The sequence below is a fragment of the Oncorhynchus mykiss genome, chromosome 12 (genome assembly GCF_013265735.2).
Source record: "Oncorhynchus mykiss isolate Arlee chromosome 12, USDA_OmykA_1.1, whole genome shotgun sequence".
Lineage (NCBI taxonomy): Eukaryota > Metazoa > Chordata > Actinopteri > Salmoniformes > Salmonidae > Oncorhynchus > Oncorhynchus mykiss.
The window spans coordinates 29,490,122-29,626,457 of record NC_048576.1 but is presented as its reverse complement, the minus strand read 5'-3'; the positions used below and the strand labels follow the sequence as shown (position 1 = coordinate 29,626,457).

Genomic DNA, 136,336 nt, shown 5'->3' with positions numbered 1-136,336 from the left:
CGGGAAGTAGGGGTGCAGCAACACCTGAATAATGATAATATATATATATATTTTAAACTTGACAAAAATATATATTTTTTGAAAAATGTATTTTTTCACAAAAGTAGTGCACTGATATTAGCGGACCAATATAGATGGCTATAGCACAGGCAAAGAAAACAAATCCCAGCATCTCTGGTAGCTGTATAATTAAGAATAGCATCTCGCAGGATCCAATAGTTGGAATTGTGAGCGTTGATGCCCTGTCCCTTTCTTTGCGAATGTCATTCTAATGGTTTCCAGAAAGAACAAAAGCTTGTCCTCAAACATTTACATCAAAATGCGCAAAGTTATGGGTAAAGACACAAAACATCCACATCAATTAAATCTTTTTACTGCTCAAATAACATGGAAAACAACCACTTTTTGTGCAGTATTAATTTACCAACCTTACAAACCACTTCATGTAAATTTACATGACTGTATTGTACAGAAGTTTGTACCTGTAGAAGAGTGGAGGCTGGTGGGAGGAGCTATAGGAGGACGGGCTCATTGTAGTGGCTGGTATGGAATAAATGGAACGAAGTCATACGTGGTTTCCATATTATGTTTGATGTGTTTGATACCTTTCCATTTATTCCATTACAACCCTTAAATTGAGCTTGTCCTCCTATAGCTCCTCCTACTATCCTCCACTGCTGTGGACTTTCCATCACCATGAAGAAAAACAATGCACAATACAGTAATTGAGTACATTGAGACATCAAGTGGTTTGTGATGATGTGAGTTTGTGGCTCAGTTGGCAGAGCATATAGTGCTTGCACTGCCTAGATTGGGGTGTTCAATTCCCACAGGGGACCAGTATGAAAATGTATGCACTCACTACTGTAAGTTGCTCTGGATAAGAGTGGCTAGTAAAATAAACCGTTTCAGTTTTCATATAGAGATAAGTTGCATTTTCAAATATTTCAAGAAACTGGAAAACATATCAAGCAAGTGTTTTCCACAATAATTATCAGATAACCTGTTTTGTACAGATAATTATCAGATAACCTGTTTTGTACAGATAATTATCAGATAACCTGTTTTGTACAGATAATTATCAGACTCAAAATACAAATGATATTAAACACTCAAATACATTTCATTTGAGTGTTTAATAGGCACTGGGCCTTTACTAGTCCTGTATTATCGGCCCCGCCATTCAGGGGTTGCCACTGTTCAACTAAAAAAACTGGGTCTGTTTTCCATGTTATTTTGGCATTAATATGTGACACATATCAGTTTGCAAACAATATAAAAAAACAAACAAACATTGATTTAATAAAGCTGCATACTCTTTTTTGCTTTCTTGAGTAAGGCACCCCCGAAATGCACGTGTTTCAGCATAGCTCAGTGCTTTCTGTGGTGGTGTGTTAATTAACCAGCGAAAAATACAGAGTGTTGGGATTGGTAATGTTCTCTAGTTGCGCTGTGATTGGCTTAGTGTTCTGTCACACATGGGGACACTACGTCACTGCAAAATCTAAGGGGAGAGCTCTAAAATTCAAGCCGTTGGGTGCTGCAATACAGTTACATTAGAAGTGCCCATCCAAGAAGGCTCAAGGTCATTGGTCACAGATAAAAGGACGTCAAATCACGTTATATGTACAGTATCTTTGACTGGACTGACATCATACTTTCTAAATCTCAGCTTGCAGTCATCATCAAGAATCAAGTCAACAATGTATTGGAAAATCCTTTTCAATCCTTGTCACATTTTCCTAAGTTTGTTTTATTCACTGCTTTAGCACACTCTGCCAACCCGGATGTTTTAGCCGTATCTGAATCCTGGCTGAGGAAGACCACCAATAACTCTGAAATCTCCATCCCTAACTACAACATTTTCAGACAAGATAGAACGGCCAAAGGGGGCGGTGTTGCAATCTACTGCAGAGATAGCCTGCAGAGTTCTGTCCTACTATCCAGGTCTGTACCCAAACAATTTGAACTTCTACGTTTAAAAATACACCTCTCTATAAACAAGTCTCTTACCGTTGCTGCCTGCTGTAGACCACCCTCTGCCCCCAGCTGTGCTCTGGATACCATATGTGAACTGATTGCCCCCCATCTATCTTCAGAGCTCGTGCTGCTAGGTGACCTAAACTGTGACATGCTTAACACCCCGGCCATCCTACAATCTAAGCTTGATGCCCTCAATCTCACACAAATTATCAATGACCAGGTACAACCCCAAAGCCGTAAACACGGGCACCCTCATAGATATCATCCTAACCAACTTGCCCTCTAAATACACCTCTGCTGTTTTCAACCAAGATCTCAGCAATCACTGCCTCATTGCCTGCCTCCGTAATGGGTCAGCGGTCAAACGACCTCCACTCATCACTATCAAACGCTCCCTGAAACACTTCAGCGAGCAGGCCTTTCTAATCGACCTGGCCCGGGTATCCTGGAAGGATATCAACCTCATTCCGTCAGTAGAGGATGCCTGTTTTTTTTTTTTTTAAATGCCTTCCTCACCATCTTAAATGTTTTATTTCATTTTTTTCACCTTTATTTAACCAGGTAGGCTAGTTGAGAACAAGTTCTCATTTACAACTGCGACCTGGCCAAGATAAAGCATAGCAGTGTGAACAGACAACACAGAGTTACACATGGAGTAAACAATTAACAAGTCAATAACACAGTAGAAAAAAAAGAAAGTCTATATACATTGTGTGCAAAAGGCATAAGGAGGTAGGTGAATAATACAAATTTTGCAGATTAACACTGGAGTGATAAATGACCAGATGGTCATGTACAGGTAGAGATACTGGTGTGCAAAAGAGCAGAAAAGTAAATAAATATAAACAGTATGGGGATGAGGTAGGTAAAATTTGGTGGGCTATTTACCGATAGACTATGTACAGCTGCAGCGATCGGTTAGCTGCTCAGATAGCAGATGTTTGAAGTTGGTGAGGGAGATAAAAGTCTCCAACTTCAGCGATTTTTGCAATTCGTTCCAGTCACAGGCAGCAGAGAACTGGAACGAAAGGCGGCCACATTAGGTGTTGGCTTTAGGGATGATCAGTGAGATACACCTGCTGGAGCGAGTGCTACGGGTGGGTGTTGCCATCGTGACCAGTGAACTGAGATAAGGCGGAGCTTTACCTAGCATGAACTTGTAGATGACCTGGAGCCAGTGGGTCTGGCGACGAATATGTAGTGAGGGCCAGCCGACTAGAGCATACAGGTCGCAGTGGTGGGTGGTATAAGGTGCTTTAGTAACAAAACGGATGGCACTGTGATAAACTGCATCCAGTTTGCTGAGTAGAGTATTGGAAGCTATTTTGTAGATAACATCGCCGAAGTCGAGGATCGGTAGGATAGTCAGTTTTACTAGGGTAAGTTTGGCAGCGTGAGTGAAGGAGGCTTTGTTGCGGAATAGAAAGCCGACTCTAGATTTGATTTTAGATTGGAGATGTTTGATATGAGTCTGGAAGGAGAGTTTACAGTCTAGCCAGACACCTAGGTACTTATAGATGTCCACATATTCTAGGTCGGAACCATGCAGGGTGGTGATGCTAGTCGGGCCCTTTGCACCCCAGTATTTCTACTTTGCACACTCATCTACTGTCAAATCTACCATTCCAGTGTTTTAATTGCAATATTGTATTTACTTCGCCACCATGGCCCATTTATTGCCTTTACCTCCCTTATCTCACCTCATTGGCTCACATTGTATATATTGTATATATATTGACTGTATGTTTGTTTTACTCCATGTGTAACTGTTGTTATATGTGTCGAACTGTTTTGCTTTATCTTGGCCAGGTCGAAGTTATAAATGAGAACTTGTTCTCAACTTGCCTACCTGGTTAAATAAAGGTGAAATATATATATTTTTTAAAATTAAATATAAAGATAAATTAGACTGCGTGAATCATGATTTTGTGGTTAAATTGCTGCAAAGAAACCAATAAGAAGAGACTTGCTTGGGCCAAGAAACATGAGCAATGGACATTAGTCTGGTGGAAATCTGTCTTTTGGTCTGAAGAGGTGAACGGAGAATCTCTGCATGTGTGATTCCCACCGTAAAGCATGGAGGAGGAGGTGTGAGGGTGCTGCATCAGAGGACCTGTCAGCCCAATTGAGATGGTTTGAGATGAGTTGGCCAGCAGAGTGAAGGAAAAACAGCCAACTAGTGCTCAGCATATGTGGGAACTCCATCAAGACTTGGAAAGCATTCCAGGTGAAGCTGGTTGAGAGAATGCCAAGATTGTGCAAAGCTGTCATCAAGGCAATGGGTGGCTGCTTTGATTAATCTAAAATCTAAAATATATTTAGATTTGTTTAACACTTTTATTGGTTACTACATGACTCCACATTTGTTATTTCATAGTTTTGATGTATTCACTATTATTCTACAATGTGGAAAATAGTTTAAAAAAAGAAAAACTCTTGAATGAGTATGTGTGTCCACCCTTTGGACTGGTACTGTACATTTGTAATTGTAAAGGTTTTTATGTTTTAATTTACAAATGTAACACATTAAGGGACTTGAAGATGTGCTCTGTTCATTCTCCACATTCTGTCGCTAAGAATATTTTCTGTTGGTGTAATTTAGCATTATACCGGAGAATTATCCAATATCACTATGTCGTGGATTTTTTTAACCCAGTACGATTTTTAGAGCATTTTTGGAACAAAAAATGTAGTCAATTCTTGAATAGCTTTTCTTACTTTTAGGGCATAATTTTTTTATTTCTAATGAAATCTCTTAAAAATAATATGTCCTAAAAAATATTGTCTTCTTTGATGTCTATCACAAAACTTCTGTGGTGGAAATGAATACCAATAACTTGCATAATTTCTGTTGCTGCTCCTACGTTAACAATGTATTCTGTTTATGTGGTTGTGTCAAGTTCGTCGTATGAATTGGACCAGGGTGCAGCGTTGTATGCGTACATTATTATATTAAGAATGAACACTGAACAAACTAACCAAAATAACAAACACGTGACGCTATACAAATGAGTGCTGACAGGAAACTACACATAGACAAGAACCCACGAACACAAAAGGGAAAATGGCTACCTAAATATGATCCCCAATCAGAGACAACGATAAACAGCTGCCTCTGATTGGGAACCATATCAGGCCACCATAGACATACAAATACCTAGACCTACAAAACCCTAGACATACAAAAACCCTAGACAATACAAAAACTAGCATACCCAACCTCGTCACACCCTGACCTAACCAAAATATAAAGAAAACAGAGATATCTAAGGTCAGAGCGTGACAAGTTGTCAAAAGGTATCTGCAACGCTGTGCAATTTATTATACAATAGTGCAATAAATTAGGATTATAAATACTGTATATACTGAACAAAAAGTGTTGGTCCCATGTTTCATGAGCTGATAAAGATCCCAGAAATGTCCTTAGTATTTATTTAATTTTGTGCACATCCCTGTTAGTAAACATTTCTCATCTGCCAAGATAATCCATCCAACTAACCTTTATTTATTTAACTAGGCAAGTCATTTAAGAACAAATTATTATTTACAATGACAGCCTACCCCAGCCAAACCCAGATGACGCTGGGCCAATTATGCACGCTTTATGGTTGTGATGCAGCTTGGAATCAAACCAGGGACTGTAGCGATGCCTCTAGCCGAGAGATGCAGTGCCTTAGACCACTGCGCCACACGAGATTGGCATGCTGACTGCAGGAACGTTCATCTGTGTGCTCATCGTCCTCACCAGTGTCTTGACTTGACTGCAGTTCGGCGTTGTAACCAACTTCAGTGGGAAAATTCTCACCTTCAATGGACAGTTACACTCATAACGGATGAATCCCGGTTTCAACTGTACCAGGCAGATGGCCGACAGCGTGTCAAAGTTGTGAATAGATTGCCCCGTGGTGGCTGTGTGGTTATGGTTATAGTATGTGCAGGCATTATCTACGTACAATGAACACAATTGAATTTTATTGATGGCCATTTGAATGCACAGAGATAACGTGATGAGATCATGAGGTCCATTGCTGTGCCATTCATCCACCTCCATCACCTCATGTTTCAGCATGATAATGCACAGCCCCATGTCATAAGGATCTGTACACAATTCCTGGAAGCTGAAAATGTCCATGGCCTACATACTCACCAGACATGTCACCCATTGAGCATGTTTGGGATGCTCTGGATTGACATGTACAACAGCGTGTTCCAGTTCCCACCTATATCCAGCAACTTCGCACAGCCATTGAAGAGGAGTGAGACAACATTCCACAGGGTGGTGGAAGGGTTCTTTAAAATTTTTTTTTTTATTTAAACAGAAAGCTTTGCACAAATCACTGGAGCCCACAGATGATCGTATTCATATGAATTATTAGAACATTACTTGTGATTCTGTATTAAAATCAGTGATGTAGTGGGGGAAAAACAGTGAGTAATTGGGTAAACTAACTAAAATAGGCAATCGAGATACGACGAACAACCACCAATATAAACAAACATATATTTGTAGAACTGTATTGTTTGCAGTAATGTAGGCCTATAGGGAAGTTAGGCCATGGGGAGATGTTTACATTAACAGTTTTTCTCAGGGACCCAACATGGGACCCCAACTCCAAGTTTGGATCAAATAATCCTAGAATGTATCCACGATAAATGTCCCTTTTTCTCTCTCGCAATTTCCCCCACTCCCTTCTCCATCTCTGTGTAATAAGCCGTAATATCTTGTCAGTCCACTAGGGACCTTTGTCTCATGTAAGTGTGTATGTGTATTCTGTGTTATTATTTAGTTAGTTAGTAAATAAATAAATAATTATATACATTTGTGTAGTACTGAATAAGGCTCAAGGTTGGGGTTCTTGCGGATCCAAGAAGGTTACGACTGTTCAGAATGAGACTGATATGATTAATAAGTGACTGTTAGATATATAACTTATATATCCTCTAGAGTTTAATTCGGGAGATGGTAACTCGTTAAACAACTTCTTCCATGGTGCCCCAAATCCTAATGAGTTAATTGTTACATTATTTATTTAAATCGTGTAAAAAATAAACATAGTTAGTGGATTAAATAAATAACAGTCATCAGATTAATGAAAGTCACGTCACGACACCATCATGAGGTTGTTACAACCTAGCCTATGAATTAAAGTTTACAACGTAGGTACACACAGGTTGAGAAAGAAATTAGAGGTGACAGACAGTGATACATTCAACATCGCCTTGCACACTCTTGCCTGTATCTGGTTTATCTAGGATGTAATCATTAGTCCAGCATTTGCAAACAAGAGTTTCTATTGGACAAATTCAAATATTTTATCCCCATTTTGTTTGCTTCCGTTTAAGAAACTTTTTTCAACAGAACCAGTGGAATGGATGCACCACTGATCACGTGTAAACACAGTTTACTTTCATAGCAGCCACGGCCACGTTCTATTCCTTCTCGCATCAATGCCCTCTCCTCCTCTTACCTTTTCCCTTCGTTTGTGGATTTCAATGTGACCAGGCGAAAAAACCTTTCCAAGCCAAACCATGTCATAACCGCCACACACAGCCTACATCGTTGACCCCTTATAAGCTAAAGTAACATCCTAGTCAATATAGCTAATAAAACTTATGCATTAGTAAACCCAATACAATCATGCAGTAACATTACAGTGTATAGTCAGTAAGCAGTTTGGCAGTTACACCGGTGGCAATACATTTATAAAACCAAAAGCTGACCTTGAAGCTAACCTAGAGTTCCAGTGTTGGACAGTCATAGCCAACTAGCGAAGATAGCATCCCTCTGTTTGAGTAGGCCAGCTAAGTAAGATAAGTGTTTGAGTAGGCTGCATTTGCTAGCTAAGTGAAACTGAAAGTGAAAAAAAATGACTCTCTTGTTTCGCCTTCATTTTTGAAGAAATTAATTTATTTTAAACTGTTCAACTATTGTCTTTCTCTCTCTCTCTCTCTCTCGAGTTAACTACTCGCCACATTTTATGCACTGCAGTGCTAGCTAGCTGTAGGTTATGCTTTCAGTACTAGATTCATTCTCTAATCCTTTGATTGGGTGGACAACATGTCAGTTCATGCTGCAAGTGCTCTGATAGGTTGGAGGACATCCTCCAAAAGTTGTCATAATTACTGTGTAACTCTATGGAACAGGGTGAGAACCAAGAGCCTCCTAGGTTTTGTATTGAAGTCAATGTACCAAGGGGATGGAAGTTAGCTGCCCTCCGGCTACCCCATGGTGCTACCCTACAAAGGGCTGTTGAGGCTACTGTAGACCTTCATTGCCAAACAGTGTGTTTTAGTCAATTATTGGGTTACGTGAATATATTTAGTATAGTTTAATCTAAAAAGGATAACTTTAAAAATATTTTCAAATTTTTATTTTCATGAAATTCACTGAGGCTGAATGACCTCCTCTGAGGAGCCGTCACTGGTTGACCTAAGTTCTCAACTACAATAAGGCCCGAGCCAGGAAGGTAACGCTAGATGCAAAGGTCAGAGAGATATAGTAGTTACCCTCTCAAACTCTTCAATTGCCACCATTTCCATGGCTACAGAGGACACAGAGGGCACATGGCTCCTTGTTCCATCCCTCCAGTTTCATCAGCGTTACATCAGTGCTGTCTGACGGCAGGTCTGTCCTCCTCTGCTCACACTATCCCCCAGACATCAGCCACAATGGGCTCCATTTGGGTTGGAGTGTCCTTTGCGTCTCATCAGTGTGTGGCCTTTAATTGCTTTCCAGGGGATGAAAGTATCAAGTGGATAATGACCTCTAATAGACATGTTTATGACCTCTGATAAACATGTTTACCCATGTGCAGTTATGTGCAGTTTGTCAGCGATATCCCAGAAGGTACTGGGAACACTCCAGAATGTCCACAATATCAGATAGAATTGGATAACAACATCTATAGTTTTAAAGTTCTAACTATAAAGTGACACACTCTTCATAATGATACTGTCTATATGTCATCTGTCAATTAATTTCAACAACAGAGAAATGCTTACTCACATAGAAAATATGATCTTTAACAATTCCATTGGCACTTCAAAAGGAAATTCTGTTGCACCCATTTCCTACCGATATATGTTGTCATTTAGGCACAGTTTCGTTGAAACTACTGTACACACTTAGAAGTAAAGGAGCCTCAAATAACTTTTCTGGGTTCAGAAGATTGCCACTGTGGAGGTACCTTTTCAGGTTAAAAAAAAAGTTTGCTAGAGGAAGCCCTCTGAAAAAACTTAAGGTTGCCTATAAAATAATGCCTAAAATAGTCATACAAACTGCACTTTGCCATACTATCTCAAATGTAGTCTGAACAGGTGGGAAACATTGTGGAAGAACATGAATCATTTGTCGCCCCCATTTTCAGGGACATTGCACAATACATCACCTGAAAATGCATTTATTTCAATGTAATTGAATATTCATGTATGGACATACATTCATTTGTTAAAATATGACATCAGTCCTCATTTAACAATGTTAACCACCTATAAAATATGTAATTGCTGGTATGACCCTCTTTTGATTTCCAAACCACCTGGTAGAGCTCTGTTATTTCCAAAATAAATATGAAGTAAAAAAATATATATAATTAAAAGTTCTTATTTGAATTGTGATTAATAGGAATTTAAGCGTAAATAATGTTTTCAACACGTTTTTCAAGAAGAGACAGTTAAACCATTAAAACAGGAGGCTGAAGTCATTCAAATCAAATCAAATGTTATTTGTTACATGCTTCGTAAAACAACAGGTGTAGACAACAGTGAAATGGTTACTTACAGGTCCTTTTCCAACAATGCAGAGTTAAAGGAAAAGATAAAGTGACACAAGAAATAAATACACAGTGAATAATGAATAACAATAACGAGTAAAAAATAACATGGCTATATACAGGGAGAACCAGTACCTAGTCGATGTGCAGGGGCACGAGGTAATTGAGGTAGCTACAGTATTTACATTTAAGTGATAATGCCTAAGAAGCCGGAGTTTGGAGAATATATTGGCACGCTAGTTGTTAGGCCCGAGACGAACTTATGCACCAGGTAATAGATAAAGCATATTGCGTTCATCATTTCGCCCGTTAGATCATTTTTCATTATGAAGCTTTTTCATTGTGAAACTTACTGGTACTAGTTATGTTTTGAGTTAGTCATGTGTTTGTTCATAAAGAAGCACAATTAACAAAATTGTAGCTTTGTGAGGTGAGTCATCTCTGCAGTGCAACTTAAGTGAGGTGATTTTTATTTTATTTAACTAGGCAAGTCAGTTAAGAACAAATTCTTATTTTCAATGACGGCCTAGGAACAGTGGGTTAACTGCCTGTTCAGGGGCAGAATGACAGATTTGTACCTTGTCAGCTCCGGGGTTTGAATTTGCCACAATCCGGTTACTAGTGCAACACTCTAACCACTAGGCTACCCTGCCACCCCAGATGATCTTCAGATCCACAGACTCCATCGGTTCAAAGGGGGCCGCACGCAACACCTCCAAAACCAAAGTCAACTCCATAGTGGACGCAATAGGTCTCAAAACCAACCTGAGATGGCACACACACCGCCAGGGGAAGAGCCCATGGTAGGGTTTGGCGGTATTAAGATAATAGTTGTTTTGTGTGTGCTGCAAACTGTGTTTTGAGATACTTGCATGATTTTATGAGCTGGGTTGCCTGATCAAGTTACACTTGTATGAAATTCACTACTAATGTTTGCCAGCTATATATCTTGTAACTATTAAGTTAACTATCTAAGATGTGCCAAATACATTTTCTCCAGCTGGGTTTTACTAATTTGCTAACGTTAGCTAAGTGGCTAACGTTAGCTTGCAAGATCAAGCTTCTTGGTAACAGCAGCATAGACATACCCCTCCTGGATTAAGAATAGTTGTTTTGTGTTTGCTGCAAACTGTGTTTTGAGATACTTGCATGACTTTATGAGCTGGGTTGCCTGTCCTAGTAGTAAATGTTTGCATGTGCTCATTAGCATTTATCTAGCATCTGCTATGAGAATCCCTTAGTAATTGTTAGCATTTTGTTAGTGATGTTTTTTGTGCCTTTTTTACACTTGAAAAAATAATTGCTCCGCTTGTGTGCACTACCTGTAATTCCATATATCCCGGGATGGCAGAGGCACAGTATGAAGGTATGTAAATCTGGATACCACCAAACCCTACCATGGGCTCTTCCCCTGGCGGTGTGTGTGCCATCTCAGGTTGGTTTTGAGACCTATTGCGTCCACTTTGGAGTTGGCTTTGGTTTTGGATGTGTTGCGTGCGGCCCCCTTTGAACCGATGGAGTCTGTGGATCTGAAGATCATCTCCTACAAGATGGTCTTGCTCATGGCTTTTGCCTTGGCTCAACAAGTTGGAGATCTCCATGCGTTTTCTGTTCATCCCTCCTGAATGAAGTTTGCCCTTGGAAACTCTAAGGTGAAATTGCGTCCTAATGCAGCCTTTGCCAATAAGGTCATTACTATGTCCTTCAGATCTCTAGCTTTTAAACCTTTTCCCTATTCGCCTCCTCCATTTGCTTCTGGGGAGCAGCCGAGGTTACATGCCTGGTGTCTGGTATGAGCGTTATGCATGTACATTGAGCGGACCAGGGGTGTCATTGTCTGTTTTGCTAATCTGGCTTGTGGTAGAGCGCTTTCTAAAGCAGGGTGAACACCACACATTTTTAGCCAGAGTAAATCCGGAGTAAAACGTAACAGATTTGCGGTTGATGGCTGAAAATCAATTAAATCAAATAGTAACACAAGAAATTCACATAACAATAATGAGGCTATATACAGGGGGTACCGGTATCGAGTCAATGTGTGGGGGTACAGGTTAGTCGAGGTAATTTATAAAGTGACTATGCATAGATAATAAACAGTGAGTAGCAGCAGGGTAAAAACAAAAACAAAACGGTGGGGAAGGGTCAATGTAAATAGTCTGGGTGGCCGTTTGATTAATTGTTCAGCAGTCTTAAGCTGTTAAGGAGCCTTTTGGTCCTAGACTTGGCACTCCGGTACTGCTTGCTGTGCAGTAGCAGAGAGAACAGTCTATGACTTGGGTGACTGGAGTATTTGATAATTCAAAACAGTCCTGGTGCGGGGCATCCGTGTCATCTGACCACTTCCGTATTGAGCTAGTCACTGGAACTTCCTGCTTTAGTTTTTGCTTGTAAGCAGAAATTAGGAGGATATAATTATGGTCAGATTTGCCAAATGGAAGGCGAGGGCGAGCTTTGTATGCGTCTCTGTGTGTGGAGTAAAGGTGGTCTAGAATTTTTTCCCCTCTGGTTGCACATGTGATATGCTGGTAGAAATGAGGTATAACAGATTTAAGTTTGCCTGCATTAAGTCCCCTTGCCACTAGGAACGCCGCTTCTGGATGAGCATTTTCTTTTTTGCTTATGGCCTTATACAGCTTTTTGAGTGCGGTCTTAGTGTCAGCATCAGTTTGTGGTGGTAAATAGACAGCTACGAATAATATAGATGAGAACTCTCTTGGCAGATAGTGTGGTCTACAGCTTATTATGAGGTATTCGACCTCAGGCGAGCAATACCTCGAGACTTCTTTAATATTAGACATTGCGCACCAGCAGCTATTGACAAATATACACACACCCCCGCTCCTTGTCTTCCCAGACGTAGCTGCTCTGTCTTGCCGATACATGGAGAAGCGAGCCAGCTCTATATTATCCATGTCGTCATTCAGCCACGTCTCTGTGAAACACAAGATATTACAGTTCATAATGTTCCGTTGGTAGGATAGTCTTAATAATCATAGATCATCTGGTTTGTTTTCGAATGATTGCACAAATGATTGCCAGCCAATAATCCCGAGGGTGGTGTTGGTTTACCTATTCGTCAGCAAATTCTTACAAGGCACCCCGCCCTCCTTCCCCTTTTTCTCTGTCTTTTCTTCACACTGATGTGAAGAAAAGTGGGAATATCCATGTAACATCAGCTTGGCTGAATGCGGCTGTGCCCAGGTCGTCTGTAAAAAAAAAAAGGCAAGTGGACATAGAGCCCACATCGTCATCCAAACTTGAGTCCTGTGTAATAACGAAGGAGACCGAGATATCAGACAGCTTCACAGTATATTGCCATGCTGCGAGGATAGCTCGATGTGATCCGACCAGAAGCCCAGATCCACCCCCGTATCCTGCAATTCAGATTCTGCCGAGATACAGGCATCCAGGGGAGGAAAGTAATCTTCAGTCCCACCAAGCCTTCTAAGGAAGGCTACGCACCTCTCTTGTACGAGCTGGTTTGATCCAGGGAAGCCTGACCATGCACCCAGCAGAGAAATAGAAGACTACACTTGTGAGTATGATTCAAAGGCATGGTGAAACCACATGACTGTGGGCAAGGTTGTGAACACGAACCCGGCATAGCAGCCTTCGTCGACTCGTTCGTGTTAGTCATCTTACTTACAACCAGTAAGTTAAACAGGCAGAAGAATAAAAAACAATTGGTAAGGAACTTCACAAAACTAGTTACCAAACTTTAACACACAACATCCAGAAAGACGAGCACACCTTCCTTAAGTGGGACTGTTAAGTTGCAGTAAAGTCTGATACATTCTGCTTTTACAATGTTTGTTTTTTAAGAAATGCATATGAATTGTTCTGGTCAGCTGTTGGTGAAGAGCGGAAGAAATGAAGAAAGAAATTCCTGACTCAGTGTTCATTGGCCTTGTCAGGTGGGATTCTAATGTTCTTCAGTAAGCATACTCCCCATAGCTGTTTTTGTCCCGAGCTGACCAACTGAAAGAGCACACATTAATTTCAATGTAATAGAAAATTCATATTTTGATATATTAAATTACCATAATTTGTAGATTTGTTTACATACCCTACATTTCTCATCTCATATGTGCATACTGTACTCGATACCATCTACTGCATCTTGCCTATGCCGTTCTGTACCATCACTCATTCATGCATCTTTATGTACATATTCTTTATCCCTTTACACTTGTGTGTACAAGGTAGTAGTTTTGGAATTGTTAGGTTAGATTACTCGTTGGTTATTACTGCATTGTCGGAACTAGAAGCACAAGTATTTTGCTACACTCGCATTAACATCTGCTATCCATGTGTATGTGACGAATACATTTGATTTGATTTTATTTGCGGAGATAAGCAATGTGTCTCCAGTGCGCATCCACTGGATGTGCCTGCTCCTCGCGCTCGTCCGGAGGTGCTTGGCACCAGCCCGGTACCACCAGTGCCGGCCCCACGCACCAAGCTTCCGGCGACAGTTCCCAGTCCACAGCTTCCGGCAACAGTTCCCAGTCCAGAGCTTCCGGCGACAGTTCCCACCTCCAACGACGGTCCACAGTCCGGAACCTCCAACGACAGTCCACAGTCCGGAGCCTCCTGAGACGGTCCACAGTCCGGAACCTCCAGTGATGGTCCATAGTCCGTAGCCTCCAGTGATGATCCACGGCCCTGAGCCTCCAGTGATGATCCACGGTCCGGAGCCTCCAGTGATGATCCAAGGTCCGGAGCCTCCAGTGACGATCCAAGGTCCGGATTCTCCAGCGTCGGTCTGCAGTCCAGACTCTCCAGGGACGGTCTGCAGTCCAGAGCCTCTAGCGACGGTCTGAGGTCCAGAGCCTCCAGCGACGGTCTGCGGTCCAGAGCCTCCGGCAACAATCCGCGGTCCGTTTCCACGGAAGCTGAGGGATCAGCGAGCGGAGCGGGGTCTACGTCCTGAACCGGAGCCGCCACCGAGGCTAGATGCCCACCCGGACCCTCCACCATGGAGTCAGGTTTTGCGGCCTGAGTCCGCACCTTTGGAGGGGTGGTACTGTCACGCCCTGACCTTAGAGAGCCTTTTTATTTCCCTATTTGGTTAGATCGGTGTGTGATTTGGGTGGGCATTCTAGTTTTCCTATTTCTTTGTTTGGCCTGGTATGGTTCCCAATCAGAGGCAGCTGTCTATCGCTGTGTAGCCTGCAGAACTTTTACGTTTGTTCAGTGTTCGTTTTTAAATAAAGGAAGATGTTCGCCTATCACGCTGCATCTTGGTCTAATTAATCCAACGAACGTAACAGAAAGCTCTTAGAGACTTACTCAGAAAGACTCCCATGTGTAATCGCTGCCAAACGTCATTCTAACAACATGTAACATTGAATCAAGATATGTTACCTTTTTATGATTTTTTTCAAAATTTTCACATTTTTCTTCCACTTTGACATTAGAGTATTTTCTGTAGGTCGTTGACAAAAAAGACAATTCAATGAATGTTAATCTCACTTCGTAGCACCACAAAATCTGGAAAAAGTCAGGGTGTGTGAATACTTTGATGTTACAGTATCTGTTTTACCGTTTAGTGGGGAATGTCCCCCATTTGAAGGTATCATAAGTATTTGGACAAATTCATTTACAGTGTATTGAATTTTGATCCCATATTGCGCAATGACTACATCATGCTTGTGACAACAAACATGTTGGATGCATTTGCAGTTTGTTTTGGTTTTGTTTTGAATTATGTTGTGCCCAATAAAAATGAATGGTACATAATATATTGTGTCATTTTGGGGCACGTTTATTGTCAATAAGAATATAATATGTTTCTAAACATTTCTGCATTAATGTGGATGCTGCCATGATTATGGATAATCATGAATTAATTGTGAATAATGATGAGTGAGAAAGTTAGAGAAATAAATATCATACCTCACCCAAAACATTGGGGCAGCAAGAAGCAAAAGGTCACTGGTTCGAATCCCCAGGCCGACTAGGTGAACATCTTCAAGGCACTTAACCCTAATTGCTCCTGTAAGTCGCTCTGGATGTGCTAAAATGTACATGCACTGTAAGTGTTCAGAAATGTACATTTTACGAAACATATTCGATAGAGTTGGACTTTAGAAATCCAGACTGTAGGTCATAAACTGCACGTGGTAGAAATGAATGAAAGTCACCTGCATCATTTCTGTCGCTGGTTCTGCGTAAAAGGGGCAGTCTGCTGTTCAAACAATAACAAAGCCGCCACCGCATTTCTGATTTGGTAAACAGCAGAGGAATTCCGTCTGGAGAATTATCAAATTCATACAGAGCTATGGATGCAAGGACTGACTGCCATAAGATCAATATTTTAGTTTGAACCTTGTTTTGAGGCAATACAGTGTTTGTTTACAAACAATGCAGTAAAAAAAAACATGTTATGGGTTCTGATTGGGTAAGACAGTTGAACTAAGCTCATGAGGCATTTATAAGTGATGTTCTTCAAAAGAAAAAAGGTATATATAATCAGTAATATAAATGTCCAAAAATGGATGTAACAATTGCAGATTGACCCTTTTTATGTGATTGTAAAAAATGTCTATAAAAGCAGTGCAAATTCTTTTACAATTGTGCAACAAGCTAGGATAAAAAAATATAGGAAACAAATGACTTAAACTCGAACTAAAAGGTACGCCTGTGTTGTTGTACGTATTACACAGTTAAATGTTGAACAAATCTGCCCACATCATTTGTTAATTTGTTTTGGAAAACCATTGTAATTGACATGGGCTGTCTAGGGACATGCAAATTACAGCTGGTGTACTGTGGGATGGTACTTGTCAGTAAAATGTGCAAGACAAATAGGTGACATCACCATGTTCTGACCTGATACTCCCATCATGCACATCACCATGTTGTTGTTTTTTACCTTGTGATTCCCATCATGTAGTCTACAAAAGCCGTGCGCAAAAATATCATAATGTTATACTTCTGGCAACCTGGAGAAGAGTGTTTGGCTTGGATAGATAGGGACTCTCAGAAACAGGTAAATCAGATTAACAATGATGTTTTATTTATTTGTGAATATTCTGAATATCTGTTTGTTTTCTACTGAAATAGTGTATTTTAAAAGGCCTTCATTGTATGAATTTGTGTTGATGTATTCACTTTTTATCTGTTTGATTTAGTTACGATCATTTCATCTTAATCAACAGTGGGGCTTCACTGGGGCCATTAAATTGTATTAAGGATTTTCTTTCCAGTTGCAACCCGAAACAGAATTTCCAGTTTTCACACTGATTAAGGAAATTTAAAGGGATTTTCATAACATCACGTCTCATCATTGGTGTGCCGTGAAGACCACCTGACCTGATTTGACAGGAGATCAGATTTAAAGAGTTCATAAGCTCTTCAATTCAGGTCATACAACTGGTGGGGAGATACAAGTACAAAGGTGAATGATTTTAATGTTTCCCATGTTTAATTTCTGTCTACAAAATGATGCTACAGGGTAGAAATTGCAAGAGCTCAATTTTTTTATATATTTACTCACACACTGTTTAATACGCACACAAACAATATAGATTTGTTTGCTAACTAATAGTACCATTTAGAGACCTATGCTGAATGTGAACTTGTCACAATTCTGTCTTATGACCCAAAGTCTGAAAAACCTCATATAACCCCAATAAGATAGTAACAGTAACTGTCTTTAATGGTGTACATGAAGGGTAATTCACCAATGTTATGATTTGAGTCATGAGTCATGAGAAAATACAACAAGAATTATTGTCATCAACTATACCTATCAAAATCCCTTCTTACTATATCATAAAAATGATATATGTTTAACACATGATCTTTCACAGGTTAATAATACAAAAAGAAAGGTGACAAAAATATGTATTTGTTTTTAGCCTCAAATGTTTTGTCAATTAAACCCCCCAAAATGTATGGATTAACAATAAAAATACAAATGTGTTTAGGCATGAGAGATATAACCATGGATCATACTATTGAATAACAGTAGTTTCTCATTTGAGTTATGTATGCCTGTTACAACTGACCTGTGAAACAATTGTCCCCAGTCTCCCCTACTTATTATAGACATTTCACATATAGCATATAATACAAATGAAAAACAAGACATTTATGGTGATAGAAAATTTGTTAAATTTAGGACATTACCTCTAACATCTAAGCATTTATTTTCTTACAGTATTTGAATAAATACATTTCAGGTGATGGAAAATTCATCCACAGTATCATCCATCATACTGTCTGCATACTTTGGAATGGAGGATCTTAAGTATTTGTACTTCAGCATTTTCCTTATTTTGTACATTGCAATTGTTGCTGAAAATGTCATTATAATTGGAGTAATCTACACTGAGAAAACATTGCATCAACCAATGTATTTCCTGGTGTGTAACTTGGCAGTAAATGGTCTCTATGGTAGCACTGCGTTGCTGCCAGCACTGTTGAAAAATTTAGCTTCCCACCCTAGTGAGATATCTCTAGCCAGCTGTCGAACACAGATCTATTGTATACATACATATGCTATTGTTGAATTTACAATTTTAGGAGTGATGTCTTATGATAGGTATGTTGCTATATGCCATCCACTGCGGTATCATACCATCATGTCTCTGACAAAAGTGTATAAACTTGTAGCATTCACCTGGATTTACCCTTTGGTAGCATTTCTCATCTTTTTCATTATAACTCTTCAACTGAGATTTTGTGATAAAACTATAGATAAATTGTACTGCATCAATTACTCACTTATAAAGCTCTCCTGTACAAATACGTCTGTTGTGAACATAATAGGATTCATGTCTGTGGTTTTGTATAGTGTACCACAGTTAGTTATGATACTTTACTCATATGCACATGTCCTGAGAGTCTGTGCATTATCTTCCAAAGAATCCAAACTCAAAGCACTGCGAACTTGCACTCCACACCTGTTTGCTATTATCAACTACGTTGTGGGTTGCTACTTTGAAATATTGCAAAGCCGATTTGACACAAGTCATTTACCTTACAGAACTCAAGTGTTTATGTCACTTTACTTTTTGATATTCCCTCCCATTCTTAATCCAGCAATCTATGGGTTAAGTATTCAAGCCATAAGAGTGAAGCTGTTGAAACTTTGTTATAATAAGAATAGGATATTGTCAATACAGTAGCCAGGGCTGTTGATTTGATTTCCATTGTACATGTTTCTCTATTTATCTATAATGTTTGTATTGTGTTGAAGTAATAGTATAGATTACACTGGTTGTACATATAACATAGATATTATATATCTAACAATCTATGAAATGTAATAAACTGCAGAACATCTTCTTAATGCTGTTTTATAATAAAATACATAATCATGGAATGACATTTTTCTTTTGAAGGAGATGGCTCAAGGGTGATGTTGGAGTGTGTAAACACATGGTTGCCAATCGATTTCCTTTTGCGTAAACTTAAGCCAATTCCAAACTCTAACCTTAACCAATTCTGATAATTTATTCGAGGCCTGAGAGGTTTTGCCCTCAAGGAAAAGCTGTGCCAGAGCTGCCCTTAAAAATGTTAATGAAAAAGCCTTTAGTTGATCATTTATATGCAACGTGTCTTTGGCATCATTAAACTGAAGACTGTAATTTTATCAAACCAATTCTCTGTAACTATTATTACGTGATTAAACTAATCATGTAAATGTTATTAACTAGGAAGTCGGAGCACAAAGGAAAATCTTCAGATTACAAAGTTATACTTTTCCTAATATAAAACTCTTCAGATATTTTAATATCTGATCAATTATTCTTTACCTCACATTAGTCTAATTCCGAACGTGTAAATCGTTGGTTATCTGCACGAACCCAGCCTGCACTATGAATCATCCATTCATCAATTGTCTTAATCATTTATTTGAAATGATAGGAGATGTTCCCTAGTGGGCTAAGCCGATATGGCGACTTGGTAGACAAAGTGAAGTGGGTGTGGACTGAGAAGGGCGCGAAATACAAAAATCCCTACACAGTTAATAATTACATTGATTGAAATGCTAATCCTTTGCCCATGAACGCTCACTCATTCGGGAATATTGCAATCAATATATTTTTACACTCAGTGTGTCGTCGTGATCTCTGTTGGAATTGTCCGTCTTTCTGTTGGAAAGTTCATGTGATCAATCTGCTCCCATGAAGTCTCGTAGTTAGAATGGATACTTCAGAGTCTCATTCAGAAATGTTCTTATAGAATAGATGTTTCGGCGGTTGTCGGTCTTCGCATTCAATGGTACATAATTCCTAGCTGCAGACTAGTAATTAGTATTGAAGAGTTGCTCTTTTTCTGTCGGAATCGATAGTCTCAGAGTTTCAACAACCATTACAACCATAGCTTATACTGAGATTATTGTGGTCTCTACTCAAACTTTAGACCCCTCGATGCTTGAGGTACACGTGGTCTGAAGGGGATTTCTTCAGGTGAGGGTTATTTATATTCGTAACAGTAGAAAAGGGCTTCTTGCTCAAATAGCTCTTACACAGCGGGGAAGTGTGTTCGGTTATTGTCCTGTTGAAAAACAAATGATCGTCTAAGTAAGCGCAACCAGATAGTGTGGCGTATTGCTGCAGTATGCTGTGGTAGCCATGCTGGATAAGTATGCCTTGAATGCTAAATAAATTACAGACAGTGTTACCAGCAAAGCACCCCCACACCATCACACCTCCTCCTCCATGCTACATGGAGGGAACAACACATGCGGAGATCATCCGTTCACCTACTCTGTGACTCACAAAGACACGGCGGTTGGTACCAAAAATCTCAAATTTGGACTCAGACGCAAGGACAGATTTCCACCGGTCTAACGTCCATTGCATGGGTTTCTTGGCCCAAGCAAATCTCTTCTCATTATTGGTGTCCTTTAGTAGTGGTTTCTTTGCAGCAATTCGACCATGAAGGCCTGAACAGTTGATGTTGAGATGTGTCTGTTACTTGAACTCTGTGAAACATTTATTTGGGCTACAATCTGAGGCCGGTAACTCTATTGAACTTATCTTCTGCTGCAGAGGTTACTCTGAGTCTTCCTTTCTTGTTACCGGTTTTTGCGACTGCACTTGAAGAAACTTTTAAAGTTCAACCTTCATGTCTTAAAGTAATGTTTGAGCTGTTCTTGCCATAATATGGACTTGGTCTTGGTCTTCTGTATACCACCCCTGCCTTATCACAACACAACTGATTGGCAACAAATACATTAAGGAAAGAAATTCCACAAATGTACTTTTTACAAGGCACACCTGTATGAAATGCTTTGTAGGTGACTACCTCATGAAGCTGGTTGAGAGAATGCCAATACACCTATTTTCTACACACATATACATACTGTATATATATATATATATATTTGTTGTGATTTAATGTCAATGTCACACCCTGGCCTTAGTTATCTTTGTTTTCTTTATTATTTTGGTTAGGTCAGGGTGTGACATGGGGGATTTGTGTGTTTAATCTGGTCTAGGGTTTTTTGTATGTTTATGGGGCTGTCTCCTTTCTCTGTAGTTTTGTAAGTCTATGGTTGCCTAGATTGGTTCTCAATTAGAGGCAGCTGTCTATCGTTGTCTCTGATTGGGAACCATATTTAGGCAGCCATATTCTGTGGGTATTTTGTGGGTGGTTGTTTCCTGTCTTTGTGTTCTCTGCACCAGATAGGACTGTTTCGGGTTTTGCCACGTTTGTTATTTTGTATTTGTGTAGTGTTCACGTTATCGTCTCTCATTAAACATGTTGAACACGAACTACGCTGCATTTTGGTCCTCCTCTCCTTCGACGGAAGAAAACCGTTATAGTCAAAACATGGAGGAAATTCATTTATTGGGCTCCAAAGTAAAGATAAATCTAAATATAGCGCAATAGGTGGTGGGCATCACACAATCACAGGTAGCAAAAACAGGCAATTTTCCATGGCTATCAAATATCGAACCATGATCAGACTGTTAACTTTTCAGGAATACCTATCTGTTGTCATTTTCTAAAAATATATGTGTAATCAAGCACACATTATGACTTATTTAACTAGAGAAAGTAATTGTCCTGAAGTAAATGTGTCTACTTGCCGGTCTCTAAGTATTTATGGTTGTGAAATATTAGTAGTAGTGGTAGACAGCAGTAGTGATGGTTCTAGTTGTCATGGCAGTAAAAGTATTTTCATATGCTATGTGTTAGTTACATTCAGGGTTGTAATGGAGGATAAACTCACGTAAACGCTGTTTAGATGTTTTTATTTGTGAAATAGCGTATTTTATTTTGTTAATTATTGTTTACCCACTTATTGCGTTCCAAGTGTTGATCAACGCTCAGAACACTATAATGTACAATATATACAGTGCATTCAGAAAGTACTCACACCCCTTGACTTTTTCCACATTTTATTATGTTACAGCCTGAATTTAAAATGGATAAAATTTAGATTTTGCGTGATGGGACAATACCCCATAATGTGAAAGTGGAATTATGTTTTTAGAAATGACAAATTAATAAAAAATGAAAAGCTGAAATGTCTTGAGTCAATAAGTATTCAAACCCTTTGTTATGGCAAGCCTAAATACGTTCAGGAGGAAAATTGTGCCTAACAAGTCACATAATAAGTTGCATTGTCTCATTCTGTGTGCAACAATGGTGTTAAACATGATTTTTAAATGAGTACGTAATCTCTGTACTACACACATACAATTATCTGTAAAGTCCCTCTGCCGAGCAGTGCATTTTTGTTTAAAGGTCTTACTCACATTGGCTACGGAGAGTGTGATAACACAGTCGTCCAGAACAGCTTGTGCGCTCATGCATGTTTCAGTGTTACTTGCCTTGAAGCGAGCATAGAAGTAATTTAGCTCATCTGGTAGGTTTGTGTCACTGGGCAGCTCGCAGCTGTGCTTCCCTTTGTTGTCTGTAATAGTTTGCAAGCCCTCCACATCCGATGGCCGTCGGAGCCGGGGTAGTACAATTCAATCTTAGTCCTGTATTGACACATTACCTCTTTGATGGTTCATCGGAGGGTAGAGCGAGATTTCTGATAAGCTTCCGGATTAGAGTCCTGCTCCTTGAAAGCGGCAGCTCTACCCTTTAGCTCAGTGCGGATGTTGCCTGTAATCCATGGCTTCTGGTTGGGGTATGTACATACGATCACTGTCGGGACGACGTCCTCAATGCACTTATTGATGAAGCCATTGACTGATGTGGTGTACACGTCAATGCCATTGTAAGAATCCCAGAGAGTGCTGTAGCTTAGCATCTGCTTCATCTGAACACTTTCTCATTGAGCGAGTCACTGTTGCTTCTAGCTTTAGTTTTTGCTTGTGAGCAGGAATCAGGAGGATAGAATTATGGTCAGATTTGCCAAATGGAGGGCGAGGGAGACTTTGTACACTTCTCTGTGTGTGGAGTAAAGGTGGTATAGAGTTTTTTTTTTTTACCTCTGGTTGCACATTTAACATGTTGGTAGAGTTGATGTAAAATGAATTTGAGTTTTCCTGCATTAAAGTCCCCAGCCACTAGGATGGCTGCCTCTGGATGATTATTTTCCTGTTTGCTTATGGCCGTATACAGCTCACTGAGTGCGGCCTTTGTGCCAGCATTAGTCTGCGGTGGTATATAGACAGCTATGAAAAATATAGATGTAAATTATCTTGGTAAATAGTGTGGTCTACAGCTTATCATGAGATACTCTACCTCAGGTGAGCAAAACCTTGAGACTTCATTAGATTTCATGCACCAGTTACAATTATACATTGGCCGCCACCCCTTGTCTTACCAGAGGCTGCTGTTCTGTCCTGCCAATAAAGCTTAAAACCCGCTAGCTAGCTGTATGTTATCATGTCGTTGTTCAGCCACGACTCGGTGAAACAATAGATATTACAGTTAATGTCCCGTTGGCAGGATATACGTGCTCGTAGTTCGTCTATTTTATTATTGATTGATTGTACATTGGCTAATAGGACCGATGGTGAAGGTAGATTTCCCTCTCAGCGACGGGTCCTTATAAGGCACATAACACTGGAACAGGATCAATAACGCCTCACCAAAGGGAAGCAACAAGCCTCATCAGGCCCCCGCGCCTCAGCAGAAGCGACCGGCCCTCTGGTCGGCGTCCTGCAGCTGGAGCTGAACATCAGGGAGGGGGTACTGTCACATATACTCCCTCTCCGGCGCTCAAGGTCGTCAGGCTGCCCATTATTATGCACACCTGTCACCATCGTTATGTGCATCAGCGCCTCAGACTCACCTGGACTCAATCACCTGCCTGATTACCTTCCCTATATATGTCACTCCCTTTGGTTCTTTCCCTAGGTGTTATTTTTTCTGTGTTTCATGTCTGTACGCTACTCATGTTTATTGTTTTGTCCATGTTCGTTTATTTATTAAATTCGTTTCCCGACTCCTAGCATACACGTTACAGATGTGTAATTTTTAGAAAGCATACTTTACCATTTGAGCATGATGAAGATATTAATTACACTTTGGATAGTGTATCAGTACACCCAGTCACTACAAAGCTACAGTCCTCCTTCCTAACTCAGTTGCTGGAGAGGCAGGAAACCGCTCATGGATTTCACCATGAGGGCAATGGTGACGTTAAAATAGTTACATAATTTAATGGGAGAAAACTGAGAAATAGTTTTAATAGGAGAAAACTGAGGTTGGATCAACAACATTGTAGTTACTCCACAATACTTACCTAAATGACAGAGTCAAAAGAAGGAAGCCTGTACAGAATAAAAAATATTCAATATCATGTGTCGTGTTTGCAATACGACACTAAAGTAAAACTGCAAAAGTGTGCCAAAGAAATTAACTTAATGTCTTGAATACAAAGTGTTATGTTTGGGGCAAATTCAACATATAACATCACTGAATAATAGTGGCTTCATCATGTAATGGGTATGCTTGTCATTGGCAAGGACTAGATAGTTTTTTAGGATAAAAAGAAACAGAATAGAGCTAAGCACAGGCAAAATCCTAGTTCTGTCTGCTTTCCTACAGACAGTGGGAGACAAATTCACCTTTCATCAGGACAATAAGCTAAAAAAACAAGGCCAAATCTACAGTTGAGTTGATTACCAAGAAGACAGTGAATGTTCCTGAGTGGCCGAGTTACAGTTTTGACTTAACTCATTTGGTAGCTCAAGCCATCTCCAGTGACCATACGCCCAGATTAGCTGTATGGAACTAGAGTGGCGTCCATGAAAACACAGACACTAGTAGGACAGAAATGTCTTACTATTAGTTAAATATGAATTGTTACCATTAATATCAAATAGAAAAATTATGCATTTAACCGATCTATCACAACCCCCTGAGTCAATACCATTATTCTTTAAAATATTATTCAAGCTCTGTCAAATTGGTTGTTGATCATAGCTAGACAACCATTTTCAGCTCTTGCCATAGATTTTCAAGCAGAATTAACCTTTATTTTACTAGTCAAGTCAGTTAAGAACAAATTCTTATTTACAATGATGGCATACTCCGGCAAACCCGGGCGCCAATTGTGGGCCGCCCTATGGGACTCCCAATTAAGGCCGGATGTGATACAGCCGGGCCGGTGGTTCTCTGCATAATCAAAATCCTTTTGGGTAAAACATTGAGGTAAATCCTGTATGGACATGCGCCACAAGAATCGGCCCCACCTAGGGCTGTTGTGGGGATCGTATTACTGCCACACCCGCAGTCATGAATTCCACTTGACTGTTGAGTACCGGTAATCTCCTCCTATGCACTCTGGACATATGTTGGTATTACCCAACTTGCTAATGACCATCAAGTCCTAATGGCCTGGTACTCAGGGCTCTATTGTCCCTCTAACCACTGACATCAATGCAAATGCGATCGGAAATCACATCAGTCACTTATCATCAAAACAGTATCATGCCTTTAAAAGTCACCACACTGTGATGATAAATTTGAACAGCAGGTTGAAACTGAGCGGAAAAGATGCTGGATAGGCTACTTCGGCTTTATAGCTGAGCTGTGCTTAATATGAGCAGCTAAGAAATAAATGTTAGAACACTTATTTTACTCCATGCATCAACCTTTTTAAGGAGCATGCTCTCGACTGTCATGCCTACTGCAGGTCTAATAATCACCGGCCCTGGCTCCATCATTGCGCACACCTGGACCTCATCATCACCTTGATTACTCTCCCTTTATTTAGAGTTCAGTAGCGTCTGTCATTAGGCAGTATTGGTTTTGTTCATGTTCAGTACATTTCTCCTGTTTTGTTTACCTGCTTCTCTGTTCATTAAACATACCTTCTGCACCTGCTTCCTGACACCAAATGCATATGTTCCAGCGACAGGTGATAATCCACCCAAACTCTGTGTGCCATGGGCTCTCCAACCCTGTTCCTGCAGCTACCCTTAATTTGGGAAACCAAGTGAAATCTGTTCGGGAACATCGATAGTAACATGTTTTCGCAACAAAACATATTTCACTAAACTGTTGACAGCCCCTCTGCATGCTCGAAAAATGAATAAACGGGAGAGAGAGGAGGAGATGGAAACTCATGGTGGTGAGATATTTTGTATATCTAAAGGTAATCTGTCACCCAATTAATTATGAAAATATAAAAAAAATCCTCCATTCGCTATTTGAGTGCATACGGATGACATGTCTTTTTCCCCCTGCCCTTGTTCCTGCCCATTTCATAACGGGTCGTTTGAAACTCATTTTACATATTAGTAAAGACAGGATTAAATTGAGAATAGTCTGATGGGTACAAATATGATCACTTGATGAGCAGTAGCGGTGCTTAGGTAAAATCACTGGGGAAGCCAAGCCAGGGGGAAAAGTCCTATTACAGCCCATGTGTTGTAATAATTGTGTTTGCTCTATAACCTGTTAGTTCAGTTATCTTGCGACCGGTATATATAAGTCTAAGGCCGAGACAATAAGAAGACACAGTGGCTCATCACAAAACCAGAGAACAACCTCTGTCCAGTGAAGTCCAAAAGCAACAAACCGTTACATAACCTACAGCATGGTCAAGCAAGTTAATGTTTCTGACATTTTCAGACTATTAAACAACTATTGATTTAGAACCACGGAGAGTTACCACATGTCACAAAGAAAACAGGGGCTGCCTCCACTATTCCAGCACCATTTCGCCATCATCAAATCACCTCTGCTTAGTCTAATACAGTGACAACGAAAAGATACCTAAAACTATTTAGTCCAATCAATGTAAGCTAAATATGATGTGGCTTTCCATGGTTCTGATTTCTGTGTGTGTCTGTTTGTGAAAGTAGGAAAAACATGTTGACTCACCCTACTTGTAGAGAAACGCCAATGCCATCTTCCTCTCTTTCATGTTGTGGAAATGGTCTATGACTTTGTCATACAGTGCACACTTTTTTGTTGTCCTAGGCTACCTGGCTAAAATGCTTGCTCACTAGCATAACTTCCTTTCATAGGAACGTTAGCTAGCCTTCTTCAATATTAGCCTTCTACACCTAGCTACATACTGTACTTCCATCCTCTCAGGCCAGGGACACAATGTATGAATTTATGGTTGGATCAGAATCGCCATTATAATCATTGGCCAGTACGGAGAATTAAGTAAAACCAAATCCCTATCTCCATCCACAGCTAATTTAGTAAAGGGACAATTTTAGCTAGCTAGCCACCGCAGGACAATGAGATGCAAAAATTCAAGTTGTTTCTTTCAATGGCGCATTGCTCTCGATATGATGTGATTGGAGGGAAGCCAAATCCAAACCGGCTTCCCTAAACACTTTCCTTTGATGCGCCAGGTCCATTCACAGTTGAGATCACTCAGTTTAGCTCAATGTTGACTGGCTATTATTGTAGACTTTTTTTTAAATCAAGGGAGACCAAATGCTCACTGGCTTCCCTAGCATTCAATGCTATGGGCGGCAACAATGTCACACTCTTTTTGACCTGACAGCATCAGATAGATGGCCTACACATACAGAGATAGAGGGGCACAGTTTCACTCACTTAGATGCTTTCTCCAGTGAGATCCATTCAGCCTCTTCTGAATTGAAGGAAAATCCCTTGGCATCCATGAATACACACTACTATGGATGAGAAAACACCTGTGCAGCCTGAGGCAAGGAACAGACTGCAAGGTTTTTTTGCAACTTTCTCAAGTCATCAATAGCCTATAGTCACATCATGCAGGCCATACAGTATATGTTGTGATTTCTAAGACATTCTAAGGTTTGTATCATTCACAACTAAAGTTAACAAATAATTCCAAATCTAGTGTATAGGACACGTTTCAAATAATCAATTTTACGCTCAACATAGCCACTTGCTTTGGAATAGGAAAAATATCAATTATATTCTCCTTACTATAAAATCATACATTGTAAAATAATGGAACGGCAGTTATAAGCATATCTTGCCAGCTAAATGAACAAGCCTACAGCCTATAGCTAGATAACATACAGTAGGCCAACTCATATTCTGTTCTTCTGAAATGCATTTTCTTCATATCATAATGTTTTGTTAGACCTGATTAAAATGATACTATACTTTTTTAAATGTAGTATTCCAAAGGCGTGCATCAGCGGCTTGTATGAGTGGAGGGAGGACTGGAGTTTATGTTAATTAACGGTCAATTACCGTGGGACCGGCAGTCTTTTGCATGACAATAACCGACTGACCAAACTTCATGACCACCACCGCCATAGTCACCCCTGGACAGGGACAGCCAGGAAGGAGCTTATCCAACCACTCTGAGGCAGTGGTTGTGTGGCTAGCAGAGGTGTGCTTAGCATATCTGAAAGAAAGGTAGAACATTACTTTAATGAGAATTCAGTCCACTTGACAATTCAAACAGAATACAGTATTCTTCACGCTGTTGATTTGTACAACTTGAGACAGATAGCAATACAATTAAATATAATATGTAACAAATATTTTATTTATTCTCAAAAGAAGCAACATGTTTGCTAATATTTTTTGCAACTACAAAACTGATTACAAAGTTGCAACTCATATTTTACATGTGCAAATCATACTTTATATGCTTGTACACAAAAGGCAGTATTTTATCTTCATAGATGTCTATTGACACGGCAGGAGTCAAGGGAAGTAGAAAAAAATGGCTTTATGTTCAACATCTCGGAAGCCCACTGTCAGCAACGTCTCTACTTGCTACTTGTCAGCGTTGGTCTGGACTGAGGTAGTTCGTTTCATGTCTCGGGCCTGTGCAGCGAGTGGAAGGAGATTGTCATTTGACAGAGTGAGGAATGAATGTACTGCTAACTAACAACTACCTGAATCATGACTCCACTCCTGATTCCAGTCGTCTCGTTTGCAGAGAGGCAGGCGCAATTAGAACTCAGATCAAGAATATACATATTATGGTCAATGCTGGGAACACAATAAGTGGGTAAATAATAAAGAAAATGAAAAGGTGAGTAAACGGTGTTCAGGTGAGTGTAGACTACATCCCCGAATGTAACTAACCCATATCATATGCAAACCCAATTACTGCCATTCCTACTCATACCATTAAAACTGCCATCACTACCACTACTATTTCACGCCTATAAATATTCAAGACATGCAAGCAGACACATTTACTTCAGGAAATGACTTTTTTAGTTAAGTAATTAATACTGTGTTTTTGATAATATATGGGATATTTTTCAAATAATGGCAACAGATAGGTAGGTATTCCTAAATTGTCACGTTCGTCGTATGAATCGGACCAAGGTGCAGCGTGGTATGCGTACATTCTAATTTATTTAAAGAATGAACACTGAACAAACTAACAAAAGAACAAAACGAACCTTGAAGCTAATATGAATAGTGCAGACAGGCAACTAAACATAGAACAAGAACCCACAAACACAAAAGGGAAAATGGCCACCTAAATATAATCCCCAATCCGAGACAATGATAAACAGCTACCTCTGATTGGGAAACATATCAGGCCACCATAGACATATAAATACCTAGACCTACAAAACCCTAGACATACAAAAACCCTAGACAATACAAAAACGAGCAAACCCACCCTCGTCACACCCTGACCTAAACAAAATATAAAGAAAACAGAGACATTAAAGGTCAGAGCGTGACAGTAACCCCCAGCTCCGGTTCTGGACGCAGCCACCCCTCCTTACTCTGATCCCTCGCCATTGTAAAACCGGACCATGGATCATCGCTGGAGACCCCTTATCTCAGCTCACTGGTCACCATAGCAGCACCCACTTGTAGCACGCACTCCAGCAGGTATATCTCCCTGGTCACCCCCAAAGCCAATTCCTCCTTTGGTCGTCTTTCCTTCCAGTTCTCTGCTGCCCATGACTGGAACGAATTGCAAAAATCTCTGAAGCTGGAGAATCACATCTCCCTCACTAGCTTTAAGCACCAGCTGTCAGAGAAGTTTACAAATCACTGCACCTGTACATAGCCTATCTGTAAACAGCCAATCTATCTACCTACCTCATCCCCATACTGGTATTTATTTATTTATTTTGCTCCTTTGCACCCCAGTATCTCTACCTGCACATTCATCTTCTGCCGATCTACCATTCCAGTGTTTAATTGCTATATTGTAATTACTTCGCCACCATGGCCTATTTATTTCCTTAACTTACCTCATTTGCACTCACTGTATATAGACTTTTTGTTTTCTTTTGTTCTACTGTATTATTGACTGTATGTTTTGTTTATTCCATATGTAACTCTTTGTTGTTGTATGTGTCGAATTGCTACGCTTTATCTAGGTCGCAGTTGCAAATGAGAACTTGTTCTCAACTAGCCTACCTGGTTAAAAAAAAGGTGAAATAAATAAATCAAATATAAAATGGCTATATATGACAATGCAATGCCAAAACAGTCAACCGTGGGCACACAGAAACTGATCAAACGCGCCAAGTAGTTTTTACTTGTGTCCCCACATGCCAATGTAACCACGAACTGGTGCTCACAGTGAGTATGATATAAGACATTGGATGAGCAAAATGTGAGTCCCAACAAGGGCAACCATGGCTGTTATTATAATGAAGTTATGGATTATAATCACAAGGCTAGCTATTCAACAATTATTGTAGCTCATGACGACATTGTAGCGCAATGGCATACAAATGGCAAATCCCAGTCAACAGCCATCCCAAACAGAACAGAGGACTGAAAGCTGCAAGTGTAGTGAACAGACCACATCTGGGAACAATCCAAAAGGGAGTTAAGGTGTCAATACAAGCAATGGAACCTATCAGCACATACATAGGTGAATGGAGAGTCTTCTGTTTCGCAATAGTAAATACCAGAGCAATGTTGGTAGTCATTGAGAAACAGGAAGAGGAGCCGTAGATACTGTTTCAGGGAAGTAAATCCATTGAAATAAAATTCTGAATGGGAGAAATTTCTGAAGGTTCCAAATTCCATTCCCATTCCAGCACTTGGGAGGTTAAATCAGTACCTGCAACCAAAATAAGAAAACAGATATTAGTGCAGCTTTAGTGCATATTTCAACCTATCATGAAAACAGTGAGCAATGACTTAATCTGAAAGAAGAAATCACTTTTTTCAACTGACCCCCAATAGTTCTCCAGCAGTATTCTTTAGACAGTGGTTTTCTGTCTTCGCTCAAAGCTGTGTATATGGGGGAATTTAAGCATATACATTTCATTAAAAGATTTAGCATTTGAAGTGAAGTCAGCAAGAAAATGTGATCAGCGGATGGTTTCTCTGTACCTTGTTGTTGATGTATCAAGGCATCCCATTATTGACCCTGTCATGTGAATGGCTCATCACTTCTCATAGACTAAAGAGAACAAAGGAAGGAGCACCAACAGTACACTGTCCACAGTGTCTTACCCCTCATCATTATTGGCTATATTCTCCTCCTGGTCAAACAATGGCCCCATCTTAAATTCTCCTCCCAAATTCCCAATTCCCTTAGCACTGTCGCCAAGACCAGTTTGGGTTCTAATTGGTGTTAGAGTAACTATGACTGTAGTAACGGGTTGCTGCACCAAGGCCACTGTTATTCACAACCCTTTCATCATCACCACACAATTAACAAGACTTTCCACCTATATCATAACAAGTTACTAAAGAACTTGCAACCGGGACCAAAGTTCAAAATAAAATTTGAAAACATGACCCGCTTCACACTACTCACTGCTTGTCTGCAACGTGCTGTTAGAATGACGATAATCTATCTTAACCAGGACAGAATAAAAAAATATATCATGAATTCTGGTGTATGTATGTTGTTCCTCAACCCTTGGTAGGGTCAAAGGTGATATGGAGATCTGTGGTGTGTTCGTGAACACGCCATCATTTGCCATGTGGATGCCATTAACTGCTTCTCAGGTAAGGTTAAAATATTACTCAAGTAAGACATGACGAGAGTAATGCCATGGCCATGGAGCCTGTATACCAGAAACTCAATACCCACCACCCTAAACAGACTTTACTGTATTTAGTGTGGCCCTGTGCAGACAGAGGTGACAGAAAACTTGCAGGTGAATCAAAATATCCCTCAAGCCGACACCGTGATGGCTCTCAAAGAACTACAGTACACTGGACTATGTGCAAACTGGAAACCCCATATCCTAAGGCCGCATTTACTGTAGCTATGGACTTTAATAAAGGAAATCTGGGGACACATCTGCTGTGCTACATAAACATCACGTAATCAGGATCAATGCTACTCTCCCTTCTGGGACAGCTACAAGGCTCACCCCCGCCCACCCTTTGGCAAATCATATTACGCCTCCATCCTGCTCCTCTTCACCTATAGGCAGAAACTTAAACAGGACACATCCATAGGACTGTTCAACGTTGGTCTGACCAAATGGAATCTATGCTATGTTTTCAACATGCTGACTGGGAAATGTTCCAGGTCGCCTCTGAGAATAGTATTGAAGTATACACTGACTCAGTGACTGGGTTCATCAGGAAGTGCATAGAGGATGTTGTTCCCACAGTGACAATTAGAACTTATCCAAACTGTGGATAGATGGCAGCATTCCCGCAAAACTGAGAAGTGCAAACCAATCAAGAAGAAAAACGACAGTACATTGACAAAATGGAATCTCAATTCAACTGCTCAGACACGAGACATGAGATGTGGCACAGATTCCAGACAATCACAGATTACAAAGGGAAAGCCAGCCACATCGTGGACACCAACGTCTCGCTCCCAGATAAGCTAAACACCTTCTTCCGCCGATTCGAATAAAATAAAGTTGAGCCGCCAACGTGGGCCCCCTCCGTTCATGTGCTCTCGTTCTCAGTGACCAATGTGAGTAAGTCATTTACTGTAAGCGTGCTAAAGTGACCAGTGTTCAATGACTATGTACAGTACCAGTCAAAAGTTTGGACACACCTACTCATTCAAAGGTTTGTACATTGTAGAATAATAGTGAATACATCAAAACTATGAACACATATGGAATCTTGTAGTAACCCAATAAAGTGTTAAACAAATCAAAATATATTTTATATTTGAGATTCTTCAAAGTAGCCACCTTTTGCCTTGATGACAGCTTTGCTCACTCTTGGCATACGTAGACTCTGGGAGTCGAGAAGCAGGTGCAGGTGATAAGTTTAATACAACAAAGAACATGGAACAATACAACATAGGAGTAGCGTCCCTAGTACCAAAGAAAGGGGAGGTAATGAGTGAGGTAATGGAGTCCAGGTGTGCCTCATGATAAAGTGCAGGTGCGCGTAATAATTGATGCCAGGTGCACGTAACGATGGTTTCCAGGATCAGTGGTAAGTAAACCGACGAGGTCGAACGCCAGAGGGGAGGAGCGGGAGTAGGCGTGACATAGTTTTAGAATGGCCCACAACATGGTTTATGAATGTAAAAATATTTATTAGTGATCCGCTATAGGAAGATAAAAATGTTGCGCCAGTAATATGGGTCAGATATTTTGACCTGGTTGGGCTAGCAGCAAGCCATTTTGTTTGGAGTAATGGTGCAACCATGACACTAACGAATCTGCAATCGCTTGTTTCTCTAGGGCGTACAGAAACAACACTACAGCAAAGTCTTATCATTACAACAATTATTATCTGGGAGATTCTTTTCATCGTCGCACAGTCCTCCCCAAAAATAAAGCTCCTGGTCACAGACCAAAATATTTTGTCGCACATGCGAATTGGTCACACTTCAGAGCCCTGCTTACTGTAGTTGAATAACCAAAATAGGTTTTTTCAAACTCAAGGTGTCATATGGCTGGCACACCTTTTGCAAAGATATTTTTTTATCTTAATTCGGAGTAGATTTGAAACAGGGTTTGGGAAAACTTTATTTCTGCTTCTTCAAGTAAATGGGTTTTTGTAAAATTTTCAGAGGAAAATGTTACATATAGTCAAAGAGTATAGAGCTGTATCGTTTGTTTAACTATGCAATCAATGGTTTTTGTTTGGTAAACATTTTAAAGTGAAAATCTGAATCTCAGTATCATTCTGGTACCGTGGAACTACACACATACACAGTGCCTTCAGAAAGTATTCAAACGTTTTGTTATGGCAAGCCTAAATAAGTACAGGACTAACAAGACTTGTCACATAAGTTTCATGGACTCACTTAGTGTGCAGTAATAGTAGTTAACATGATTTTTTAATGACTACCCCATCTCTGTACCACACACATAACATTATATGTAAGGTCCCTCAGTCGAGAAGTGAATTTCAAACACAGATTTAACCACAAAGACCAGGGAGGTTGTCCAATGCCTTGCAAAGAAAGGCACCTATTGGTAGACAGGGGGACAATTTTAAAAAGCAGACACTGAATATCCCTTTGAGCATGGTAAAGTTATTCATTACACTTTGGATGCTCCACAATATTAACCTAAATAAATGACAGATTTTATGGGGATTTTTGTATTATGCTAATTATATTTCAGTGGGGGACATCAACCTTAGAGGGTTAAATACACATTGGATGGTGTATCAATACACCCAGTCACTACAAAGATAAAGATGTCCTTCCTAAAGCAGTTGCCGGAGAGGAAGAAAACCGCTCAGTGACTTTAAAACAGTTACAGAGTTTAATGGCTGTGATAGGAGAAAACTGAGGATGGATCAATAACATTGTAGTTACTCCACAATACTGATGCAATTGACAGAGTGAAAAGAAGGAAGCCTGTACAATATTCTGAAACATGCACCCTCTTCGCAATAAGGCACTAAAGTAATGCCGCAAGAAATGTGGCAAAGAAATTAACTTTTTGTCCTGAATAAAAAGTGTTATGCTCATGGTAAATACAACACAACACAACACATCACTGAGTACCACTCTTCATATTTTCAAGTATAGTGGTGGCTGCATCAGGTTATGGGTATGCTTGTCATTGTCAAGAACTATGGAGTTATTTAGGATGAAAAGAAACGTAATAGAGCTAAGCACAGGCAAAATCCTAAAGGACAAACTGGTTCAGTTTGGTTTCCAACAGACACTGGAAGTCAAATTCACCTTTCAGCAGGACAATAACCTAAAATGACAAATATACGCTGGAGTTGCTTACCAAGATGACATTGAATGTTTCTAAATGGCCTAGTTACAGTTTTGACTTAAATCATCTTGAAAATATATGACAAGACTTGAAAATGCCTGTCTAGCAATGACCAACAACCAACTTCACAGAGCTTAAAGAATGAAAAAAAGAGTAATGGGAAAGTATTGTACAATACAGGTATGCAAAGCTCTTTTTTACCCCTTAAACACTCACAGCTGTAATCACTGCCAAATGTGATTCTAACATGACGCTGCCAAAGGTTATGATGTGGCTTCCAGGACACATACTTTCGTCATTTTAGCTCAAACAATTAAAAATATATTAAGATGTTCACCCCCAATCAATAGAATCTTTGTTTTCTAGCTCGTCACACTATTTTTCCAATCAACTTGATTTTGGAGTATAGACCCATTTCCCGACTGCTTCATGAAAAGTAGTGTGGTTAATAATGGGATGGAAATCCTTTTGAGTTACATATCCTTAGGAAAAGCTTATATTACCATAACAAGGTTGTTGGTTGAAGTTTATGTCTTTATCTCTTTGTTCAATTAATGTCAGGGGTATTCGTAATTTACTCAAGCGTAAGGCTATTTTCCTGTATTGCAAACGGTTTAATGCAGACTCTTACTTTTTACAAGAGACTCATGCTTGTTCTTCCAATCTATCTTTTTGGAAAAATCAATGGGGTAAAGATATCTGGTTATCATATGACAACAACCACTCTGCAGGTGTAGCAATTTTAAGAGGTGCATTTAAAGAGAAGATCATCAGTAGTAAGACTCTGGACTTTGTAAGACCACTTGGTTAATTTTAACAGTATATTTCAACAGATAAATGTTTTTATTAGGGAATATTTATGCATCCAACAACAAACAAAACAACAGGATATTATTTCAAGAATTTGAAGAAGAAATTCCTAGAGTTATAGGTGCATTTCAGGATATCAAAATTATCTTAGGTAGAGATTTGAATTCTGTATCTAATGTGATGATTGACAGATATCCCCCTCCTATGTCTTGGTCTTGGATTAGTAGATATTTGGAGATCTAAATGTCCTGATAAAAAGGAATTCACTTGGAGTAACAAGGTCATGCCCAGACAGTCAAGAATTTACTTCTGGTTGATTTCTAATTCATTAGATAATTCTGTAGTCAAGGTATCAATTGAACCATCAATTCTTACTGATCATAAAGTTACATTCTTATCTTTAAATATGAATGAATCTGAAGTTAAACCGAATCGGAGTTATTGGAAACTCAATAGTAGACTGTTGGAAGATGATAATAACAAATGTGTATTTTGTGATTGTGACCCAGAGACTCTTGACCATTTATTTTGGGACTGCTCTTATGCCAGAAGACTTTGGTGTGAGTTAGAAGATTTTATTTTAAAAGAAACAACTATTAATGTTAATATGAAAGACTCTGATATTATGTTTTATTTTGAACCAAATGATATGGACCCTGGTTTAACTTTCATTGTTAATTTGTTTATCTTTCATGGAAGATTCTTTGTCCATAAAATGAAGTGGGCAGAGAAGAAACCCCTTTTCACATTATTTAAGATAGAATGTAAATATTATTTTGAAATTATCAGTAAATGTAAAAACAAAAAAGAAATACACACCATAAAAGTATTTAACAAATGTAAAATGAATCTTGATATGTAATACCCCTGTTAGGTTTATGTACTCTTGTTTGTATATTTCTGTTTTTTTTTTTGTATTTGTTGTGTTCATAATAAAAAATATATATTAAAAAATAATTTAAAATATATATAAAAAAATAATTAAAAACTTAAGTATATTTTAGCAATGACATTTACTTTTGATACTTAAGTATATTTAAAACCAAATACTTTTAGACTTATACTCAAGCAGTATTTTACTAGGTGACTTTCACTTTTACTTAAGTCATTTTCTATTCAGGTATCTTTACTTTTACTCAAGTATGACAATTGGGTACTTTTTCCACCACTGGTTTTACTTAATTCTCCGTACTGGCCAATGATTATAACGGTGATTCTCATCCAACCATTAATTCATACATTGTGCCCCTGGACTGAGAGGATGGAAGTTCAACATGTGGTATGCTAATGTTAAATAGCTAGCCTGGTGCATCGTTGCCCATGAAAGGTAGTTAGGCTAGCAAGCAAGCATTTTAGCCAGGTAGCCTAGGACAACAAATGTATGACAGAGTCATAGACTGTTTCAGCAACATGAAAGAGAGGAGGATGGCATTGGTGTTTTTCTTCAAGTAGGTGTGTCAACATGCTTTTTCTAGTTGCACGCAGACAAATCAGTACCATGGACAGCCACATCATATTTAGCTTACGTGGATTGGACAAAAAAAAAACAATTGGTATCTTTTAAGTGTAACTGTATTAGACTATGTATATGTGATTAGATGATGTTGAAATGTTGAAATTTAAATGGTGCTGGAAAAGTGGAGGCAGCTCCTGTTTTATTTGCGACTTGCGGTGTCGTGGAAATATTTGGTCAATCATATTTCACAAATACCGGAGCATGTAAGTTCAAATAGACGTTTTATTACTTCATAATAAAAGCCTGAGCTGGAATCATGAAAACAACTCCCTTTCAGTAATGGCACAAACTACTTATACAATTGTTCTCCTTACTTCATACTCATAGTAACTTCTCTTAATGGCTTATCACCTCTGGCGTTTAGCCACAGTTATCATATTGCCTTCATATTAGGACATGCAACCTGTAGAGTCACAGAAATAGTTTCAAGCATGTAGGACCATAGCAACAGACCTTGGCACTCTACAGGAATAACCAATAGATGTTATCCTGCTGACTCCACTGAAAGGGGAACCGCTGTTCTGGAAAAGACCCAAGAGGTGTAACCATAGTTGGCCATAACAGTTACAAGAATAACCACATGCATGTCTTATGGTGTCCAATGACCTAGAGACATAGAGTGAACCAGTTTTGCTGGCTCCTTCTGAAATAAATAATTGCCACATATGCACTGAAAAATTCACAATAGCGGTAACTCTCTGTGGTTCTAAATCAATAATTGTTTAGCAGTCCGAAAATATCGGAAACATTACCTTGCTTGACCATGCTGTAGGTCGTGTAACTGTTTGTTACATGCAATAGTTTTGTAGACTTCACCAGACAGATGTCTCTCTCCGGTTTTGTAATTAAACAAATGTGTGGTTGAATGTATTCTGCCACTGTGTCTTCTTATTGCCTCGGGGTTAGGCCTATATACTGTATCACGGTGTCAAGGCATATGAGCGAACAGGTTGTAGATCAAACAACGCAACACATAGATTGTAATATGGCTTTTTTTCTGGATTGGCTTCCCCTGTGAGTTTACCCAGGCACCGCTACTGATTGGATGTGACATGGTTAGACATCCCCTTTTGTTTAACATACCGTTAAGCAAGTTGAGTTGTGTGTTCAGTGTGTTATTCATGCAATCTGTGTAAGTTGATGTATGTAATGACAAGTGTAATAACTATGCATTGTGGAGCAGACTTATAAATGCACATGTTAAAATTTATTGGAATCCAAACTGGATTCAAGACCAGCAGGTTAAGAATATTGTTCTGCATTGAGCTAGGTACACTACATTACCAAAAGTATGTGGATACCTGCTCGTCGAAACATCTCATTCCAAAATCATGGGCATTAATATGGAGTTGGTCCCCCTTTACTGTTATAACAGCCTCCACTCTTTAGGGAATGCGTTGCACTAGATGTTGCTTTGCTGCAGGGATTTGCTTCCATTTAGCCACAATAGCATTAGTGAGGTTGATTACTGATGTTGGACAATTAACCCTGGCACACAGTCAGCATTCCAATTCATCCCAAAGGTGTTTCGATGGGGTTGAGGTCAGGGCTCTGTGCAGGCCAGTCAAGTTTTTCTACACCGATCTCGACAAACCGTTTCTGTATGGATTTCGCTTTGTGCACGGGGGCATTGCAATGCTGAAACAGGAAAAGACCTTCCCCAAACTGTTGCCACAAAGTTGGAAGCACAGAATCGTCTAGAATATTCTGTGAGCTTGTGTGGCCTACCACTTCGAATTGTTGGGCAGAAATTTGATGACTTGTTGGAAAGGTGTCATCCTATGACGCTGCCACTTTGAAAGTCACTGAGCTCTTCAGTAAGGTCATTCTACTGCCAATGTTTGTCTATGGAGATTGCATGTATGTGTTCTCGATGTTACACACCTGTCAGCAACGGGTGTGGGTGAAATAGCCGAATCCACTAATTTGAAGGGGTGTCCACATACTTTTGTATTGTGTAGGTAAGTTAGTGTATATTGAGTTGGGGTTGATCTTGGGGTTGATCTTCATCCCAGATCATGAGATGATCTCCTGTTGATGTTCGTTAGATTTGATCTGTGGTGTCCCATCCGGCTGCTGCTGCTACTACCTCATTCATCAACCTCCTTATAAGCTGACAGCCATGTTGAAGCTTCTCCCTTCTCTTGTCTTTAAATGGATATTATAGAGAATGTTCGGAGCTTTTCAAAAGCGTATCCACATAAGAGTTTACAGGTAAGAGGTACTTATTAATGCTCACTGCTGATATAAAGAACCATCCAACATTGAGGGAGAAACTTTTAGAGGAAACGTTTTATTTATCTTCTACAATCTGGGACAAGAATTCACCCTGGCATTTTATCGACACCAGCCCACATTCCTGCACGCGCCACAGACTCACTATGCACATTAGTACCTGTCACACAGTATGTGTTCCCCTGAATCCACACCTACCCTAAGAGCTCTATTCAATCTGTAAAGCTGAAGCATCACAGATTCCGCAATAGAAATGTGAAGGTAATTTCCAATTGAGGCGACATATGCAGAGTTTACCGTGAATGTAGTCTCCGCTAAAGTAGGAACATTGTCTTTAAATTTCAATGACGTTGTAAATCTGAACTTTCGCAATACGGATTGAATAGAGCCCTAAGTGTTAATTACCATGACATGGCTCCAGACTAACATTTTATCCTGGTGTCACTGATGCGACTAGCTTTTACCAGCCCATGATTTGGTCAGACCCAAATCATGAGTAATCATCATGAACATTAATCTTAAATCATTCATAGTGCTTTATTAAGTGTAATAAATAGCCTACTGAGGTATTCAAGAAATACGTTGTTTCATCCAACACCTCAAAGCAGGAATGCACAACTGAAGATATTTTGTGCAATTTAATCACGTGATTGTCATGACATTTGGGATGACGGTTAGACTATAGTTGCTTTATTTTACTTTCAAAATAGGACTCCAGAATTTCCAGATTGTTTTTGTTGAATAGCAATTAATTACTTGAGGAAGTGGAAACTCAAAACACATGAACTAGATCGCTAACTATAAATATACTACCCACTGCTAGTAGCCATTTATTCATCCAACAGTCAATTTAATGTCCCAAAAAAACGTTGCATTTGTTGGCTTCTACCCATGAGACCTATAGGCCTATAGGCCTTCGCAATGGTGGATATACATTTCGTGCACGCCGCTTCATATCTCAAAGCCTTAAAAAATATCTTGGTTGTAAAATAGTTGCTATTGATCTGAATATTGAGAGTTGAGAAATATAAATGATATCTACAGAAAGCTGAGGCCCTCCTCTGTTCGACAGGGACAAGGGGATGAAGCTTCATTTTGAGATGTTATACGATAAGAACACATTTTCCTCACAAGCGCATGGCTCGCTCATTACAGCAGCAGGCCCCAGCAAAACAGGCACTGGGACAGGGCACACACTTTCATTACAAGAATCATGAGGTTAATGCACTGTTGGACCAAATCATGGTTTTATCCACCCATGAGATGAGGTGACAATTTAGAATGTGGTCTTTCTACTTTTATAGGCACCCTTTCTGTTTTTATGATCCATGATCTTAGCTGTCTAACTGATGATAGAGTCAGAAGAGCAGGTCTCTTTGCTGATGCCACGTTTGACTTAGAATGTGAGTTTGCATGACCTCAGCTCAGAAAACCGGGCCAGCCGTTTCCCACTGATCAGACAAAGGCTCCTTATAGATCAGTATAACAGAGAAATTGCGAAAAAAAAGTTAAAAAATGACAAATTAACAGGCCCATGGGCCGCTGGCCATGTCACCTTTTACATTATTTTTTTTACACCAAACAAAAAATGGTCCAGCCCATCTGGCATTTGCAAGAATTGCCTGATGGCCAATCCGCCCTTGTCCCCTCATCAGGAATAGACCACCAAAGAAAATATTTGAAATGGAGGAATCATCATTAAGGGAGAGTTCTGGAGATGGACAAGCCTTTGTTTATTATTATTGAATAAAAAAGTAAATTAGCCACAATACGGCAAACATGTGCAACTTCCATATATTTCAAATGGCATGGTATTCTGTTTAAGTTATACAAAGCATGCTCAAACATTGAACAGTTTATAAATACAGTTATTTACCTTTTAGCAGAGATCACTTCCAAAACAAACACTTTCTCCTGTCGCTTTTACTTAAAATGTAAAATATTTCTTTGAAACACAATGTGGACGATGGGTTCACACCAGCAGTTTCCAGATCACACACACACACCTCGGAATACAAAACCATTTACAAACATTTGGATAGATAGCATGCATACAAAAATAAACACGTGTTTCTGATCAATGCTTCACAATTTACAGTACTGGTTTATTATTGCCAGTCCTCTTCTCTGTGCACCAGTTTCTGTTTATTATAAGAGAGAAATTCCCCCCTGCAGCCATAATCTATGTTCACCCAGTCCTGGAGTGTTAATACTTTCAGAATCTCTGAGGCACAACACTGAAGTTGAAAGATAATCTCCTTGCATTTTGTGCTGACATAGCAGTTGCGTGATATCCAGTTTATGAAATAAATATATACGCTTAACATACTGTACACTCTCATAACACACAGACATACAGTACATACTCATTTACCATTCACACATGCATAACATAAACATTGTAGACATCAAAAATACAATTGCTTATTATAGTTAATTTAGGATCAAGATTAATTGTAGTGATACTGTGCACAACCCTGGCATAGTCTTCAGAAAAGACAGTACTGTACAGAAGCAGAAGATTCTAACATGGCCATGCAGGTGAGCAGTGAGTTAAAGGGCGCCCCACTAATGCAGTCTTTCAGATGGGTGGAAATATCCAATATCATCAAACCAGAAAATCTGTGGATGTCATGGTTGCCTTCTAGAAAAAAAAATCTAACAATACATTCCTCCACAGACAATGTTCTGAGTGCGAGTGGGAGAGTGAGTGAGTGAGTCAACGAGATGGGGTGGACAGAAACCCAGAGTGAGATGTATGTGTGTTGAAGAGCCTCTGAAATAGGTGGAGGGAGATGGGCGTAAAGACACATAACGTGACATTTTCCTCATACAAAACAATGAACTGTGCAAAAAAAATACCATCAAACACAGGCCAGGATTCAATCAGATCAGCGCTAACCCCGGTAGTGACAAACGCATAGCTAAATATTGCTTTTGACAGCTCCAACACAGTTACACCTTCCACCGCCTAAACGAAAGCAATATTTAAACCTCTTTGGGGCTAGGGGGCAGTAGTTTGACGTCTGGATGAAAAGCGTGCCTCAAGTAAACTGCCTGTTACTCAGGCCCAGAAGCTAGGATATATATATATATATATATATATATATATTTGGATAGAAAACACTCTAAAGTTTCTAAAACTGTTAAAATAATGTATGTGAGTATAACAGAACTGATATGGCAGGTGAAAACCCGAGGACAAACCATCCCAACAAAAAAAAGACCACTGTTTATAATAGCTATCATTTTTAATATGAGGTGAAAATCTCCCAGATTGCAGTTCTTAGGGCTTCCACTAGATGTCAACAGTCTTTAGAAAGAGTTTCAGGCTTGATTTTGGAAAAATTAGCTAGAATGTGTAGTCTTTCTAAGTTGTTGTTCGACTTGTTTGGAGAATTTATTGGTAACGTTTATTGGTAACGTTTGGGATTAATTTTGTACGCATTGTGAAGGAGGGAAACCGGTGGATTATTGAGTGAAGCGAGTTTTGGGGATATAAAGAAGGACTTTATCGAACAAAAGGACCATTTGTGATGTAGCTGGGACCTTTTGGAGTGCCAACAGAAGAAGATCTTCAAATGTAAGGCATTTATCTTATCGCTATTTCTGACTTTCGTGGCGCACTTGTCTGGTTGGAAAATGTTTTTAATGCATTTGTGTTCAGGACGCTGTCCTCAGATAATCGCATCGTGTGCTTTTGCCGTAAAGCCTTTTTGAAATCTGACACAGGATTAACAAGAAGTTACGCTTTATTTTGATGTATGACACTTGTATTTTCATGAAAGTTAAATATGACTATTTCTGTCATTTAAATTTCGCGCTCTGCAATTTCACCGGATGTTGTCGAGTTGGGTCGCTAGCGGAAAGCCTGCGCCAGAAAGGTTAAGCCATGCATTTGTCGGTTACCGTGGGTTAACGCTGATCTTATTGAATCCTGGCCTCACTATATTCTCCAGTGCAATTTCTGCTGTAACTTTCCTATAACCTTTTCATACTTGAGTTCCAAATATCTCTAACTGTCGCCCCTGCGTGAGTTTTTTCATGAGCGTGATGTCAGAATGCTCTCACTGTTCCAAAATGTGATTGTTACACAACAGGACAGTTACCCGCGCTGCCCTCAAACCAAGGCACACTGCCTGCTAATTATCAATAGGCTATGTTTCGACTTGTCAATTTCAAAATATTTTCGAACAAGTTTTATTTTCTAACAAAAGTTTGGATTGAGGTGTGTTCCGCCTCCTCGTTAATTTGCATAAGAAGTAGCCCATTTCACTCTTGCTGACAATTTATGTTTGAGGCTTTACTGAGCAGACAAACTTCTCTCTTCAACTTGAGCCCAAGACATTGCACATCTCTCGTCAGAACAGGCCTTGCACAAACATTTTCCCCCAGCACATTTTCTGGCTGGGGCCCACATTGTCTTCATGGTTCTTTGTCTTACAAATTGGACTTTGGACATGTGTACGTTCCTATCGAAGTAAGCGGCTTATTTTCTGTATATCATGTTATTTATGTTTTATTTAACCTTTATTTAACAAGGCAAGTCAGTTAAGAACAAATTCTTATCTACAATGACAGCCTACCAAAAGGCAAAAGGCCTCCTGCGGGGATGGGGGCTGGGATTAAAAATCAATTTAAATGTAATACAAAAATAGGACAAAACACACATCACGATCAAGATATTTGTATGGATCATAATGTGTTAACTCTTTTATTAACATGTTTTCAAGTACTGGTGACAAATAATGTATTCCGATTCTTGCATAGATTGTAATGGACACATATGATGCGTGTAAAATACTTGAATGTTGTACTGATTATGATGAGCTAATGCTAAGCTATTTGCCGGCTATGTGTGGCGCCATGTTTGTGAACATTCTGTTTGTCACATTAGCGTCTGTCAGACCAAAGATGTTAAAACAACTCGACTGACTTATGGTGCTTTCAATACAACTGTGAACTCTGAAAAAAACTAGGCAAAATCATGGCATCAATGATCTTTGGGTCAGAAAGTTCGAGCTCTAGAAAGAGGCCCGAGTTCCCAAGTTGGAATTCCGAATTGGATAACCGTTCCAAACTTTTTTCCTGAGTTCCCAGTTGTCTTGAACGTGGCATCAGATTGTAACTTTGGTACCTCAGGGTTACCAGCTCCGATCCCTCTTTCCAGGGGGTTTATTTTTATTTAGCGTATAACCTTCTTGTGTTTGCCACCCATTTATTGATAAATCCCCCATTTCCTGCATCATATCCCCACAAGATACCTTCCCCCATTTCTACCCCCAACGGATTTGAAAACCCCCCACAAATGAAAGGAACCCTCCCACAAACCCTCATCCCTGTTTAGGTTTTGCACTATGGTTAGGCTAGGCAGTAGGCTTGTATTTGATGTGATGCTCTGTGAGGTAAAAACCTTTATTTGATTTGTGATTTGTCAGAAATGGTTAATGACTTGTCAAGTCGTGTGCTCCAGTTCTTGTATACACTGTAACAAGTACATCAACAATTTGTAATATGCTGAAAAGTGGCTAAACTAAGTTAATATTTTTCACGCAATAAGCGCAGCAATCTTTGATTTTGTTTATTTGCGTTTTATAGTGAATAGCATTCTGGGATTAGAGAGTTTTTGCTTGTCAAACGTAAACCAACATGGCTGCCATCTTAAAGAATTGAGCTGTTGTTAGCATAGCTGACACGCATTTATTTTCTAAACAACATTACGTTAGTCTCATGCTCACCAGAGATGTGGTACATTGTAAACTGTTAGGTCACTAACTTCAGTTTTATTTTTTTGTCAGCGCAATTTTTTTGTCAGCGTTATTTAGACTGGTTTATGGAATGAGTTTGGCTGTGGATGTGTTCCGTGTGATGCTTGGATGATGAAGTTCGCATTTATCTTTTACAATAAAATATAAAAATGAGGAATAAAGTTTAAGAACTTTATTTTCCATCAATACAACAAAAATATTTATGCTGTTCAGACAACAATGGTGTTTAGACGCGTTTGTTGCATCATACATTCTGTTACTACTGTATTTGAGATCGCACGCTGCAGGGACCACTCAACAATGATCACAAAAATATGTGATTGTTCGCGTCAAAGGATTAACAATGTCAATGAGAAGAAGACTATTATTGAACCAGAGTTTAAGTAAATATTGTGAACATGCATTGCACGCATTTTGTGATGCAAACTTGGATAATTAGTCATCCCATCTATTTAATATGTTGTGGTTATTTTGCTCACTGAACAAATTATTTCGCATGAGGAAAGGTCCTTAGAAGCAGATGTGGGCATGCAGAGAGAGTGAGATTGAGTGAGTGCGTGAGAGAGAAAGAGAGGGGTGTAACACTGGTTGTTATGGTTGTCTTCCAGGGATGAGGGGATGTCTGGGGTAGGGCAGTAAGGGCACGTCCCTTGGCAGGATGTATGGGATGACTGTAATGGCGCTGCTGTGTCCATGGTCTGTTCCACATAGGCTATCCTAAAAAACCCAACGATGGGTCAGAGTCCTGAAGAGGGACATTCTGTCAGGAGGAGAGAAGAGTACGATTTAAGAGGTAATACACTGTATACACTACACAGTACACACACACTGTACATACACTATATTCTATAGGTCCTCCCATACCTTGAGAGCACTCTGTAGGATGCGGAGACGGTGCAGCTTTTCACTGAGCAGTGGGTCGTTGACACGGCGGACGAAGGAGCGTTTGTACTCCAGACGGGAGGAGGGCCGGTGATCGCCTATGGAGGACAGGTTGGCCCTCTCCAGGGCCCGGTACAGGTCCCCCAAAGAGTCAGCCTGAGGACGTCCCTCCCGCTCGCAGCCTGAGGACAAGCAGATTCACCATACGTGTCATTAATGTGCTGTTTTATTTTGCACCACATAAACAACAACAACAACATACATGTGAATCTAGATCTCAGCACAGCATTGCACTTCCTCAAGGGCAGGCAACACACACACAGTAGGCTGCTACTGTGGAATTTCCCATGTTATCCTTTACATACAGTGCATTCAAAGTATTCACTTTTTCCACATTTTGATACGTAACAAGCCTTATTGTCAGGTATGCGTAAATGGCTGTAAGGGAGTCAGGTGCAGGAGAGCAGATATTGGGTAGCCAACGGAGCCTTTTATTTAGGCGAACAAAAAGCACATGGCAAAATAAACACGAAATAACAATTTGGGTTAACATCACCCAGCACAACAGACTAACGTGCGCATAACATGAAACAGAATAAACAATACCACACAAAGACATGGGGGAAACAGAGGGTTAAAAACACAACACATAATGAGGGAAATGAGAACCAGGTGTGTGGAAAAACAAGACAATACAAATGGAAAATGAAAAAGGGATCGGCGATGGCTAGAAGACCAGCGACGTCGCCCCTCATCAAAATACACACAATATCCCGTAATGACGTTTTTAGAAATGTTTGCAAATTTATTACAAATAAAAAACTGAAATATCACATTTACACAAGTATTCAGAACCTTTACTCTGTACTTTGTTGAAGAACCTTTGGCAGCAATTACAGCCTCAAATCATCTTGGGTTTGATGCTACAAGCTTGGCACACCTGTATTTGGGGAGTTTCTTCCATTCTCTAAGGTTGGATGGGGAGCGTCGCTGCACAATTTTCACTATTTTCAGGTCTCTCCGGAGATGCTAAATCGGGTTCAAGTCTGGGCTCTGGCTGGGCCACTCGTGGACATTCTGAGACTTGTTCCAAAGCCACTGCGTTGTCTTGGCTAAGGCTCATTGTCCTGTTGGAAGGTGAAACTTCGCCCCAGTCTGAAGTCCTGAGCACTCTGGAGCAGGTTTGCATCAAGGACCTCTCTGTACTTTGCTCTGTTCATCTTTCCCTCGATCTTGACTAGTATCCCATTCCCTGCCGCTGAAAGACTTCCCCACAGCATGATGCTGCCACCACCATGCTTCACCGTAGAGATTGTATTGGCCAGGTGATGAGCGGTGCCTTTTTTCCTCCAGACATGACGCTTGGCATTCAGGCCAAAGAGTTCAATCTTGGTTTCATTTTGGCTAACTCCAAGCGGGCTGTCATGTGCCTTTTACATTTCCTCATCTCTCACCCCTTCTAATACGACTAGCCCCGATGCTCCTCTATATTTTTCCTCTACTCTGCTACAAAGTTTCTCCCTGCAGGCAGTCACTGAGTCCGAGGTCCTAAAGGAGCTCCTTAAACTTGACCCCCAAAAAACATCTGGGTCAGATGGTTTAGACTCTTTCTTCTTTACGGTTGCTAGCCCCATAATCGCCAAGCCTATCTCTGACCTTTTTCACCTGTCTCTTCTCTCTGGGGAGGTTCCCATTGCTTGGAAGGCAGCCACGGTTCGTCCTTTGTTTAAAGGGGAGATCAAGCTAATCCTAATTGTTATAGGCCTATTTCTATTTTGCCCTGTTTATCAAAAGTGTTGGAAACACTTGTCAATAATCAACTGACTGGCTTTCTTGATGTCTATATTATTCTCTCTGGTATGCAATCTGGTTTCCACTCAGGTTATGGATGTGTCACCGCAATGTTAAAGTCCTCAAAGATGTCACCTTTGCCCTTGATTCTAAGCAATGTTGTGCTGTTATTTTTATCCACTTGGCCAAAGCTTTTGATACGGTAGACCAGGTATTTCCAAACCCCCAGAGGTACGAGCAATGCCATCGGGGGTACGCCAAATAAAAATTAGTTTCACATGAAAAATTATTATTATTATTTATGAAAAATTTAAAAAATTCTTCACATTTTCAAACAGTACATTTATATTTTCCAACAAGGCTATACATTTGGGTGAGTTTTTTTTCTCACCTGAGTAGCCTCGTTTCACTGCCAAAAATACAATTAAACAATCTAGTGTTCTGCGAAATAACATAATGTCAAATACAGGTATCCTAGTCTAATAATCAACATCCAATCACATTAACCATTACTCTCTCGCAGGAAACCTTCACTCTTGCTCAGACATTTAGAAATGAAACATGACCATTTGAAAAATAAGCCATGGGAGTTTTTTGAGCGAAAATAAAGATTACTTTTGAGTAGTAAGACATGTATAAAAGCAACAGATACAATTTATAAGAAGGCTAGAAGTGTCTTCTATGGTGAGCTACCGAGTAGCTAGGACAGGCAAGCCCCATACTACAGACTTAATTCTGGGACAATGCTGGAGGAAAAGGCCAAAAAAACTATACAGACAATGCCTTCATCAAACAACACTGTTTCACGACGCAGTGACATGGCAGGAGATGTTTTGGAACAATTACTGCTTTGCATACAAGTCAGTGAATTATATGCATTACAGCTGGAAGAGTCAACAGACGTGGCAGGCTTGGCACAGCTTCTGGTATATGTCTGTTACGTTTATGGGGGGTTAATTAAGGAAGACATCCTCTTCTGCAAACCACTGGAAACCAAGGACAACATGAGAGGATATTTTTTAAGTACTGGACAGCTTTGTGACATCAAATGGACTTTGGTGGTCAAGATGTGTTGGTATCTGTACAAATGGCGCAAAAGCCGTGTCAGGGAGACATAGTGGAGTGGTAACACGCGTGCAAGCAGTTGCTCTCGACGCCACTTGGGTACACTGCAGCATCCATCGAGAGGTTCTTGCTGCCAAGGGAATGCCTGACAGCCTGAAAGATGTTTTGGACACGATAGTGAAAATGGTTAACTTTGTTAACTTCTTATGGCTGCAATCCTGTTAACGGGAGCGATTTGACAACAGCCAGTCAAAGTGTAGGGCGCCATTTTCAAAACATCACAAATCTCATAATTAACATTCCTCAAACATACATGTGTCTCATACCATTTTAAAGCTATTCTCGTTGTTAATCCCACCAAGGTGTCCGATTTCAAATATGCTTTTCAGCAAAAGCACTACAAACGATTATGTTAGGTCTCCACCAAACCACAATAAGCACAGCCATTTCCAGTGGAATATAGCATTCACAAAAAGCAGAAATAGAGATAAAATGAATCACTAACCTTGAATTATCTTCATCAGATGACACTCATAGGACTTCATGTTACACAATACATGCATGTTTTGTTTGATAAAGTTCATATTTATATAAAAACATCTGAGTTTACATTGGCTTATTAGATTCACTAGTTCCAAAAACATCAAGTGATTTTGCATAGCCACATCGTTTCAACAGAAATACTCATCATAAATGTAGATGATAATACAAGTTATACACATGGAATTATAGATATACCTCTCCTTAATGCAACCGCTGTGTCAGATTTCAAAAAAAGTTTACGGAAAAAGCAACCCATGCAATAATCTGAGACGAGCTCAAAACAGAAGCCAAATTAGCCGCCATGTTGGAGTCAACCGAAACAAGAAAATACATGATAAATGTTTCCTTACCTTTGATGAACTTCATCAGAATGCAGTCCTAGGAATCCCAGGTCCACAATAAATGCTTGATTGGTTCAATAATGTCCGTTATTTATGTCCAATTAGCTACTTTGGTTAGCACGTTTGGTAAACAATTCCAACGTCACAAAGCGCGTCCACTATAACGTGACGAAATGTCCAAAAGTTCCGTAACCGTCAGTAGAAACATGTCAAACGATGTACTGAATCAATCTTTAGAATGTTGTTTACATATACTGTATCTTGAATAACGTTCCAACCGGAGAATTAAAATGACTTCAGATGACCAGTGGAACGCAGGTCCTTCCCCTGTGAACGGGCATAGTGAAAGCATGGTCAACTCGTGGCAGTGGTGACTATTTCCTGTCTCATTCGACCCCCCTTCACATTAGAGTCATCAGACAAAGTTCTATTGACTGTTGACAGCTCGTGGAAGGCGTAGGAAGTGAAAACTCATTCATATCTCGCTGTAATTTCAATGAGAGCTTGGTTGAAAATCTGCCACCCCCAGAAAAAATACAAACAGGAAGTGGAACTTCTCAGGTTTTTGCCTGCAATATGAGTTCTGTTATACTCACAACTATAATTCAAACAGTTTTAGAAACTTCAGAGTGTTTTCTATCCAATACTAATAATAATATGCATATATTAGCAACTGAGACTGAGGAGCTGGCCGTTTACAATGGGCACCTTTTCATCCAAGATTGGATATGCATACAATTAGTAGATTAGGAAAGGAAACACTCTAAAGTTTCCAAAACTGTTAAAATAATGTCTGTGAGTATAACATAACTGATATGGCAGGTGAAAACCCGAGGAAAAACCAACCAGGAAGTACTATTATTTTGAAAGGTTGTTTTTCCATTGAAAGCCTATCCACCATACAAAGACTTACGACCCAGTTCACGGGCTCTGTGGCTTCCTCTACATGTGGCCAGTCTTTAGGCATTGTTTCAGGCTTTTACTCTGAAAAATGAGGGAGATACAGCACTTTCAATCATTGGCCAGTGGAAATTTCCATTCATCAGCCTGATCGGGAACGCGCCTTTCTTGTTTCTCCTTTCCTATTGACGAAGCTTTTGTCCGGTTGAAATATTATTTATTATTTATGAATAAAACAACCGGATGATTTATTGTAAACATCATTTGGCATGTTTCTACTAACTTTATTGTACTTTTAAAAAAAAATTGTCTGGACTTAGTGCACGCGCCTTAAGCATTCGGAATACTGGACAAAACGTGTGAACAAAAAGGAGGTATTTGGTCATAAAGGGGGACATTATCGAACAAAACAAACATTTATTGTCTAACATGGAGACCTGGGAGTGCCACCAGAGGAAGATCATCAGAGCTAAGTGATTTAATTTTAATGCTATTTCTGACTTTTGTGACACTCTCCTTGGCTGGAAAATGGCTGAATGGGTTTGTGGCTAGGTGCAGGCCTAACATAATCGCAAAGTGTGCTTTCTCTGTAAAGCCTTTTTGAAATCTGACACAGCGGTTGCATTAAGGAGAAGTTTATCTTTAAATGTATGTTAAATACTTGTATCGTTTATCAATGTTTATGATGAGTATTTCTGTTTTTTGATGTGGCTCTCTGCACTTTCACCGGATGTTTGTTTGAGACAATGCATTTCTGACCATAACGCCAATGTAAACTGATATTTTTGGTTATAAATATGAACTTTATCGAACAAAACATACATGTATTGTGTAACATGAAGTCCTACGAGTGCTGAAGATCATCAAAGGTTAGTGATTAATTTGATCTCTATTTCTGCTTTTTGTGACTCATCTCTTTGGCTGTAAAAATGTCTGTATAGTTTTCTGTGACTAGGTGCTGACCTAACAGAATCACATGGTGTGCTTTCACAGTAAAGCCTTTTTGAAATCGGACAATGTGGTTGGATTTACAAGAAGTTTATCTTTAAAATGGTGGATAATACTTGTATGTTTGAGGAATTTTAATTATGGGATTTCTGTTGTTTTTGAATGTTTTGAATCTTTACTGACCCTAATATTCACTTGTCTGACCACTTGCATGATGACGAGTTTCTCACACGGCTGGCCTATCTGGGTGAAATTTTTTCTCGCCTGAATGATCTGAATCTAGGATTACAGGGACTCTCCGAAACTATATTCAATGTGCGGTACAAAATTGAGGCTATGATTAAGAAGTTGGAGCTCTTTTCTGTCTGCATTAACAAGGACAACACCAAGGTCATTCCATCATTGTATGATGTTTTGTGTGCACATTAACTTAAGCTTACGGACAATATCAAATGTGATATAGCGAAGCACCTGAGTGAGCTGGTTGCGCAATTACGCAGGTACTTTCCCGAAACGGACGACACAAACAACTGGATTCATTATTCCTTTCATGCCCTGTCTCCAGTCCATTTACCGATATCTGAACAAGACAGCCTCATCAAAATTGCAACAAGCAGTTCTGTGAAATTTGAATTTAATCAGAAGCCACTGCCAGATTTCTGGATAGGGCTGCGCTCAGAGTTTCTTGCCTTGGCAAATCGTGCTGTTAAGACACTGATGCCCTTTTCAACCACGTACCTATGTGAGAGTGGATTCTCGGCCCTCACTAGATACAGTTACAGACTGTGTGTGGAAAATGATTTAAGACTGAGACTCTCTCCAATACAACCCAACATTGCAGAGTTATGTGCATCCTTTCAAGCACACCCTTCTCATTAACCGGTGGTTAATGATGAACAAATAAGGTTTTATACATAAGATGGCTAAATAAAGAGCAAAATTATTGATTATTATTATATTATTATTTGTGCCCTGGTCCTATAAGAGCTCTTTGTCACTTCCCGCGAGCCAGGTTGTGACAAAAACTCACACTCATTCTTATGCTTAATAAATGTATCGTATGTATCGTGTGTATGTGTGTGGCAGGCTTACAATGATGGCAAAAAACTACATTTGAGAGTGAACTGACACTGGTGCTAGATGGGGTACGCAGCTGGAGTTTGAAGAGGTACAGGACTATAAAAAGTTTGAGAACCACTGCGGTAGACCATTCCATTCTTGTGTGCCGGCTAAGGTGTATTGGTGTCTCTGAGGGGTATTTGGCCTGGTTTGCTAACTACCTCTCTCAAAGAGTGCAGTGTATAAAGTCAGAACATCTGCTGTCTCAGACACTGCCTGTCACCAAGGGTGTACCCCAAGGCTTGATCCTAGGCCCCACGCTCTTCTCAATTTACATCAACAACATAGATCAGGCAGTAGGAAGCTCTCTCATTCATTTATATGCAGATGATACAGTCTTATACTCAGCTCTGCCCCTCAAAGGATGTTGTGTTAAACGCTCTACAACAAAGCTTTCTTAGTGTCCAACAAGCTTTCTCTGCCCTTAACCTTGTTCTGAACACCTCCAAAACAAAGGAAGAATAAGAAGAATGCCCCTCTCCCCACAGGTGTGATTATTACCTCTGAGGGTTTAGAGCTTGAGGTAGTCACCTCATACAAGTACTTGGGAGTATGGCTAGATGGTACACTATCCTTCTTTCAGCACATATCAAAGCTGCAGGCTAAAGTTACATCTAGACTTGGTTTCCTCTATCGTAATCGCACCTCTTTCACCCCTGCTGCCAAACTAACCCTGACTGAGATGACCATCCTACCCATACTAGATTACGGAGACGTAATTTATAGATCAGCAGGTAAGGGTGCTCTCGAGCGGCTGGACATTCTTTACCATTCAGCCATCAGATTTGCCACCAATGCTCTTTATAGGACACATCACTCTTCTGTAAACTGGTCATCTCTGTATACCTGTCGCAAGACCCACTGGTTGATGCTTATTTATAAAACCCTCTTAGGCCTCACTCCCTGCTATCTGAGATGTCTACTGCAGCCCTCATCCTCCACATACAACCCCCGTTCTGCCAGTCACATTCTGTTAAAGGTCCCCAAAGCATACACATCCCTGGCTCGCTCTTCCTTTCAGTTCGCTGCAGCTAGCGACTGGAACGAGCTGCAACAAACACTCAAACTGGACAGTTTTATCTCAATCTCTTCATTGAACGAATTGCAAAAATCGCTGAAGTTGGAGACTTTTATCTCCCTCACCAACTTCAAACATCTGCTATCTGAGCAGCTAACCGATCGCTGCAGCTGTACATAGTCTATCGGTAAATAGCCCACCCAATTTTACCTACCTCATCCCCATACTGTTTATATTTATTTACTTTTCTGCTCTTTTGCACACCAATATCTCTACCTGTATATGACCATCTGATCATTTATCACTCCAATGTTAATCTGCAAAATTGTAATTATTGACTTATTATTATTATTGACTTGTTAATTGTTTACTCCATGTGTAACTCTGTGTTGTCTGTTCACACTGCTATGCTTTATCTTGGCCAGGTCGCAGTTGCAAATGAGAACTTGTTCTCAACTAGCCTACCTGGTTAAATAAAGGTGAAATAAAATTAAAAATAAATAAGACTCAATCATGGACACTCTTACTGACAGTTGTGCTGCTTTGTATGATGTGTTGTTGTCTCTACCTTCTTGCCCTTTGTGCTGTTGTCTGTCCCCAATAATGTTTGTACCATGTTTTGTGCTGCTGCCATGTTGTGTTGCTACCATGTTGTTGTCATGTTGTGTTGCTACAATGCTGTGCTATCATGTGTTGCTGCCATGCTATGTTTTTCCTCTTATGTCTCTGTTTATGTAGTGTTGTGTTGTCTCCCTTGTCATGATGTGTGTTTTGTCATATATTTTTTAAAATGTATTTTTATGTTTAATCCCAGCCCCGGTCCCCACAGGAGGCATTTTGCCTTTTGGTAGGCCGTCATTGTAAATAAGAATTTGTTCATAACTGACTTGCCTAGTTAAATAAAGGCCCGATTGGTGGAGTGCTGCAGAGATGGTTGTCCTTCTGGAAGGTTCTCCCATCTACACAAAGGAACTCTGGAGCCACCATCTCTGCAGAGACCTGAAAATAGCTGTGCAGCGACGCTCTCCATCCAACCTGACAGAGCTTGAGAGGATCTGCAGAGAAGAATGGGAGAAACTCCCAAAAGACAGGTGTACCAAGCTTGTAGCGCCATACCCAAGAAGACTCGAGGCTGTAATCGCTGCCAAAGGTGCTTCAACAAAGTCCTGAGTAAAGGGTCTGAATGTAGTATTTCAGTTTTTGCTTCGTCATTATGGGGTATTGTGTGTAGATTGATGAGAAAAAAACGATTAAATTAATTTTAGAATAAGGCTGTAACATAACAATATGGAAAAAGTGAAGGGGTCTGAATACTTTCCCGAATGCACTGTATACTGCCCTCTTATGGTGCAATTGTCACATAGCTCTTATTTTATGTTAAGTTATCTGGCAAGCCTTGTGGACTCAAACAGACCCAAAGGTTTTGTGTCTGGTGGTTGTCATACTATGTTGTCCATTTGTGAGAAGTGCTGTGTGTTTCGGGGATCAGTTGTAAATCTGTGCCTCTTGAATTGTATCATGCAGTGTTTGCTGCATGTTTTGCGTTAGATATAGTCTACAGAGAGAGCAGTAGAGAAATTAGGACAGAAAAAAAGTCCCCTTAGGCATGTTGCTTTGTCCTCTTCAAAATTCAACATTAACATGGGCTGAAAGGATTCTTCCTCACCCCCCTCCCCCCCAAAAAACACAAACACGGATGCATTTGTGTGTGTGTATGTGTGTCTATTTGTTATCTTAAGGCAGGCTTGAACATTTAAGGACATTTGTCTGCTTGCCTCTACACATGACAGCGTCCGATTGAATATTTACGATATGGATTTATGGAGATGTTATATGTATCTTTTAAACTAAATTAATTTCTGTGTTTGTGTTTGTTATGTACTGTATATGGATGTATGAACTTGTCAGGATATGGCTGTAAGCTACCTCTCTCTGTCTCTCTATAGGGCATGTACATCAAATCCACATATGACGGCCTGCATGTCATCACTGGAACTACAGAGGGAGTGAGTAAATCTTCAAAATGCTCAGTCAGGGCTATGAATCCATTTGGCATGTAGATCATTCTCCTATGATACAGACGGAGAAGTGTCACAGTGAATCCCATTAATGACAGTGAACAGCATCAGGCCAATCTGTTTTTATAGCTGTGTGATGTGTCTTCCTCTCCATAAGTCTCTGGCTGACCGCTGTAAGAAAATCCACGCAGGCGATGAAGTCATCCAGGTCAATCATCAGACAGTGGTGCGTCTCTCTCTCTCTTCTTACCTTATATTATCTCTCTGCCCGTCCCCTATATCTTATTCTCATACGTCTACATACTGGTATATGACTACCCTATGATTACTACTATGCTTGTGTGAAAGGTCGCCCTATGTGTTTTTTATTGTGCATGTGTGTGCCTGTAAGACATCGAGGAGGGGGTTGGGCTGCCAGGATGAATTAGTGTCAATTAGGACACTAAGATTTCACTTCACTTTAGAATAGTGTCCTGGAGGTCTGTAGGGATGGGGGATGGGGCTGGTCTAAATTCCAGACAATCAGCAAAGTCTGTAACACAGACTGTCTGAACAATACCTTTAATTAGCAACGTCACTCACTACTGGTTACCAGGTTATAACCCTACAAGTAATAATTTCCATTTAAGTATATTCAACTATTTATACCCATCAAGTTATATCCTAGAATGTGGCAGAGAGAGTGAGAGTGATGTTGTTGTCAAATCTCTTTCTTCTCTGCCTCACAGTGTCATGTCTCTCCATTTCATGGTGTCATCGTGGCTGTCACATCTCTTTGTCCTGTGTCTCAGTCATGTCTCAGTAATGTCTCACCTGTGTCTCTGGCCAGCTGGTAGCGGTGGTGGTCCGTGTGGTCAGAGGCGCTGGCCGAGGCTGAGAGGATGGCATGGAGCCCACTGTCTCGGGGAAGGGTGAAGCTACGGGGTTTCCCCCCAGCCTCTACAGGGACACTGGGGCTGAGTTGCAGGGGCAGTGGGCCATAGTGCTCCTGCATCAGGCTGCGCTGAGCAGGGAGGGTTGACTGGCGGCGGTACTCCACAGAAAGGCCACCTCCTCCAGGGGAACGCAGCAGGGCCTCCTCCAGGGGCAGGGTCTGCAGGTAGTGGAGCCCCGTGCTGCCCAGGGGAGTCTCAATCAAGTCCTGCCACGAACGCCGTTGGCTGGAAGACTTCTGACCAGGGGAGCCGCTCCCGCTGTCCTCCTGTGGCTCGGGGTGGAACTCCTCATGAGAGGAGTGTGACTGGAAGGTTTCAGAGGAGAGGCGGCCGTGTTTGGGCTCCAGGTATGGACTCATCTGGGACACCTAAAGAGAACCAGACAGAGAGGTGTAATGGCATTGTAACGGTTATTAATATAAATACCAGAATGATAAAAGAAGGAAGAGACACAGCTAGAGAGGTATATAATGGCATTGTAAAAATAATGTAAATAACATATTAAAACTACGCACAGAGTTGTTGTCTAACTTTTTGAAGAGAGATTAACTTGCCGAGGGGGGCCTGGGGTAGCTGTTGTAGGGGGGTGGAGGGCTGTCCTGTTTGGGTATGGTTGACGGCATCTCCGTGTCCTCATGATCACTTTCACTCCAGTAGTCTGGTGACAATGGCAAGGAAGAAGCAGAAAAGAGGACACGTCACCATCAGAAAGAGACAATGTGGGGGGGGGGATTTTATAAAGTAGGGCAAACAAAGCATTTAATGTCCTTTATTATTGCCAGCTTTATTAATGTGTATTCATGTATTCTCACCCTGGTCCTGTCGGATCCTCTCCTGCTCCGAGTGACCTGCCACTGCCATGGTCAAACGACTCAGCCACCTGTGAGGGAACAACACTAATGAAACGTGACAGCTACACACCATTCCAGATCTCACACACCACATACCATTCTGTTATTCCCTGTTGTTTTTGCATCTCACATCAGCTCACCTGGTCATCTGCCTAGCCCTATTTTCCTAGACGTCTCACCTCCTTGTCTCTTCCTGTCTCCCCCTCTCATATCTCAGCTCTGTGTCAGCTACAGTAATCATCACTGACAGTGACTCTCACCTATTCATGTCATCCACATTGTCTGCTGCAAAGTAGAAACTCTTGATCTTTGGATGGCAGGCCTTGAAAGCACTGGAACACAGAAACATGATGTTAAGGACAGATTCCACCATACTGTAAATATCCTGGGGCACATACACAGACTGCATATTCTGTACTGTACATAGAGACACAAGACGCCCATAAACATATCTTGCATTTAAAGACACACATGTTCTCGACATATTCAAACAAACACATGTCGAGGTTCACAGAGACAAACAGACCCCAAGACTCAAATATGAATGAATCGGTATACAAACACAAATACATGTACTCACTACTTCCTACGGCACTCAGATGCACGATCAATCTTGAATTCAGGGAGACTTACAAAGCCCTCTGCCTTTTCATCCTGAGGGAGGAAAAAACACAATATCATATATTGTTCTGACATCCAATCATTTTCTGACATATATAAAAAATATAAAGGGGTGGTTCACATTTTAGATCAGATAATCAGGACAGGAAGCCACAGTACTACAAATCAGCAAGTCTGTCAGTGTCAGTGTCACTCACACACTCACCTCCTCATTCATGTACCAGTACAGGCAGGTATCTTTCAGGATGAACCAGTACTTTTTCCACTTCTGGGAGAAATAACTTTTAGCATCCTTCTTCTTCCACAGCCAGCCCTCACAGTCCCCACGCCCCAGGTCCTTACAGGAGATACGCCTCTTACTGATGGAGGACAGAGAGCCACCTACTGAAGTGAGGAGAGAGGAGGAGATGGGTAGCAATGAAGGGACTGTATTGGGTGATCTGCCTCAGCATACATTTATGTATCTACAGGAGGTGTATGTACTGCATATTTGAGACTGTACATAGGGTATGAACTGTAGGTTTTGAATAACTCACCTTTACTTTTCTTCCTAGACCTTGATAGCAGCGAGGATCGTTCAAACATCTACAAAATAACACACATGAAATAGAGATATAGCAATACACATTGATCCGTCTCCACTGTTATCAGTCCTCAAAATAACTTACCATAATTACAACAAACAAACTGTATAAGCCAGTGTTGTCTCAGGGGTCTGGGACCAATGGGACTTACATGGTAGAGGGAGGCAGAGTCAGAGCTGGATGTGGACATGGAGACCTCCATCTGGAGGGCTGGGTGGAGGGCGTAGTGGGCAGGGCTGCTTTTGTCACTCTTCTTCCTGCTGCGTCCTGTCAGGTACTCCTCTGGCATGGCCTTGTCCTCACTCTGACTCACATAGCGCAGCAAGGAGTTTTCTATGGGAGTAGGAAAGGCCAGCAATTCTATCACTTTGTCTAATGCCATTTGATTCTATAGACCTACAATGTGTACATTATTTCTACCTACTGAATATTAATTGCGCTGTAACTTAGTTAAAACCTTTACTGGATCAGTGTCCCGAAATCGGGACAGTGGCTACTCAATATTTGACTTGAATGGCATTGTAAACAAAAGCCAACTTTCCGGGGCATAGACATGTCTTATATGGTCAGAAAGCTTAAATGTTGTTAATCTAACCACACTGTACAATTTACAGTAGCTATTACAGCTAAAAAATACCATGCTATTGTTTGAGGATAGTGCACAACAACATAACACTTTTATCAAGGCAACTGGTTTGATACATTCACCTCTGATGGTATATAATGTACTTACATTCAGTAATCTTGCTCTGATTTGTTTTTCCTGAGGGTACCAGAGACAAAATGTAGCATAGTTTTGTTTGATAAAATCAATTTTTATATCCTAACACGATCCATGTTTTATACAGCGTTTTGCATGAATTCCAACTCTTTCAACTTGCAACAAAATAATCTATGAAATCTAACCGGCTAAACCTTGTTTCACCCGGTCAAGTTTGGTTTCTGTGCAATCCTCAGACACTCTAGAAGGCAACCCAAAAAGTGTTAATCATTTTACATTACGTATTGGCTACACAACATGTCAATTAGCCCATGAAGGATAGCCATCATTATGCTTTACATGAGTATGTGATGGACCTTTGTAGGACTAATGGCCATTGTCCTATGGCTGCGCGCAACACAATTCATTCCCCATTGAAAATCCACAAAGTTTTCTCAAAACTGAAAAAGTACAATATGGCTGCTAAGAGTATAAATGCTAAATCGAACTTCAAGAATACACATTTGGATGATATTATTGCAGAAATTGACCGTGAGAGTGACAAGAGGAGTCCTGCGAGCAAGAAAGATTGGAAGGAGAAGGTAACGTTACTTTTATATCTGTAGGTAAAATATGTTTTTTCTTCTCGTGCTAATCCAGTTGTTTAAATGGATGCATATTCATTTAAGATATTCGTCTTTGATTTCTATATATGTACAGTATATATAATATAATAAGGCATACAATATATTAGTATAGTCTGTGTATGTTATGTTGGCTATGACATGCTGTGGCTGTGGCTTTTGACCGTCTTATAGGCTATTGGTCCTCGTATTTCATTATAGTGATTGTGTTCCCCATACTCTATGTAATATCCATATAGATACACTACCGCTCAACATTTTTAGAACACTTACTCATTCAAGGGGTTTTCTTTATTTTTATTATTTTCTACATTGTAGAATAACAGTGAAGACATCACAACTGTGAAATAACACATAACACATCCCAAACCATCTCAATTTGGTTGAGGTCAGGAGGATTGTGGATGCCAGGTCATCTGATGCAGCACTCCATCACTCTCCTTCTTGGTAAAATAGCCCTTACACAGCTTGGAGGTGTGTTGGGTCATTGTCCTGTTGAAAAACAAATGATAGTCCCACTAATCCCAAACCAGATGGGATGGCGTATCGATGCAGAATGCTGTGGTAGCCATGCTGGTTAAGTGTGCCTTGAATACGAAATAAATCACAGACAGTGTCACCAGCAAAGCACCACCACACCATAACACCTCCTCTTCCATGCTTTATGGTGGGAAATACACATGTTGGGATAATCCGTTCACCCACAACGCGTCTCACAAAGACACGGCAGTTGGAACCAAAAATCTCACATTTGGATTCCAGACCAAATGACAAATATCCACCGGTCTAATGTCCATTGCTTGTGTTTCTTAGCCCAAGCAAGTCTCTTCTTATTGGTGTGCTTTAGTAGTGGTTTCTTTGCAGCAATTCGACCATGAAGGCCTGATTCACACAGTCTCCTCTGAACAGTTGATGTTGAGATGTGTCTGTTACCTGAACTCTATGAAGCATTTATTTGGGCTGGTAACTCTAATGAACTTATCCTCTGCAGCAGAGGTAACTCTGGGTCTTCCATTCCTGTGGCGGTCCTCATGAGAGCAGTTTCATCATAGCGCTGGATGGTTTTTGCAACTGCACTTGAAGAAACGTTGAAAGTTCTTGAAATGTTCCGTATTGACTAACCTTCATGTCTTAAAGTAATGATAGACTGTCATTTATCTTAGCTTATTTTAGCTGTTCTTGCCATAATATGGTATTTTACCAAATAGGGCAATCTTCCTTATACCCCCCCCCCCCCCCCCCTCCCCTCCCCCACCTTGTCACAACACAACTGATTGGCTCAAACGCATTAAGAAGGAAAGACATTCCACAAATAAACTTTTAAGAAGGCACACCTGTTAATTGAAATGTATTCCAGGTGACTACCTCATGAAGCTGGTTGAGAGAATGCCAAGAGTGTGCAAAGCTGTTATCAAGGCAAAGCTTTTGACCGGTAGTGTTTGTGTTGTGTATTTGATGTATTGATGTAGTGCTAACCCCCTACTAAAATAAAAGGTTAAATAAAATAAGTAATGGTAATCTTGAGTTCTAACAGATTTTAAAAAATCCTCAATAGTGTTAGAGACTCCTCCATCCCCCACTCATTCAAACATAGGACCTGAATCCTCCAGTCTGACCCGCTGCTGTGTCTCGCTATACACCCTAACCCCGCCCGGCAATCTAGAGGTGTGAAGGTTAGTACCTTTTATGTATGGAAGCTAATGATCCATCATGTATGACATTCCTGGGAGTGTGTAAACTTTATTACCATAGAATTTTTGTATCTTCCCAATTTGGCCACTTGGGTACATTTGGGCAAACTCGGGACACCTGGGAGACTTGATACAAAATATTATGTAGATCTCCCATTCTTCAATGTATCAGTCTGAAACTTTGCACACACACTGCTGCCCTCTTGTGGAAAACATCTAAATTACACCTATGTCAATGTATGGCCTTTCTTTTGCATTTCAAAGATGATGCAACAAAAATAAAAATAGAGAATGCATGTTTTTTTTGTTTGTTTTGTCTTTTACCAGATCTAATGTGTTATATTCTCCTACATTCATTTCACATCTCCACAAACTTCAAAGTGTTTCCTGTCAAATAGTATCAATAATTTGCATATCCATGCTAAAGGTCCTGAGTATGTCATTTTGGGCAGAAATTGAGCTGAAGGGTCCGATCCTTAAGAGGTTTCATGCAAACTTAAACAACAGCGGAAAAACAAGCCAAGCCAAAATCCAATTCTTGAGATTGTGTAATGATTGCTTGGATGAAAGTGGACAGTTGTGTGACTTGTGAGCATTAGGGCATTAAGACTGGAGCAAGGCCCATTGACGAATGTCCTCCATCTGACTTATGGGCAAGTTTTGTGAGTCATGTCATTGGGAAGTGTAATTGATGTTTTGTGTAGTCCTGTGGTGTGTCCAGGCATTTGACTTTAGAGCTCTAAGGCTTTACTCTGCCTTGTCATTCAGACAAATATCTAGACTTCACTCAAACTCCATTACTGCACTGAAACAACATAGCCATTCCTAAAGGACTGTCATTATTTTGATATCTGCAGGGCATTTCCCTCAAAAATAGAAATAAATGTTGCATTCAGGAAGAAATTCAATATGTCAAAGATACTGCCTCTTGCCAAAAAGGCAGATAAATATAGCACCCTCACTGATGCTGAAAAGCCCACAGGAACAATAGACTGACTGCCACCACCCCCTTCAGGAAGCACAAACATAACACCACAATGTCTGCCTCTCAGACTGAAACAAGGCCATTCGCTCTCTTCCTACTCTGTTTGCCACTGGGCTTGACAGCAACCAATGAAAGGCACGAATCTTGGGAAGATCCTGGCTACAGTTGCCAAGGCAACGACATACAGTACCTTCAAGACCCAAAAGCAGAGAAAGAGATCGAGAGAAAGAGGTGAGAGAGGAAGAGAGAGAGAGCAGGAAGGACTAATTGAGATACACATAAAGAAGATACAGGAAAAGAGGGACAGATAAAGAGGAGGATAGCTAATTCAGTATCATATCTATCATGCACTGAGCCCTGCCTCACATGGCCGCTCAGCCTCCTGGTCCCTTGGCTAAGACATCTGAGATGGGGAGGTAGAAAACTCGTCCCTGGCCCAATTATGAGAGATATCCACCCACTCACCTCTGCTGCTTTATCTCTCTCTTTCTGTCTCCCCTCTCTCTTTATCTCTCCCTCTCTCTCCATCCCAGCCTCCCACTCACCTCTCCTGCTCTCTCTTTTCAGCTTGGCCGAGTCTTCATAGTCTCCCACCCAGTTATATTCCACTGGCATGGAGATGGGCCTAAGCCTGCCTGGAGCACACAGCACACATAACATACAACATTACAGACCTACCCAGGAACATCAAAGAGCTACAAACAGCCTATATTAACACCACAGTGACACAAACACTAACATTACAAACACATAAGGGATTGCATAGGAACAAGTGCACCACAGGCATCCTTCATCCAAACACACAGCCTTGGACTGGGTCATGCCATATGTGGGAGATTGACATCCCACATCCAAACACACATTCTTGGACTGGGTTAATGCCATATCTGGGGGATCGACATCCCACATCCAAACACACATTCTTGGACTGGGTTAATGCCATATCTGGGGGATTGACATCCCACATCCAAACACATAACCTTGAACTGGGTCATACCATATGTGGGGGATTGACATCCCACATCCAAACACACATTCTTGGACTGGGTTAATGCCATATCTGGGGGATTGACATCCCACATCCAAACACACAGCCTTGGACTGGGTCATGCCATATCTGGGGGATTAACATCCCACATCCAAACACACATTCTTGGACTGGGTCATACCATATGTGGGGGATTGACATCCCACATCCAAACACACAGCCTTGGACTGGGTCATGCCATATCTGGGGGATTAACATCCCACATCCAAACACACAGCCTTGGACTGGGTCATGCCATTTCTGGGGGATTAACATCCCACATCCAAACACATAACCTTGAACTGGGTCATACCATATGTGGGGGATTGACATCCCACATCCAAACACACATTCTTGGACTGGGTTAATGCCATATCTGGGGGATTGACATCCCACATCCAAACACACATTCTTGAACTGGGTCATACCATATGTGGGTGATTGACATCCCACATCCAAACACATAGCCTTGGACTGGGTCATACCATATCTGGGGGATTGACATCCCTCATAGAAATACACAGGCTTGGACTTGATCTTACCATACAGTATGTAGGGGGCTGACATCCCTCATACAAATATGCAAGCTTGGACTGGGTCATACCATAAGTGGGGGTGCTGTCCCTGCGGGCAGGTGGAGGTCCATGGTTCTGGTTGTACTCGTAGCAGTAGAGAATGGCATCCTCCTCCACCAGAGGAAAACGTCGGCGACACTCCTGGTCCAGGAAGGAGTTGGGGGACTCAGAGCCCTTGGCTACCGGGACTTCAGCTTGGAGGTCATCGTCACCTGGTAGATTCCCCTTGTCATCTCTGCAGCACAGATCATGGAGAGAGTCTGTTTGCCTATGGAGCATCGACTGCGTAGGTAAACCTAAACAAACTCATATACTACAAGGCACATATATCACCCCTCAAAAGGGAACAAACTGACTAAATACACAGACTATCGTAATTACACAGGTAAAACCATTGTACAATATTTCACTGCAGTTAGCTTACTCACAACATATGAACAGTGACTACACTGTAATCGCTAAGGTAAGGCATACAGTATGTCATAGTTAGGCAGCTTGTGTGTGTACCTGGGGGTGTATGGTTCATCAGGGGGCGGGGGGATGAAGAGGTCCTGCAGGGCACAGCTGTCTCTCCTGGACGGGGTGCTCAGGGTACTGGTGGGCGTGGCCACACTGCTGCTGGGGCTCTGAGGGATGATGGGCTATGAGGAGAGAGATAAAGAGGGGGGAGAAGGGGGAGAGAGGGGGGGGGTTAGTTTTCTGACATACTGCAGTGATGTGTAGTCTCGTAAACAGTTTAAGACTACGCTTAATCAAACCATTAGAGGCTCAATATGTGGAAATTCTTTGTTTCTCAGTTGGAGAATGGCTAGAGGCAGAGTTAGGGAATGGAACATATATTTGATCCTTTGCATTTGACAAACTATAAATTCAAAGCATAAGACAATAACTGAATCTGGATGCATGATGAAACAAGAGGGAGAGGAAGGTAAGGAGAGGAGAAGAGAGGTAGCAGAGAAGAGGTAAAGGAAAAGGTGAGGGGGAGGTGGGTAAGATGGTCGGGGTCAGGAGGTGGCAGAGCTCTGATGCGCTCCAGTTGGTCAGGGCCCCAGGGGGAGGGAGGAAAACAGCACTTAGCCCAGCATGGGACTCAGAGGGGGGGCAGGGATGAAGTCACATATGCCCCTCACACACACGCTTCCTCCATGTACCAGTTCAGATATATCACCTATATTACACAACATTTTGGGGCGGAATATGACACACAGACAGACACAGTAACAAAAACTCCCTGCTTTACCGAGACCCACCAACATACAAGTTCACTCTCCTGATTGCATACTCACCGACACAATGCACAGACAGTCACATACTATGCACATGCAAAAGTTCACACACCATCATGAATCTACTGATAAGACAGAGGTATACCGTACATAAATCACCTCTCACTAAATGCCACCCTATTCCATATATACTATAAAGTAAGCACTATAAAGGGAATAGTGTGTTATTTTTTGATTCGGCCACACATACACTACCCACCACTGCGACCTGTATGCTCTCGTTGGCTGGCCCTCGTTTCATACTCGTCGCCAAACCCACTGGCTCCAGGTCCTCTACAAGTCTTTGCTAGGTAAAGCCCCGCCTTATCTCAGCTCACTGGTCACCATAGCAGCACCCACCCACAGCACGCGCTCCAGCAGGTATATTTCACTGGTCACACCCAAAGCCAATTCCTCCTTTGGCCGCCTTTCCTTCCAGTTCTCTGCTGCCAATGACTGGAACGAACTGCAAAAATCACTGAAGCTGGAGACTCTTATCTCCCACACTAACTTCAAGCACCAGCTGTCAGAGCAGCTCACAGATCATTGCACCTGCACATAGCCCATCTGTAAATAGCCGATCCAACTACCACATCCCCATACTGTATTTATTTATTTTTCTCCTTTGCACCCCAGTATATCTACTTGCACATACATCTTCTGCACATCTATCACTCAAGTGTTTAATTGCTATATCATAATTACCTTGCCACTATGGCCTATTTTATTGCCTTACCTACCTTAACTTACCTCATTTGCACACACTGTATATATATATTTTGTCTACTGTATTATTGACTGTATGTTTGTTTGTTCCATGTGTAACTTTGTGTTGTTGTATGTGTCAAACTGCTTTGCTTTATCTTGGCCCGGTCGCAGTTGTAAATGAGAACTTATTCTCAACTAGCCTGCCTGGTTAAATAAAGGTGAAAAAAAACAACAACAAAAAACAAACACATTCATCAGTTGTGTGGAGGTTGAAAGTATTGTCATACTTGCAGGGCTAAGGGTTTCCATCTCATGTTCTTCAGTAGTGCTGGGGTGGATGTGAGTGTACTCTGTGGGCGCTTCTTCAGAGTCAGCATAACACCCCCGGGATCCCCGCGCAAAGAATTCACCAAATTCTTCAACTGCCAGCCCACCTAGCGCCACACGCCAACAAACACACACACAAACACACAATGAAAAACACATAGGGCGACCTTTCACACAAGCATAGTAGTAATCATAGGGTAGTCATATACCAGTATGTAGACGTATGAGAATAAGATATAGGGGATGGGCAGAGAGATAATATAAGGTAAGAAGAGAGAGAGAGACGCACCACTGTCTGATGATTGACCTGGATGACTTCATCGCCTGCGTGGATTTTCTTACAGCGGTCAGCCAGAGACTTATGGAGAAGAAGACACATCACACAGCTATAAAAACAGATTGGCCTGATGCTGTTCACTGTCATTAATGGGATTCACTGTGACACAGCCATGAGTGACACTTCTCCGTCTGTATCATAGGAGAATGATCTACATGCCAAATGGCTTCATAGCCCTGACTGAGCATTTTGAAGATTTACTCACTCCCTCTGTAGTTCCAGTGATGACATGCAGGCCGTCATATGTGGATTTGATGTACATGCCCTATAGAGAGACAGAGAGAGGTAGCTTACAGCCATATCCTGACAAGTTCATACATCCATATACAGTACATAACAAACACAAACACAGAAATTAATTCAGTTTAAAAGATACATATAACATCTCCATAAATCCATATCGTAAATATTCAATCGGTCCCTGTCAATCGTAGAGGCAAACAGACAAACGTACTAAAATGCTCAAGCCTGCCCTTCGATGGGCTGTAAGTGCATAACAAATAGACACACAGACACACACACACACACACACAAACACACACACTCAGTGCATTTCAGTGTGAGTGAGATGAGAGTAAGAGGTTTATTTTTGTCCCATTCGGCCCACTCCTCTGTTCAGGTTATGTTGACTGTACTGTATGTGAAAAGCTCTGTGGCCCTCTGTGTGGCCTGTGCATATGTTTGTGTGTGGGGGTGGGAGCTTACAGCCCCAAGCAGGACAGTCATATCTAAGTGCAAGTCAGAGCAAACATGGAGGTTTTAGATAACAGTTTATGTCCACATATAGTACAGGAGAAATCTACTAAGTAAATACAGTGTACTCGGAAGGTATTCAGACGCCTTCACTTTTTCCACATTGTGTTACCTTACAGCCTTATTCTAAAATTGATTAAATTGTCCCCCCCCCCCCACCCCCCATCAATCTACACACAATACTCCATAATAACAAAGCAAAAACAGCTTTTTAGAATTGAAAAAAACAACAGAAATATCACATTTACATAAATATTCTAACTCTTTACTCAGTACTTTGTTGAAGCACCTTTGGCAGCAATTACAGCCTCAATTCTTCTTGGGTATGACGCTACAAGCTTGGCATACCTGTTTTTGGGGAGTTTCTCACATTCTTCTCTGCAGATCCTCTCAAGCTCTGTCAGGTTGGCACAGCTATTTTCACAGCTATTTACACAGCTATTTTCAGGTTTCTCCAGAGATGTTCGATCAGGTTAAATTCCTCCTGTGTCGTCTTGGCTGTGTGCTTAGGGTCATTGTCCTGTTGGAAGGTGAATTTATGCCCCAGTCTGAGGTCCTCAGTGCTCTGGAGCAGGTTTTCATCAATGATCTCTGTACTTCGCTCCATTCATCTTTCCCTCGATCCTGACTAGTCTCCCAGTCCATGCTGCTGAAAAACATCTCCACAGCATGATGCTGCCACCACCATGCTACACCTTAGGGATAATGCCAGGTTTCCTCCAGATGTGACGCTTGGCATTCAGATCAAAGAGTTCAATCTTGGTTTCATCAGACCTGAGAATCTTGTTTCTCATGGTCTGAGTCCTTTAGGTGCCTTTTGACAAACTCCAAGCGGGCTGTCATGTGCCTTTTACTGAGGTGTGGCTTCCGTCTGGAATAAAGGCCTGATTGGTGGAGTGCTGCAGAGATGGTTGTCCCTCTGGAAGGTTCTCCCATCTCCACAGAGGAACTCTGGAGCTCTGTCAGAGTGGCCATTGGGTTCTTGGTCACCTCCCTGGCCAAGGCCCTTCTCCCCTGATGGCTCAGTTTGGCCAGGCGGCCAGCTCTAGGAAGAGTCTTGGTGGTTCCAAACTTCTTCCATTTAAGAATGATGAAGGCCACTGTGTTCTTGGGGACCTTCAATGCTGCAGAAATGTGTTGGTACCCTTCCCCAGATATGTGCCTTGACACAATCCTGTCTCGGAGCTCTACGGACAATTCCTTCAACCTCATGGCTTGGTTTTTGCTCTGACATGCAGTATCAACTGTGGGACCTTATATAGAACGTTATGTGACTTTCCAAATCATGTCCAATCAATTGAATTTACCACAGGTCGACTCCAATTAAGTTGTAGAAACATCTCAAGGATGATCAATGCAAACAGGATGCACCTGAGCTCAATTTCGAGTCTCATAGCAAAGGGTCTGAGTACTTATAAGGTATTTCTGTTTTTTGTATTTTTTTTTATTTGCAAACATTTATAAAAAACCTGTTTTAGCTTTGTTATGGGGTATTGTGTGTAGATTGAAAAAAGTAATGTAATACATTTTACAACAAGGCTGTAACATAACAAAATGTGGAAAAAGTCAAGGAGTCTGAATACTGTCCGAATGCACTGGTTATAAGAGTTACCCATAATATTGATCTATTACCCAGAAAGAGTGCCTGTTTTGTATTTGTGTGAGAGAGAGAAAATAAGTACAAGGCACAATACCTAGTATGTACTGTATGCCTGAGTAATTGGGGAGTCTTACCAGTCCCTCAGTAGACTTGATGTTGGCCAGCTGAACTACCTCCAAATGGGCTGACTGAGACACCATCGGGTCAGAGGACAGAGAGATGATGTGATCACACACTCCAGATAGAGTCTTACACTGGAAAAGGGAAGGAGGGTGCGAAGGGGAAAAGAGTGAACAGTGATTTTAGATCGATTAGGGATGAGTCGCCAGCCAGTAACTAAATTATGGGGATTCTAATTCTGTTTGGATGTGTTGAAGGGAATTGAAATAAGTGGGCCCACTCACCACATGCAGAATCTTATTTTCGGTCTCATACACAGAACAGTCCTGAAATACAGAGGGAGATGGAGAGGCAGAGGTTACCACAGGACAATGTGTCAGAGAAGTGATTATTATTCCAATTATAACACACACACACACACACACACAAACAGTCCACCGTGAGTCACTCTGCCCTTACGGGGCCTGCATCCCTCGCTACCTCTCTCCACTCCTTCTCTCTCTCTACAGGCGATCAGATAGACTCAGATAGACTCCATCAGATAGACTCTAAGGACAGCCACACACGGATGAAATCTCCGCTGCAATACCTGCTGCTCTTTTGGAGCACCTCCCGAGCCTTCAACCAGACCCTCTCCTAAGTGGCATAGCACCGTTTCGCGAGGCCCCCTGCAAGGTCTAAGCAAGCCCCCCCCCCTAATTAATCTCATGCAATTCTATACATTTTGCCATGAGGCTGAGAGAAAAATGTGCAGTTTCATAGCTAACCTTATGCTATCCTAAAATAAATCCATGAGGCTGAGAGAAAATGTTGCAGTTTTAAAGCTATGTTCCTGTAATTCTAAACATTTTGCTATGGCTTATGATGTGTTAATTTGCTATCTGGGGGTCTTGAGCTTTTGGGTGGACTGCGGGGGTGCGTCCTACACCACTGCCTCTCGTATGTGCCTGCCTGTCCTTGTGCCAATCCCTGCAGGACCCAGGGCTGAACTAACACTCCCTCCCTCCCTGCAGCCCTTCCCCTACAGTATCATGTCCTGCTCTAGTGAAGACGGATGCCTCTACACAGTGCCAGCCTTCCCCTATTTATATCTATTGGAACACCTCAGCACTGTTCCCGCAGTATGAATTAGAGCAACACAGAGAAACACATCCTCCCAGCGTGCACACATACTGTATGGTAGGCATGCAAACCGTCATGCTCTGTACAAAAGGTAAGGCTACATTTGAGTAGCCAGAGGCTGTCCTCTCTCCATGGGCATGATGACACATATAGTCATTTCCAATAGCAGAGCACACAGCTCCCGTGTTGACTAACTTAATTGAAAAAAGGCCTTTGAGAAATGTTTGTTTATAACCCAGTTTTGGGAAACAGTAACGGTGGTAATGCTAGCTCGTGGTACAGCTGTATATGGGACTGTGTTTGATGGCTTACCTGCTGTACAATCGTGGTGAGCTCTAGACACAGCTGAATCACATTGTTTCTTGTCATGGAGTAGTCTGCCACTGCTGCGAACGGAGACCTGAAAAAGAAGTAGCACCTGGAATTAACCATTAGATCATTCTTCATTCTAATCCCTTTGACTGGACAATACATGTGGGTGAGTATGAAGTGTGTATCGTGTGCCATATTATATATGACAATGACAGGCATCTACAGTGCCCCCCCTAATTATTTTCTTATTTTGGCTCTATACTCCAAAAGTTTTGATTTTAAATAAAACAATGTAAAAGTGCATACTGTCAACTTTAATATGAGGGTATTTTTATCCATATCGTGTGAACCGTTTATCAATTACAGCACTTTCAGTGCATAGTTCCCCCATTTTATGGGACCAAATGTTTTGGGACAAATTCACACTTCTTTTTTTCATTTACATTTATTTAACTAGGCAAGTCAGTTAAGAACAAATATGTTTCTAAACATTTCTACATTAATGTGGATGCTACCATAATTATGGATAATCCTGAATGATGAGTGAGAAAGTTACAAGATGCACAAATATCATACCCCCCCAAACAATTGTGAGGTTAGCATGTCTTGAGGGTATGATATTTGTGCGTCTGTAACTTTCTCACTCATCATTATTCAGGATTAATTCAGGATTATCCGTAATCATGGTAGCATCCACATTAATGTAGACGTGTTTAGAAACATTCTATTCTTATTTACAATAAAAGTGACACAATACATTATTTACCATTACTTTCTATTGGGCACAAAATAATCTGAAACAACCAAAACAAACAGCAAATGCATCAAACAAATTTGTAGTCAGAAGCATGATGTAGTCATTGCGTGGTATGAATATGGGACCAAAAACGTAACTTTTTATTACTTGAATACGCATATACTGTAATTAAATTTGTCCCAAAACCTTTGGTGTCCTAAAATGTGGGGTCTACGTACAAAAAGTGCTGTAATTTAGGAACGGTTCACCCGATATGGATGAAAATACACTCAAATTAAAGCTGACAGTTTGCACTTCAACCGTATAGTCATTGTTTGAGTTTAAATCCAAACCTTTGGAGTATAGAGCCAAAAGAAGAAAAAAATGCACTGTCCCAATATATACTGAACGAAAATATAAACACAACATGCAACAATTTCAAAGATTTTACTGAGTTACAGTTCATATAAGGAAATCAGTCAATTGAAAGAAATTCATTAGGCCCTAATCTATGGATTTCACATGACTGGGAATACAGATATGCATCTGTTGGTCACAGATACCTTAATAAAATAGGAAGGGGCATGGATTAGAAAAACAGTCAGTATTTGGTGTGACCATCATTTGCATCATGGAACGCGACACATCTCCTTTGCATAGAGTTGATCAGGCTGTTTATTCTGGCCTGTGGAATGTTGTCCCACTCCTCTTCAATGGCTGTGCGAAGTTTCTGGTTATTGTCGGGAACTGGAATACACTGTCATACACGTCAATCCAGAGCATCCCAAACATGCTCAATGGGTGACATGCCTGGTGAGTATGCAGAACTGGGACATTTTCAGCTTTCAAAAATTGTGTACAGATCTTTGCAACATGCTGAAACATGAGGTGATGGCGGCAGATGAATGGCACGACAATGGGCCTTAGGATCTCGTCACGGTATCTCTGTGCATTCAAATTACCATAGATAAAATGCAATTGTGTTCGTTGTCCGTAGCTTATGCCTGCCCATACCATAACCCCGCCACCGCCATGGGGGACTCTATTCACAACGGTTGATCGTACTGCCACTCTCTAAAAAGACATTGGAGGTGGCTTATGGTAGAGAAATAAACATTAAATTCCCTGGCAACAACTCTGGTGGACATTCCTGCAGTTAGCTCCCTGAAAACATGAGACATCTGTGGCATTATTGTGTGACAAAACTGCACATTTTAGAGCGGCCTTTTATTGTCCATGTCACAAGGTGCACCTGTGTAATGATCATGCTGTTTAATAAGCTTCTTGATATTTTACACCTGTCAGGTGGATGGTTTATATTGGAAATGGAGAAATGCACACTAACAGGGATGTAAACTAAATTTGAAAGAAATAAGCTTTTTGTGCGTACGGAACATTTCTGGGATATTTTATTTCAGCTCATAAAAGATAGGACCAACACTTTACATGTTGCGTTTATGTTTTTGTTCAGTGTAGTATATGACGCTGGAATTGTTCAGTTCTTAAATTGCAATGCAAGTCGAGGGAATCAAACTAGTTATGCAGAAAAAATACATTTTTGTTTACTGCATATCTTAATACATCCACCCACACACACCCGTACACACCCGTACACACCCGTACACACACACACACACACACACACACACACACACACACACACACACACACACACACACACACACACACACACACACACACACACACACACACACACACACACACACACACACATACACACATTCACACACCCACACACACTGTCTGGCAGCATCTCACAGAGGACCTGAGGAGGATAAACAGCAGCACCTAACAGACACGCTCTCTCATGGCCAACCTCTCAAAACAACACTTACATAAAAGCTTACTCATCTTTTGTTTGTCAGCTGATTGCTAATGGAAATTATGTAAGGACATCAACTTAGTCATGTTTGAGTGGTCAAAATCAAATCAAATGTTATTTGTCACATGCTCAAAATACAACATGTGTAGACTTTACAATGAATTGCTTACTTACAAGCCCATAACCAACAATGCAGTGTCTTCTCTGTATACATCAATGATGTCGCTCTTGCTGCAGGTGATTCTCTGATCCACCTCTACGCAGACATCACCATTCTGTATATTTCTGGCCCTTCTTTTATCGCTGCGTTAACTAACCTCCAGACGAGCTTCAATGCCATACACCACTCCATCAGTGGTCTCCAACTGCTCTTAAATGCAAGTAAAACTAAATGCATGCTCTTCAACCGATCGCTGCCCATACCTGCCTGCCCGTCCAGTATCACTACTCTATTCTACTCTACTCACTCAAGAAGTGAGTCCTAAATGACAGCCTAACAGACTGTAGCTGGAAAGGTAGCAAATCTAATACGAGAACACTGACTGACGTAGACGAATCTCCAGAGTGAGATGAACCTCTCACACGACGACCCGGAAGAATCTACAAAGGACAATGGCGACATCGACTGTGCAAACCAGAGCCTCACCAGCTCAACTATCGAAGCCAGCTTCACGTAAATACAATGCATCGCTTTTCCCAATGAGCTATCGTTAGTGGTATATGTACTTATGTGAGAATAGCTTTCCAGGTCCAATAGAGACTCATGTTCCTTAGTCTTCCTTCCAAAACCCCCTTCTCTTCTCTCTGAATCTATCATGTTATAACCAAACTGTTTTTGTTCAGTCCACTAGGCATGGAATTTACTGTTTAATGTTATTATGTATTGTACATTCTGTAATTGTTGAATTAGTTAGTAAGTAAATAATTGAGACAATTTGTGTATGGATGGTTCATAAGTAAAGGCTGGGTTCATGCAGATAACCAATAATTTTACGAGGTTCAGATAAGACTGATATTAAGAATAATTAAGAATAATTACTATATAAACTAACAAACTATACTAACTAACTAACTAACTAACTATATAAACTAATACTTCCGTGGTGCCCCAGGTAATTTTTTTAAATATTTTTTTTTGTAATTTTTATTTTTATTTTTTTATTTTACCCCTTTTTCTCCCCAATTTCGTGGTATCCAATTGTTGTAGTAGCTACTATCTTGTCTCATTGCTACAACTCCCGTACGGGCTCGGGAGAGACGAAGGTTGAATGTCATGCGTCCTCCGATACACAACCCAACCAGCCGTACTGCTTCTTAACACAGCGCGCATCCAACCCGGAAGCCAACCGCACCAATGTGTCGGAGGCTACACCGTGCACCTGGCAACCTTGGCTAGCGCGCACTGCGCCCGGTCCGTCACAGGAGTCGCTGGTGCGCGATGAGACAAGGAGATCCCTACCGACCAATCCCTCCCTAACCTGGACGACGCTAGGCCAATTGTGCGTCGCCCCACGGACCTCCCGGTCGCGGCAGGTTACGACAGAGCCTGGGCGCGAACCCAGGGACTCTGATGGCACAGCTGGCGCTGCAGTACAGCGCCCTTAACCACTGCGCCACCCGGGAGGTGGTGCCCCAGGTTATTAAAGAGTACATTTTTGTTGCATGATTTAATTCAATCACGTAATCAATTCATGCTAGGTAATCGATTTGATAAAATAGCATGTCATATTAAAGAATTCAGAGACATGACACACCCTATGGGTTGAGGCAAAAGTAGTGCACTACATAGAGAAGTGTGTGATTTGAAAAGCAACCTATGAAACTAGTCTGGGTAGAATAGTGTGCCTGAGCATGTATGCGTGTGATTGTGTGTGTACTGTAGCTCATTGCAAATCTCACCTATCCAGCCATGCCAGCAGGCTCTTGGCTGCAGCGATGAGGTCCACCACAGAGGTGAGGAAGTCATTGGGCAGCTTGCGGGCGGCACGGCCGTCATAGTGACCACTGCGACGCCGCCCTGTGATGAAGTTCTGCAGGTTCTTGGCTGAGGCATTAAGCTTATGGGATAGAGTCTTCAGATTCTCTGTCTCCAAACCGTAGTTCTGAGTGAGAAAGAGAGAGAGGAGAGGGAACATGATTTTTTTTGTTTTGGTCGATTCTTGTTGTCGTTATAATTTACATGGGATTGTTGATGCTTTCTGTTGTTTTATGTTTCTACAGAACCCTCAGAAAGAGGTGATGGTGTGTCTCAATGGGTCTCAAGTGGTTTTACCCTGTAGATATAAATTCCAAAAAAACAAAAGCAATGTCACAGCCAATATTATACACAATTACAGGAAGTCGACTGCCACAGGTGCATTTCACCAAAGGAGATCTTCACTATAGTGTGTGAAGAATGAGTGCACACTAACCAGTGAGTCACATCCTGTACATGTGAAGGCAACTAAAAGAGAAAATGAAAGGCTACTCAAATCAAATCAACGTTTATTTGTCACGTGCTCCGAATACAACAGGTGTAGTAGACCTTACAGTGAAATGGTTACTTACAGGCTCTAACAAATAGTGCAAAAAAACGTATTAGGTATAACCTTCCCCAAGAGCTGTAAATATACTGTATGATAATGTTGTTGAGATAAACAAGTCTACGGTAATTATAAAAACGCTCCCTAAACTCCCTTGTGCGTAAGCACTGTTCACACTGTCGTTCAAAGGAAGTGATTGTGGCATAAACAAATAATTCACTGTGACGTTTCTTTCCATGCAGGCAGTGAAAGTACAGGGATTAAAAGTGTGGTAAATAAAAAGTCAGTCGTACTGGCAGGGGCTCATAGGGATTCCTGCCCGCCTGCTTACGCCTGCCTCGCTGTGTGACAAACATGTGAGGATCTAACAGAACCAGCGATCCATCAGACACACCCCCACTCTCCCTCCAGCTGTCACCTCGCATGTGTGGGGAAACCAGAACACTCATTATGCACTACCCAAAATGCCCCCTATGTACGTGGAGGTCTGTGGGCTTCTGTCATGCCAGTGGCATGACTGTCCTGTGAGGATCCAAATAGGTCAGATCAGCTTTGCAATAAATAACTTAAAGCAGACCCCCTCTCACCTGTAAGTGGGGGTTAACACCTCACGTCCTGTTGTAAATCAAGGACAGAACACTCAGACATCCCTCTCCAAATTCACCCAAGGAAAGACTTTTCTAGCCGAAACTCTAACACGTACAAAAGTAACTACTGGAACAATTTTTCTAACATTGAACGTTGGGAATGGACAGAGGCGACCTAAAAGAACACTAATGTCATTTGTTAGAATGTTATAAAGGAAATACTGTAACTTGAAAATTATACACACTACATGAATGAAGTTTCCATTCTCTGCCTTGTGTATGCTATATGAAAAATAATGAAAGTATTTTTGCTAAGAGCGGGTTGTGATTTTAGAAACTGTAAGAAAAAATTGTTTCTATAACTGTGCACAGTAAGTAGTCACCGCCTCCTTGAGTGAGGTCAGAGAGCGTGTCAGCCTGACGGAACCGCCCCTTTTGAATGAACTCACGTTTAAAGTGGTTTGAGCTCTGAATCTTAACACGAGGAAGAGACGATGAAGTTACCTTCCGGACAATCACTGCTAGCTGTCCTAAGTAATGTATCTAGAAAAGTGAACTTAAGTGGGACCACTCTACTACTCTTTACAAGCCATCGTGGTACGCTACTCCCATTACTCCATTGGGAACCATCAACACGGCTTGGCTAGCCTATCTTCAAAGAAGCTTCTACCAGAGCGAATGGAAGGAAAATGAACTTGTGGACTAAACGACAAGTCACCAGATACCGGACGACAAGCAGAGGAGAGCAACAGAGAAAACCCTTTTGGAAATCAGAGCCTTAGAAGCGTGCCGTGAAAAGGTCCAACCCCCTTTCCAATGCGGCCCGGTTAGAAGAGATACACGCCGAACCAAGGCATTTTCACGTAAATACATTCATGATTTCTTACTCCAAGCGGGCGGTGGTTCGTGTGCAAAGTATATGATTACTGTGAGAGTAGTTTCTAAATTGACCAACGTTAAGTGTCTCTGTCTCTCTTTCTCACCCTCTCCATGTCTTTTGTAGCAAGCAGCCATATTGTTGTCAGTCGCTAGGGACCTGTTTCTAATGTATTGTGTATGTTTATCCTGTGTTACCATTTAGTTAGCTAGTAAATAAATAATTAAATCAATTTGTGTAGTACTGAATCATAAGTAAGGCCCAGGTTTTTGCAGATGCAAGGAGGTTATGACTGTTCAGAATGATGATATGATACGGGGTTATGATTAATAAGTTGATTATTTATGTATGTGATAGGTAAAGACCTTAAGGGTTTCATTTGGGAGATGGTTACTCTTTAAAGAACCGCTCTCGTGGTGCCTCAAATCCTAATTAGTTAATTGTTACATAGTTAGTTGATTAGATAAATAACAGTCATCAGATGAAAGTAAAGTCGCAACACCAGGGTTTCTTGGATGGGGGCTGGCCGATGAGTAATCATATTTAATACAGCATGCCTGACGGACTGATTTAACCAAATCCCAGTTACATAAGGGGCTTTGGGAGTGAAGGCGAGGCTTACCCATATGACTATGGAGGATGAGTGGGCTTCAGATAACATCTGTGACCTCGGTCTCCTAACTCTCCGTCCCCTCCTCTCTATCTCCTCTCTCTCTACATCACTCCTTCCCACTCTCCATCCCACCTCCTCTTTACGCGTCACTCGTTTCCCTTTAGTCCCATTAATCTCACCCACTCAATCTCTGCTTGCACTCTCTATCCTCTCTTTCTTCCTCTCTCTCCCCCTCTTTCTCTCTATCTGTTCTATTCTCTTGGTCATCACTCTCTATCATCCACGTGTCACACCCACCCAAACCACCCTAGAAGCTGATGTGTATTGTTTTGCGTCTGTGTGTGGGGTGGTGTGATTGTACAGTATATGTGTGTGTTTATTTTCTCTGGAATCAATTACAGTGAGTGACTACCCCTCCAGCATACACAAGGACCAGTGGAAGTGAACTGACAAACAGGGTAATTACCTGGTCTAACAAAACACTATCAGCCTAAATCCGAAGTTTAGCCAGCTGTGAAGGTGGCAACTAATAATTATCAATAATCAGAAAGAAAATGAAACCTAAAGGGGATAATAAAATGATATGTCCTAAAATTGACACAGACGTCAGGCAAAATAAAACGTATAAGATTGAACAAGAGTCTGAAATGCTGTCAAGAGCAAAAATGCTTTGACATATCCTAGCACTGTACTCCTAAGCTGTAAAGACTCTTACAGTTAAGCACTATCCCCACCAGCTGCCTGTCTGACCTCTATAAAAGGGGTCTTCACTATGAAAAAAAAAAGCAAAACAGATTAAACACCAAAACCTGACTTCCCAGACACAGATTACGCCTAGGCTTGGACTAAAAAGCTACTTCAGTTGGTGAGTCTCTGGATGGTTCTCTGATTTTCTGACTTGATTCACACTCTTTGGGGGGTTCATGGATCCTCTGGATGAGTCATTGAATCTCTGTTTAAATCATAGATTCTCTGTATGATTCATGACTCCACACAGCCTGGTGGTGACTCTAGAGAGGAATACATGACTGAATGAAGGGGATGGAGGACTCACCAGGGCACAGCCTCTAGGATAAGCTCTAACTCTAGCTAGCCCTAACCCCTGACCAGCACCCCCTGACTCCATCATGAATACTCACCAGAGCACAGAGTAGGTCCACAGCCTCTAGGATAAGCTCTAACTCTAGCTAGCCCTAACCCCTGACCAGCACCCCTGACTCCATCACAACTACTCACCAGAGCACAGAGTAGGTCCACAGCCTCTAGGATAGGCTCTAACTCTGCCCTAACCCCTGACCAGCGCCCCCTGACTCCATCATGACTACTCACCAGAGCACAGAGTAGATCCACAGCCTCCAGGATGAGCTCCTGGTGTCCGATACGGGACACTCCCAGGTCCTCCAGCTCCTGGTGAGTGATACGAAGCAGCTGATCTCCCCCCACCTTCTCCCTCTCAAACGTCTTAATGTACTGCTGCAGACAGTCATCCAGCCCTGGAGAGAGAGGAGACGAGATGACGCTGTGAAGACTAATTACAAAGGGAAATATTAATTTGATAAATGAATTTGTTCTGGCTCACTCCTCTTTGCTCCTGTCTGCTACTACCTCATATACATGACTTGATGTTTCATTGAAAAATATTTCTGGTAAGGAACTGTAATAGCATATAACTTTGAGAAACAATATAATATTATTCAAGTTACTATAGTCTTTGTATCAACTCCATCCATCCATCCTTCCAGGTTATTATGACCAACTAAGGCCTACGCAGGCAGTGTGTTTCAGATGTAAGCCCCAACAACCTCAGTCCCTTCCAGACATCAGTCTAAATATTGTGTGTGAAGATGTTATGTTATCTGGTCAGGGCTGTGTGAAGAAACTCCCTCTTATCAGTTCAGCTCTGCAGTCCTGAGGGGTTTACAGTGACTCAATCACTTCATCTTCTCTCTCTCTCTCTCTCTCTCTCTCTCTCTCGCTCTCTCTCTCTCTCTCTCTCTTTCTCACTTTCCTCTCTTTCACTCTCTCCCTCTAAGTGTGTGTGTGCGTCTGTGTGTGAGTGTGTGTGTGCATGCATCTGCATGTGAGTGTGTGCGTGCGTGCGTACGTACGTGCGTCTGTGTGTGTGTGAGTGTCTTCGCATCTCTCATTTCTGGGCTTTGAAACTGTAGCCTTTGAGTGTGTGCCAGTGCTTGGTTTAATACTAACTGACACACAGAGATCTCAAAGATGAACACACGTGGCAGAGCTGAACATAGTGCTGTTCTGGGCACAGCTGAACAGACATACATACACAGCCTTAGCCAGCCATAGACATACATACACAGCCTTAGCCAGCCATAGGCAGGCTTTAATCACCCACGTTACACAGACCTCCACGGATGTCCAACAAATTACAATGGTACATACAACCCACACACAATCAACCCTTTCCCCCTACGCATACCATTACATACAACCTTCCTCCTATTATTAACAGAACTGACACACATCATATATTTATTAAGACCATGACATATTCAAACACTCACAGCATTTACTACACACATACAGCCCACTCACAACCAACAGTTGACAGCCCACTCATAACCAACAGTTGACAGAGGCCTGTCAAAGAGTAAACATTTAGTCCCACATTAAACCCAATTGACACACAGAATCATCCTTCCATTCTTCCATCCTTTCATCCCTGGGGGAGGAATAGAGGAGCTTTTCAAATTGATCCTCCCATCCCCCTGGCATACAAAAACAGAGATGGCACCATCTCAGTGATCCTCTCTGAAAGCTTTAATTCACAGCTGTACAAATACCATCAGTCAGTGTCTATCTAAATGTGGACTCAACACTGACACACAATTTCTCCAGCACTGACACACACTGCTTACAGATATACACACACACACACACAAACAAACACACACACACACACACACACACACACACACACACACACACACACACACACACACACACACACACACACACACACACACACATCATGCTGGTTAAGTGTGCCTTGAATTCAAAATAAGTCACAGACAGTGTCACCAGCAAAGCACCCCCACACCATAACACCTCCTCTTCCATGCTTTACGATGGGAAACACACGTGCGGAGATCATCCGTTCACCAACACCGCATCTCACAAAGACACAGCGGTTGGAACCAAAAATCTACCATTTGGACTCTTGACCAAATGACAAATTTCCACCGGTCTAATGTCCATTATTCATGTTTCTTGGCACAAGCAAGTCTATTATTCTAATTGGTGTCCTTCAGTAATGGTTTCTTTGCAGCAATTTGACCATGAAGGCCTGATTCACACAGTCTCCTCTGGACAGTGGATGTTGAGATGTGTATGTTACTTGAACTTTGTGAAGTATTTATTTGGGTTGTAATTTCTGAGGCTGGTAACTCTAAGGAACTTATCCTTTGCAGGAGAGGTAACTGTGGGTCTTCCTTTCCTGTGGTGGTCCTCATGAGAGCCTGTTTTATCATAGAGCTTGATGGTTTTTGCGACTGCACAGAAACTTTCAAAGTTCTTGAAATGAGCCTTATTGACTGAACGTCATGTCTTAAAGTAATGATGGACTGTCGTTACTCTTTGCTTATTTGATCTGTTCTTGCCATAATACGGACTTGGTCTTTTACCAAATAGGGCTATCTTCTGTATACCACCCCTACATTGTCACAACACAACTGATTGGCTCACTCAAACGCATTAAGAAGGAAATACATTTTACAAATTAACTTTTAAAAAGACACATCTGTTAATTGAAATGCATTCTAGGTGACTACCTCATGAAGCTGGTTGAGAGAATGCCAAGAGTGTGCAAAGTTGCCATCAAGGCAAAGGGTGGCTATTTGAAGAATCTCAAATAATTTGTGATCTATTGCATCCCACAACTGTCCCATACTATGTTTAGAATATTTATTTCTCAAACAGAAACAGAATATAATAGGTCGACTTTTGTACTATGGAGGATAGTAGATTGACATAGTGTCACGCCCTGACCTTAGAGAGCCTTTTTATTTCTCTATTTGTTTAGGTCAGGGTGTGATTCTGGTGGGCATTCTATGTTTTCTATTTCTTTGTTTTTGGCTGCGTGTGGTTCCCAATCAGAGGCAGCTGTCTATCCTTGTCTCTGATTGGGAATCATACTTAGGCAGCCTTTTCCCCACCTAATGTTGTGGGTAATTATTTATTTTCTGTGTGTGGTTGTGTGCTTCACAGTTGAGTCACGTTCGGTTTCTGTTTACCTGTTGTTGTTTTGTTTGTGAAGGTTTCACTTTATTAACGATGTGGAACTACATGCACGCTGCGCCTTGGCTCATTTATGACAGGGAGTTTGAAGATAGTGAACGTGACACAGGCTATTGGTTTCGCTCTTCGTTAGGCCTACTCATCTTGTTGGCTGACGAAAAGTAATTGTGAACAGTTCTTCCAATATCTTCAATATGCACTTCGGAATTGGATAAGGACGCGCGCAGTTGCGTCCCGGATGTGTCTGACTTGTAGCCTGCGAGAAAGACCCGATCAGGTGACGGAGAGCCATGCGAGTGAGAGACGCTTCGGATTGTGCAGCACTCTCAGGGAGAACCGCACAACACATCACTCCGGGCCGCAAAAGGCATGGATTTGTTTAGGGTGCATTACGGCCACAAAGGAGATGCCGCCGTGAAAATCGAGGCATTATCAAGTGCTTGTCAAATTGTGAATGGAAGACTATTGGAGTGTGTACAGCCTGCGCAAAAAAAAAAACAAAGCAGAGCTCATGCCTTTCAAGATACTTTTTTTCAAATCATCATTAGAATCTCATCATGCAGCCTTACAACGTATTAAATATCAAAACGTATAGCCCAACGTTTGTAGAACAACTAAAGTTACAATAACTCCAAATGAAGAATATAGGAGTACCTATTTCTTTGTTAACCGCTCAGCACAGAATAGCCGCTTATGCGCACTTTGTTCAATTGTATTCTTCATACTATAAAATAATGCCACTGAATTATAAGCAAATCTTGTCTGCTAAATGAACTAGTGTTGCCCACAGCTATTTGTCATAGCCAGATCAGGACCTAACATAAGGACAACTCAAGAGTATGCTATTCTGTTCTTCTGAAATAGACTACATTTTCTTCATGTCATGCTTCTTTAGACCTGTCTAAAATAAATAGTGTGTTTATTGTGAAGGTGTAGGCTATATTACATGGATTTATTAGACTTTATAAAATGGCTTGTAGGCTATGTGTGGAAGCCAGGGGATGGTAAATGTGTTGTTAATTAACGGTCACCTAGTCATGGAAGCCATGTATTCCTTACATTGGCTAAAATACAGATAAACATATAAACACACAAACATCCATGTAAACACACTCATACACACCTTTACATACAACAGACAAGAAGGAACTGGAGAGGAAGCAGAACCAGTCAGGTTGTCTGTGTTTTGGTCCAGAGCACAGCAGCTCCATTTCCCTCATCTCTCTATCTCAGTGTTTCTTCATCTCTCCCTCATCCACTCTCCCACACTCTTTCTATCCTTTCTCCTCCCTTGGTCAGCCTCCCACAAAGAAGGCTGTGGAGCCCTCATCTCCTCCTTTTGATTTAATCTCAATGTCTTCTTAGGCCTAGACCTAATGAAGGATTCAGCTCAAGTTCAGCTGGCAGCTAAATGATGGAGAAGCTGCAAGAAGAGAGCTCCATGGCGTTGTACACAATTTAAGGGCTTAACAAATCCACCTCTTTACCAAGTTAATGGAGACCCACTTGTCAATGAAAAAATGTCCATGTTGCTATAGAAACCATGCAGTGGGGTTTGGAGTAGAGTCTGCTGCAAGATGACAATACTGTAAGTAAACATGAAATTGAAACGTCATGGATATAGAAATAAAACCTCTAAACTTCAACCCACCAAAACAAGCAGGGGCATTGTCTAAAGTATGAATGCTCTCTCCAGATAACATATATAAACACACAGATAATCCATTCTAAAGGACAAACACGTATTTGTTCTTTAAACATCTATATCACACCTCAATTCAGAGATGGGCTTCGTCCATCTAAATGGGCAGAGCAACCCCTCCATAACAAACTAGCCTATAGCTTTACCCCAGAAATCCCCCCTTAATCAATGGGCCTGGCCTCCTGTTAATTAACAAACAGAGCTATTTTTGTGATGAGATCAATGGAGGAGACAGACAGCCACCCAGACTGGGAAGAGCACACAAAGAGACACAGAGAGAGATGAAATGAGAGATCTGATTAAGAGACTATTAATCCACTAGTAATTGAGGCTGAGGTGAGTAAATTCTGTTTAGTGTTGGGATACATTATTGAGTTGGCTTTCTAGGGGAGGGGCACTATGTTAATCTATATATTTTATCACTGTCAAGAGACATGGGCAGGGTGCCAGCCATTCAGATCAAAACACACACACATAAAGTTTGACAGGGCGGTTAAGAGCGTTGTAACTAGTAATCGAAAGGTTGCTGGTTCGAATCCACGAGCTTGGTTTGAATCCCTGAGCTGACTAGGGGGGGAATATTTTGATGTGCCCTTGAGCAAGGCACTTAACCCTAATTGCTCACCTGCTCCCGAGTGGCGCAGTGGACTAAGGCACTGCATCTCAGGGCTAGAGGTGTCACTACAGACCCTGGTTTGATTCCAGGCTGTATCACAACTGGCAGTGATTGGGAATCCTTTAGGGTGGTGCACAATTGGTCCAGTCTTGTCAGGTTAGGGTTTGGCCCGGGTAGGCAGTCATTGTAAATAAGAATTTGTTCTTAACTGGCTTGCCTAGTAAAATAAAAAATAAATGAAGACGATAAACACACTCTAACCAGAGAAACATGGTGTAAATGTGCACACACATACTCTAGGCTATACATACACTCCCATACCCAACATATGGCTCATAATATTCAAACATCAAATATGCATGCTATGCAACCTAAGTGAGGAGATTGGTCTTTTTCAACATGATTCTACTTGGACAGTGCATTAGAGCTTAGCCTAGCTCCATGATCATCTTACTAATCGCCTTTTGCACAAATGTATGGCAGGTGTTTTGTGTGAAAATAATTTATAATTTATGAAACTGTTTCTCTTTTCATAAAACACTTAGCTTGAACATGAACCAAGTATTTGCAGCTGTTTAAACTGCAATATATGTCTAAATAAGCACAGTTCGCCCTTAATTTAAAGGCTCCATATATTTTCCGTAAGTGGAGGGGTATTCTCTGTGGAGAGGCCTTTGTCGGTGCTGATGGAGTAGAGAGGCTTGGACACAGGAAACACCGGAGGATGCAGAGAGTGGCACTATGGGAAGGCCACTGGGTGCTCCTATATGGCCTCAGGACATCACTGAGCTGTATGCTAATAATGGAACCTCTGAATGGTAATGATGAGACGGAGATGCTGTGGGCCCTTGGGACTGGGAGTATAAGAATGGATCTGAGACAAGATTACACAAACTCCATTTCCTTTCATTCTCTCTGTGACTGTGGCTCCCTCCATTCCTCCATCCCTCACTTTACATCAACATTACTATAGGCTTTGCGCCTAGAACCTGTCTCAGCTCTAGTCATCAGATGTGGCTCGGCTACCATAGGGCCCTCCCTCTGAAATGTCTTCCCTTCCTCATCTCCTCTCCATCTCTTCCAATATACAATCTCTTTCTCTTCTCTCCATCAGCTCTGAATCTCCTCATTATTATCATTTTACTCTCTCCTCTGCCATTCCCACTTACTCTTCCATTACATCCCTATAATCCTCCTGTTCCACTAGTCTTTCCAAGTAAAAGCTATCTCTCACACACACACATGCACACACACACAGACACCTAGACTAATATGTACTGTTTTACAGAACTTGTAAACTGCTTTGTGTCTAATCCCAGTAGCCAGTCTGACTCAGCCAGCCAGCCAAGCTCCTGTGTATGTTTGGAGCGTGACTGCGTCTGTGAATGAGCGTGTGTTGAGGCAGTGTGGAGGCATGAATAAGTAAATTAACACATTAGTTTGAGCATCACTGCGAGGGTATACTCATCCACATGAGTACCCTGCTCAGCACAGACCACCAACACATTACACAGTAATAATGATACATATCTACACAGAGGTACACAGGCATGAGATACACATGAAACACATGACAGTAACACACAATCTATGGAAACAATAACCATAGAATGAACAGAAAACATACATTGCCTTGCGAAAGTATTCGGCCCCCTTGAACTTTGCGACCTTTTGCCACATTTCAGGCTTCAAACAGATATAAAACTGTATTTTTTTGTGAAGAATCAACAACAAGCGGGACACAATCATGAAGTGGAACGACATTTATTGGATATTTCAAACTTTTTTAACAAATCAAAAACTGAAAAATTGGGCGTGCAAAATTATTCAGCCCCCTTAAGTTAATACTTTGTAGCGCCACCTTTTGCTGCGATTACAGCTGTAAGTCGCTTGGGGTATGTCTCTATCAGTTTTGCACATTGAGAGACTGAAATTTTTTCCCATTCCTCCTTGCAAAACAGCTCGAGCTCAGTGAGGTTGGATGGAGATCATTTGTGAACAGCAGTTTTCAGTTCTTTCCACAGATTCTCGATTGGATTCAGGTCTGGACTTTGACTTGGCCATTCTAACACCTGGATATGTTTATTTTTGAACCATTCCATTGTAGATTTTGCTTTATGTTTTGGATCATTGTCTTGTTGGAAGACAAATCTCCGTCCCAGTCTCAGGTCTTTTGCAGACTCCATCAGGTTTTCTTCCAGAATGGTCCTGTATTTGGCTCCATCCATCTTCCCATCAATTTTAACCATCTTCCCTGTCCCTGCTGAAGAAAAGCAGGCCCAAACCATGATGCTGCCACCACCATGTTTGACAGTGGGGATGGTGTGTTCAGGGTGATGAGCTGTGTTGCTTTTACGCCAAACATAACGTTTTGCATTGTTGCCAAAAAGTTACATTTTGGTTTCATCTGACCAGAGCACCTTCTTCCACATGTTTGGTGTGTCTCCCAGGTGGCTTGTGGCAAACTTTAAACAACACTTTTTATGGATATCTTTAAGAAATGGCTTTCTTCTTGCCACTCTTCCATAAATGCCAGATTTGTGCAATATACGACTGATTGTTGTCCTATGGACAGAGTCTCCCACCTCAGCTGTAGATATCTGCAGTTCATCCAGAGTGATCATGGGCCTCTTGGCTGCATCTCTGATCAGTCTTCTCCTTGTATGAGCTGAAAGTTTAGAGGGACGGCCAGGTCTTGGTAGATTTGCAGTGGTCTGATAATCCTTCCATTTCAATATTGTCGCTTGCACAGTGCTCCTTGGGATGTTTAAAGCTTGGGAAATCTTTTTGTATCCAAATCCGGCTTTAAACTTCTTCACAACAGTATCTCGGACCTGCCTGGTGTGTTCCTTGTTCTTCATGATGCTCTCTGCGCTTTTAACGGACCTCTGAGACTATCACAGTGCAGGTGCATTTATACGGAGACTTGATTACACACAGGTGGATTGTATTTATCATCATTAGTCATTTAGGTCAACATTGGATCATTCAGAGATCCTCACTGAACTTCTGGAGAGAGTTTGCTGCACTGAAAGTAAAGGGGCTGAATAATTCTGCACGCCCAATTTTTCAGTTTTTGATTTGTTAAAAAAGTTTGAAATATCCAATAAATGTCGTTCCACTTCATGATTGTGTCCCACTTGTTGTTGATTCTTCACAAAAATACAGTTTTATATCTTTATGTTTGAAGCCTGAAATGTGGCAAAAGGTCGCAAAGTTCAAGGGGGCCTGAATACTTTCGCAAGGCACTGTATTCTCTCTCTCAAATGGAAAGTGTGTGTGTGTGTGTGTGTGTGTGTGTGTGTGTGTGTGTGTGTGTGTGCGTGCGTGCGTGCGTGCGTGCGTGCGTGCGTGCGTGCGTGTGTGCATGCAGGCGCATGTGTGTGTGTGTTAAAGATAGCCTTATCAACTGCTGTTCCATCAATCCACAGTGGCTCAGCAACACATGGGAAATTACCACCATCTGGTTAAGCATCTCTCCAAAACAACATGGGCCTACCTCCAGCCTTGATCCATGACCTCACACACACTACATCTCTCATATGAATCCCCTGAACTAGCACCACATACTGTAAGAATCATCTGTCTTCTCGTCTTCATTTAAGATATAATTATTACTGCATTATCACACGCTGTATTGCAGAGGTGAAATAATATTTTGGGATGTAGTTAATAAATAATCAATATATTTAGCATATGCACTTGATCCCCTCCAGAGGAATGTAATAGCTATTAGTAATATATTCTCTACAAAATCCATCTTTTACATTCCCTATAACTAACCTCCACAGAAATTAAAGTCATTTTACATATATTAGTGTCTAACATAATACACTTCAAATACCTACAGGTCTACATTACTAAAAATACTTCTTTCACTTCAGAGTCAAATTCATCCCAATGCCTTAATTTCAGTAGATCATTAATCCCATAATGGAAATATTCAGACCCTTCTGATCGGCCATTTAAAAGGCAAAGACTGTACTGAACCAACTGAACTGAACCAACTGAACCAACTCATCCTCCAGTGCTTTGAGATTCTCTCAGGTCCAAATCTATATCACTGCCAATTCCACACCCCACATTTCTACTGAAAATGTCATTCCATTTGTGGTATAGAGATACCACATAGAATATAATAATATAATATAATAAAATATCAGTATGTTGCCATTATATAATTGACTACATATACTGAGGTTCAGCAGGTGTTTTTGTTTTCCCCAATCCCCAGTGATGGCTCTAGCCTCGCACTGTTTATTGATCGGAGTGGGCGCATTTAGTGCCGTTATACTTGAGTCAAGAGAATATATATTTCACTGCATTTTGTGTGCAGGTTGGTTGCCAACAACTAATGTACATCTATCTTAAAACCGTGGCGTACCTTTCATCCAGTCCACCACTTGACTCGAACTCCACTTGCTCACAGGCTCCATGACCAGAGCCATTGTGGAAGTTTTTCAGGTCTCGCCTGACAAAATAAACGCTTTAACACTTCAATCTATTACATTCACCAAATTCACCAATGTTTGATTTTGTAGTCCGTTTGCGTGTTTTCTAACAACGGCGAGGGAGGTCCATCGGATCCGAGGCGACGTTATGCGTGGCTTGATTCAAGTCCGATAGATGTCTACACAATCCTCTGCGCTTGGTGCTTGTGTTGTTCGCTCGAATATCGCGAATATCTCCTTTATTTGTCATTCATGTCGGCTGCTGCCAACACTGCATGATTCTGGTGGAACCGTCTGCGACCCTCTCGCCAATTAATCTCCAGACTAGTATCAACTGATCAATACAGCCAGCCTCCAACCATCCAATAGAGAACGCATTCACTGGCATCTGTGGGTGTATTTCCCAGTCGCATTGTGCAGTCCATCCATGTATTCTCCTTCAGACCAACCCACTGAGTCACACTAGCGCTTGCAGGCTTTTTTTAATCCTCATCAGATGCACGTTCACTGTATCTCCCTCGCCTCTTTGTCGCTGTTCACGCCTCCATCATACAAGCGCTGCCTAGCGGAAAATACGGTCGTAACAGAGGCTGAGGATGCTGTAATGTCCCCCTCTCTTATTATCATCCTTTACGAAGAAAGTTGAGATGTAGCCCTATTCAATATACCATGAATTGATCTGTCTAATTGAGAGTATGAAAGAGAAGAATGAATGGGCATAGGGCATTGCAATATATATTTTGTTATTTGAAATAACCGAACAATCATCCATTACAAGTTTGTAACTCACAATTTGTAATGTTTTATACCCAATAGTTTCACTATGCATTATGAGTTTCTACTGAAGGCATATGATACTGTAGGCCTATTTATATTAAATATGACCTTATCAGGGTTACACAAACACCATACATTACAGGACTAAGCTGATTATGAAAGAGTGGGCGCTTTTATCCATTAACAGAAAATAATTAGCCTTGCTTAAAAATAAAAACCCTTAATTGAAACAATTACAAAGCTGACACCTCGCCTGTTTTGGTAAAACGCTGAGTGATAGGCCTGGAAAAATATAACCACTCTCAAATTCATAGAAAAGAACTGACCGTCCATGATATCAAAATTATAGTTTTAACCATGTTTTGAGGCATTACAGTGTGTACATTTACAGGAAAACAAGCTTATATTTTGGGTTCTGATGGGGTATGACAGATGAACTAAGCTCATGAGGCATTCATTTATAAGTTATATTCTTAAAGAATCAAAGGGTATATATCAATCAATCAATCAATGTATTTATAAAGCCCTTTTTACATCAGTCAATGTCACAAAGTGCTATACAGAAACCCAGCCTAAAACCTCATACAGCAAGCAATGCAGATGTAGAATAATATATCATTAGTTTATAAGTCCAAAAATGAATGTAGCAATTAAGGATTCTAACTTTAATTCACACATATCAATTGGAGGCCTTGGGATGTTGCTGCCTGTCAGCATAGCCTGGGTCAATCAAGGCACACCCAGTTCACTGGGGCTGGAGAGCGCCAGGGGCTGACCGTCACATCAATTACACCCCCTATTAAATAAATCCACCAACAGACTCAAGACTCAGTCACGACTACAATGAATCTCTTTGACATAACAAACATCCCACTCACTCAGGTGAAAGCAGTAGAAGACTAGCATGAATGCATCCCACTACTGCAACATGAATAGGCCCACCATAGGTTGACATGCTGCCTCATAAAGTAGGCTTATGGAAACAACAAGCTCAGCTTAATTGATGTGATTTTGCTTTACTGGTTAGGCATAATGTGCATATGTGGCTTTCATGGCCTTAACCAGATGTGATGTAATGTATCTGCACACTGAACTATTCTGAGTCGTATTCTGTAAATAATAATCTAACCTAAAGCACGGATACAGCCACTTCAAACCCCTCAGTATTGGTAGTTAGACTGTTGCACACTAGCCCAAAATGCACAATACCTCTATGAGAGAGCCTATAGAGCATCAGAACAAAGAACCACTCTTTTTCCATGACCCCTGACCTGTGCAACAATATTGTTCAGGCTTTGCACAGTTAATGTTTTGTGTCAAATTAGTCACCATCGTGTTATTGACGTAAGATGGTTGTTCTTCCCAGAATCATGGTACAACAAAGAGTCAGCCTCTAATTTTCTAAAATGCCTCAAAGACTAATTCTCAGTGATATCAATCAAGATGTATATCAAAAAATGAGTGTTTGAAGTCTAAGGATATACAGGAAGCGATACACAAGATAAGAATATATTATATAGGCCTTTCTCATAGGACAATAGCTGTTAACCACCAAGTCTTGCTTTGTTAAATCAAAGCATCTTGGCTTGTCCTTTGTTTTATTTATGTAAGATTAGCAATGGCTCTTGCTCCTCTGCCCCACCCCTACGGGTATGTAAATACATTTGCTCTGTGTGGAGGTATCTTTGTCAGCATCTCTGACTAATTTAAACAGAAGAATGTGTAATCTGCTTTGCAAGACGTGCATTGTCACATTCTGACCATAGTTCTGTTATTTTATTCTTTGTTTTAGTAAGGTCAGGGCGTGAGTTGGGGTGGGCAGTCTGTTTGTTTTTCTATCTTGGGTTTTTATGTTCGGCCTAGTATGGTTCTCAATCAGAGGCAGGTGTCGTTAGTTGTCTCGGATTGAAAATCATACTTAGGTAGCCTGGGTTTCACTTTTGGTTTGTGGGTGTTGGTTTCCGTGTGTGTTTGGGCCACACGGTACTGTTTGTAAATTCACGTCATCGTTTATTGTTTTGATTCAGTGTTCAGTGCTTTCTTTAATTAAAATCATCATGAACACTTACCACGCTGCGCTTTGGTCCGATCCTTACTCCTCCTCAGACAAAGAGGACGATATCCGTTACAGAAACACCCACCACCAGAGGACCAAGCAGCGTGATAACGGGCAGCAGCAGCAGCAGCAGCAGCCGAAAACACAAGACTCCTGGACTTGGGAGGAGATCTTGGACGGCAAGGGACCCTGGGCACAAGCAGGGGAATATCGCCGCCCTAAAGCAGAACTGGAGGCAGCGAAAGTGGAGAGGCGCCGGTATGAGGAGGCAGCACGGCAGCGAGGCTGGAAGCCCAAGAGGCAGCTCCAAAAATGTCTTGGGGGGGGGGGACACACACGGGGAGTGTGGTTAAGTCAGGTAGGAGACCTGAGCCAACTCCCCGTGCTTACCGGCGAGCGAGAGGGACCGGGCAGGCACTGTGTTATGCGGTGGAGCGCACTGTGTCCCCGGTGCGTGTGCATAGCCCGGTGCGGTACATTCCAGCTCCTGGTATCGGCCGGGCTAGAGTGGGCATCGAGCCAGGTGCCATGAAGCCGGCTCTACGCATCTGGTCTCCAGTGCGTCTCCTCTGGCCGGCGTACATGGCACCAGCCTTACGCATGGTGTCCCCGGTTCGCCAGCACAGCCCAGCTCGGTGCTCAAGAGCTCCAGTGCGCCTGCATGGTCCGGTCTATCCGGTGCCACCTCCACACACCAGCCCTCCGGTGGCAGCCCCCCGCACCAGGCTGTCTCTCCGTTTTCCCCCTACAGGTGCTCCCGCCTGTCCAGCACTGCCAGAGCCTTCCTCCTGCCCAGCGCTATCAGAGTCTCCCATCTGTCCTGAGCCGGCCAGAGTCTCCCGGGCTGTCCTGAGCCGCCAGAGTCTCCCGTCTGTCCTGAGCCGCCAGAGTCTCCCGTCTGTCCTGAGCCACCAGAGTCTCCCGTCTGTCCTGAGCCGCCAGAGTCTCCCGTCTGTCCTGAGCCGCATGAGCCGCCAGTCAGCCAGGAGCCGCCAGAACCGTCAGCCAGCCAGGAGCCGCCAGAGCCGCCAGCCAGGAGCCGCCAGAGCCGTCAGTCAGCCAGGCGATGCCGGACTTGCCCTTCACTCCGGCACAGCCGGAGTCTCTCGCCTGTCCGGCGCTGCCGGAGTCTCCCCCCTGTCCGGCGCAGCTGGAGTGTCCCGCCTGTCCGGCGCTGCCGGAGTCTCCCGTCCACTTGGGACCCATTGCTAGGGTCCCCAGTCAGAGGTCGGCGAAGAGGGTCGCTGCTCATAAGAGGCCACGGGGGCGGTTGAGGAGGCGGGCAAAAACTATGGTGAAGTGGGGTCCACGTCCCGCGCCAGAGCCGCCACCGCGGACAGACGCCCACCCAGAACCTCCCCTATAGGTTCAGGTTTTGCAGCCGGTGTCCGAACCTTTGGGGGGGGGGGGGTACTGTCACATTCTGACCATAGTTCTGTTATTTTATTATTTGTTTTAGTATGGTCAGGGCGTGAGTTGGGGAGGGCAGTCTGTTTGTTTTTCTATGTTGGGTTTTGTGTTCGGCCTAGTATGGTTCTCAATCAGAGGCAGGTGTCGTTTGTTGTCTCTGATTGAGAATCATACTTAGGTAGCCTGGGTTTCACTTTTGGTTTGTGGGTGTTTGTTTCTGTGTGTGTGTTTGGGCCACACGGTACTGTTTCGGTTTTGTAAATTCACGTCATCGTTTATTGTTTTGATTTGCTTTCTTTAATTAAAATCATCATGAACACTTACCACGCTGCGCTTTGGTTCGATCCTTACCCCTCCTCAGACGAAGAGGATGATATCTGTTACAGGCATGTGAAATACAAGAGCCTTAAATTACAACTGTTCAGTTCATTTTCTCCTTGCAAGTTATGAATGGAACTTTTATGTCGCTATTAATTTCCCCATTATCTGTGAATAATTGATATCTTTGGGGAAGCTCTCTCCTCTCTCCTGCTATTATTACTCTACCCTTGTAGACTCATATCTGTCCCTGTGCTCTGAGTGTGTGTGAGCAGTTAATGGGTCAGTCTACATCCAAAGAGTCTGTTTGGTTTCTCAGAAAAATGTGTGAACTAAGTTGCAATTCATAATATTGCGAGTATTTTAAGAATTATGTCCATAAACTGTTGTATACAATATTATAGAGTAGGTATCAGATGTGTGCGTACTGGTAGCGAAGTCAGGTGCAGGAGAGCAGAGATTTGTGAACAGGCGCACACTTTATTTAGGCAAAAGTGCAGAAAGCGCAGAACAGTCACAATAATTATGTTTAACAATAAACATCTTCGTGAAAAATAACACGGAAAAAACAGCCAGTCTGGCGTGTCAACAATACACACGTAACAGAAACAATCTCACACAAAGACATGATGGGGAACAGAGGAATACATACAGTGGGGCAAAAAAGTATTTAGTCAGACACCAATTGTGCAAGTTCTCCCACTTAAAAACATCAGAGGCCTGTAATTTACATCATAGGTACACTTCAACTATGACAGACAAAATGAGAAAAAAAATCCAGAAAATCACATTGTAGGATTTTTTATGAATTTATTTGCAAATTATGGTGGAAAATAAGTATTTGGTCACCTACAAACAAGCAAGATTTCTGGCTCTCACAGACCTGTAACTTCTTCTTTAAGAGGCTCCTCTGTCCTCCACTCGTTACCTGTATTAATGGCACCTGTTTGAACTTGTTATCAGTATAAAAGACACCTGTCCACAACCTCAAACAGTCACACTCCAAACTCCACTATGGCCAAGACCAAAGAGCTGTCAAAGGACACCAGAAACAAAATTGTAGACCTGCACCAGGCTGGGAAGACTGAATCTGCAATAGGTAAGCAGCTTGGTTTGAAGAAATTATTAGGAAATGGAAGACATACAAGACCACTGATAATCTCCCTCGATCTGGGGCTCCACGCAATATCTCACCCCGTGGGGTCAAAATGATCACAAGAACGGTGAGCAAAAATCCCAATATCACACGGGGGGACCTAGTGAATGACCTGCAGAGAGCTGGGACCAAAGTAACAAAGCCTACCATCAGTAACACACTACACCGCCAGGGACTCAAATCCTGCAGTGCCAGACGTGTCCCCCTGCTTAAGCCAGTACATGTCCAGGCCGTCTGAAGTTTGCTAGAGAGCATTTCGATGATCCAGAAGAAGATTGGGAGAATGTCATATGGTCAGATGAAACCAAAATAGAACTTTTTGGTAAAAACTCAACTCGTCGTGTTTGGAGGACAAAGAATGCTGAGTTGCATCCAAAGAACACCATACCTACTGTGAAGCATGGGGGTGGAAACAACATGCTTTGGGGCTGTTTTTCTGCAAAGGGACCAGGACGACTGATCCGTGTAAAGAAAATAATGAATGGGGCCATGTATCGTGAGATTTTGAGTGAAAACCTCCTTCCATCAGCAAGGGCATTGAAGATGAAATGTGGCTGGGTCTTTCAACATGACAATGATCCCAAACATACCGCCCAGGCAACGAAGGAGTGGCTTCGTAAGAAGTATTTCAAGGTCCTGGAGTGGCCTAGCCAGTCTCCAGATCTCAACCCCATAGAAAATCTTTGGAGGGAGTTGAAAGTCCGTGTTTCCCAGCAACAGCCCCAAAACATCACTGCTCTAGAGAAGATCTGCATGGAGGAATGGGCCAAAATACCAGCAACAGTGTGTGAAAACCTTGTGAAGACTTACAGAAAACATTTGACCTCTGTCATTGCCAACAAAGGGTATATAACAAAGTATTGAGATAAACTTTTGTTATTGACCAAATACTTATTTTCCACCATAATTTGCAAATAAATTCATAAAAAATTCAACAATGTGATTTTCTGGATTTTCTTTCCCATTTTGTCTGTCATAGTTGAAGTGTACCTATGATGAAAATGACAGGCCTCTCTCATCTTTTTAAGTGGGAGAACTTGCACAATTGGAGGCTGACTAAATACTTTTTTGCCCCACTGTACATATAGATTGATTGAGGAATGAAATCCAGGTGTGCAGGGAACAAGACAAAACAAAAGGATACATGAAAAATGGAGCGGCGATGGCTAGAAAGCCGGTGACGTCGACCGCCGAACGCCGCCCGAACAAGGAGAGGAGCCGACTTCGGTAGAAGTCGTGACAGTAGGTCTATTTTGAGAACGTATAGGCCTATCATAGAGCCACTTTTAAAACAAAGTAAGCCAATTGACCATTAATTGACTTTGAGTCATAGAGAAATTTTAGTGATCACATTTTTCACAGTAGACTATAGCCTATCTTTGTTTGAGTTTGTCAAACAGTGCAGTTAATTTCACATTTTCTAAAATGAGGAGGAGCAAAGCAGAGATATGATAGCACTCAAATCCAGATGTTCATCAACAGTCAGGTGTTCTCTGCAGCCAATGACTGGAACGAACTGCAAAAATCACTGAAGCTGGATACTCTTATCTCCCTCACTAGCTTTAAGCACAAGCTGTCAGAGCAGCTCACAGATCACCGCACCTGTACATAGCCCATCTGTAAACAGCCCATCCAACTACCTCATCCCCATACTGTATTTAGTTATTTATCTTGCACCCCAGTATCTCTATTTGCACATTCATCTTCTGCACATCTACCATTTCAGTGTTTAATTGCTATATTGTAATTACTTCGCTACAATGGCCTATTTACTGCCTTACCTCCCTTATCTTACCTCATTTGCACTCACTGTTTACATATTTTTTTGTTTTCTTTTTCTACTTTATTATTGACTGTATGTTTTGTTTATTCCATGTGTAACTCTGTGTTGTTGTATGTGTCGAACTGCTGTGCTTTATCTTGCCAAGGTCGCAGTTGTTAATGAGAATTTGTTCTCAACTAGCCTACCTGGTTTAAAACTTATTTGGGATAGGGGGCAGTATTTTCACTTCGAGATGAAAAGTGTGCCCAAAGTAAACTGCCTGATACTCAGGCCCAGAAGCTAGGATATGCATATTATTAGTAGATTTGGATAGAAAACACTCTGAAGTTTCTAAACTGTTTGAATGATGTCTGTGAGTATAACAGAACTCATATGACAGGCGAAACCCTGAGAAAAATCCAACCAGGAAGTGGGAAATCTGATGTTTGTCATTTTTCAAGTGATTGTCTATCCAATATCCAGTGTAAATGGGGTCAGATTGCACTTCCTAAGGCTTCCATTAGATGTCAACAGTCTTTAGAAAGTTGTTTTGGGCTTCTATTGTGAAAGGGGAGAGAATAAGAGCTGTTTCAACAAGTGGTCAGCCTGAAAGGCATTAGTTGTGTCTCACGACTGGCCGTGAGCGCGACGATCGTACTCTTTCCGGTTGTCCGGTTGGAATATTATTGAAGATTTATGATAAAAAAATGCTAAAGATTGATTATATACATCAATTGACGTTTCTACGAACTTTAATGGAACGTTTTTGACTTTTCGTCTGGATTTAGTGCCCCCGTTTTGTGCATTTGGATTAGTGAACTAAACACGCAAACAAAAAGGAGGTATTTGGACATAAACATGGACTTTATCGAACAAAACAAACATTTTTTTGTGGAACTGGGATTCCTAGGAGGGCATTCCGGTGAAGATCATCAAAGGTAAGTGAATATTTATAACGCTATTTCTGACTTTTGTTGACTCCACAACTTGGCAGGTAACTGTATGGCTTGTTTTGGTGGCTTAGCGCTGTACTCAGATTGTCGTATGGTGTGCTTTCGCCGTAATGCTTTTTTGAAATCTGACACAGCGGTTACATTAATGAGAAGTTTATATTTAATCCTATGTATAACACTTGTATCTTTCATCAAAGTTTATGATGAGTATTTCTGTAAATTGATGTGGCTCTCTGCAAATTCACAGGATGTTTTGGAAGCAAAACATTAGTGAATATAACGTGCCAATGTAAACTGAGATTTTTGGATATAAATATGAACCCAAGTGCAGACTATGTTGAAGTAACTATGTTTATTACAGCAACCGGGGAAGGGAAACGACAGGTCAAGGCAGGCAGTGGTCGATAATCCAGAGTGGTGGGGCAAAGGTACAGGATGACAGGCAGGGTCAGGGTCAGGTCAGGCAGAGGTCGGTAATCCAGAGTAGGGGCAATGGTACAGGACGACAGGCAGGCTCAGGGTCAGGCAGAGTGGTCAGACGGGCGGGCTCAGAGTCCGGACAGGCAAGGGTCAAAACCAGGAGGGCGAGAAGAAGAGCAACTGGGGAAAAGCAGGTGCTGAGAAAAATGCTGCTTGACTTGACAAACAAGATGAACTGGTGACAGACAAACAGAGAACACAGGTATAAATACACAGGGGATAATGGGGAAAATGGGCGACACCTGGAGGGGGGTGGAGACAATCATAAGAACAGGTGATAGGTGAGAATCGTCTGTTAATTGAATGATTAGAATATTCCGCCCTGAAACATAAAATTGCATGGAATTGTATAAAATCATAATCAATAAATGTGTAGTCCTAGTCAGAATTAGGGTAAACAATATGTCTTCATGGTATTTTAAACACAGACTGTCTGAGCTTGGTGCCGACCTGACTAGAGATTTGGGAGAGAACGGGGAGTACGTCTCAAGGACAAGGTCACTATCTCTGTCGGCTGGGTAGTGAGACAGACAGTGTGTGCGTAGCAGGACTTGTGTGTGCGTATGTTTGTGTGTATGTGTGTGCGTATGTTTGTGTGTATGTGTGGGTGTGAGAAGTCAGTATGAAATGAATTGTTTTGTATTCTTGACTTTAGAACGTTCTCTGAATAAACTGTACTAACCTTTTGTATAAGTATAAATTAGTCTTTGACTAATTATTATTATACCCATGGTCTTACAAACATCGGGAATTGGTCAGAGCTATTGATTGATTCATTGGGATTGGAAATTATCTTATCAATAGGTGAAACAAATCAGGGTGTGACAGACAGGTGAGACCAATTATCTCAATCATGGCTGCCCATAGACTCAGTCTGGCTAGGAGGGGCAGCCATGGGTTCAGGTGCTCCTCAATCTCTGATGGGGATAGCACTGTGGCTGTGCGCCTTGCAGTCCTTTTGTCAACTGGAAAATGTTATTACAACTTGGGACTATGTAAGAATACATTTCACAGACGCATTTAACCATTGCCAAATTTGTGAAGCTGAGTGAGCGACATACTGTAGGTATACTAATCTCGGAAATCTCAGACCTAGTGGGAGGTAACCCGTCTGCCTAGGAAGACTGTGTAGCCGATGGGCGTAGCCTAGGGAGACTTACCTTACATTTGACTGCTTTATTAAAAGCTGATAAAAAAATGGATCTCTAAACAAGTGAATTATTTATCCTTAAGCTCCCTGCGTGGTATGTATATACAACATTTATAGATAGAACTTCACTAGATCATATAACTTTTTCTAAATGACAAAATATAAGACACATTTACCTCAAAATTGTTTTGTTGGAGTGACTTAAAAAATGAAGATGAGACAGATAAAATGTATACAGTAGTTGAGCAAGGTTAGTGGCCGCCAGGGGGAAAAACTGTGACATAAAGCGCTAGGCAGATACTGGATTTCTGTGGCTTTACACCACACAGTGCTACTCAATTCCTCATGCACTATATCCTGTCTTTCTCTCTTTCTGTCACACCCTGACCATAGTTTGCTTTGTATGTTTCTATGTTTTGTTTGGTCAGGGTGTGATCTGTGTGGGCATTCTATGTTGTGTGTCTAGTTTGTCTATTTCTATGTTTGGCCTGATATGGTTCTCAATCAGAGGCAGGTGTTAGTCATTGTCTCTGATTGGGAACCATATTTAGGTAGCCTGTTTTGTGTTGGGTTTTGTGGGTGGTTGTTTCCTGTCTTTGTGTTTGTTGCACCAGATAGGGCTGTTTCGGGTTTTCCACGTTTATTGTTTTGTATTATGTTCATGTTTAGTTTTCTTATTAAAAAACATGAACTTCAACCACGTTGCATTTTGGTCCACCTCTCCTTCCCAGGAGGAAAGCGTTACACTTTCTCCTCTCTCTTCCTAACAAACCCCCAAATTTGTGAGCTAACTTGGAACAAATAAAATAGTACAGGCTAATTTAACATGGTACATACTGTACATAAGCATAAGAATGATATAGACAATTATATTTTTTCAAATAGAGAAAGTTTCTATTAAATGTGTGGGCACTATTTCTCAAAAAAAATGATAATTGGTCAAGTATATACTGGCTAAATTGTTTTAGTTCAAAGACAGCTTTGGTAGTATTATAAACCTTAAAATATCTGTTTTTTGGTAGGCTACAGAATTAGAGAGCTGTTTCCGTGAACCTTAGGCAGTAGGTTCAAGCAAACCGGTTTCTCTCCCTAGTCAGAGGATGCATGCCTATTTCCCAGAATCTGATCACCAGCAGCAACCTATCCTCCTTATTTATGTTTAGAAAACAGATTTGAAGGCCACAATTGTGGGGGGAAAGAACTAATCATGTTTACGCAACCTATAATCACCCTTAGAATACTTCCAGAACCATCTTTATTTCTTATTTAAATTTGAGAAAATCTACAATAGAAATTGGCCCACCCAGTCTTCATTCATAGGGATGCATGTGATATTGCACAGCAATAAGCTGGTTTATATATCTGTTATACATTTTTACTTCTCGATTTCAATATGGAAGGGAAACCAGGTACTGGTGTTTATATATACTGTTTCCTTCATTGTCTTATGTCTGGTGGTGTCACTCCTATGCGACGCTCATCCCTAATCTGAGTATGTGCAGGCAGAATTGTTGCCCTATCTGATGTAAGACAATGGGAAAGGGGATACCTAGACAGTTGTACAACTGAATGCCTTCAACTTAAATGTGTCTTCCGCATTTAACCCAACCCCTCTGAATCAGAGAGGTGCGATGCCCTGCCTTAATCGACTTCCACGTCTTTGGCGTCCGGGGAACAGTGGGTTAACTGCCGTGCTCATGGGCAGAACGACAGATTTGTACCTTGTCAGCTCGGGATTCGATCCAGCAACCTTTCGGGGTTACTGGCCCAACACTCTAACCATTAGGCTACCTGCCACCCCCAATGCTGTTTCCCGATGTGTAAAAGGCAAATGTATTAACTATATTAGAATAATTGTGTTATTCTTATACTATATTTTTGTGTAACAATTGTGTAAGAGTTCATTCAATTGGGGGAGGTGAGGGGGTATGGGGGTGGATAGGATGGTCCCCCGCGATGAAAGGGGGGCATGACTGAAAAAGAAGCACTGATCTAGCTAATGATTAGCACAAATACATATGGGCAACTCCATGCTTCAGCCTATTGTTTTAGACCCCTGCGCTACAGGCAGGGGTCTAGACTGCGACCATTTAGTGACCCTTTGAATTGGCTGTGCGAGTTACATTTTTAATTGGTTGCGTCATTGCGAGTTGTAAATTATATTTTTTGGGTGGGCGAAAACCACGATTTGATCAAACAGTAGCCTACGTCTTCAAGAAAGTGCTTTGATTTCTCAATAAAGCACTGTGAATGACCTTATAAGATGATTAGTAATTTATTCTATTGCATTACGCCGCAACCAAAATGTTGGTGCGACCAAATCATGGGCTGGTGCGAACCAAATGAAAAGTTGGGAAAACGCTAGTCTGGAGCCCTGGCTACAGGTTATAACAGTTATTGCTAATAACTTCAACCAATCATGTAATAACATGCCAAAATCAATGTATTTATGTATTATTTCCATTGTTTTGATGGACATGGAATAGTCCCAAAAGCGCAAAACTCATCAATCTGGCACTCCAGGCAGGCTTAAGCAAACGCTCAAAGTATTTAAACGATTTCAAATACTATCTGAACCCAGATCTGAATGGCATCAGGGCAATTGGTGTCATTTTAACATGTTGAATAACCTTGCCTGAAACCTGAAGACTTGCATTAGCTCCACAAGCTAACTCCTTGGGTTAGTCTCAGCATAGGCGATCAGTCTTGTGCTGCGCAAAAGTAACCCAGTCAGTAACACCAGCAACCATCAAGCTCAATCCCAAAATATATTTTTTATAAAAAATATCTTGTAATAGTGTAATGAAAACTTTTGTTTTGAAGATGACATATAATTGATGTTGTATTAATGTGGTATGAAGGTTATTATGAATGATCCTGCAACATTCATGAAGGTGTTATTAATGATTTCATAAAGGGCTTATGAATTCTTTACGCCTTTGGAGTTGCCAAAACACACATACTGGTATATCCCCACACATACAAACTTAACATGTATTCAAAACACATGCATGTACAGACTCACAGGAACACATAGGCATGTGACAAAATAACACACACACACACACACATACTCAGGCAACATTTTTTTCAAAATAAAAGTATATTGTATAATGGTAACTGTTTTTTGTTGTCACTGTACCAAACCCTATGACACACTAAACACAGAACAGTATTGGAGCAGAACAGGGTCAGCCTTGCCCTTGTAGCAGTTTACGGGCAAAGTGCCTTACTCATGGCCACCAAGGCAGTAGGCTATAGCACCTGAAAAGTATTGTAGGTGTAATTAAACTTGTCTGAGACCTAAAGATTTGCGTAAGCTCCCTGAGCTAATGCCTACACTTAAGCTTAGCAGGGTAACACAGTTTTGTGGCCTGCAGTAGACCTAGGTTAAACACCATTCTGTCCCATTGGTCCTGTGACTTGGATAGGTACAGTATCTGTGAGGAGGTGAAATGGGTGGTGGAATGTAACAAATGCTTCCGTGATTAAAGGTTTTTTGATACCTGTAGACAGAGCCAGCACTTGCCTTTTGGGGGCCCTAAGCTAAATTTTGTTGGAGACCCCCCACCTTGTGGGCAAAACATTTTATTGGCCACCCCTCTTGACGATTTTAGAGATACATTTTAGAGATACTTTCCTGCAATTCTAAACATTATTCTTTAAAAAAAAAATGTTGCTTTGCCTGGGGCCGGCCCTGCCTAAAGAGGTTACAGTTTTTTTCGATTGCTAAACGACAGTGGCCACAACTGGAGTCACATGTGCAAAACTCTAACTACAGTCTGCACTACCAACAGTCACCTGAGCTAAACAGTTCACATCACCTGCAAAACTCATTCCAAGCAACACAACTCTTAACACATGGCTCAAAACACGCTCAGTGCAACCAAACACTATGCACAACCCTCACTGAGATAACACACACTGTCACTCAGAACACACTGAGAGTAAAAACACTAGCATCAAACACCAATACAGAAAATACAAACTTTTCATCTTTACAGTTTGAACAATTTCAGTGACTTCATACAAAGTAATATTTTCTTCAAAGAAAAGAGTGACATTCTTTCACATGATTTATTAAAATTTTTAGAACATAACAATTCTTTAAGGTAAATGAAAATTAGCAGTTTGCTTCAATAGTCTGTAGTAATTTACGGAATTACAGTAATGAGAAAAAAAGGGTAGAAACTAAAAGTACATACTGTAATTTGAACAAATAATTGAGGGGCTAATCCTGCCTCTCTCTAGCATCAGGCCACAGGTTTTCTTCAACATCACATCTAATGTTTTCTCTTGCCATGCACCTGGGGAAGAACCTTCTGGAGTGCCTTATCCATCCCTGGCAGTCCTCTGGACTCGTGTCCTCACATCCGGCATATGCATGGCTTCCAAAAGAGACATTTGGTCATGTGGGTGGTGACCAAACACTTTCCACCTCCAGGCAGAGAAAAACTCCTCTATTGGGTTGAGGAAGGGTGAATATGCAGGCAGGTACAAAACCATAAATCTGTGATGTGCTGCAAACCAATCTGTGACAGCTGCAGAGTGGTGAAAAGCAACGTTATCGCAAACTATGACAAAAACTTGGGGGTTTCTTACTGGCTCCCCCTGTTCTGCTGGCACTAGCTGAGCATAGAGCTGTTCTAGGAAAGCTATAAGCCTTTCTGTGTTGTATGGGCCAATGAGTGGTGTGTTGAGAAGCAAACCATCATTGGCCATTGCAGCACACATGGTGATATTTCCCCCCCTTTGGCCTGGAACCTCCACAGTGGCCCTTTGACCTATAACATTCCTTCCTCTGCGCCGTGTTTTGGCAAGGTTAAATCCAGCTTCATCGATAAATACAAATGAATGTGGTCTTTCCAGTGCTTCCACCTCCATTACTCTCTGAAAAACAGTAAGTGCACAGTTTTACTGTAGAAATGCTAGTGTTTTTTTTTACTGTAAATATTTTGTATAGCTGTGTACATAACCTCAGACGTCTTACCTGGACATATTGGTATCTTTGCTCTTTTACCCGTTCACTGTTTCTCTCGAACGGTACAGTGTATAACTGTTTCATTGTAACTTGGTGTTTATTTAGGACTCGAGCAATAGTTGTTGTGCTGACAGAATTTACATTTTCAAATATATCATTATCAGCCAGCACTCTATCTTGAATCTCCCGCAGTTTTATTGCATTGTTGACAACAACCATGTCAACAATAGCATTTTCCTGCGCATCTGAAAATATTTTTCCTCTTCCCCCTGTTGGGGGCAGCCTTTGGGTCCTGTTGTAAAAATATAATTTGCATTACAGATGCCACTGTGGATCTTTGCAGATTGGGTTGCACCCTCAACCCTGCCTCTCTCAATGAGAGACCATGGTTCACGACATGGTCTATAAGTGTAGCCCTTATTTCATCTGAAATAACAGCTCTTTGTCTTCTTTGTCTTCCTCCACGCATCCGCCCTCTCCCTGCCACCCTTCTCCCTCCACAAACCCATCTTCCTTGTTCCATTTCCAAAATGAGTCTTTCTGAGCTCTACCTATTTATACTGTAATATGTGTGTGTGTTCACTAACAAGTCTAAAACAAGACACCTGCTTAGCCTTTCAGCTGAAATTGCAATCAGCAATTCAAACTGAAATCTATTCCGTTTTGAATGTGTGGTTCACAGTTTTGACAGCAGTGTGTTAGCATTTGAACAAAGTGCTGTAAATCCACAGTGTTGTGCAGGTTGTGGTTAAAGTCATGGGATAAGTGTGTAGAGTTTTGAAAACTGTGTTCAAGCAATGAAAAACGAACTAGAGTTTGGTCCACATAAACTGCTGCTGTGCAGACTGTAGTTAGAGTTTTGCACATGTGACTCCAGTTGTGTCCACTGTCGTTTAGCAATCGAAAAAAAACTGTAAAGTAGCAGGCCAGTAACTGGCAGGTTGCCAGTTTGAATCCTAGGGCTGGGGTTACTCAACATTCAAGTGTGGTTCACCAAACTACCAAACTACCTCTGTTACAGTTCTAGACCCATCTGGGCACAGACTGGATTCTAGCCCAGGTGTCTCTAACCCGGTCAACCACAAACTCTCAAGCAAAGTTACTCATCATCATACACATCCTGTTGTGTGTATGGTGTGTCAGGGATTAGGTACTGTGATAGCAAATAGACCAATTCCAGTTGAACAATGCTAAAGCCAGGATTCAATTCGGACTGTGGAAGATCCGCAATGTAGCGTTTACTTTGAAAGCGATATTCACAACAGGGGTAACATTGCCTTTAAATGGTGCATAGACGAAAAGGGGCGATCAGATTCAGTCCCGGCCGGAGTAAAGATGTATTCAATTGTGTGTGTGTGTGTGTGTGTGTGTGTGTGTGTGTGTGTGTGTGTGTGTGTGTGTGTGTGTGTGTGTGTGTGTGTGTGTGTGTGTGTGTGTGTGTGTGTGTGTGTGTGTGTGTGTGTGTGTGTGTGTGTTTTGTGAGCATGTGTGTGGTTTGGTACATTTTTACATTTGACATTTTAGAAATTTAGCAGACACTCTTATCCAGAGCGAATTACAGTTAGTGTATTAATCTTAAGAGAGCTAGGTGGAACAACCACATATCACAGTCATAGTAAGTATTTTTTTCTCAATAAAGTAGCTATCAGCAAAGTCAGTAATTAGTTAGAATTTGACAGGGGGGTGAGGGGGTGTAAGAGTTTAAGAGGTTTTTGAAAGATGGGCAGGGACTTCGGGGGGAAACTGATTCCACCATCGGGGTGCCAGAACAGAGAAGTCCTTAGACTGGCCAAGAGACCAGAGGTGGTAAAACGGAGTGCTAGGGTTGGGGTGTAGGGTTTGAGCATAGCCTAAAGGTACGGAGGGGAAGGTCTTCTTGCTGCTCCGTAGGCAAGTACCATGGTCTTTGAATGGATGCGAGCTTCGACTGGAAGCCAGTGGAGTGTGCAGAGGAGCGGGGTGACATGGGAGAACTTGGGAAGGTTGAACACCAGACGGGCTGCAGCATTCTGGATAAGTTGCAGGGGTTTGATGGCACAAGCGGTGAGCCCAGCCAGTAGCGAGTTGCAGTAGGCCAGATGGGAGATGACAATGACAAGTGCCTGAATTAGAACCTGAACCACTCCTTGTGTGAGGTAGGGTCGTACTCTAAGGATGTTTTAGAGCATGAACCTGCAGGAGTGAGTCACTGCTTTAATGTTTGAATGACAGGGTGTTGCCCAGGTTGATGCCCCAAAAAATGTTGCACTCTGGGAGGGGACACCTTGGAGTTGTCAACTGTAATGGAGAGGTCTTGGAGCGGGCAGGGCTTGGGACAGAGCAGCTCTGTCTTGTCGAGGTTAAACTTGAGGTAGTGGGCCGACATCCAAGCTGAGATATCTGCCAGGCATGCAGAGATGCATGTCACCACCTGGGTGTCAGAAGGCGGGAAGGAGAAAACTAATTGAGTGTCATCTGCATAGCAATGATTGGAGAGACCATGTGAGGATATGACAGAGCCAAGTGACTTGGTGTGTAGAAGGGGAGAGGGCCTAGATAAGATGCAGGGAATTGCATTTAAATCTTGGTGGGGAAAAAATAAATAAATAGGATGCATGCCATCAAAGCCTCTACACAACACAACACTAAACAATACATTAATTGCACTATAACGGTGACAAACGGTGTCCACAAATTGTTAGGGCCTACACAAAGCTGTCCCAACAGCAGTCCCAACATCTTACCAATGCTACACCTGGCTATCAGCGGAGCCTTGTCTGGCAGCAATACAGTTCATTCAGCCACATTTACTATCGTTTTCAAAAACATAGCTGATATGGCTGACTTGCTTCAATAAATGTGGTTTCTAATGGCAATTGAGGTGTACAAACTATGGCATAAGGGGACGACAAGTGGATAAGAGGCAATCCGTAATTTCTAGGATGGACGTAGTCAATATAACTATTTGTTTAGCACTTTTGAAATGTACAGCGACAGAATTCAGAACATGGGCCGTTCTTACAGTGTTCTACCTGTACACCAAGTCATAACCGTAGGATACATAAAGGGGGCAGACAATGAAATCTCTTACAAAATGTTATGATTACATTGCTCTAAAACAGGTTATAGGCTACATGTGCACCACCAAGTCAGAACAGTAGGCAAAATTAAGAGGGGTCAAATGACCAAATTATTAGGGTGAGGCACATGGGCTACTAACAGCTTACTACACAAAATACACTTAGTATTACTTTCTTAGCTACAGTATACAAATCTCGCTGGCATATTACATAATTTATGCAGCAGCATACAATAAATTTTTGGACTCACCTTGTTGTGCTGTGCTCACTTGAACAGGAAGGTGACACGGTGTTCTTCGTGGGCAAATTTTGTCATCAAAGTCTGGCATTCTCTGGATTTATGGTGCTAACAAGACAACAAGGAACTCAAGGTTGAATCATGATGATGTAATTGATCTTCAGGTCGTAGCTCTAGGAAGAGTCCAGAGTTCCGATTTACAATTCCGAGTTGGATAACCGTTCAAAACGTATTTTCCAGGCGGAGCTCGTTTTTTCCGGAATTCCCAGTTGTCTTGAACTCACTGAAGTCAAGTTTTCGCAGTTCCGAGTTAACAGTTGTTTTGAGCGTGGCACAAATCAAGCTTCATTGACTGCATGGCTAATGATGAATGTTTATCATTTTGAACTTGGAAAACAGACACTTAATACCAGATTTGGGACCATACAGCCATGCCACTGAATAGCAGGCTAGTAATTGCTTTGCAATGCTTACAGATAGCCACTGTCACTGATTCCTTCCAACCCACTCATTGTTGAATTTGCGATTTCCAACTCGTTGTGTAATGTTTATGTCCAATGGCCAATGTGCACTGAAACATTTTATCTATCATTTCTCTTCATTATTTCTCTTCATATGACATGGGTTAAAAAGGATTTGCCAGTAGATTGTCGACTTGATTAATGATGATGAATGCTAGCTAAGATTTTGAAAGTATGACGTTGACATGATCAGTCCAATCAAAGCTACTGTAGATATAACGTGAATTGATGTCATTTTATCTGTGGCCAAAGACCATGAGCCTTCTTGGATGGGGACTTCTAATGTAACTCTATGGCAGCACCAAAGGGGCTCGAATTTTCTAGGTCTACCCTTAGACTTGGCGGTGACGTACTGTCCCCACGAGTGACTGAACACTGAGCTAATCATGGAGCAACTAGAGAACATTACTAACACCTACGCTCCGGTGGCTGCCCCACCACCACAGAAAGCACTGAACTAGACTGAAACACCTGCATTTTGGAGCTGCCTTACTCAAGAAAGCAAAAAAGAGGCCATGTTTGTATGCGGCTTTATTAACTCAGTGATTTATTTCTTTTTTTACATTGTTTGCAAACTGATATGTGACACTGATGTGTGTACATTTCAATGTGTGCTTGTGAGTGTCTCGTGTGAGTATTCCTGTATGATGTGCATGAGTTTGCTTGTGTTGTAATTGGCAGTGGGTGGTAGTATGTGCATCAAATTGAGGAAAGTAGTACATCAAAATATTGATTTTGGTATGTTATTACATGATTGGTTGAAGTTATAACAATATTCATCAAAAAAAGTTGTTACTCATCAGTTCATGTAATAACCACCCATTAATGTAATATTACATTTAGCAGAAAACATTATTATGTTAACCGTTCAACATTTTATTACGTTAAGCCGGGATGCTATTACATTTTTTTATTTATATTTAACATTTATTTAACTAGGAAAGTCAGTTAAGAACAAATTCTGATTTACAATGACGGCCTGCCCCGGCCAAACCCTAACGCTGGACCAATTGTGTGCTGCCCTACCGGTTTTATTACATAACAAATCTAAATGTTAATACAAAGATGAAAGTTATTTCAGAAACTTGTGTCATTACATTAACCGTTGTTACAGGCTCATGTCTGGAGGGGAAAATCATATTTTTGCTGGTGTCAGCATTCTTTAATTTTCATTCATTTTTATACATTTTTGGGGAGTAGAAAAATGACCAGAACAGACTTTATGAGAGTCTACAAAATTAGCACATACAAGGTTATGACATTTAAATGTTTAGTTGAAGCAGGGTGTTGGTGAACTGGTAGAGTTGACCAACAGTCTAAAGTAATACAGAATTTCACGCCCTGATCTGTTTCACCTGTCTTTGTTATTGTCTCCACCCACCTCCAGGTGTCACCCATTTTCCCCATTAGTCCCTGAGTATTTATTCCCGTGTTCCCTGTTTGTCTGTTGGCAGTTTGCCTTGTCAAATCAACCAGTGTGTTTTTCTGTGCGCCTGCTTTGTCTTATCACGCTTTTGCTAGTCCTCCCCCTTTTTTTTGTTTTATCTTTTCCTGCGTTGACTCTGAACCCGCCTGCCTGACCATTTTGCCTGCCCTGACCTCGAGCCTGCCTGCCACTCTGTACCTCCTGGACTGCATCTGGGTCTGGGATTGGGTTAGGGTTAGGCTTAAATCCGATTTTAAGATAAACTTGGGTTTATGACTTTGTGGCTGTGGTAACTAGTAACGACCCTAGGCTACAGTTGACAGGGCACCGATTGTCACCTTCCTCTGTTCTTCAATCTTCAGTGATGCGCGTGGAGGAGTCTGTGCGGCTCGGATAGGTCCAGTCTTCGCTGGTAAACTATGAAATTGATTCAGACTACATTTTGTATCTCGAAGATCTAACCAAAGACAGCACAGTATGAAGATAGGCTAAAACTGCTTCTCCAATAGATCCCAGATCATACTTGTCGGCGACGTCATGGCAACGTTGGTTGGAAAGTTTGTAGAATCACGTCATCGGGTCGTCTCGCGCCAAACTGCGCATGTGTATGTCATCAAATCAAATGCACTCCTTTGATATAAAGTTGTTTTTAACGAAAATGAAAACGTGTCAGTTTGTCACTTTCACAAGGTTTGCGTAATAGCATGTTCAACTACTTAAGACATTGACTCGAATCTAGATTGTGCCTTTAGCTTTCGAGAAAAGTGATGAAATATTATTTCTCAAACCCCGGCCTGCGTTCCCGGAAGTCTTGCGATGTTGCGTCTCTGGGTTTAGAAACGCTGTGGTCTAACCTTCGGCGGTCTCTTTAACTACGACCAGTGAGAACATGGAAGTAGGAGCAGGGTTGCCATGTCGCCGTTTTCCCAAAATTGGGCTACTTTGAAAACGATGCCACGGGTGAAAACATTTGTCACGGGTTGCTGGTTTTTCTTAGCCAACTTAGCCAGCTTGATCCGAAAATGTGGTCGTAGGCGCCTATCTGCTGCTGACTATCAGGCAGTGAGCAGGCTGTTACCGAGGGAGTGGTGGGAAGGGTCAGGGCCGGGAGTTTATGCCTGTGTTGAGAGCACTGGTTGAGAGAGTACTGCAGCAGACAGCTGAGTCACGGAGATCAGCTCACAAGTCGTGACATTTTTTTTAACCAGTTGTATGTAGACTATTTATATTGTTCATTATGGAGACACATATTACCAGCCCTTTTTATTTAAAAGATATTAACGCGCTAGAACTGATATAAAGGCGACGAAGCACTGGAAAACTACATTCAGCATACTAGAGCGCTTTAAGATACATTTGCTCAGAGGTAGCTTAATTAAATAAACTGCATTCTAATGTCGCCTATTGAAATAGCAAGTCAATCTCGCAAGTAGGCCATTTAGAACGGGTTGTACTCTTAAGGATCCGCCCTTTTTTTCAATTTTCGCCTAAAATTACATCTGAAATGACACAAATCGGACTGCCTGTAGCTCGGGCCCTGAAGCAAGGATATGCATATTCTTGGTACCATTTGAAACGAAACAATTTTTTAAGTTTGTGGAAATGTATAAGGAATGAATGACCATATAACACAATAGATATGGTAAAAGATAATACAAAGAAAAAAACAACCGTTCTTTTGTAATTTTTTTGTACCATCATTTTGAAATGCAAGCGAAAGGCCATCATGTATTATTCCAGCCCAGGTGCAATTTAGATTTTGGCCACTAGATGACAGCAGTGTATGTGCAAAGTTTGACTGATCCAATGAAACATTGTAATTCTGTAAAAAAAAAAAAAAAAATCAAGACTGCCCGAATGTGCCTAATTTGTTTATTAATAACTTTTCCTGTTCACAATTGTGCACTTTCCTCAAACAATAGCATGGTATTCGTTCACCGTAAAAGCTACTGTAAATTGGACAGTGCAGTTAGATTAACAAGAATTTAAGCTTTCTGCCAATATCAGATATGTCTTTGTCCTGGGAAATGTTCTTGCTACTTACAAGTTCATGCAAATCGCATTAGGCTACGTTAGCTCAACCGTCCCGTGGAAGGGACACCGATTCCGAAGAAGTAAAACATTAACATCTGGCACATGATAATGGCACAATTGCCAGAAAATAACTTAGCATTTGTTTTTTGAGGTTTGAGGTTGAGGTTCTCTGTCCAACTTTCAAAACGTGTATTTTTACTGCTCTAATTACATTGGTAACCCATTTATAATATCAATAAGGCACATATATATATAGTGCATTCAGAATATTTTCAGACTTTGTCTTTTTCCAAATTTTGTTACGTTACAGCCTTATTCAAAAATGTATTTTAAAAAAATCCCTTATCTACACACAATAACCCATAATGACAAAGCAAAAACAGGTTTTTTGAAATGTTTGCAAATGTCTATATTTTTTTAAACTAAAATATTATATTTACATAACTATTCAGACCCTTTACTCAGTACTTTGTTGAAGCATCTTTGACAGCGATTACAGCCTTGAGTCTTCTTGGGTATGAGGCTACAAGCTTGGCACATCTGTGTTTGGGGCGTTTCTCCCATTCTTCTCTGCAGATCCTCTCAAGCTGATGGGGAGGGTCACTGCACAACTATTATCAGGTCTCTCCAGAGATATTCGATTGGGTTCAATTCCGGGCTCTGGTTGGGCCACTCAAGGACATTCAGAGACTACTCCAGAAGCCACTCCTGCGTTGTCTTGGTCGTTGTCCTGTTGGAAGGTGAACCTTCGCCCCAGTCTGTGGTCCTGAACGCTCTGGGGAAGGTTTTCATCAAGGATCTCTCTGTACTTTGCTCTGTTCATCCTTCCCTCGATCCTGACTAGTCTCTCAGTCCCTGGCGCTGAAAAACATATCCACAGCATGATGCTGCCACCACCATGCTTCACCGTAGGGATGGTGCCAGGTTTCCTCCAGATGTGACGCTTGGCATTCAGGCCAAAGAGTTCAATCTTGGTTTTATCAGATCAGATAATCTTGTTTCTTATGGTCTGAGTCCTTTAGGTGCTGTCACGCTTTTTACTGAGGAGTGGCTTCCAACTGGCCATTCTACCATAAAGGCCTGATTGGTGGAGTGCTGCAGAGTTGGTTGTCCTTCTGGAAGTTTCTCCCAGCTCCACAGAGGAAATCTGGAGCTCTGTCAGAGTGACCATCGGGCTCTTGGTCACCTCCCTGAGCAAGGCCCTTCTCCCCCGATTGCTCAGTTTTGCCAGGCGGCCAGCTCTAGGAAGAGTCTTGGTGGTTCCAAACTTCTTCCATTTAAGTGTGATGGAGGCCAGTGTGTTCTTGGGGACCTTCAATGCTGCAGACATTTTTTGCTACCCTTCCTGAGATCTGTGCCTCGACACAATCCTGTCTTGGGGCTCAATTTCTTCGACCTCGTGGCTTGGTTTTTGCTCTGTAACGTAGCAAAATGTGGGAAAAGGGAAGGGGTCTGAATACTTTCTGAATGCACTGTACCACGGCTAAGGGCTGTGACCTAAGAACAACAATTAGCCATGGTATATTGGCCATATACCACACCTCCTCAGGCCTTGTTGCTTAATCATAGCAGTCAAAACAAGTTAACTCGACATCCATTGACGGAAAATTATCTGGCGAGTTAAGGGCAAATTATATTTTCTCTTGCAACATATTTTTAATTTTTAACCTCTCAATCATTACTATTTTGATGGAAAACCAAATGTAGCTTCTTAGCCTATGTCGTTAGAAATTACTTAGATTTCCTTCTTAAAATGCTTGACAACCTTATGGATGAAGGGTTCATAAAATAAATGTGGCAGCTCCTCTCTTGCTGCGAAAACAAAATGTTGGGCTAGTTTTCAGGCTTCGTGAGCGGGTTTTGATAGATCATTGAGCTAGAAATTTCAACTGGACTTGGCAACCCTGAGTAGGAGGCATCTTTGAAAGTGAACGTAGCCTATTACAGTTTCGTCTTTGTCGGACCTAAATCTTTGTACTGCCTTGTCTCTAGTCTAGACAAATATGTAGAATTTGAACTGTGACATTTGAGTTATTATTTTTGTCCCTAGTGTTGTGTTATGTGTATTTTGAATGAATAAATATGATGTTTTAGTCAATTGAATCGGTTTACGTGAGACAAAAAGTGCATTTAGTAGCAGAGAGGTTTCCAAACAAGCTCACCTGAAACAGAAAACGTCGGTATTTCTGAATTTCTTCATGGTAAGAGAGGCCTACACGCAAGTAGCAACAAGTCTGTCATTTACATGCATTTCATCTATCGTCAATATTTAACCTTCATCTACAGGTGTGTTTATTTATTTTTTACAACCACAGGTGTGTGCTGTCTGGCACTGGTCAAGTAGCCATTGACTTCAGACTTTGAACTGTGACCCTGAACCTGTACTCCTGAGGTTCTCCAGGATGGTAGGGTGAGGGGCTGACATGATGGAACATGATTGAGGGGCACAATATCAGCTGTCACTTTTCCATTTGGAGAGGGGGTGTCTGGCTGAGGAAGAAGTAGTATCTTAGTGTCTGATGAGGGAGAGGAGGCTTTCTATGTGCCTGAAAGGAGACCCGACCTGGGCAATGGCCTGAGACCCATGTACACGGCGCATGTCACGTGTCCACAGTAATGTTTCCTGTTTGATGATCCTTTCATCATCCATCCTCAATCATTGATATTTAGTGTGTGTTTAGTAGGCATGATGTGAAAAGGGCTCGATCATTGTCCATGTGATGTTCTATGTACAGAGTCCAGCCGCAAAGAACAGAGTCTTACTCCAGCTGCTACTCTGTGGACAGTTGACTGTGAGACCAGAAACAGGAAGTAAGAACAGTCCTCCATGTTTGATCAGTCACAGACAGGATGCAAACTATGTTTAAGTGTGTTTTTATGGTTTAATTATGTACATGTTTATGTGAGTATTTGTTCCTGGGTTTAGTGGGAATATAATGTGGATGTATGTCCATTTGTTTACAAAATGGTCATATCTATGTTTAGGCTCATGCGCCAGTATGTGTAGTAGTTTCATCTCCCACTACCTCTCTAGGTCTCAAAGTTTATTGCAGTGGAACTTCCTCCAAGACCAGAGCTGATCAAAAACCCAGATGAGAAGAGGCACCCTGCCCTGACTGTAGATTTCACCTTCAAGGTAGGCTGATGTACTGTATGTTCAGGCACAAATGTCAATAAGAATTGAGTTGATGAGTTAGATAATTGCTCTTCTTTTCTCTTCATTTTATTTCGTTCTGTGGTTCCCAGGCCACCAGGAAGACACTGGGGAAGGATGATCTGAGGAAGTTTAAGATCCTGCTGTGGAAGCGTTACCCAGAGTTGTTGTTCAGTGCTCCTCCCCAGGGCATGGACATGGTGACTTGGTGGACAGGCTGCTGGAGTATTATGACCTAGAAGTGGCCCTGCAGCTCAAGGACATGGGCCTCAAGCGCCTGGCTGACTTCCCCAGGGACGTTTGCAAAAGAAGTATGCACATCTTTATTTTATTTGATGAATGTAATATACACTGAGCAAAAATATCAACGCAACATGTAAAGTGTTGGTGTCATGTTTCATAAGCTGAAATAAAATATCCCAGAAATGTTCCATACGCAAAAAAAAGCTTATTTCTCTCAGATATTGTACACAAATTGGTTTACATCCCTGTCAGTGAGCATTTTGCCTTTGCCAAGATAATCCATCTACCTGACAAGTGTCGCATATCAAGAAGCTGAATGAACAGCGTGATCATCACACAGGTGCACTTTGTGCTGTGGACCATAAAAGGCACAACATAATGCCACAGATGTCTCAAGTTGAGGGAGCGGTTAATTGGCATGCTGACTGCAGAAATATCCACCAGAGCTGTGGCCAGAGAATTTAATGTTTATTTATCTACCATAAACCGCCTCCAACGTCATTTTAGAGAATTTGTCTGCACGTCCAATCGGCCTCACAACCGCAGACACCTTGTATGGCATCCTGTGGGCGAGCAATTTGTGGTTGTCAACATTCTGAAGTGCCCCATGGTGGCAGTGGGGTTGTGGTATGGGCAGGCATAAGCTACGGACAACGAACACAATTACATTTTATCGGCAATTTGAATGCCCAGAGATACCGTGACGAGATCCTGAAGCCCATTATTGTGCCATTCATCCGCCGCCATCACGTTTGAGCATGATAATGCACGGCCCATGTCATAAGGATCTGTACACCCTTCCTGGAAGCTGAAAATGTCCTAGTTCTTCCATGACCTGCATACTCACCAGACATGTCACCTATTGAGCATGTTTGGGATGCTCTGGGTTGACGTGTACGACAGTGTGTTCCAGTTCCCGCTAATATCCAGCAACTTCGCACAGCCATCGAAGAGGAGAGGGACAACATTCCACAGGCCACAATCAGCAGCCGGATCACCTCTATGCAAAGGAGATGTGTCGTGCTGCATGAGGAACATTTTGGTCACACCAGATACTGACTGGTTTTCTGATCCACGCCTCTACCTTTTTTTTACGGTATCTGTGACCAACAGATGCATGCATATCTGTATTTGAAATGGCCATTGAACAGGAGAAATATACTAGATTGTGCCTTTATTCTCCTTTCCCCCTATTTTCTCTGTGCAGATGAGGTGCATTATGAGCTGAGACGTACTCTGCTGAGGAAGTAGAGCAGTATACACGAGGGCTTTGCCCAGCAGGGAGAGCATAAGGCCTTTGACAGTATCTATAATGATCTCTACATAACAGACGAAGGCAACGCTGGGCCTAATATCCAGCACGATGTCCGAAAGATTGACAAGTTGTCCACCAATCACAAGGAGAAGCTGATCACCTGCAGGCAAATATTTGACCCCAATATGATCTATGAGAAGCATGTCAGGTCTGTAGTCACCAATGGCATCGCCGGGGTGGGGAAGTCTGTGCCTGTGCAGAAGTTCATTATGGACTGGGCTGAGGAGCGGAAGCACAAGCATGTCTACTTCCTGTTCCCACTGCCCTCCCTTCAAAAGAGCTCAACCTCATGCTGGACCTAAAGACCTGCCTTCTGGAGATCATCCACGCCCTCTACCCTGAGACCAAGGTGCTGTCCACATTCGAGTGCGGCGACGGCAAGGTCATGTTCGTCTGTGACGGGCTGGACGGGTATGCACGTCCCCTGGACTTTCACCGCACAGACTTGGTGTGATAGCACCGAGCTGGCCATGATGCATGTGGTGCTGACTAACCTGATCAGGGGCAACCTGCTCCCCTCCTCCTTCTGGATCATCTCCCGCCCACTCACCTCTAGTCTCCTGCCCCCAGAAGCTGTGTACCAAGTGTTGGAGGTGCTTGGCTTCACTGACGAACAGAAGGAGTACTTCAGGAGGAGATTTGAGGACCTGGCGCAGGCTGATACGGTGATCGCCCACCTGATCTCCTGCAGGACCCTCCACATCATGTGCCATCTGCCCATGTTCTGCTGGGTGGTGTGCAGACTATTCCAGCGCACGTTCAGGGAGAAGGGGCCGGATGTAGAGCTGCCCAAGGGGCTGACCCTGATGTACACCCACTTGCTCTTGGTGCACCTGCGTGTGCGTGGAGCCAGGGGCTCGGCCTCTCACACCCCAGAAGAGGAGAGGGACTTTCTGATGAAGCTGGGCAAGCTGGCCTTCACAATGCTCGAGAAGAACCAGGTGGTCATTGGCAAGGCCACCTGGAATGACTGTGGGGTGGAGGTCGCTGAGGCTGTCACTAAGAGTGGCCTGTGCATTGAGTTCCTGATCGAGCAGTTTGTCATGTACCAGGAGAAGGTCCAGACCTTCATCCACCCCACCATCCAGGAATACCCGGCTGCCCTCTATGTGTTCCTCATCTGGAGGTGCACAGGAAAGAACATCCTGGAGCAGCCGCTGAAAAGCATGTTCTCACTCATGTTCAAGAACCCCAGTCTGCAGTGCCATAGAGAGGAGCCTGCAGAGCCCCGATGGAAACCTGGACGTCTACCTGCGCTTCCTCTTGAGCATAGCCCTGAATGCCAATCAGAGCTGCTGCAACGCTTCCTACCCAATAAGAGCAAGTGCTCATCAGTCTCTGAGGACAGCCTCCATCATCAAAAAGAAGAACCATCACCCTGACAGAACGCCAACCTGCAGTGCTGTCTAAAATTGCTAGGGGTTGGTGCTGAAGCTCACAGCCACAGCCGCTCTAACTTTGTGAATAACCACTGACTGGTAAAACTCTGATGACAGTATTTATAAAGACAAAGAGTGTTGTTAGGTTAAGGGAATTGGGGAAGAAACATATGGATACTTCAGGGTTGCTTTGTAACAAAAAAGTAATAACTGTGGAAAAGTGCAAATCTGTAATGTGAAAAGCAGCCACAAGGTGGCAGTAGCAGTACACTATACTACTAAGAGAGGAAGTGAGGTCACTGGGCTACAGTGAGGGGTTATCAAAATAAGAGTCAAAGGGACGTATGAAACCAATTAAGCCATTGAAAATGTATATTTATAGGCCATTACACATGTATCGACTATACACAAAATATAACATTGTCATTATGATGCTTTACATAAATAGTGAGCTAATGTAAACACACTTATCAATGATTGGGATGTGTTTACAAGGTTTACACAAATGACATGGTGCAATCTTATTTGCAATGGCTGCCTACTTCCATGACATGTACGGTGTTGCTTTGTCATGATAAAACAAAACCTAATCCATTTCTAACAGAGATGTGAAAGAATAACAGTAGATGAAGAGAAGTTCCCTTGAACTAAATTGTCTTTAACCTAGGTTACAGTTGTGAGAGTCAGTTCATTAAATAAGTGTGTCACAATTTTAATGTATTCTTTTTCATCCATCTTTTCTTAGTCGTCAGTTTTTTTTTTTATCCTCTAGATTATTGCATTATAATCCATACTTGACTATTGCCACAATATACAGCAATAGAAGGGATTGTTGTCAATAAGTGTTCATTGTCTTTTTCACTTAACTATGGATGATACATGAGTGGACTAAGTTCATCCGTCTTCTCATTTCTTGCTGGTGTGTTTTGCTGTGATCCTTTTTCCTGTGTCTTTTCTCATTGTTCTCTCCTCGGTTTTGGGAGTGGGTGAAGGAGGGGGAAATAGAGCCTTGTGATTGGCTAGTGTGAAAGTCCTTTGGTCAAGCCCAGCTGGGCTATTTATCACACAGGTAAAGGTGGACCTGAAGTCCTCTGCAGTCACGTTCTTAAACACCAGACTCCTCTGGATCACCCTGCCGTCCTCCGAAACTGACCTGAAACCAACACATTTATAACACTTAGCCAACACTCCTTCCACATATTATATAGTACAAGAGCTGAACAGAACACTTTGCCTACTCTACGCGTGTAAGAGTCATGGTTTGGCATAGGTTTCAAAGCTTCCAATAATGTCTGCATGTGATGCAAACCCCAGTACTTACTCTTCTGTTTCTGATACTCTGCCATCAGTGGAGGCTACATCTGGGAATGTGCCGTTGACCAGCCAGTAGACAAGGGCAAATTCATCAGGAAGGCCTGGGTCTGCTTTACATTCAATAACCAACCGCTTTCCTGTGTATGACAAGCACATCCTGTTTGACAAAAACTGGTCCTTATCTACACCAGAATATAATTATCAGACCATACACCCAGAACCCAAGTTCTAAATCTCGGTGGTAAAGACTAGGGGTTCTGTGATTATAAACACTTCAGAGTATCCATGGCCATGATTGATTTTACCATTTTAATAAAAACTGTGAGATAGCAGAATTCCTTACCTAGAACTGCTCCTATTCTGGACCTTATGGGCTGGATAATTCTGGGAGATGGCACCTGTGTGTTATCTAGACAATAACAATTGATGTTAGAGACATTATGAAATGTTGAAAAATCCTGTAGGCAGGCAGATAGACACACACACACACCTGTAGAGACCTCTGAGGGCAGGACCCAGAAAAATCCCATGAAAGCTGTAGTGAAGAGATAGAGCACACCCTAAGCCTTTGCGTAACAGGCACACAGACACAGAAATGTAGATACACATGCAGCAGAAAGTAATCATATACCCATAGTCAACATACATCAGTGAAGGTGTGTGTGAGAATGTTAGATCGCTTACCTGTGAGAGAAATTGTTAACTTCATACTGGGCTTCTGTCTGACTGCTGTGAGATGGTCAACAAATGCTGGTTCTAACAACACTACCTCATGTACTTACTATATATACACAATCACTTCCTCAACCACCCACCCTAAATAAACATGAACTCTGACACACACACACAGGGAATTCCCTGTGCGCAAGTTATTATGCTCATTTATGGCAGACTGAATGGGGTGGCTTTTGACACAATCAAGTCATGTTCATCATGAGTCCTAAATCATAAGCATACTATGAAGTGTGATTCATTTAACACATGAACATGAATCATTTAACAAATGTGAAATACTGGGGTTGAATACAGACAAATATTTTTTTAACATGCTGTATTTTCTCACAGAACTGACAACACAATATTTCAGTGGGCGACCCCCAATCCTGATCCAGTGGTTTCAGTCAGGTAAGTTTCTTTCCCAGAAATAGACATACAGGAAGGTATATACAAAATCCCCCAGGTCATGGGCTATTCTAGTAAATCGGGTCTAAATTAAGTAAATGTCTAAACCTGATCTTGACTGTGTCACGTTTATTAACAGAACAAAAACATGACAAGAAAGTAAACCCAACCAAAATGATCAAATGTTATTCACCTTCTTGCAAACACTGTCTTTTACAGTATCTGTTCCTGGAGAGCCATCTGGGCTGAATACAGACAGGAGAGGCCATCTGAGGGAGGCGTGAGGAGGGTATATTGGAGAAAGCAGTGCCCTTCTTAAAAATATGACTGTAGGAGGATAGGATACACTGTCTGAGACTAGTGCTCCTGAGGAACCAGAAACTCTCCCCCAAGCAGCCACATTCAACCAGGACCTTCACTAACAAAAGGCGCAGATTTGACACACAAAACGACTGTCACTCTACAATGCTCCACTCATTCATCTGAGCAGTGTTAACTACTCATTGCCATAGAATCCAACAAATATCAACAAGAAAAGTTAAGACAAATTATTTTGGGAAAAAGCATCTCCATGAAAAAACCATTTTACTAAGCTAAGAAATGTACACTGCATTTGGTTTAGTTGCGACTGACTAAACAAAAATGAAACCGACATCTAAACCCAGATTACTTGTAAAATTCAAATAAATCTTAAATACAGATACTATGTGCCTATAAATCTATACAAATAGTACAGGTATAGACACAGTTTATAATAGATGTTCGTAGAGTCCATGGTGAGGCCTCCAAGTCTCCCTCAGTCAGACCAGTGCAGTATCTTCTCCATACGGCTTGTGTGTCCCTCTCCTCCACTTTCCCAGATCACTCTAGGCCCAGGATATAGTTGATGCCTTGCACAAGTCCAATGATTACGGGTTGCCAAGCAACAAGGTAGCGGAGCCAGTCCAGCAGTTGTCCATACATGACATGTGGCTTCTCCCAGCTTCATATTATGGGTCAAGGAGATATAAACAAGTGACGATCCCACCCCCAAACCAAACCACATATCCAGTCTGTAATAATATATTGTGATATCTTTCAGGACCTTAATAGAATCAGGCTTGATAGTGGAGAATGGACAATAACATCTTCCAATAACTATATCCTACCCTTTTTAAAACCATAGGAAAAATCTCTTCGCCCTAGGGTGTTTTAATTAAAAGTGTGTGAAATTAAATATGTATGCTATGTTGTCAAGAAAGGATTTGGGAGGTGTATTGCGTGTTTCCCTTGGTAACACGACGTGTCACCTCTAAAGCAGAAGAGGCAGCAGCTACTAAATGTTGACAGTTTCTACAGCCGCTAACAGGAACTGGGTTAAATAACTCAATGTGTCTCCATGGAGACAAAGCCACATCTGTCCCATAAAGCCACCCTTCCCATAATGTCCTGTTCCAGTTTGTGTTTACATGTAAATGTAGGTTAAAGTTCCCATGAACAACAACAGCGTAAACTTCCCAAAACTGCAGCAATTATAAGCAACACAACCTATTCCCATCATGGTCAAGCAGAGTGAAACTAACAACCTCTGTACTGTGACCCTCTGTACTGTGTGACCCCCTGTCGTGCTAACCAACAGAAACAATGAGTCACAATGACTGAGACAAATTGCAACATGAAAGCAAAAGATAGAGACATACACAATATGATAGAGAAACATATTAGACATCAAACCCTCATGAGAGCAGAAGAGCAAAGGATACGGGTTACTGAACATTCTCTTCAGGTCCACCTTCTCTTTACAGTACGGGCATGTCTGCTTCTTTCCCACGATGCACCATCCTCGTATGCAGAACTCATGGAATCTGAGGCAGAGAGAGTTAAGGAGCCAGGTATAAGGTGGAGGTGTGGTGTATTCAACCCTAAAACAAAACATGAGAATAACTGCAAAATATGGCCAAATATGACTTTAGGTCATATCTGGTCAAATGCTGTAGGCATAGCTCACTGCTTGGTAAAATACAGAATACTGGACGTTTTTTTCCTACTATCCTGTGGCACACTGTAATAACCATATCAGTAAGCTCAGACCAGTAAGCTATTAAAATATGACTACATCAATGTGAACATAGAAACCACAAATGCCATAAAACGTGACAATTCACCTCATGGAAGACTATTACAGGGAATCATTACAGGAGACGACATAGGGCACCATTATTTATAGAAACAGGAAGTGTGATGGGCACATGGTACAGTGTTACTGATGTTCAACAGTCACATCACATGCGCATGTTTGTTCAGTCAATTTCCCTTTGGCTTTTGTGTTCGTACACCACGTTTTCCATGACAGATTGACAGTTACAGCTTTTATGCAACAGACAAACCAGTTCTACCACAACATCACGCTCCAACATGCATATTTATCTAGAGACTATTTCTTAGATGATAAAGGATACACATGGTTGCAGGATAGTCTGTAGGTGTTCTCGATGATTCCCTCCTCGCTGACGTCAACCAGAATGGGCTGGCCACACACAGCGCAGATACTGTCAGAGAGGTGCTTGGTGGGCATTCCAGACGCACTGTAGTACTAGAGAAGACAGGGACAGACAGAGATACAATGTAATGTTGCTGGACAGATTCACAGCCTTTACAACAAATAATGTTAAACAACTATCAACTTGATAGGCCCTGGACACTTACCCCCACTGTCGATGCCATGACGTCTGCACACATTTCAGCAAAGTCCCTACCCAGGACACCATAGTACAGACCATAGAACAGCAAGGACACACCAAAATCCATTGCGTCCTCTGGCTTTATTCTGAAAATAAACAGCAATATCAACACTATTAACATGATTAAAACGTTACAACTTCTCAAATAAAGCTCTGGCGCCACTTCTATAAATCAAAACGTATTTAAAAGATTCTGAGATAAAATGACTAACAACACAAGGATGATCCTTGTTAACCACGAGTATTGTCCATAAATACACAATTGTTCCAAGAAGTAACTAGAACTTACCTAAATATCAAGTTGATGCCAAACAGTGTAAACATGACGACAGAGTAGCCCACTATCCCTGTGGCATAGCTGATCTTGTAGAGGAGGAGGAACCATTTGTAGACCAGCCTGTCCACAGACACAAGTGAACATTCAGACATATTTCAGCTAACCGAGGTGAATGTGAAGAGACATAGATCCGTTCTCTGACTAAAGTAGCACTTACTGCAAGACAGGTTGGGTTTGAGGCTTTGACCTCTTACCATGACCGTTTAATCATGCATCACCTAGGCATTCTGTATATTATGAGGTATCCAGACCTGCCAACTTTTTAGAGTGCTAGACGCAATTGGCAAATTGGAGCTTAAACTCACACGCATAGCCCTCGCCGAATTGGGGTTCTCTTTCCCCTAACGTTTTTCTTAGCACATGCCCCCAAGTTTAGTCTCTAAAGTAGAGGAACGCTTGTCACCTCTCAAACAGGGCCAATCACTAGGGCCAGCTCACAAGTATTGGCTTTTTAAACACGGTTCCTAATCAACACTAGAAGCAAAATAATTTGAAAACATAAAAACTAAAACAAACGAGCGCAATGACACAGACCGCAAACTGGCTACACAAAGCTTAAGTAGGCTAGAGCCAAGAGGATCTGAACACTGTTCACTAGAAGAGTCTGCCGTTTCAGCCTATGTAAAGGTGCCTATTGTATACATCATTTCAGATTTTAGAAATGGATCAAATCTCAAATCTAGTGGAAAGGTATTTTAGAAGCATTGCCTCTATAGCTAATACCAAACACTCATTCATTCTTCATCTTCTAAACTCCAGACTCCATTTCATGTCGAGATGTTTAGATTTATTTTGGATTATACTTTTACTTTTTTAACTTGATACTTTTTTGCTTACAGTTACAGTCTATCAGGTTGCGTGATCCTCGTAAAATACAACGAACGGGACGCAGAATTAAATGTATATCACACTCGCTCAAATGCGACCAGTTATTTTCCGTATTTATATTACATTTTTTTGTGATTAGTGTTTACCTTTCCACAACACAGAGTCAAAAATGGATTTGTCCATGTGTTTACGTACAGCTGACAGTCGGCAAACTCAGCATCACAACAAACAGGAGGAGGGGCAGACACGGGGTATCTACGTCAAATAATGTATTCATCTCCATGTCCGTTGACACAAACTCCGTACATGTCTGTGTTGCAGCTCGGGAATCAGGATCCATGTTAGATTTACTCAGTGGATTTTAAAACATTTAAAAAAATAAGGCCCTATTCATTTCTGCATACTTTTAACTCGGACCTTGTACATGGACAGAGAATTGCGTAGTTGGTACGCAAAATGCGTGCATGTTGGCAGGTCAAATGAGTGTGTGTAGACACTACTTGGCCTTGTGTATGGGGCCTTACCTAGGCGTAGTGCACTCCAGTGGCTTACGTGTGGCCCGGTAGGTAACGTATGCAGTGACCACAGAGAAGATGAACCACGTGACAAGGAACCTCCACCAGTGAAGCTTGGTGGTGAAGTACAGAGGAACCACCCACATCTGGAACAGAGTCACCAGCTAGAAGAGAACACACATTTTAAAGTACAGACGCACACAGACACTTATAGTTCAATTTGAGGCTGAATAACCCAGAGAACCAGACTGTGTAGAGTTGAAGAAGCTGGTCTGTGGACGTTTTGTCTGTACAGTACGTGAACTGTGATTTGGATTATTTGCCTGCAGGTATTTGCAGGACATGCTGTGAGCTTCCTCTTCTGCACGCAAGTCAGCGTGTGTTTATGTGTCTGAGTGAGCATGACTGTGCATGACTGTGCAGTGTGTGGGAGAGATTGTCTGTGTGTCTTACATTGTAGGACTTGGGGTGCCTCTGTTTCCATTGCACAAGGACCAGCTGGGCGATGACCAGGGTGACAATGAGGATCAGCACCATCTCAGCGTGCATGGCCTCATGACCCTTGTGTTTTGCATGCATCCTGGCATGCTCCAACCTATGAACACACACACACACACATACTACAATCAACCTAGTGCTCAGGCCTGGGTATCCCATATGATCATTCACTAAGTATCTGGATAGATTCTTATAATAGTTACATTCATTCTAGTTTCCATTGGTAGGGAACATTGATAAACTAAGGGCTCTACAGTGCATCAAAAATCCTGACTGCATCAAAACAAGATAATGTTGAACCTGACTTAACTTTTGTGACGAACAGTTGAAGTCGGAAGTTTACATACACTTAGGTTGGAGTCATTAAAACTTGTTTTTCAACCACTCCACACATTTCTTGTTAACAAACTATAGTTTTGGAAAGTTGGTCAGGACATCTTTGTGCATGACAAGTAATTTTTCCAATTGTTTACAGACATATTATTTCACTTATAACTCACTGTATCACAATTCCAGTGGGTCAAAAGTTTACATACACTTAGTTGACTGTGCCTTTAAAAAATACTGAAAATTACATCATGGCTTTAGAAGCTTTTGATAGGCTAATTGACATAATTTGAGTCAATTGGAAGTGTACCTGTGGATGTATTTCAAGGCCTACCTTCAAACGTTGTGCCTTTTTGCTTGACATAATGGGAAAAGCAAAAGAAATCAGCCAAGACCTAAGAAAAAAAATGTGTCGACCTCCACAAGTTTGGTTCCTCCTTGCGAGAATTGTCCAAATGCCTGAAGGTACCACATTCATCTGTACAAACAATAGTACGCGAGTATAAACACCATGGAATCACGCATCCGTCATACCGCTCAGGAAGGAGACGTGTTCTGTCTCCTAGAGATTAACGTACTTTGGTGCGAAATGTGCAAACCAATCCCAGAACAACACAAAAGGACCTGGTGTAGATTCAAGAGGAAACAGGTACAAAAGTATCTATATCCACAGTAAAACGAGTCCTATATCGACATAACCTGAAAGGTCACTCAGCAAGGAAGAAGCCACTGCTCCAAAACCGCCATAAAAAAGCCAGACTACGGTTTGCAACTGCACATGGGGACAAAGATCGTACTTTTTGGAGAAATGTCCTCTGGTCTGATGAAACAAAAATAGAACTGTTTGGCAATAATGACCATCGTTATGTTTGGAGGAAAAAGGGGGAGGCTTGCAAGCCAAAGAACACCATCCCAACCATGAAGCACGGGGGTGGCAGCATAATGTTGTGGGGGTGCTTTGCTGCAGGAGGGACTGGTGCACTTCACAAAATAGATGGCATCAAGAGGAAATAAAATTGTGGATATATTGAAGTAACATCTCAAGACATCAATCAGGAAGTTAAAGCTTGATCGCAATTGGGTCTTCCAAATAGACAATGACCCCCAGTATACTTCAAAAGTTGTGGCAAAATAGCTTAAGGACAACAAAGTCACTGTATTGGAGTGGCCATCACAAACCCCTGACTTCAATCCTATAGAACATTTGTGATTTCAGAACTGAAAAAGCGTGTGCGAGAAAGGAGGCCAACAAACCTGACTCAGTTACACCAGCTCTGTCAGGAGGAATGGGCCAAAATTCACCCAACTTATTGTGGGAAGCTTGTGGAAGGCTACCCGAAACATTTGACCCAAGTTAAACAATTTAAAGGCAATGCTACCAAATACTAATTGAGTGTATGTAAACTTCTGACCCACTGGGAATGTGATGAAAGAAATAAAAGCTGAAATAAATCATTCTCTCTACTATTATTCTGACATTTCACATTCTTAAAATTAAGTGGTGATCCTAACTGACCTAAGACAGGGAATTTTTACTAGGATTAAATGACAGGAATTGTGAAAAACTGAGTTTAAATGTATTTGGCTAAGGTGTATGTAAACTTCCGACTTCAACTGTAAATCTAATTTGCAGTCAGAATGAATAATTGGGAAGAGACTGACCTCCACTTCTCCTCCGGTGACAGATGGGACAAATCGACCTAAAGTGAAAACAAACCAAACAGACATTCACAATTATTCCAAATGCTTCTAAATCAATTAGTTAGAAATCTACATGCAAATACAGTCACATAGAACCTCTGAATTAAACAATATATCTACAAACTACAATTATTGCATCAAAAATAGTAATTTTAAATCAGTCTGTATTCTGATCATGTGGGTTGAGAGGCTGTTGGTAGTGGACAGACATGTGAATACTAAAAGGGATGAACACTGCTGGCCAACAAAGAGCATAGGCACGGTTTCTATCCATTATAGCTAAATGGTGAGAACACTAACTAGCCTTTGGTCCAAAACAGTTTTTAGAGAGCTCAGGCTACCAGGACAGAAGATGGATTATGCGTCAACTAGATGACCTTTGACTCTGTCTGCCACATCAGCTATTACATGGCGTGACATCTAATGAGTACTAGCTACTGCTACATCATTGATGCTATTGCAATAGGAAACGGGTTGTCAAGCAAAGGCAGCAATTTGGGGGCAGCTAAACCAGAATTATCAATTTAGTTAGCTATCTGTGGCTACTTATATAGCAACCTAGCTAAATAGTTAGCTAACGTTAGCTATCAGCTACCACGTACAAGACAAGGGCGTGATGATGATGGCCCTTGAAGTTGTACGTTTGTTTTAGCTGACTGCACTATAATATTACTTGGTTTCCTAATGCACTCAATAGAGAAATGCACTCAATGACATCCTACCTGTCTAGCTAAAAGGGAAGAGAACTGGGAAGTTAACTAGCAAAGCTAACATCTTGTGACGTTCACTAGCCGGTGCAAGAGGCAGGTCTAGTCCATATTGGCTGCAACGCAATGTGAGCACTTTACAATTCACGCTGTTCGTTGTTTTCGGATTCTACAACGGTAACACATGTACCCTAACCTGATTTGGTTCATCGTGATGTCCGAGTCCATGATCGTGTTCTACACCATCAACCTCCACCTCAAACACCCCCGCCATCTTCGGGAGTGCTGTCAATTCCGAACGGATGCCATTTCCGGTTTGGAAAACACGAGGGCCAATCAAAACACTGCACGCGAGTTCTTTTCCGTTTGTAAACAGGTTAGACAAAGATTTTTTATAACTAACCCAAGACTAATGAATAATTGTGAGAATAAGCGAGAATTGAGATGGGCAGAGCCAAGCACGAGCTAGTCATATCCTATTGTCGTTTTCTAGCATTTGTTTGCATATGTCCGTTAGGGAACGCCTACTCTGAGAAGCGCGTGTGTGGAATAATCCGTGGTGTATTTAACATCCCTGGTCATCCCTATTGACACTGATCTGGTGGACTCACTAAACACAAATGCTTTGTTCGTAAATGATGTCTGAGTGTGACCCTGGCTATCCATAACTTTTAAAAACAAGACAGTTGTGCCGTCTGGTTTGCTTAATATAAGGATTGTTTTAATTATTTGTACTTTTACTTTTGATACTTAAGTATATTTTAGCACCTACATTTACTTTTGATACTTAAGTATATTTAAAACCAAATAGTTTTAGACTTTTACTAAAGGAGTATTTTAGTGGTTTACTTTTACTTGAGTCATTTTCTATTTAAGTATTTTTACTTTTACTCAAGTATGAGTTTTGGGTACTTTTTCCACCACTGTGAATAACTCAATTCGCCCTTGCACTCCTTGTAAAAATGGCAATTTTTAGAAACTGTTAAAGTCTACAAAATGCAGTCCATTCTGTTACATATTCTAGTTTTGGAAACAGAAAACTGCATGGAGATCGATGAAAAATTTGCAAAATGTCGGCAAAAATCTATCTGCTTCATCTTCTTCAACTGCCGGCCACTGGGCTTCAGCTCATCACCATATTACCATATTTGGAAGTGAGTGGAACACCAACCGGATGCTTCACATGTATACATCTGGTGAAATATTGTTATTTTATTTATATTTTGGAGAAAAACCACACAAGAAGCATACAAACAGGCAATGATAACATACACTAGGGGGTACAACAAAGGACAGATTATACAAAGACCTTAAAAAATACACACATATTGATTGTTTTAAAAGCTTATTATAAGAATGTAGAATAGTCTTAATGTACTGCTCAAATTCCTCATAGAAAACATGGAAGAGTGTTTTTTTATTAGTGAATTTACATTTATGAATATGACATTTTGCCATCAGCACAAATACATTTGAGGTAAAATTGTTTTTCGTTATCCTTACTATAGCTAAGGAAACCAAGCAGCGCATTCTCCCATAAAAAAACAAAAGTCATCAAGAATATTAACAGTGATAAAACTATGAATATCTTTCCATAATTTCTTTACATGTAGACAATGCCAAAATAAATGCAAAACTGTTCTATCTGTGGTATAGATGGGTTAGCTGACGTTATCACGAAACGATGCGCGCGCTTCCGTGGGGCAGAAGTCAGCGTGTTGTTGTGATTCTGGATAGCCAGATTGCTAGCAAGAATGTCAAGAATGTGCCATGTTGGGAATCGTAAGTGGCTGGTTTAAACTCGTTTCATCATGTTCTTCATCCCCGTCTAGTTTGACTGATTTCATGTCAATTGCTAATATGGCTAACTAGCGAGCCAACAACTGTAAGGATGTATTTCAGAGACAACAAGTACTCATTATGCAAATTATTTATGTTTTCAATAAACATTGGAGACGAAATATAGCTTACTCACCAGATAATTTTCCATCAATGGATGTCGATTTAACTTGTTTGACTGCTGAATAAGCACTAAGGCACGAGTGGATATTGTATATGGCCAATATACTACGGCTAACGGCTGTTCTTAAGCATGACGCAAAGCGGAGTCCGTTAGCTGTGGTATATTGGCCATATACCACACCTCCTCGTGCCTATTGCTTAAATAAATCCCCTTTGCGCATGTGCATAACTATAGATAAATCCGACAGGAGAGTTTGGGTCATGAAAGTTTGACAGAGGATCTCAAAATCTCTGAGCAAGAAACACTTGGACAAACTTTAAAAAAAAACAATGTTAGGCTGTTTTCTGGCAATTATGCCGTCATTATGTGCCAGATATTAAGACTACAAACAGTTATAAAATTGCCCATTTCCCGACTTGTCATTTCAATAGGCATAGGCAGGCTACAGACTAAAATCTGGGTTTCTGATTGTAATTCAACTTTGCCATGGTTTGCTTAGATAGATGCAGGTAGCTTAGAGCCTCTTAAAGGCCTACTGTACATCTTCAGATAGTCTACAGTAGCCTAGGCAAAATGTATGTAAGATGAAACTGAATGATTTAGCAGCTTGCTTAGTTCAAATTAACAGATTAATTTATTCAACATGAAAAGTTTGGCGATTTCGAGGTAAAAAGTGCTTATGTTTCCCAATAGCCTGCTGGAATAGACTACTGAGGATGGGGTCGTAATTTTAATCACTGAATTAAAAATTAATTTGTACAGTGAGGGAAAAAAGTATTTGATCCCCTGCTGATTTTGTATGTTTGCCCACTGACAAAGAAATGATCAGTCTATAATTTTAATGGTAGGTTTATTTGAACAGTGAGAGACAGAATAACAACAACAAAATCCAGAAAACCACATGTCAAAAATGTTATAAATTGATTTGCATTTTAATGAGGGAAATAAGTATTTGACCACCTCTCAATCAGAAAATTTCTGGCTCCCAGGTGTCTTTTATACAGGTAACGAGCTGAGATTAGGAGCACACTCTTAAAAGGGAGTGCTCCTAATCTCAGTTTGTTACCTGTATAAAAGACACCTGTCCACAGAAGCAATCAATCAATCAGATTCCAAACTCTCCACCATGGCCAAGACCAAAGAGCTCTCCAAGGATGTCAGGGACAAGATTGTAGACCTATACAAGGCTGGAATGGGCTACAAGACCATCGCCAAGCAGCTTGGTGGGAAGGTGACAACAGTTGGTGCGATTATTCGCAAATGGAAGACACACAAAATAACTGTCAATCTCTCTCGGCCTGGGGCTCCATGCAAGATCTCACCTCATGGAGTTGCAAGGATCATGAGAACGGTGAGGAATCAGCCCAAAACTACACGGGAGGATCTTGTCAATGATCTCAAGGCAGCTGGGACCATAGTCACCAAGAAAACAATTGGTAACACACTACGTCGTGAAGGACTGAAATCCTGCAGCGCCTGCCTGCAATGTCCCACTGCCCAAGAAAACACATATACATGCCCGTATGAAGTTTGCCAATGAACATCTGAATGATTCAGAGGACAACTGGGTGAAAGTGTTGTGGTCAGATGAGACCAAAATGGAGTTCTTTGGCATCAACTCAACTCGCCGTGTTTGGAGGAGGAGGAATGCGGTCTATGACCCCAAGAACACCATCACCACCATCAAACATGGAGGTGGAAACATTATGCTTTGGGGGTGTTTTTCTGCTAAAGGGACAGGACAACTTCACCGCATCAAAGGGACGATGGACGGGGCCAAGTACCGTCAAATCTTGGGTGAGAACCTCCTTCCCTCAGCCAGGGCATTGAACATGTGTCATGGATGGGTATTCCAACATGACAATGACCCAAAACACACGGCCAAGGCAACAAAGGAGTGGTTCAAGAAGAAGCACATTAAAGTCTTGGAGTGGCCTAGCTAGTCTCCAGACCTTAATCCCATAGAAAATCTGTGGAGGGAGCTGAAGGTTAGAGTTGCCAAACGTCAGCCTCGAAACCTTAATGACTTGGAGAAGATCTGCAAAGAGGAGTGGGACAAAATCCCTCCTGAGATGTGTGCAAACCTGCTGGCCAACTACGAGAAATGTCTGACCTATGTGATTGCCAACAAGGGTTTTGCCACCAAGTACTAAGTCATGTTTTGCAGAGGGGTCAAATACTTATTTCCCTCATTAAAATGCAAATCAATTTAACATTTTTGACATTTTCTGGATTTTGTTGTTTTTCTGTCTCACTGTTCAAATCAATCTACCATTAAAATTATAGAGTGATCACTTCTTTGTCAGTGGGCAAACGTACAAAATCAGCAGGGGATCAAATACTTTTCCCTCACTGTATATGTACTGAATATGCTTGTCAACAACAGCCCGTGTTTATTTATTTTTGTTTACCTAAATCTGACTGACTTACCGTCAATCTAGTACGTTCTAACAACTGATCGGCAATTGCGACAGAGCTCTCATAACTTCCAATTGAATTAACTAAACATGGCCATTAACAGCCCGCCTCCTTGCCTGATAGTCAACAGCAGCAGGTCACAGTGAAATATATAATTTTTTAAAGAGAAATGCCATGGTGGCCACAGTGAAATTTACTGTAGAAGTAGGCCAAAAACCCACAACCCATGACCAACACATTTTCACCCACGACATCAATTTCAAAGTAACCCAATTTCCAGGAAAACCGCAAACATGGCAGCCCTGTTTTTGCCCCATAGTTGTACAGGCCTCAGTTTTGTTGCTAAACAACCAACCCGAAGACTGTGGTATGTATTTGTTTTCAGGTGGAGGGAAAACTGTACAAGTATGAAACTGTTCAGCTAAAGGTGTCTGACATTTTAGATAGACAGCTAATTCATTTGACCTGGCCAAAGTGAAAATTAAACATCTTGTTTCATTCACTTCACAGGTAAATTCTTGAATTTAACTGTCAACTAGCCAGCAAATCCAACCCGCTTGTTTACAGCTGCACTAGGGTCGGACAGGCTTCCTGTTTAGATTAAGACACACCCATTATCCTAACTGTTAGACCAAGAAGATTGAACGACTGGTATCCTGTGCAAATTAACCTGCTCAAATCTTCTCTGTCGAGGAAGGGGGCAAAATCGGGGATTATGCCAAAAAAGGAGAAAGTGGGGGACAATAAGCAAGAACACACCCCTTCAACTGTAAATAATGCAAAACTAAGTAGCCATGTGTTATGTTGCCGTGACACAGCCCTAGGAACTGTAAATTACAACCAACATTTAGATTAAACTGTAAATTACTAGTTGAGTTTAGATTAAGCTTGAACCCAGCCATGGCTGCTCACAGCTATATTGTTAATTGGTTTTGTATTATGATGTCCAACAGGTGTCTAAATTAGTGACAGTTGCCTTGTGATTGAAAACTGGACACAAATGTAATTAATTAAACACCAATTTATCAAAGATAAATAATACTTCACATTTTCACATGAGGGGAACATTGAACATCAGGTCACACTAGATGCCATATCTGTACAAAATGTGGAAAACACAATGAAAGAAATTACAGGATAATGTGTGCCCCATTTCTCTAATTTTGTGCACAAGTTTGTTTACATCCTTGTTAGTGAGCATTTCTCCTTTGCCAAGATAATCCATCCACCTGACAGTTGTGGCATATTGGCATAAGCCGATTAAACAGCATGATCATTACATAGGTGCACCTTGTGCTGGAGAAAATAAAACACTCTAAAATGTGCAGTTTTGTCACACAACACAATGCCACAGATGTCTCAAGTTGAGGGAGTGTGCAGTTGGCATGCTAACTGCAGGAATGTCCACTAGAACTGTTGCAAGATAATTGAATGTGCATTTCTCTACCATAAGCATTTCTCTACCAGAATTTGGCAGTACCTCCAACCGGCCTCACAACCGCAGTATGACATCCTGTGGGCGAGCGGTTTGCAGATGTCAACTTTGTGAACAGAATGCTCAATGGTTGCGGTGGGGTTATGGTATGGGCAGGCATAAGCTACGGACAATGAACACAATTGCATTTTATCAATAGTAATTTGAATGCACAGAGATACAGTGACGAGATCCTGAGGCCTGTTGTCGTGCCATTCATCCGCCGCCATCACCTCATGTTTCAGCATGATAATGCGCAGCCCCATGTCGCAAGGATCTGTACACAATTCCTGGAAGTTGAAAATGTCCCAGTTCTTCCATGGCCTGCATACTCACCAGACATGTCACCCATTGAGCATGCTCTGGGTTGACATATACAACAGCGTGTTCCAGTTCCTGCCAATATCCAGGAATTTCGTACAGCCATTGGAAGAGGAGTGGGACAACATTCCACAGGCCACAATCATCAGCCTGATCAACTCTATGCGAAGGAGATGTCGCGCTGCATGAGGCAAATGGTGGTCACACCAGATACGGAATGGTTTTCTGATCCACACACACACACCACTTCTTTTTTTAAGGTATCTTGTGACCAACAGATGCATATCTGTATTCCCAGTCATGTGAAATCCATATATTAGGGCCTAATGAATTTATTTCAATTGACTGATTTCCTGCAACTCAGTATCATCTTAGAAATCGTTGCGTTTTAGTTTTTTTCAGTATAGTTGTTTTCATTAACTTACCAAGTGATTAAAAAAAATGTACATTTAGAATGTTCGCATAGAAGATCGATGTGACAATGGTCTGCTAGAGTATGTTTCCATTTAAGTATCATGTGTCGATAAAAACAGGTGGACGTAATGACATCAGGGTCGAATAAAAATGTAGTGGTTATAGTGTTTCCATTACCCATTTAGGCAAATTGAGACAGCCTGTGTGCCCTCCCACCTACAGTGCAATTGGAAAATATTCAGACCCCTAGACTTTTTCCACATTTTGGAACGTTACAGCCTTATTCAAAAATGTATTACATGTATTTTTTCCTCATCAATCTACACACAATACCCCATAATGAGTATGCAAAAACAGTTTAGAAATGTTTGCAAATGTATAAAAAATACAATATTACATAAGTATGCAGACACTTTACTCAGTACTTTGTTGAAGCACCTTTGGCAGCGATTACAGTCAAGTTTTCTTGGGTATGACGCTACAAGCTTGGCACACCTGTATTTGGGGAGTTTCTCCCATTCTTCTCTGCAGATCCTCTCAAGTTCTGTCAGGTTGGATGGGGAGTGTTGCTGCACAGCTATTTTCAGGTCTCTCCAGAAAACATATCGCGATGGTGAAACTTGCACTCCTGTAGATCTGAAAAAAAATTGGATGGTGAAACTTGCCAGCCAACCAGAAAAGCAAGGCGAAGCAATTCAGGCATTCTTGAAAGTCAGAACAATCCTTGTCCTGCAAAGAAAAATAAATGTTTAAGTATTTTTTTACATTTTTGCAAGCAGTAGGCATTTAGCGTTGTGAAATATGGTCTCTGATTTTTCACTAGCAGATATATGGAGAGTGCATAATCCACAGCTGAAAGAATATACTTTTTACTCCACTATGCACCAATTATTTTCAAAGATAAATTACATATTACTTTCATCACAGTTATTGCATTTAATTCAGAAGGTGTAAGTTGTATGTGTCTATGCCTGATCATCATGCAAATTATCAAAATGTATAACTAATGTTCCAAATCATGCAACAAAGTGGAGATTTAATCTCACTCTTAAGGACGACCCAAATCAAACTGCCTGTAGCTCAGGCCCTGAAGCAAGGATATGCATATTATTGGTACCATTTGAAAGAAAACACTTTGAAGTTTGTGGAAATGTGAAAGGAATGTAGGAAAATATAACACACTAGACCTGGTAAAAGATAATACAAAGAAAAAAAAACCTGTTTTTTTGTATTTCTTTTGTACCATCATCTTTGAAACGCAAGAGAAAGGCCATAATGTATTATTCCAGCCCAGGTGCAATTTCGATTTGGCCACTAGATGGCAGCAGTGTATGTGCAATGTTTTAGACTGACTTTAGACTAATCCACTGAATATTGTATTTCTTTTCAAAATGTTTTATCAAGACTCCCCAAATGTGGCTAATTTGTTTATTAATAACTTTTCATGTTCAAAACTGTGCACTCGCCTTAAACAATAGCATGGTATTCTTTCACTGTAATAGCTATTGTAAATTGGATAGTACAGGTAGCTTAAATTCTTGTTAATCTGTCTGCCAATATCAGATATGTCTATGTCCGGGGAAATGTTCTTGTTACTTACAAACTCATGCTAATTGCATTAGCCTACGTTAGCTCAACCTTTTCACAGGGGACCCACCAATCCTGAAGAAGTTTTAATGTTGATTTCTGTAAGCAATGCAGGTCTGATTTACATTCATTTATCCTCCTCAACAGTCTT

At 41.4% G+C, this 136,336-nt stretch overlaps 3 protein-coding genes across 4 annotated transcripts; 1 reads left to right on the top strand and 2 right to left on the bottom strand.

The window, feature by feature from the left end:
- The first annotated feature begins 17,998 nt into the window (after positions 1–17,998).
- Positions 17,999–18,821, top strand: LOC110536842 (olfactory receptor 1500-like). Its single transcript, XM_036939500.1, has 3 exons — positions 17,999–18,363; positions 18,559–18,691; positions 18,807–18,821. Exons 1-3 carry the CDS (start codon positions 17,999–18,001, stop codon positions 18,819–18,821), a joined length of 513 nt encoding a protein of 170 aa, XP_036795395.1.
- A 24,611-nt stretch (positions 18,822–43,432) lies between these two features.
- Positions 43,433–90,026, bottom strand: LOC110536840 (connector enhancer of kinase suppressor of ras 2). The gene is made up of 22 exons (XM_036937357.1): positions 89,461–90,026; positions 79,828–79,991; positions 75,799–76,001; positions 71,321–71,408; positions 70,171–70,212; positions 69,901–70,020; positions 67,619–67,678; positions 67,366–67,434; positions 67,037–67,183; positions 65,284–65,417; positions 64,806–65,011; positions 63,720–63,809; positions 59,306–59,487; positions 59,107–59,155; positions 58,776–58,951; positions 58,530–58,603; positions 58,210–58,281; positions 57,911–57,978; positions 57,653–57,756; positions 56,977–57,466; positions 46,403–46,602; positions 43,433–46,298 (listed from the first exon to the last, which is right to left on the bottom strand). Exons 1-22 carry the CDS (start codon positions 89,522–89,524, stop codon positions 46,251–46,253), a joined length of 2,850 nt encoding a protein of 949 aa, XP_036793252.1. The 5' UTR covers positions 89,525–90,026; the 3' UTR covers positions 43,433–46,250.
- A 28,665-nt stretch (positions 90,027–118,691) lies between these two features.
- Positions 118,692–128,358, bottom strand: LOC110537380 (RING finger protein 121). Of its 2 annotated transcripts, XM_021623382.2 has the most exons (13): positions 128,205–128,358; positions 127,263–127,300; positions 125,229–125,370; positions 124,785–124,939; positions 123,385–123,492; positions 123,061–123,181; positions 122,814–122,947; positions 122,118–122,219; positions 119,938–121,357; positions 119,744–119,788; positions 119,597–119,662; positions 119,261–119,390; positions 118,692–119,092 (listed from the first exon to the last, which is right to left on the bottom strand). In XM_021623382.2, exons 1-9 carry the CDS (start codon positions 128,280–128,282, stop codon positions 121,237–121,239), a joined length of 999 nt encoding a protein of 332 aa, XP_021479057.1. In that variant the 5' UTR covers positions 128,283–128,358; the 3' UTR covers positions 118,692–119,092; positions 119,261–119,390; positions 119,597–119,662; positions 119,744–119,788; positions 119,938–121,236. The 2 variants fall into 2 exon arrangements, with proteins under 2 accessions (XP_021479057.1, XP_021479058.1); XM_021623383.2 differs by lacking the exon at positions 119,744–119,788.
- Between the last annotated feature and the right edge of the window lie 7,978 nt (positions 128,359–136,336).

Coding starts and splice junctions, on each gene's coding strand:
- LOC110537380 (XM_021623382.2), bottom strand. CDS start 128,282: ATGGCGGGGGTGTTTGAGGTGGAGGTTGATGGTGTAGAACACGATCAT. Junction 127,301..128,204: donor ATCACGATGAACCAAATCAG/GTTAGGGTACAT, acceptor TTTTCACTTTAG/GTCGATTTGTCCCATCTGTC. Junction 121,358..122,117: donor AAGAGAATGTTCAGTAACCC/GTATCCTTTGCT, acceptor CATAATATGAAG/CTGGGAGAAGCCACATGTCA.
- LOC110536842 (XM_036939500.1), top strand. CDS start 17,999: ATGGAGGATCTTAAGTATTTGTACTTCAGCATTTTCCTTATTTTGTAC. Junction 18,364..18,558: donor ATCATGTCTCTGACAAAAGT/GTATAAACTTGT, acceptor GGTTTTGTATAG/TGTACCACAGTTAGTTATGA.
- LOC110536840 (XM_036937357.1), bottom strand. CDS start 89,524: ATGGCTCTGGTCATGGAGCCTGTGAGCAAGTGGAGTTCGAGTCAAGTG. Junction 70,021..70,170: donor AAAATAAGATTCTGCATGTG/GTGAGTGGGCCC, acceptor TCCCTTTTCCAG/TGTAAGACTCTATCTGGAGT. Junction 58,952..59,106: donor GTCTAGGAAGAAAAGTAAAG/GTGAGTTATTCA, acceptor TCACTTCAGTAG/GTGGCTCTCTGTCCTCCATC.